The sequence below is a fragment of the Triturus cristatus genome, chromosome 2_2 (assembly GCF_964204655.1).
Source record: "Triturus cristatus chromosome 2_2, aTriCri1.1, whole genome shotgun sequence".
Classification (NCBI taxonomy): Eukaryota; Metazoa; Chordata; class Amphibia; order Caudata; family Salamandridae; genus Triturus; species Triturus cristatus.
Window position 1 is genome coordinate 861818633 of NC_140582.1, and position 144179 is coordinate 861962811.

The 144179-nt window shown below is 45.8% G+C and overlaps 1 protein-coding gene across 1 annotated transcript; it reads left to right on the forward strand.

The window, feature by feature from the left end:
- The first annotated feature begins 39033 nt into the window (after positions 1-39033).
- Positions 39034-115849, forward strand: TLR1 (toll like receptor 1). The gene is made up of 3 exons (XM_085642274.1): positions 39034-39164; positions 62336-62489; positions 107502-115849. The coding sequence occupies exon 3, from the start codon at positions 107572-107574 to the stop codon at positions 109930-109932; it is 2361 nt and encodes a 786-aa protein (XP_085498400.1). The 5' UTR covers positions 39034-39164; positions 62336-62489; positions 107502-107571; the 3' UTR covers positions 109933-115849.
- The last annotated feature ends 28330 nt before the right edge of the window (positions 115850-144179 follow it).

Consider the following 144179-nt stretch of genomic DNA (forward strand, 5'->3'; position numbering starts at 1 on the left):
AAGCCGCCGGGTGTCTAGTTTTCAGAAATGTCTGGGTTTGGTAGGTTTCCCTAGATGGCCACCGCGCACCGGGCCAAAAACCAAAGTGACCCCCCTTGCAAAACCAGGTGGTTTGGCGATAGGCCATTTTGATGTCGCCTCACTACGTTTGTTGTCCTTGCCTGCCGCGGGTACTTGGGCCCCCCACACAAGTGAGGCACCATTTTTACCGGGAGACCTGGGGGAATGCTGGGTGGTGGTAAATTTGTGTGAGCCCGGTGATGCCACTACTTTCCCACCCCAAAATGTGTGAAAAAAGTGATTTTTTGAGCAAAAATTGAGGTTTGCAGGGGATTCTGGGTAAGGAAACGTTGGGGGATCCACGCAAGCCATACCTCCCTGGAATCCGCCGGGTGTCTAGTTTTCAGAAATGTGTGGGTTTGGAAGGTTTCCCTAGATGGCCGCCGAGCACCGGGCAAAAAACCAAAGTAACCCCCCTTGCAAAACCAGATTAACTATTGTTACTACAGCGTGAGAATTTTGGAATAATACTGCAAAGAAAATGTGGCAGACAGTTTGAGGTTTACAGGACAATGGGGATAAAAAATATTTTTCAATTCACTAGAGAGACATCACCATGAACTCCCAAGGGTTTTCGACAATATCTACAGTTGGTGGGTTATTCTTACATGGAAAGTGTACCTTGGCAGAGAAACTAAAGACAAAGATTCCTGCACAACCATCTATTCCTCAAACACACACACATACTGGTTGGATTTGGCACGAGGGCGAGTCATGGTTCAGTGTATTAAATTTTATTAACAAGAGATTTCACAAAAATGAAATGCACTGTCAATAATTAAATTTAAAAAAAACCAAACCAATGACTCGCAGCTCGTGAGCTGTAAAGCCACGTCAAGGCACCAACCACTTTACAGGCCATTCACACACCTTTCATACGTGATACAAACAAGACCATTCGCACCACCAGGTACAAAAGCAACACAGTACAAAAATCACCAAAAAGGGACAAGGTACACCCTGCTTCAGAAAGACAAATATTACTGCACAGCCATCTAACCCGCAAGCACACACACATACTGGTTGGATTTGGCACGAGGGTGAGTGATGGTTCAGTAGATAAAATTGTATTAGCAAGTGATTTCACAAAACATGAAATGCACTGGTAATAATTGAAAGGGCGAGAAACTGAACCATTGACTCACAGCTCGTGAGCTGTAAAGCCACGACAAGGCACCAACCTCTTTACAGGCCATTCATACACCTTTCATACGTGTGAGACATACAAAACCATTCACACCGCCAGCCGCGGGCCCATCACATAACAAAACTCACACCAGCACACAGCGCCATTCAAGGGCCCATCACTTTCACACGCCCACAATCCAGACACAGCAACTACACAGGCTGAAGGATTGCGTGGAGTGGCACTCAGCTAGCAGTGTGTGTAGTGACCAGCAGAAAGTCACTACTCACACACAGCCAGCCAAGCACCAGTCGACACACACCGCTAGCCAAACGCCAGTCCACGCACACCGCTAGCCAAGCGCCAGTCCAGGCACATCGCCATCCAATCGCCAGTCCAGGCACACCGGCAGCCAATCGCCAATCCACCTACACCGCCAGCCAAGCTCCAGTCCACGGACACCACCAGCCAAGCAGCAGTCCGCACACACCACCAGTCCACGCACACCGCCAGCCAAGTACCAGTCCACGCACACCGCCAGCAAAGCACCATTCCACGCACACCGCCAGCCAAGCTCCAGTCCACGCACACCACCAGACAAGCTCCAGTCCACGGACACCACCAGCCAAGCTCCAGTCCACGGACACCACCAGCCAAACACCAGTACTCACACACCACCAGTCCACACACACCGCCAGCCAAGTACCAGTCCACGCACACCGCCAGCCAAGCACCATTCCACGCACACCGCCAGCCAAGCACCATTCCACGCACACCGCCAGCCAAGCACCATTCCACGCACACCACCAGCCACGCACCAGTCCACGCACACCGCCAGTCCATGCACACCGCCAGTCCACGCACACCGTCAGCCAAGCACCATTCCACGCACACCACCAACCAAGTGCCAGTCCACACACACCAACAGCCAAGCGCAAGCCTACACACCCCGCCATCACATTTAGGATTTTTTTAGAAAAAAACACAAACAAATTGCAAATAGATACAAATCTTCTAACAGAAAATCAGCAACTAAATACATTGCACTAACACCAACCTTGAAACAGAATCATATTTTCCAAAGAATACAGACCAGGCAGTTCACTTTACCACTCATGAATGTTCCCAGAAATTTTTACGCGTGTGGTACGCTCTGAAACAAGCAGGGAGACACAGTGCAGGATGAGAGGGACAATCGGGGCAGTACATACGACTCTCCTTCCGCAAACCTCTTCGCCAACAGACTCTACATCTCCTACTGGGAAAATCTTTTGCGGGTGTGGGAGGAATGTGATCTGGAAAGTGGCGTTCTTTCAATCTAGCAACATCCTCCACCAGTCCAACTCTAGGAACACTTGCCTGTTCCACTACAACAAGGCTGCCTATTACAGACTCCTGAAACTTAGTAAAAGTCATCTTTGACTCAGGGCAAGAATCCTGGAACACAACAAAAGCATTAAACATTGCCAAGTGGAAAAGATGGATAGCCAACTTCTTGTACCAAATGTAAGCCTTACGAAGAGCAGTGTAAGGTTCCAACCTCTGATCTACTCTGTCAACACCACCCATGTGCCTATTATAGTCTAAAATGCACACAGGTTTGCGAACTTCAGCGACCTGACCCCAAACAGTCACAGGTGCAGTGCTTTCATCATGGATGGAAGTCAGCATGTAGACATCTCTCCTGTCTGTAAACTTCACAGCAAGAAGCTCCTGGCAACGCAACGCACTGCACTGTCCCCGCACAAGCTTTTGACAAACAAGTTCTTTCGGAAAACCTTTACGGTTACAGCGGATTGTGCCACAAGCAAAAGTGTCCACTTTGGCCAATTCCCTGAACAACCGCACACCAGTGTAGAAGTTATCTACATATAAATGGTGGCCTTTGTTAAAAAATCCTCTACCAAGTTCCCAAACAATTTTCTCAGTCACTCCAAAAGTGGACGGACAACCAGGGAGGTTAAACCTAGATTCCTTACCGGTGTACACCCTGAAATTAGAGACATATCCAGTCCTACTGTCACACAGCATATACAGCTTTATTCCATAGCGTACCCTCTTACTAGGAATGTATTGCCTAAAAACCAAGCGGCCCTTGAACAACACCAAAGACTCATCCACTGCAATTTCTCTACCAGGGGCATAAATCTCAGAAAATCGATCAACAAAGTGATCAAGGACAGGCCTAATCTTAAAAAGACGGTCACAATCAGGGTGATCTCGTGGCAACGCTAAACCATTATCAACAAAGTGCATCATCCGAAGCAGAAGCAAATACCTGTCACGACTCATGACTGCCGGAAAAATAGACGTTGCCATCAAGGGACTGCTAGACCAATATGAAGCCAATGATGGCTTCCTTAGCAAGCCCATCAAAAAAGTTAAACCCAAGAACTTCTTCATCTCTTCAACATTTGTGGGAGTCCACCGGGTAGCTCTAGAGTGTGGCTTAAGACTGGCACTGTTGTCCCTCAAAAACTGTTCGGCATACAAATTAGTCTGCTCAACAATCTCTGCCAAAAACACATCGTCCATAAACAACTGAAAAAAATTTACAGGCAAAAAGTTCTCAGTATTCACTCTAGACCCTGGAACACCAGTAAACTCTGGAAATTCCGGCTGCACCATGCCAGGGGCAACCCAGAGGTCATCACTTTCAACGGGAAGCCTTGCAGCCCCAGCCTGCAGCCCAGATGCCTCTTGCCGCACTACACCAACGGGAAGCCTTGCAGCCCCAGCCTGCAGCCCAGATGCCTCTTGCCGCACTACACCAACGGGAAGCCTTGCAGCCCCAGCCTGCAGCCCAGATGTCTCTTGCCGCACTACACCAACGGGAAGCCTTGCAGCCGCAGGCTGCAGCCCAGATGCCTCTTGCCGCACTATCGGCACATCAGTCTCCTCCTCTAACACAGGCACTTCATCCGCACTAAGAGTATCTTCATCATCCGATGACCCCATACGGAGAGAAAACTCACTGCCAGAATCGTCCCCTGCCTCCTCTCCCTCAGAAGCAGAGTCAGTCTCTGAACCAATATCAGAGGAAGACTCAAACAGCAAACCAACAACCTGCTGAGCAGTCATCCTGCGGCTAGCCATTATACTTACTAAGATAGAAGACTGCACAAACAAGTCAACAACAACCAACAATGTGCAAACCAAGTAAGTAAAGAAATGTGTACCTTTTATCACAAAGATCAATGTACTCAAAAACTATACAATCCAATTACAAGAGACAGCTGCACTCACCAGAAACAAACTCTGCAGTGACACAGCAAAGACCAACGATATCAAACTAGAAAGAAAAAAAAAAAAAAAAAATTACTCACAAGACAACAAAATACACATCGAGCACCAATGCAAAAAGTTTTTGACACTCAAAAACCAAACATACTGCTATTATTACACCATTTGCAAAAAAAAAACAGTCTTCTTACCAAACTACACAAACAGCAGAACCACCAGTAACAAAACGTCAACGTGAAAAGAAGAAAAGCCTTCACCTAGAACAAAAAAGTAAACAAAAAAAAAACATTACAATTGGAAATCACAAAAAATATAACAATAAACATTATAACATGCCATGTCACTACCCAAATGGTCAATCGGGTTGTGTGCCAGGTGGGGCAGAAAACAGCAGGAAAAAAAAGGCTACTCAGTCCCGGGGCGGGTGAGCCAAATACATATAACAAATTGCACCCTGGAAGCGAGGGGTCACTTCTATTTTTAATTGAACTAATTCCCTGGTGTCTAGTGGGCTTTTCTGCCCCCAATGGGAGCAGAAACGGCAAAAAAATAAAACCGATCTGCCCCCAGAGGGGGCAGAAAAGTCTTCAAAAAATTTAGGGGCCCAAGGAAGCGACCCTTGCCCAAGGGGTCGCTTCCTACAATAATATTTATATCCCTGGTGTCTAGTGGGCTTTTCTGCCCCCCCCCTGGGAGCAGAAACGGACAGAAAGACGACCAATCTGCCCCCAGGGGGGGCAGAAAAGTCTTCTAAATAATTAGGCCGCAAAGGAAGCGACCCTTGCCCAAGGGGTCGCTTCCTACATAAAGAAAAAGACATCCCTGGTGTCTAGTGGGCTTTTCTGCCCCCCCTGGGGGCAGAAACGGGCAGAAAGACGACCGATCTGCCCCCAGGGGGGGGCAGAAAAGTCTTCTAATTATTTTGCCACCCTAGGAAGCGACCCTTGCCCAAGGGGTCACTTCCTACATAACATAAAAGACATCCCTGGTGTCTAGTGGGCTTTTCTGCCCCCCCTGGGGGCATAAACGGGCAGAAAGAAGACCGATCTGCCCCCAGGGGGGGCAGAAAAGTCTTCGAATTATTTTGCCCCCCAAGGAAGCGACCCTTGCCCAAGGGGTCGCTTCCTACATAACGAAATAGACATCCCTGGTGTCTAGTGGGCTTTTCTGCCCCCCCTGGGGGCAGAAACGGGCAGAAAGAAGACCGATCTGCCCCCAGGGGGGGCAGAAAAGTCTTCGAATTATTTGGCCCCCCAAGGAAGCGACCCTTGCCCAAGGGGTCGCTTCCTACATAACATAAACGACATCCCTGGTGTCTAGTGGGCTTTTCTGCCCCCCCTGGGGGCAGAAACGGGCAGAAAGTGGACCGATCTGCCCCCAGGGGGGGCAGAAAAGACTTCGAAAAATTTTGCACCCCAAGGAAGCGACCCTTGCCTAAGGGGTCGCTTCCCAAATTCCAAGAAACAAATCCCTGGTGTCTAGTGGGGCATCCCTACTCCACGATCGCGACGCTGTGCGCGATCGTGGAGCAGGAATGCCCTGTATTGAGACATCAGGGGAGAGGAAATACTCTTTCCTCTCCCCCGATGCCTCAATACAAAATAAATCACCCCCGCGGCCCCCACCGGACAAGGGAACCTACCTGCTGCTGCCTTGGACATGCTGGAAGAAATGGATTCCAGCGCGTCCAACGCTTCCTGATGACGCCGGCGCGCGCTGTGCGCGCTGACGTCATCAGGAAGCGTGGGGGGGCTCGGGGGTGGCAGCGGAAGCTCTTCCGCTGCCACCCCCGTAAGTGGGGGCACGATCGATGCACAAGGGGGGGAGCGCCAGCGCTTCCCCCAGGGGCTGTCCTCATGACGGAACGGTTCCGTCATGAGCACAGCCCAACCGATGCTCATGACGGAACCGTTCCGTCATGAGCATCGAAGGGGTTAACTGCATCAACTGTTGATTTTTGCTCGTTCCCTTTGTGTTAATATTCCTTGATGCACATCGCACATCTTGGTTCTTTCTATTGTATGAAGTTTTACTTGGAGCGCTCTATGGCACCTCTGATACACCCTACTCTTTATTCGTAAATGTTTTTCCCACAGGTTTAATTTCACTTACGTTCTTTATGTTCTGTATAATTGCTGACGACAACGCTGATACCCCTTTGGGTCTTGTTCACACTCTATAAACCTTTTCAAATAAATAAATAAAATAAATAAAAAAATATTGCCTTCAATTTAAGTCTGACTGCTCTGTGCCAAGCTAGCAGAGGGCGAGCACAGGTTAATTTGGGGTATGCTTGTGACAACTAGGGTTGTGGTTACTGCTTGATCAGGATCACATTCCAGTCAACTAGTAATCCAATTTCTAACAGTTATGCCTAGATGGATTAGCTGCCCAACCGGGGGAGTTGATAATGATGAACCTCTAAATATACGTCCCATGGCCAAGGCATGCTTTATTCCAATGTGAGATCTGCCCACCCTACCAATACCTGGTCAGTCGCTCAATGGAGTTCCAACCACTAACAACAAAACTGGGTACATTCATGCTTAGTAGGGGGAACAATAGATAGGAACAGGTAAATTACATGAGAGTAATTGCATGAGGGATCTAGGCCTGCTCACTGGGATGATTCAAGTAATTCCCGGGCAGTTTAGTCTATGAAGTCAAGGAATATATATCACTGTACACTAAACGAGTAGGAGGGTGTGACCTAATCCAGCACAGTAGGGACAGCACGCTGCATAGTCGGTGTTGGAGATGCACAGGGTTGTGTTCTTCACAGAGTGCACAGGTGATGCATCAACCGGGTGAGCGCTGTCCATAGTTTGTCGCTGGATGATGTGGATGAGTCGCAGAGTGTCAGTGCATATGAGACTATGAGTAGGCCCAGAAAGCCATTATCCTAATCAGATGATATTTCTGCCATTTGTGGTGTAACCAGTGGGGCTATCACCGAGTCATCCCCTGTCTCCGAGCCTCCTGTATCGTAGATGTCCCCATCTCCTTAATCTTTCAGGTGAAAGGTACATGCTATGTGAGTGGCAGTAAGACAGTCCTCCCTAATCTGTCTCAGAGCCAATGCCTTGCAGTTATGCCAGCGTGTCCCTTGCTGCACCTAGTTGTGTTCGACTATGGGGGCTTCGTTGAATTCTAAAATCCAATATCTTGGGTTTCGGAATGGTCAAGCCATTGCCAGGCATCTTCTGGGGTCCTAAAAAGGTGAGAGTTTTGATCAACCATGACCGTCAGACAGGCAGGGAATAACATTGCATATTTTAAGCCCAGCTTGTGAAGTTGCTTTTTCACGATGTAAAGGACACTCAGCAACGTTGTAAATGGAGTGTGAAATCAGGGAAGATCTTCCCTCTGGAGTTGTCCACTGTCAGTGGGCCAACCTCGTGAGCTTTTTGCAGGAGCACATCTCTGTTGCAATAGTTCATATATCGGGTGACTATCGGACATGGTGGATCTCTGGATAGGGGTCTCCTGCCAGGCACTCTGTGGGCTTGCTCTACAACAAAGCAGGATGACAGTCCCTGAGATGCAATCTCACGTCGCAGCCAGGCTTCTATACAGCGGGTGGCATTGTCTCCATCTGTCCTCTCAGGGAGCCCTACTATGCTCAGATTGTTATGGTATGCATAGCCCTCTGCGTCCTCTGCCCAGTCCTCCAGTGTGCACATGCGACTCTGTAAGTCATGGATCTTCTTACCAAGTTCTGTTGTGCTAGGGAGCAAGACATCCACATTTCACTCCGTAGATTTGACCCGACTCTGCCAATTTGTGTTGGTCATCCCGCAACAGGTTAAGGTCCATCATCACTGCGTTAATTTTGGACTCCAATGCTGTTCTAGTGGTGGCGACAGCATGCAGGATTTGGTCGAGATTGGTGGCCACTGCCTCTGGTTTGGATGACATCACCAGCAGCTCCGTGGGTGTCTGGGAGGGAACCATAGCTTGTGTGTATACCATGAGTCTATTGGTTTTATTTCTGCTCATGGGGGCGATGGTGGTCTTATCTCATTAGGCAGGTGGGTTGTGCTGGCCACTCAATGTACCCTTGAGCTCGCCATTCACCAGAGGGGGAGGGAGGAGGATGGGGCTTAGTATGAAGCGCTGTTCTGGAGCGGTGGGAAGCCCTCTTATACCCTCTTGCTGGCATGAGCAGCTAGGGAGGATGCTCAGGCACTACCAGGTGCACAGGTTCTTGGGAGTCATGTGAGCCCGCTCTGCCCCATGTCACTGTGCGCCAAGGCCATCCAGCCCGATGTTCCTATGAGGGCCCAACCACCTTAGAGGTTGCCCTGAGCAAAGCTGTACCAGTCCAGCCAGCAGTGGCCGGCACCAGGCCCATCTAATACAGTCTGCCGGGGAAGCAAAACTACCACAAGTGGAGGAGGCCAATGGCCATGAGAACTCACCCCTGCCAGGCACTTGGGACGTTGCACGTTGGTCCTCCGTCTCACCTCATAAGCCAAGTGCTGGATGCCGCTGCACTGCCAAACCACTGAGGTTGGTCTGGCCGCACCCACCACACAGCAGAGGGTGCCAGGACGGTGCATCCTCCACCAGTGAGCATTCCAAGTCACTCTCAACAGTGTGGGAAAAGGCAGTCCATGAAGTGTCCAGATCTCTACTGCTGCTTTGGAAAGTGAGCATCATCAGCGGAGCGCGTCATGCAGCTCACCCAGTATTTTACTGGTCCAGGGCAATTCAGCAGCAGTCGGTAGTCCCATTACGTGCAGATGGAAGTGGATTGCCTGGGCGCAACGATGGAGATCTCTCAGTGTGCGATCACCATGTTCGGTGGTTAGCCATGCCCCCCATATGCATGCATGCTAGAGAAGTTGCGTTGTAGTGGTGCGTGAGTAAAGCAGAGTGACACAAGCCTGTGGTTTGATATTGCAAGCCCCTGGCTTGTTCACGTGCACAAGACAGAGATGAGGCTGCTTTCCAAGACAGTAGAAGTGTATGGCTGACATCTCTGAGACTGGAGGGAGGGAACCCATACAGTGAAATGGGAAAAAAGGAGTCAGGCTTTCCCTTGTAAATATGATTATGTCTTATTTGATACAGAGGGCTACTGATTAGTCTTCCAGAGACTGACCTTGGGTAAACAGCAGGGAGGAAGGGTGGGACTGCATTATGTGTTGACAGGGTGTTAGGGTCCTTAACAAGGGGAGCAGCCCTTTGTCTCTCTTCCTGATCACTGTCAGCTGTGGCTGTTGATAGCCAATTTGCGGATTGCTGACACGGCTCTGTGCCTCGATTGTGGGTGCTCCAAATTGGAGACACTTCTGCTGTGAATAGCATCACTCAAGATAAAGGCTGAGTCTGGAAGGTAGCCTGAGAAAGACACATGAAAAGGGACCACCCCAAGTCGGTTGTGTTTAGGCAGATAGGGAATCTACATCTTCTGCCTGCCACCTCTGTATAAAAGTAGAGGCTGCCGACCCACTTGTTGTTCTTGTTCCAAATTCTCATCCAACAAAGAAGGGATGCCCCCCAGAGCACACAGAGGTTTATTGTATAACCAGGGCAGGTGTCTGGCTGACAGCTGCTCCCACAGATGAGGGAGCATCACCTGGAGTTTGATCTCAATTAAGAATTTCCCACTTGTCCTGGGAACAATGGAGTCCTGCCTAAGCTAGAGGAAGCAACGGGAGAGGATGTGGCCTATAGGCTAGAGCGATCGACCTCGAAGCTGAGGAACGAGGTTCAAGTCTCCGCAGGGACGCTAAACATCCTGTGATTCTGAGCAAATCATGTCTAACAAAATGAATGTGCCTGTCTGTGTTCATGTAAAGCACTCTGATACCTTCGGGTGGAGTTCACGCTATATATAAAAAAATCTCCAAGTGTGCCAATCCTGTAGGAGGAGCTGACCATTGGAAGAGGCTAAAACAGCTGACTCTAGTTTATGGATCCGTCCCCCAGAGGTTCGCATACTGCACGAATGCTTGATCAGGATTGCTGATTTGTCTTCACAGTCATCCAGAAAGCCGTACATTTTCAGTGTCCTGAGCAGCCTCCTCTTGCTATCCCCTTCATCGCCTCCAACATGTTTGTGCCAAGTGTGCCCAATTGGCTAGTCCAACTGAAGCTTAGATTGATACCGTATTTGCAGCAACTGCAACAAGCCGATGACTCTAGACCGTGTGAGTGTAGCACTACTAAGTGCTGTGTAGTCCCAACCACTGTGATGCAAAACCTACAAAGCGGTGATACTGGCCATGGTATTCCCCTTTGAATAGCATACTGTGCACTGCCCCCAAGTGTGCCCTGGTATAAGCACTACTCATACACAAAAATCTGTCACCTCGAGTAACCCAATGCCAAAGGTAACACTTGCCAATCAAAGCACCAAACAACTCAGTGCCTGATCAGACTAATGCCATCATACCACAGCAAAGTGCCAAGAAAAGTGACTTTGACCATCCAGACCCAGAGCAGGGGATTGCCAACAACCACCACTCGGGAAAGGCCCCATAAATACTGACAGACTCAATTGAATTGGGGAGCCAGGGTCACTGAACTCCTGAGATCCACTTGTGCCAGATCCCAGAAGAGTGCCAGCGCCAGAAGCACCAGCTCCTGCTGTGAGCCTCAAAAGACTCTCTGTGTGGCCAGCCACTGCGCACATGCAACGGGACTGCTGAATGTCGTGCACACTGGTCCTGCCCACCACTGGTGAGTCCACATCCTGCGGGAAGGCCTAATGTGGTCTACTCCACACAGGAATGAAGCAGGCAAAAAAAGTTATCAAGGCTGGAGAGTATAAAAGAGACTTTCTGTTAAAAAAGGTGTGGGGGTGCATCTTAACCTAGAGACTACACCTCAAGAAACACATATCGTGGGATGAAGGAAGAGAGAGCCTGAGTGGGTAAGTGTCTAGATTGGGATGCCACTTTAAAGTGCATGGGACTCACACCCAAAGTCAGGCATCTAGAATGATTGTAGGGCATAGTACTGTGCTTTTTCAATTATCATATTGGATTGATGGGTATAGTGTTGAGTGCTGGCCCCAAATGCCCCCACTATACCTTGCGAAGCTTGTGACAGCTCGGCATTGCAACTACTGAGATCCAGGTGCTGAAAGAATTGCACTTGGCCCAATTTGCACAGCAATAGTAGCACAAGCATGGGACAGTAGAGGCTAACAACTTTAGTCCCCACAGCTGTGGACCAGTAGCCCTGTCTGTCCTGTGGCCTCCTGTATGCGGTCTGACCGATGAACTTCTGGAAAGCAGACATTGTGCAAACGTTGATTTTAAGTCACCTCCCTTTTACTGGAAATAAGCTTTTTGGAGCACAGTTGGAATATCTTTCAAAAAATAGTCTGAAAACAGGAAGTTGATTACACCAGCTAGACCACCAAGTAATTGTTGCTGGTTTGGAGCAAGAAGCAATTTTGGCCCAGAACAATCTACTTCATAGCTTTTTGTACAGCCATTTCAAGAAAGGGTCAGTGGCTGGGGTGGCCCTTTCTAGGAAAAATCACAGGGCCAAGCAGCCATCACATGGCCTACTTTTGTGGAAACGTGTAATATTTTACTTAGCATAAGCTACAGTCATTTTGACTGTGGTGTCCATTTCGTTTCCTTCGTAATTCTTACGTACTCTGCTGTTTGCCTTTTCACTCTGCTTGTGCCATCTATTTTAGTTGACCTCCTGACATGGCTAAGCTATGTATGTGCTGGGGGTTTGTAGCTGCCAGTGCACCTGGTCTCAGATGTTAACGGTCGACCATTTACTGCTGACATAAGCAATTCTGCTCCCTCTCCCTATTTGCTGACCAAGTGGTTATCTATCTGTCCTTGTGTGCTGATAGCTATTTCTAGACTTGTTCTTTCCATTTCTGTCCACATGCTTACATTGCAGAAAATCAATATATAAGAATGATGATTTGTGAGTTCAGTGTACTACCTCCTGCAGCAATTTAGTGTTGTGTGGATGTGGTCCCACTCATGAGTGATTAATAAACTTGTTATTTTATTTCAACTCCAATGCCGATCTCTATTTTGTTGGTCTTTAGACCCGTGGACAAGTGGGTGACCCTGCACCATTGTACCCCTAAAAAGGTACATTTCCACACCAAAGTCATGATTATGCAGCGCCAGTGGGAGGTCGTTTTCTCTACAAAATTTTGGAACAATCAACCTGAGATTTTTGAGTTCTGGATGTCATATGAGAGGTGTTCGAACAGAATTTCAAGACTTTTTTTAAATTATAAGAGGATGTCCGGTCGGTATGCAAACTGTTGGGGAAGCATGGTTCTATAGACCCATGAGGAATCCCAACTTAAACACTCCCAGATTCTTCTGCACATAGTAGCAATATTCAAAGAACTATGGAGAAGGTCTATCTACCGGACCCAAGAAAGATCAAATTGATGGAGAGACTTTCTAAGTTATTGTTCAAGGAAAAAGCGGAATTAACTGGGATCATCCCGACATCCCAACTGAATATCATTCTCATCCTTGTATCTCGATACGAGGCAACAAGATCTACTTTAAATGAAAATACCTAGTGGAACCCCTTGATGAATGTGTGCCTACAGGGGCCGACAGCCTCCCCGACCTCATGAGGCCATGTAAACTGGAATTTGGAATGCCTCAATGTATGAAATGTATTGATGAGATCCCAATATAGGCGCTTATTTGTATGTATGTGTGTACAAATGGCCGGCATGTGTTGCTGATTGATCACCAAAAGGTTGGTAATGCACTATAGTAATAGGAAAAGGCCAAATAAGAGCGAAAGTAGAAGGGATCTGTCTTAGAATGTCTGAGCCAACAAGGTGGCTGAAACATGTTGACCCACTGATGCCTGGGGCATAATCTCACATTGGGCTTCCTATCTTGTTTTTAATCTTACTAAAGAGCGATTTTTTCACATAAACTTCAGAAGATTCAATAGGTAAGTTTAACTTTAGGATCCCTCCGATCAGTTCAAAAGAGCTCCCTTGAGCTTACAAGTTAGAGCCCCTGTGGGCAGTGGGTGGTTAATTTGTAAAACAAATAAGTGCCGGGGCTCTCATCAGGAGGCAGCTTGCACCAGACCATTTCGCCTGTTAGTGCCACCTATAACAGAACCAACTACTAATCATGAAAGTGGGGAAAGGGTGTGGCGTAATGGCCAGAGCTGTTGACTTCAGAGCTGGGAAACCAGGATCGAGCCTCCAGGTCTGCTCAGCATCCTGTGATTCTGGGCAAATCACTTAATCCCCCCATGCCTACCATAAATGAATGTGTCATTAACTGGTGCTCATGAAAAGCGCCGGTGTTGAGGATTACGTGTGGGTGTTGAGCATCGGAAATACCGGTTAAAATTAAGCACTGCATGTGGGTGACAAAAGGTCGCTACAAAGAAATCAATGACTAAGCATTTCTCCTACTGAGAGTGAGAGTCCTATAAAACACCAGATGGTTGTAGATATTAGGAGGGCTACGTTATCTTTAGGTTGAGGAGTTGTTTACGGGTGGCCTCTGTTGTGTAGGTGGTATTATTTGGGGCTCTTCAGGAGTTCTGTATTCAGGATCAAGCAGTGAATGTTTGAACAGACAACAATGTGGCAAGAGCCTATGTCAACAGCAAGAGGGATTGAGAATTCCAAATTTGGCTGTGTTAGCTCGGGGGATGGGAGCCTGGGTAGAGTTCAATATACTTTCACCGGAAGGGATTCATCCTGTGAGGAAAGAGAATGGGCAAGCAAACCGACTGAGCACCATATTCTTGCCTAAGATAGTTTAATCTTTTCATTTATATGAGGAGATTGACTTCCACTTTTTTTTATCTTCACTGCCTTCAGAAGAAGAAAAAATGCATCTTTAGGACATGTGTTGAGCTCTGTTGCTATATGTGAATAGCACGCAGTATACAGAAAGGCTCACTGTTTGTTTGGGACATTTGGAACCCCAGGAAGGAGGGTTAAGACCGTTGATGGAGCAGGGTTTCTCAAAAATGAAACCTGCTCGAATTGAGTGCCCCCATAATATGTTCTAACAGTAAGTAATAAGTGGACTAATGTACACTTGACACAAACACGTGGGAAATAGCTTTTATTGCAAATTTATTTTATGCCTGAATTCTTATGCCTCTCCACATATCCACTCCATTTGACTCATTGAAAGTGTTATTCAGATGAAAGTTTTGTCTCTTCATCTATCTTTCCCGTCAGGTTTATCCAGTTTTTGCATATATTTTGCTGAAACTTCTGTCTTTTAAACTATCCACTCCTTCAGGCATATTGTCGTTGGGTTAGTCTGATGAATTTGAATCATAATTTTTGTCACTGATGTGTATCTCTCCCGTTCGTGATTTTCATTATTTGCATTTTGTGACTGAATGCCTTGAGCAATCCTCAATATTAATGAGATAAAACTACCTAAATGTATCAAGAGTCTGTGGTTATTTTTGATAACTCTAAGGTTATTTAAGGTATGATAATAAATATAATCAACTATTCAACTAATTGGTCCATCGACCAAGTAGAGGAAAAGTTGATTAATTAAATTAATTGGTATCAGAATTATTAACATGTTTTCAAGACGAGAGAAATAGTTGTACGAAACAAATTGACACCAGTGCATCAGGGATTCTGGGTGAATGTGTATGGGCCATTGAAATGCATTTGAACTGAGTATTGATCCCTGATCAGGTATTGACCGCACGCTGGATCCGTTTCTCGGTAGCAGAGGACGGTTTAATTATTGATTAGTTTGGTAATGATTATTGATTATTGACTATATGTTCTTAACATGAAAAGGTAGTGTTCCTTTTTATGTTGTCTGAAAGATCAGTTACGGAGATACCTGAGAAATACCGGGATAGGAATTTAGCCTGAAGTAGGCAGAAGAAGAGTGTGGTAACGAAGCCACATTGCGGAAGTACTTTGTCTGTTGTAATAATACCTAAAAGCTACAGAGGGCTGTAGGTGTTATAGTTAGGGAAATTTTGTATATAAGTGGAGTGATTGAAATCGCGAAACTCTAGCCTTATCCCCAGGAGAGTAACAAGACCCCTTTTCATGCCAAAAGGTCCTCTTGTGAAATCTTGGTCTTATCCCTAGAGGAGTAATAGGTCCACCCCGAGCTTGTGTGAAGAGTAAAATAACGCTGGTCGTTATTAAGACTCGTAGTGAAGGAAACTCTCAGAAAAGGTGACAACTATCTATTTATTTAGTGGAAGAGACAAGGTAGCATTGTTTTTGTGTCGTTACTAACAGAAAATTTTGATTAAGAAAACATTGCTGTATTATTTTGTGAAGGGAGGGTCAGTAGAAGGAGAAATACTGACGTCTGTAAAGGCCGCGCTGGCATTGGTCAGGCAGCGAGTGTGATTTGAGCTGTGATTGCTTGGTTGGTGTGAGCCGCGTTAGTATTGGTTGAGACTGTGCTTACGTAGCAGTGCTCTGATTGGTTGGTTCGTGTGAGCATCGCTGGTATAGGACTAGAGCTGACAAATCGAATACATAGAACTACAGAAAGTTTCCTTGTTTGTTTTTGGTGAGGTATGCCAGTGTAAGGGAGTAGAAAATGAAGCTGTTAAAGTGAATAAAGATTTTTTTTAAAGGACAAACCGATTGTGACTAGAGAGGGAATTCCGATTCCGCCCCCGAAAACGCCTGCTTCTGATGTGATGTTGGAGCGAGGATACCATACGTGTATGTGGTTAGAGAATTGGGTTGAGTATACGAAGGACGATGGTGTCCTGGCATTTCCACAACATGGTACATTCAATGTAAGGGTATTGCAGAATTTGAGATATCGAATGAATGCATTAGAACCAAATCCTAGATCGCCGCAGTATGAAGCATTGGAAGAATAGGAAGTGGAGGAGTTTGAAAGAGAGAAATACAGAGGAGGTATTGGAAGTTACAGGAGTTGGAGACATGGTTATCCTTTCGAGAGTAGGGAAGATACATTGAAAAGATGGAGAAGAACTGTAGTAGCTGAAGGGTTTTATCCAGTTTTAGTTGCTGATGAACAGACAGGTAGAAAATGCAAAGAGAAAAAGAAGAATAAAGAGACTTCTAGTTTTAGAGATGACCCGAATAATTCAGAGGATGATGATTTGTTAGAAGATATAATGACTAAAAAACCTCCACCTTATGAAGAAAATTTAGGAGAATAACCCTGAGTGCTCCACAGATGGGAACCCCACTGACTCCCCAGGTTACCAAGATAGCTAGAGTAGTGAGAGAGAATGAAACACATTTGTTGAATAAGGCAAGGTTGGAGCAGGTTCAGAAATTAAATCAGTTAAGCCTGAATGCTGAAGCATTGACAGTACCAGTGACAATTGGTCCCGTGGTTCCTTTATATGGGGAAAGACAGAATTTGCCAAAAGTACATTCATTGACAGTTCCAGGTAGTGGAAGTAGAGGTGGAGTAGTGACAGCACTGAATGAGAATAGTCAAATTGAGCCGAATACCATATTGTTAGATCTTCCAGTATGTGAATTGATAACAGAAACCCCTCAAAGAGGTATACAATTAGACCCAAGGGGAATAGGGCAGAATGTCACTCCAGTAGCAGGGAGTTCAGCAGTACCTTCACCAGAAGAATTCAATAATTGGATGAAAGAAATGACAAAGCCGAAACCACAGCCACAGAGTATTAATGTGAGTCAATTAAAGGTAGATTTGGAAGAAATGATTATTGGAACAGTAAGTCCAGATAGGTTAGGGACTTATCGAGATGATGAACTGTTGTTTTTGTGCAAAAGTATTACTTGGAGAGCAAACAATTTACATGATAAAATAACTGAAGCTGCTAGTGAGTATGGAGTAGATATAGAAAAATCAACAGTGTTGCAGACATCATACATATTGGCTTTCACTGACAAGGATCTAGAGAGTCTGAATGTATCAGGAAAAAGATTACAGATAAAGGAATTAATTAACATTCTGAAGAAATGGGGAGATGTAGATCGTTGGAAAATTAGATGGGCGAAAAAGAAAGAAGCAGCAGCTAGTAAAGGAACATCTATGTTTCTGTTAAAAGCGACGGAACAGGCTGAAAGGGTGTGTCCAATGAGAGAGGCACACGGTGGTGGATATGTTCATGTGTCATGGTCCTGACAGGATATATTGACCTTCACAAATGATTTTCCTCGGTTGAGAGAGAAACCGGTTGAATGGTATAAACAAGTAGAAAGGTTTGTGAAGGTCTCAAAGGTGTTGTTAAAAGATCTAGATAGATTGTTTGAGATTGTTGTTTCAGCAGATTTGTGGCTAGAGTGTGAGATTACTGTTGATTGGCCAAAAGATGAATACCCTAGAGACGCTAAAACAGGTGCACCATCTGATGAGGTGATGAAAAAGTATAATCAGGTAATCATGCTTCTGAAAGGGAAAATTTCCCCTAAGGAAACAGATTGGGTTTAAATTGACAGAACAACCCAGGAACCAAAAGAGTCGGTACATGCCTACTATGAAAGGTTGTAACAAGTATTTAAACAATATAGTGGGTTTGAAAATATTGGAGACAAAGAAATGGGACCTTTCGTGTATTGTTTTGTATTTGGATTGAGACCAGAAATTAGCAATATGATTCAACAGCATATGACATGCTGGAAAAGCAAAACGATAGATGAAATTCTAAGCTATGCCAAGTATTGTAGTGATGACATTGAATCAAGACACTAAAAGTTAAAAGAGAAAATGATGTGGGCACAGGTGAAGGTGGCAGAGCAACATGAGGCGAAAAATAGCTCTCAAAATAATAATCAGATGGGTGGCCAGAATCAAAATGGGCAAAATACTGGTACAGGAAAAGGAAGAAGAAGGATGAATAAAGAGAGGCTATGAAGAAATGTCCTTGTCATGCATGCAGAAAGCTTGGACATTGGAAGAATGAGTGTAGATCTGCTAAAAAGATTAATGGGGTAATCAAAATTTAATTCCACAGATGCCGAATGAGGTCGGTGTAAATCAATAGCCGCAGCAGCAGATAGTTACTCAACAGTTACAGGTGCCACAAGCTCCCATGCCAAATAATGTGAATGCTCAAGTGCAGAGGTTCAATGTGAGTACTGCATATCACGGAGGTGACCAGATTGGTAAGAATCAGACTGTGCAATTGGCTCCACAATATTGGTTGCAGTGCAAGGAAAATGATTCAGACTCATCTCAATGACGGTGCCTGAGGGGGGAGGAGGAGTGCATACTTGGCGCATCTTTGGTGGTAGACCAGTCAGGTCCATTTGTTGATGGAAATGTGGAAGGGAATGACATCACATTTTTATTGGACACTGATGCTACCCGTTCTACTGTGAGAGCAGAAGAAATTCCAAACCTACCCATCTCGGGAGAAACTATCCAAGTTGTAGAAATCTCAAATAAGCATATTAGAACGCCAGTTACAAATCCGATTGAAGTTCACATTGGTAACTTGAAAGACATGATCGGTTTGTGGTATGTGACTCTAGTCCAGTAAATCTCTTGGGAAGAGATTTGTTATGCAAAATTAACTGCACCATCTATTGTACGCCAGATGGTTTTGCATTTCAGACACCTGATGAGTATGTTGAATTTAAAATGATGCTAGCGAAGCAATGGACAGAAGTGGATGAATTGTATTCACTTCTCATAGAAGAAAGTTTGCCTGAAGAATTAAAAAGTGAAGTGAGATCAGATGTGTGGGATTTTTCAGGAAAATAAATTGGCTTAATGACAAATGTAGACCCAATATAGATTTCAGTTAAGGATGGTGCTGTGTATCCAAACACACCTCAGTACGAAATGAGCCCAGAAGTAATTGCAGGAGTTGCTCCTGTGATTGACCGAATGATTGAACAAGGAATTTTAAGGGAAATAATGAACAGTCCTTGTAATTCACCTATCATAGGTATTAAAAAGCCTAGTGGGAAATACAGAATAGAGCAGGATTTGTGTAAAATTAATAAAATTGTAGTACCCTGTTGTCTAGTGGTACCAAATCCGGCCGTGATTCTTTATCAGATTCCCTGCGATGCTGAATTGTACACAGTTATTGATTTGTGCCAAGCATTTTTCTCAATTCATTTGCACCCGGACAGCCAATATTTGTTTGCATTTCGGTTCGGAGACCGTGTCTTGGCATGGTGCCGAGTTCCTCAAGGGTATACAGAGAGTCCCTCAATCTTTAATCAGATCTTGAGAAAATGTCTGGAGACTTTAGTCATGCCAGGTAATTTGGTTTTGGTTCAATACATCGATGACCTACTGGTGGCATCAAAGACACGAGAGGCATGTGTAACGGACACAGTTGCCCTATTGAACCATTTAGCAGAAGGAGGACACAAAGAGTCCCCTGCAAAGCTACAATTTTGTAAACAAGAGGTCCAGTACCTAAGACACAAAATAGAGAAAGGAGTTAGAAAAGTGACCCCAGAAAGAATAAAGGTGATCAAACAGATGAGTCCACCCACGACACAAAAGGAAGTGCAAATGTTTTTGGGAATGGTTGGATATTGCAGGCAGTGGATCAGTGGTTTCTCACTAATTGCAAAACCTCTACACTGGTTAACACGGAATGATGTGAAGGATCCGATTGTTCTGGATGATGAAAGTATGAAAGCTTTTGTAAAATTGAGAAACAGTCTGTGCATGCACCTGCTTTGGGAATGCCAGAATATACCAAGGAATTTGCATTGTACTGTTGTGAGAGGGATGGGTGTGCACTCTGTCTTAACATGGAAACATGGACTGGCACGACGTCCAGTAGAATATTTTTCTGCTACTTTTGATTCAGTGGCTGCAGCATTGCCTGGATGTTTGAAAGCAGTAGCAGCTACTTGTATGAGTCTGGAACAAAGTGAACCAATTGTGATGGAATACCCAGTCACGGTGTATGTGCCACATTCAGTGGAGATTCTTTTGACACGTACTCGTACGCAGTATCTTACTTCTAGTTGGCTGACTAAGTATAGAAGAGTGATTCAGGGTGCTGAAAACGGGACTGTGGTGAGGTGCACTACTGTGAACCTGGCAACCCTGTTGCCAAACTCATGCTGTGAAGAAGTAAGGGAGGAAGCCGATCATGACTGTTTGGATGTGACAGAACTGTGCACCAAGCCCAGGCCAGACATAGAGGATGCTCCGTTGGAAGAATCAGGTTGTGAGATATTTGTGGATGGGCCATGTCTGAGAAACGGGAAAGGTGAATTATGTACTGCTTATGTTGTTTGTACCATAGGAGGAGTTATTAAGCATCCAGTCTAAAAGGGGTGAATTCTGCCCAAATTGCGGAGTTGATAGCTCTAATTAGAGCATGCTAAATTTCCAGAAGTCTGAAAGTAACCATATTCACGGATAGCCAATACGGATTTCGGGTTGTCCATGATTTTGGGCAGCCATGGATGCAGAGGGGATTTCTGACTTCTTCAGGTTCTCCTATCCGAAATGGAAAAACTGTAAAAGAATTATTGGATGCATTACAACTGCTCAAAAGAATTGCAGTGAGCAAATGTGCCGCACATAAATCAGGAGATGATTATGTGACTAAGGGCAACAGATATGCAGACTAAATTGCACATTTTTGTGCACAAAATTCAATGGCTCTAAACAGATCAATTCAAAGAGGAAATACCGAATGCCATCTTTTGTTAAAAAAACAACATTTAAAACATGGGAGGAAGTTAAGCAGATGCAGGAAGAGGCAAGTGGAAGACCAGTGTTACCAGATTCATTACTGTTAGACCTGGCACCTTGGCGTGAGTCTCCCTTCCACTTTTTGTCGCTGTGCCTCATGTGTTTTGCTGGTGTTAGCTGCTCAGAGCACTGTGCCACTGCCAACCAGTGCCACAGTGCAAGTGCTCCCTATTTAAAATGTATATGTTGGTTGGATTCCATGATTGGCTTATTTGGTTTACTGTCAGACCCCAGTAAAGTGCACCAGGAGTGCCCAGGGCTTGTAAATACAAATGCTGCTGGTGGGCTTGCAGCACTGGTTGTGCCCCCCACAGAAGCGGCCTAGTAAAATGTGTCTAAGGTCTGCCATTGCAGAACCTGCGTGCAGTCTGGTACTGTCATGCTGACTGGGCAAGTGCACCCACTTCCCAGTCCCTAAACCTTCCCTTAACTTCATATTAGTCACCCCTATGGTAGGCCCAAGGGCAGGGTGCATTGTAAGCATAAGGTAGGACAAGCCCTGATGTGTGTGGCATGTCCTAATAGTGAATTACAGCCATTTTCGTTTTTCACTATTGTAAGGCTACCTGTTCTCCATAGGCCAGAATGGGCTGCTAGAATTGTTACATCCTATGATCCTAACAGACCCAGGGAACATGGTAGAAAATCGAGTTTAGTATGCCTGAACTCAGAATAATAAAATACATCTTTTAGTAAAGTTTATTTTAATATTCTGTGTTTGCAAATACCACTTTTAGAAAGTTGGTATTTGCTTGCCTAACTATTTTAGCCCGCCTCTGCTATGATGTGTATCTGCCTGTCTGGTTTGTGTGAGTGACAGGGCTGGGGAAACCCAGAGGGGCAGGGCTAGGTAGCCTGGTGGTGAATAGAGAGATTGACATCCAGATGGGTGGGAGGAGTGCACCTGGACTCTGAATAGAGCTGTGCTCTGCCATCACAATGCAGTCATGTCAACAAAGTGCTCAGGAACTGGTTTGGACTGGGCAAAGGCCCCTCTACCCCAGAGGAACAAAGGATATAAGTATTGGGACCCTGCTCCCAAGAAATTCGATCCTGCTTGACAAGAAGAACCTCTGCCTGAGGAGAAGGAACTGGGAAAGCTGTAAGGAGGAGTACTGTCCCTGACCTGGGGGATTGGCCTGCAGTGGTTGCCTTGCTGCTGAAGGAGAGGAGAAAGACTACAAAAGACTTTATTTCAACGTGTGCTTAAAAAGATCTCCAAGGGCTTGGAATAGAGCTTGCCTCCTGCTGAAGTCTCAGGAACAACAGACTTCACCCCCCAGCTCCCCAGAGTTCTTTGGAAGTGCCTGCTGCGGTTGTTGGGCCTTCTGAGGGACTGCGTGTCGCAAGGAGCTGGAAGCACGACTCAAGAAGGAGAAGCGTGCCGCCGTTGGAGATGCTGTCGTCGCATCTCGTAAAGTGTGTCGCCGCTGCAGCATCGCATCGAGCGGAAGCGTCTCTCATCATCCAAGAAGTGTCTCGCAACGCCGAAGAAGCGTGTCGCCATCGCAGCCATCGTAGCTGATGCATCGCACCGCATCAAGAGAAGAGTCTCGCATCGAGGAAGAAGTGTGTCGCCATCGCAGCCATCATAGCTGTCGCGTTGCACCACATCAAGAAAAGCGCCTCGCATCCACGGAGAAGCGTGCCGCCATCGGAGCTGCTGTCGTCGCATCGCGTAAAGGGGTGTCACCGCTGCAACATCGCATCGAGCGGAAGCGTCTCGCAAACGTCGGCAAAGAGTGCCGCTGCCAAGGCCGCTGTCGTCGCATCGCGTAAAGTGTGACGCCGCTGTAGCTGACGCATCGAGTCGAGTCTTCTCGCAACATCGGAGAAGCGTAACGCATCTGGAAGATCTTCACATCTTTATTTCTTTGCACCAAAACTTCACCGCATCAACAACGTGCAACACTTTCGTTGCCCTGCGTGTCGCATCTAAAAGGTACATTGACTTAAAGTGTCGCATTTAAGAACTTAAGAGAACTAAGCAACCTTCTACCATCTAAAGTAACAGTATTGTGTATTTTTGTCGTTTAGTGGTCTTGTGGTAACTCTATATAAAGAATCTTTATTTTTAATATACAACCTGTGTGGTGTCCATTTGTAGTGTTGTCACTTGGTTACTGTATGTGTTCACAAATGCTTAACCTATAACACTCTGAGATAAGCCTTGTCTACTCGCGCCAAGCTACCTAGAGGGTGAGCAGGGGTTATTTTAGGAGTGTAACCCCTTACCCTGACTAGAGGAAAGGTTCCCTGCTTGTCACAAGCACCTACCTGTGCCAACCAGAGAACCCGGATTCTAACATTGGTGGTCAGCGGTGAGGATTCTGGACTTGCATTTGTGACTCATGTACAGTAATTGGTGAACACTACTTAGTGAGTGCAGACCTTAACGCAAACAATACTTGTTGGTAGATTCTTTTTGGGACTTTCTATTTTTGAGTACTGCCAAGCTTAACCATGGTGGAGAAAGCAGCATCCATAGTCTCTGTGAATACTGAATTTGAATGGGAAGAAGAGAAATTGGATAGCTACACTGCCAAGCAGCTGAAATTCTTCTGCAAGAAATGTAATGTTTCTACAACTGGATGCAAACATAAGGCAGAGCTCTACAAGGCGGTGGGGGCCTGGGTAGAAGCAAGAAATGCCACTGATAATGATAATGCAGAGGAGCAGCTGGATGGGCCAGTGGGTCCAAGAGGAAGGAGAACCCCTTCCCCTGCCGGTAGCAGTGTTTCTAGTAAAAGTCTATCTCCAGAGGAGCTGGCAGATAGAAAAGAGTGTAGGATGCATGAATTGGAGCTGACCAAGCTCAAGTTAAGTGGGCAGTTAGAATTTGAAATGCAAAGTAGAAAATTAGCCATATAAGAAAAAAAGCTACAGTATGAACATGAAAAGGTTTTGAGGGAGTTGGAGCTGAAGGCCCAGAGTTTAGAAATTGCTCCCTCTGGTGGCAGCACACCGTCAGTGCAGGTAGAATCAAGGGTGTACATACCCAAAGATGTGGTAAAAGAATTTTTTTTAAATGATGACAAAGGGCAGTGTTTCAAAGCCTATGAAGTAGCCATGTCTTCCCACCGGGTCCCTGAGAAGGATTGGGGAGCGGGGTTGTGGGGACGGTTCCTGAGTGAGGGGCGGGACACACTGCTAGACTTGCCTTCAGATGATTATAATTCTTATCCCCATATGAAGGCAGCTTTGATGACTAGATATGGGTTGACCCTGAGTTGTATAGGCAAAGGTTCAGGGGTTGCACCAAGATTCCAAACAGTACGTATGTGGAGTATGTGACTTTTTTTTGCAGAGCACTGGATGGTTGGGTGAAGGGTAGCAAGGTTAATGATTTTCAAGGGCTTCTTGATTTAATGGCATGGGAGCACTTGTCCTGTAATTGTTTTCCTGAGCTACACCAGCACCTGATTGATAGTAGGCTGACTAACCCTAGGAAGCTTGCTGAGGAGGCGGACCGCTGGGTCAGTACCAGGGTCCACAAGGGTCCAGTGGGAGACTCTGCTAAAGGTGGGCAGGGTCCCCAGCAGAAGAGTGGGGGGGACAAGGGTAAACAGAGGGAGTTCCCAAGAAGCCCTCAAAGCCCAAGGGGCCCAAGGGAACCAAGGGAAAGGTTCTCAGCCTCCCCGACCCCAGAAACTGACCGGGGCCCCGACAGGTCCACCTGTTCAAAAGGGGCCCATAAAATGTTACAAGTGTGGTAACATGGAGCATTTTGCCTCTGATTTAAAGTGTCCTTTATATGGAAAACCAGCACCCACTGGTGCTCCACCCCGGCAGGTGGCTAGTGTAGTCTTGGGGGAGGAGATGGCTGTCCAAGGTGGGTGGGGTCCCGCAGAGATGTCCCTCGTCTCATTAGGAGACTGTGAGATGGTCCCCCAAACCCAGCTGCCTGATAACACTAAGAAATAGAGGCAGTGGGTGACCATCAATGGCCGTAGGGTGGAAGCTCTCAGAGATACAGGAGCCAGTGTGACAGTTGTCAAGTGTCACCTGGTGTCTCAAGAGCAGGTGGTCCCAGGAGCATTCTATCCAGTTGTTGCCGCTGACAACACAGAGAGTCACTGCAAGGTGGCTCAGGTTCCCTTTGAGTGGGGGGGGGTCTCTGGTACTCTTCAGGTAGCTGTGAGGCCCGCCATGCCTGTAGACTGTCTGTTAGGGAATAACTTGGAGAGCTCACCTTGGGCTAAGGTGGAGCGGAGTGCTCACCTGAAGATGTTGGGTATGCCAGATTGGGCGTGTGTCACCACATGGTCCATGGCAGCAAGTAGAGGTGCTCAAGAGGTCCTGGAGCCTGAGAGGGAGGCCCAGGAACCGGCCTTAGAGAGAAGAGGCAGGGGGCGCGGGAAACCGGCCCATGAAGTTCCCACGGCCCAGGAGGAAGCAGACCTTGAGGGGGTTGCCCTGGAGCCTACCGGGGAACAGATAGCTGAACTGGGGGACCTGCTTGAGCTGACCCATTGGCAGCAGGAAGGAGGCCCCTCCAGGGAGGACTTTTGTAAGGCACAGAAAGAATTCCCTTCTCTCGTGGGTATGCGGCAGCAGGCTGCAGACCAGGCCGCAGGTGATCAGTCTGGGTCACATTTAATTTACTGGGAGAACGACCTCCTATATACAGAGCCTAAGGTTGCTGAGCCTGGGTCAGCCCATGCGCTGGTGGTACCCCAGGACTTCAGAGCCTTCCTACTGGGGCTGGCTCACGATGTGCCATTGGCAGGACATTTGGGGCAGGACAAGACCTTTGAAAGGCTTGTCACCCACTTTTATTGGCCTCAAATGCGCAGGAGTTCAGACACTCACTGCAGGACCTGTCAGACTTGCCAGGCAAGTGGAAAGAGTGGGAGGAAGCAGAAGGCTCCTCTCCAGCCATTCACTGTGGTCGGTACCCCATTCCAGCGAGTGGGGATTGACATTGTGGGGCCACTGGACCCCAGGACAGCCATGGGCAACAGGTTTATCCTGGTGGACCATGCCACCCGGTACCCGGAAGCCATCCCTCTGAGGACAGTGACGGCCCCCGTGGTGGGACGTGCACTGATGGGAATTTTCTCCAGAGTGAGATTCCCTCTAGAGGTGGTGTCTGACCGGGGTACCAATTTCATATCCAAGTATATGAAATCCCTTTGGCAGGAGTGTGGTGTAACCTACAAGTTCACCACACCTTACCACCCCCAAGGAAACGGGTTGGTTGAGAGATTCAACCGTACCCTCAAGGGCATGATAATGGGTCTGGAAGAACCCATGAGGCGTAAGTGGGATGTCCTCTTGCCATGCCTTCTCTTTGCGTACCGTGAGGTGCCACAGAAGTCTCTAGGGATCAGCCCCTTTGAGCTCCTGTATGGCCACCCAGTGAGAGGACCTCCAAGTCTGGTCAAGGAAGGCTGGGAGCAATCTCCCAGGAAACCTCCCCAGAATGTATATAGCTACATGCTGGCCTTCAGAAATCAGACTAGGCGATTCAGGCAACTTGCTGAGGCAAATCTGGAAGCCAGCCAGGAGGAGATGAAGCGGTGGTACGACCAGAATGCCACTCTGGTAGAGCTTCAGCCTGGACAAAAGGTGTGGGTCTTGGCCCCCGTGGAGCCTTGTGCGCTCCAGGACAAGTGGACCGGTCCCTTTGAAGTTGTGGAGCGCAAGAGTCCAGTTACCTATTTGGTGGACTTGCGGTCTCCAAGGAACCCCTTAAGGGTCCTTCATGTCAACCGCCTCAAGCCCCACTTGGAGAGGTCCCAAGTGGGCATGCTCTTGGCAACAGATGCTGGAATGGAGGAGGAGACCGAGCCTCTTCCTGACCTCCTGTCAGCCCAGGAGCAAGATGGGTCAGTGGATGGTGTCATCCTCTCTTCCGCCCTGACCCCTGAGCAACAGAATGATTGTCGCCAGCTGCTGGGACAATTTTCTAATCTATTTTCCCTGGTTCACGGTGTCACTGTTTGGTGCGTCCATGATGTGGACACTGGGGATAGTACACCTGTGAGGCACAAGGCCTACTGGGTGACTGACAGGGAGAGGGCATGCATCAAGGAGGAGGTCTCCAAGATGTTTGCACTCGGGGTAATTGATTCCTCCAGCAGTCCTTGGGCCAGCCCAGTGGTCTTGGTCCCAAAGGCTGCAGTGCCGGGAGCCACACCCGAACTTCGGTTTTGTGTGGACTATAGAGGACTCAATTCAGTCACCAGGACTGGCGCACACCCCATCCCCAGAGCTGATGAGCTCATAGATCGGCTAGGGGCTGCCAACTACCTCAGCATGTTTGATTTAACGTCTGGGTACTGGCAGATCGCCTTGACCGAGGGGGCCAAAGAGAGGTCAGCATTTTCCACCCCAGATGGGCACTACCAGTTCTGGGTTATGCCCTTTGGGATGAAGAATGCCCCTGCCACCTTCCAGAGGTTGGTCAACCAGGTGTTGGTTGGACTGGACTCGTTCAGTGCAGCCTACCCGGATGACATTGCAGTGTCCAGCTCCACTTGGGAAGAACACCTGCCCCACCTCTGGGAAGTGTTGATGGCGCTGGGGAGGGCAGGCCTCACGATCAAGGCGAGTAAGTGCCAGATCGGGCAGGGTTCTGTGGTGTACTTGGGGCACCAGGTTGGGAGCGGCCAGGTGGCGCCCCTTCAACCCAAGATAGAAACCATCCTGAATTGGGAGTCGCCCAAAACCCAGACAGAGGTGAGAGCCTTCCTAGGTCTCACCGGGTACTACAGGAGGTTTGTCAAGGGGTATGGCAACATTGTTGCCCCCTTGACAGCGCTGACTTCTAGGAAGCAGCCCTGGAAAGTGATTTGGACTGACACCTATCGCAAAGCTTTTGAGGCCCTGAAAGCTGCTATGTTCACGGCGCCCGTGCTCTTGGCTCCCAACTTCTCCAAAGTGTTTATCGTTCAGACAGACGCTTCAGAGCATGGTGTGGGGGCTGTTCTTTCACAGATTAATGAGGAGGGCCTAGATCAACCTGTAGCCTTCCTTAGCAGGAGGTTACTTCCACGGGAACAGAGATGGAGTGCTATTGAGCGTGAGGCATTTGCTGTGGTCTGGGCGCTGAAGAAGCTAAGACCCTACCTGTTTGGGTCTCACTTCCGGGTTCAGACAGACCACAGGCCCCTCAGATGGTTGATGCATATGAGGGGTGAGAATCCAAAGCTGTTGAGGTGGTCCATTTCCCTACAGGGTATGGATTTCACGGTGGAACATCGCCCTGGTACAGATCACGCCAATGCTGACGGTCTGTCCAGATTTTTCCGCCTTAGTGATGAGAAACTCCCTGGGGTAGGGTAGTTCTCCCCACCTTTCAGCTGGAGGGGACACGTGTTAGACCTGGCACCTTGGCGTGAGTCTCCATTCCACTTTTTGTCACTGTGCCTCATGTGTTTTGCTGGTGTTAGCTGCTCAGAGCACTGTGCCACTGCCAACCAGTGCCACAGTGCAAGTGCTCCCTATTTAAAATGTATATGTTGGTTGGATTCCATGATTGGCTTATTTGGTTTACTGTCAGACCCCAGTAAAGTGCACCAGGAGTGCCCAGGGCTTGTAAATACAAATGCTGCTGGTGGGCTTGCAGCACTGGTTGTGCCCCCCACAGAAGCGGCTTAGTAAAATGTGTCTAAGGTCTGCCATTGCAGAACCTGCGTGCAGTCTGGTACTGTCATGCTGACTGGGCAAGTGCACCCACTTCCCAGTCCCTAAACCTTCCCTTAACTTCATATTAGTCACCCCTATGGTAGGCCCAAGGGCAGGGTGCATTGTAAGCATAAGGTAGGACAAGCCCTGATGTGTGTGGCATTTCCTAATAGTGAATTACAGCCATTTTCGTTTTTCACTATTGTAAGGCTACCTGTTCTCCATAGGCCAGAATGGGCTGTTAGAATTGTTACATCCTATGATCCTAAAAGACCCAGGGAACATGGTAGAAAATCGAGTTTAGTATGCCTGAACTCAGAATAATAAAATACATCTTTCAGTAATGATTATTTTAATATTCTGTGTTTGCAAATACCACTTTTAGAAAGTTGGTATTTGCTTGCCTAACCATTTCAGCTCGCCTCTGCTATGATGTGTATCTGCCAGTCTGGTTTGTGTGAGTGACAGGGCTGGGGAAACCCAGAGGGGCAGGGCTAGGTAGCCTGGTGGTGAATAGAGAGATTGACATCCAGATGGGTGGGAGGAGTGCACCTGGACTCTGAATAGGGCTGTGCTCTGCCACCACAATGCTGGCTCCACCTCCTGTGGAGCGGCTGATGTCTCTGCCCTGCACCCTGAATATAAAGTCAGAGTCATGTCAACAAAGTGCTCAGGAACTGGTTTGGACTGGGCAAAGGCCCCTCTACCCCAGAGGAACAAAGGAATTAGGGGTATAAGTATTGGGACCCTGCTCCCAAGAAATTCGATCCTGCTTGACAAGAAGAACCTCTGCCTGAGGAGAAGGAACTGGGAAAGCTGTAAGGAGGAGTACTGTCCCTGGCCTGGGGGATTGGCCTGCAGTGGTTGCCTTGCTGCTGAAGGAGAGGAGAAAGACTACAAAAGACTTTATTTCAACCTGTGCTTAAAAAGATCTCCAAGGGCTTGGAATAGAGCTTGCCTCCTGCTGAAGTCTCGGGAATAACAGACTTGACCCCCCAGCTCCCCAGAGTTCTTTGGAAGTGACTGCTGCTGTTGTTGGGTCTTCTGAGGGACTGCGTGTCGCAAGGAGCTGGAAGCGCGACTCAAGAAGGAGAAGCGTGCCGCCGTCTGAGCTGCTGTTGTCCCATCTCGTAAACTGTGTCGCCGCTGCAGCATCGCATTGAGCGGAAGCGTCTCGCATCATCCAAGAAGTGTCTCGCAACGCCGAAGAAGCGTGTCGCCATCGCAGCCATCGTAGCTGACGCATCGCACAGCATCAAGAGAAGCGTCTCGCATCGAGGAAGAAGCGTGTCGCCATCACAGCCATCGTAGCTGTCGCATTGCACCGCATCAATAACAGCGCCTCGCATCCACGGAGAAGCGTGCCACCATCGGAGCTGCTGTCGTTGCATCGCGTAAAGGGGTGTCGCCGCTGCAACATCGCATCGAGCAGAAGCGTCTCGCAAACGTCGGAGAAGAGTGCCGCTGCCAAGGCCGCTGTCGTCGCATCGCGTAAAGGGTGACGCCGCTGTAGCTGACGCATCGAGTCGAGTCTTCTCGCAACATTGGAGAAGCGTAACGCATCTGGAAGATCTTCACGTCTTTATTTCTTTGCACCAAAACTTCACCGCATCAGCAATGTTGCAACACTTTTGTTGCCCTGCGTGTCGCATCTAAAAGGTACATTGACTTAAAGTGTCGCATTTAAGAACTTAAGAGAACTAAGCAACCTTCTACCATCTAAAGTAACAGTATTGTGTATTTTTGTCGTTTAATGGTCTTGTGGTCACTCTATATAAAGAATCCTTATTTTTAATATACAACCTGTGTGGTGTCCATTTGTAGTGTTGTCACTTGGTTACTGTATGCGTTCACAAATGCTTAACCTATAACGCTCTGAGATAAGCCTTGTCTGCTCACGCCAAGCTACCTAGAGGGTGAGCAGGGGTTATTTTAGGAGTGTAACCCCTTACCCTGACTAGAGGAAAGGTTCCCTGCTTGTCACAAGCACCTACCTGTGCCAACCAGAGAACCCGGATTCTAACAATTACTTTCACACATGGCCAGGGTTTACCATGGAATTGCACGTGTCTGGAGAGATGCAATGATCAGGCTCTTCAAGCAGTCACGGTATAATCCTAAATTCAGGGTCATTGCAGAGAGTCTGTGCCAGAGATGCGTAATCTGTCAGCAGCAAAATCCAGCTAGAAAGACAGTTGTTAGTTGGGGACGAATTGGGAGAGCAGGAGGACTGTTTACCCGTCTTCAACTTAACTGTATTGAACTTCCTCCATGTAATGGGTTGAAGTATGTCCTAGTCATTGTCTGCTTGTTTTCTCGCATGGTAGAAGCCTATCCCACGAGAAGAAATGATAGCCTTACTGTGGCCAAACTGCTTTTGAAAGAACTAATTCCTAGATTCTGAATTCCAGTCACTTTGGAAACAGATAGAGGAACACACTTCAATAATGAGATAGTTTGGCTAATTTGTGCAGCATTTAAAATCTGGAGTGGTTGAGCAACTCAGTGGCACCATAAAATCTAGGTTAGGGAAGGTGTGTGCATCCACATCACTGAACTGGACTGATACTTTACCCCTTGTACTGATGAGTCTATGAAGCATTTCTGACAAAAAGACGGAATTGAGTCCACATGAGATCCTCATGGGAAGAGCAATGAGACAAGCATACATACCAGCCAACAAATTAATTAGTTTGTCTGATGATCTCATACTCGATTATTGCAGAGGACTGGCTGACCTGGTACGTTCTGTGTCTCACCAGGTTGAAGAAGAGGCCACCATGACCACCCTCAAGCTCGCCACGCGAAAACACCACCAGCTGATCCACACCACCAAGAGAACCGCATTCAAGGAACAACTTGACAACAACGCCCACAACAGCAAGGAACTCTTCAACATCGTCAAAGAGCTCTCGAACCCTAGCGCCCGAGACAACGACATCACCCCATCGCAAAGAACTCTGCAACTTGCTCGCCTCGTTCTTCCACAACAAGATCGCAGACATACACAACAGTTTCAGCACACAGCCGATGCACCCTACGACCGCACCAATGCCCCCCACCACCACCATCCGCGCCTGGACCCCGGTCAACACCGAAGACACCAGCCGCACGATGAACTCCATCCACTCCGGATCTCCAACCGACCCCTGCCCTCACCACGTCTTCAACAAGGCCGACTCCGTCATCGCACCACACCTGCGGGACATCATCAACGCCTCCTTCGACACCGCCACCTTCCCAGAGAGCTGGAAGCACGCCGAACTCAGCGCCCTACTGAAGAAACCATCAGCGGACCCCACCGAACTCAAAAACTACCGACCCATGTCACTCCTTCCTTTTCCTGCCAAAGTCATTGAGAAGACCGTCAACAGACAGCTTGCCGCCTTCCTCGAGACGAATGGATCCCTCGACCACTCACAGTCTGGCTTCCGGGCCAACCACAGCACCGAGACCGCCCTCATCGCAGCCACCGACGACATCAGAGCCCTGCTCGACAACGGAGAAACAGCGGCCCTCATCCTCCTGGACCTCTCCGCGGCGTTCGACACGGTCTGCCACCGCACCCTAGTACAACGCCTCAGCAACACCGGGATCCAAGAGAAGGTACTGGAGTGGATCATCTCCTTCCTTGCCGGAAGAACCCAGAGAGTCCGCCTCCCCCCGTTCAGATCCGAGGCCACCGAAGTCATCTGCGGCGTACCCCAAGGATCATCACTCAGCCCCATGCTGTTCAACATCTACATGAGCCCCCTTGCGGCCATCGCACGCCAACACAACCTCAACATCATCTCCTACGCCGACGACACCCAGCTGATCCTCTCCCTCACCAACGACCCCGCCACCGCCAGAACCAACCTACACGAAGGGATGAAAGACGTAGCCGAGTGGATGATGAACAGCCGCCTGAAACTGAACTCAGATAAGACGGAAGTCCTCATCCTGGGATCTTCGCCCTCCGCCTGGGACGACTCCTGGTGGCCCCCTGCCCTGGGCAGCGCACCCAAACCGACAGACCACGCACGCAACCTGGGCTTCATCCTGGACTCCTCCCTCTCCATGACCAGACAAGTCAACGCCGTCTCCTCGTCATGCTTCAACATCCTCCGCATGCTACGTAAGATCTTCCGGTGGATCCCCACCGAAACCAGGAAGACGGTCACCCAGGCCCTCGTCACCAGCCGTCTGGACTACAGCAACTCCCTTTATGCCGGAACCACAGCCAAACTTCAGAAGAGACTCCAACGCATCCAGAACGCCTCGGCACGCCTCATCCTGGACATCCCCCGACACAGCCACATCTCCGAACACCTGAGAAACCTGCACTGGCTCCCCGTCAGCAAGAGAATCATGTTCCGACTCCTCACCCACGCACACAAAGCTCTCCACAACCAAGGCCCAAGATACCTCAACGACCGCCTGACCTTCTACACCCCCACCCGCCAGCTACGATCGACCAACCACGCCCTCGCCGCCATCCCCCGCATCCGAAGAGTCACAACGGGAGGAAGATCCTTCTCCTACCTGACTGCCAAGACGTGGAACTCCCTCCCCATCCACCTCCGCCTGACCCAAGACCACCTCTCCTTCAGGAAGCAACTCAAGACCTGGCTGTTCGAGCGGTAGCGGACCCCCTTCCCCCAGCGCCTTGAGACCCTATGGGTGAGTAGCGCGCTATACAAATGCCCTGATTGATTGATTGATTGACCACGACACAGCCAAAACAAGCACATGATCTGAGTCTAGGCGAATGGGTCTCTGTCAAGAAGCACTTAAGGAAGTCGTGTTTAGAACCCAGGTGGCACGGACCCTATCAAATCATACTAGTGACGACAACGGCAGTGAAGTGTGGTAGTTTGCCAAATTGGATTCACGCGAGCCACACCAAACGAGCCCTAGGTCCACTTGAACGGCAAGAAGAACAGCAACTGGTAAGAGAGGAACAAAAACCATTGTTTGAAGTGTGTGAAGCTGATGAATCTAGAGTGACAGATTCTGATGACCAACCAAGTCATGAACAGCCAAGCACAAGTCAAGTAAAGTGGACGTCAGATACTAGGTCTCAGAGGGCTGCTGTCAAGCCAGACGACAGTGAGTTCACTGCTAATCAAGAGCCAAGCGAGTTCACAGCTGACCAAGAAACCAGTGAAACTGCTGTTGAACCAGAAGAAGGTGACTTCACGGTCGAAGGAGAAATTACTGTTGAGACAGCAGAACCAGAAGTTTTTGTAAATCAGAAAGAACAACTTAGAGAAAGGTCGAATAGGAGAACTTATGAACCAGACACAGAAGGAGAAAAGGTAGTTCAAACAAAGAAACCAAGAAAAGGTGATAATTGGCCAGGTGGGGTGAAAAGACTGAAATACCCCCTAGTGAGAAGAAGGTAAAAAAAAAGACCAGAACAAAGTAATGAGATCTCAAGTCAAACACAACAAGAAGAGTCAGGAGAAGAATTAGTACAAAGAATTCAGAGCACAAAATACAAGGCCCAGAATGGACCCACGTAATTCTGGAGGAAATTGAAAAATCTGATCCAAATGAAGAAAAAGACAGTTCTGACACTGAGAAAGTTGATGAAAGCAAGTTGAGACCACCTTAAAGAACTTTTTGAGAAATTAAAAGGATGGTGAAAATTTGCTAACAAAAGAAAAACTTAATGACTCAGAAGAACTAAAAGAAAATAAATAAAAAGAAAGGGGGTAAAGAAGAAAGCCAGTAGGTGTAAGATTGCACCGATATTTTTTGTCCTGAATTTTTTTTGCATTCGTAGGATTAGATAGATTTTAAACTTTTTTTTAGGATAAAAATGGCTTTAGCAGAAGTGACTGAACGTCCAAAATCTAGTTTAAAACGTAGATGTATTAAATCTTGCTTATGTAGTGTCTTGATGTTAACATTTATGTGGACATTACTAACTGTCCTTGTACCCATTCTAATGGTAACTAATGATGGAAACAAGACTAATGATGTAACAAGTAACCCTGGGCGTAGGTTGCGTAGTAGCGCTACGCGTAGCTACGCGAAGTGCACTTCGCACTACGCGAGCTACGCGAACTGCGTAGTGCACTGTACAAAATGCTGTTCGCACTGATTACACAGTGCCGGATGCTTGTCCGCACTGTGCAATCAGTGCAAACTGCACCTTGCACAGTGCAAGCGGTCGTTTTCTGCCGCTCAAGTAGATTCCTACTCGAGCGGCAGCTTTCTCAACTCGGACTGGTAGTTTCTCATCACGAGCGGTCGCGAGCATACGCGACCACTCGCAATGAGAAACCTGACCCCCCCGCGTTGAGAATCTCGCCGGGTGGTTTATTTTCCACACTCGCGATCGCCAACTTGATGACCGCGAGCAAACAAAAAATGACCGCTACGCTACACGTGTTTGCACTGTGCTACGTGCAATTCTCGTAGTGCGAAGTAGAGCAAACTTCGCAAACTACGCGAGAATAGCGTAATACTGCGCCCAGGATTAGTAACAAGAGAAAGAATGAGTGATGCCACTAATGAAACACCTAATACTAAACTAGAACATTTGGATGGGAGTATTCTCCATCATTATAAATCAATTAGTGATTTCTCGTTAAATGTATTTACCAAGTTATTGTACGAGTATGTCGAAACCATGAACGTGAGTGATTGTTATGTGTGCATGCAATTACCTTCGTCTGTCTCAGAAGGGGTGACTTATCACCACTTACCTTTAACATATGGTGTGTCTTGCAGTGTCTTAACGAGTCTCTTCTATGTAACGGGTAAACTGGAATACCACTACTCTAACATAGATTCAGTATTTTCAGAAATACCGGTAATTAAAGAATTAAATAAGGTTTTGAGTGGGAAAAATGCACAATATATGGGAGAATTCTTCCATATCACTAAAACGTTAGATGTAGAATATGCTTATAGGAATGACTTAACCTGTAGTTTACGGGTGGAGGAGAAAATCTTTGTAGAGATGGTAGAAGGTAGAAAGGAAAGTCTCCAAAAGAAGCCTGCTGATCAGAAGTCAGGGGTACCCCCGTGGGCTTTTAGAGAAGGAGATTATGAGAAAGGCGAGACATACGCTGCAATGTCCCTGGACTGGGCTCAGAAGTGGAAAAAATGTCTGCTTAGAATAAAGACTAATTATAACAATTACTTTCTTGGTAGTATTGAGTGTGAACATACCTTCCAAATTACTGGAGGTTGGGGATTTAAGGGTGGAACTGATCCTGTCTTTCCAGGAGTCTATTATGTGTGTGGTAGAAAGGCCTACTGTAGATTGCCCGCACATTTGTATGGAAGTTGTTATTTTGCTATTGTCTTTTCAAAAGTCTACCATATGGACTGAAATAATAATCAACTAGATGAAGTAAAACAAGGACTAACATAAAGTAGAAGAGCAACTTTTTCTGAACTAGTAGGTGACATATTTGGTGCATTGATACCCTCAATTGGAGTTGCCCTGAATTCGCACAAAATTGTCCACAGTGGTTGATCGTTTATCAACAGACACTGCTGGTGGATTTTTGATGATTGACACCGAAATGGTTGCGATAAGATCAATGGTGTTGCGAAATCGACTTGCCCTCAATATTTTACTGGCAAAAGAGGGTGGAGTCTGTGGCATGTTGAAAATCCAACATTGCTGTACCTACATTCCTGATAAAAGTATAGGAATAGAGGGATATATCAAGAATTTTATGAAATTACATGAGGACTTGACCCAACTGGAGGTTGATGGTGTTTGGGATAAGCTTGGTAAGGGTTTCTCATCTGTGAGTAAATGGTTTTCTACCTTTGAGAGTACTTTATTAGGGAAAATAATAATGCAAATTGTTTCTATAGCCATAGTAGTTTTAGTAATAATAACAACATATAAGTGCTGTAAGTGTAGGAGTGGGAGAAGAGAAGTGATAGAAGAGAAAAGTGAACTACAGTCCAGAAAAAGGAAAAGAGAAGAGATAGAATTAGAAGACATGAAAGGGAAATACTACGATATGATGGAAGATTTAGATGAGGGTGCCATAAAAAGAAGAAGAATACAGAATTTTAAAAATGAATAAAGATGGTACTTGGTATGGTAGGTATTTTATGATGGCTCCTAAAAGCCATCAGAGGGGGGAAATGATGGAGCAGGGTTTCGCAAAAATGAAACCTGCTCGAATCGAGTACCCCCATAATATGTACTAACAGTAAGTAATAAGTGGACTAATGTACACCTGATACTAACATGTGGGAAATAGCTTTGCGCATGAATGCACTAATATGAAATAATATGTGAAAGAACTAAACCCGTTACAGTATGCTTTGTAGAAAACAAACTAGGCTGCATGAGCATTTTGTAAATTGCACGTTGCATATTGCTTTAAACAGTGAATAATGCTGCTTTACGCTCAAAGCTTATGCTAGGTAACTTTAATAAGGAATGGTGCAGGGGAGAGGGTTACACAGTGAAAACTACATTGTCATGTAATTAATAAATGTTTGATTGCATTTACTTTAGTATACGGGATAAGACTCCATCTTGTATTAGAAAGCCTAACCCGAGTGGCAGGGGTGCGATGAGGAGCACAAGAGAACCGACAGAAGCAAAGCAGACACGCTGTGCTCAGTATAAAGATTGCCTGAAGTTGAAGGCTGCAAGAATGTACATCTGCCAAGAATGAAGAATACCGTGGGACCAGAGTCATGTTCTGCGGATATTGTCAATGTCTGTAAATAAAAGTATTAATATTGTATCTGGTGAAAGAAATGTGAACATGTGTTAAGGATGTGAACTGTGAGAAAGAAAACAAACAATAAAGTGACTGAAATGCCCATGAAGTCACCATGGTGTGACAGAGAAACCCCCGAAGCCCAGCAATCATTTGCTTAGATTTTAGAAATGTTTCAGTTTATGTTGGATGGACATGCAAGTTTGAGGGTATATATTGAGGTGCTTTGAGGGGTGTGGTTTACGCTTAGGCTGGCAGGAGAGAAAGAGGGGAGATGCGTCGCTGTCGGTCAGTTTGTTGAGAGCCCTAGCTGTACCAGTCCTGTCCTGTTTCCTGTCCCTTTAGACTTTGTTCTCCGATCCTGTTTCGGGAAACCTCCGTCATCACTTAGGCCAAAGGGGTGATTTTCTACAAACCAATAGGTTTGTATTTCTGTCTCTGATTTCATTGTGCAATTTATTGCAAATGTATTTTATGCCTGAAATCTTATGGCTCTCCACCTATCCACTCCATTTGACTCATTGAAAGTATTATTTTGATGAAACTTTTGTCTCTTCACCTATCTTTCCTGTCAGGTTTATCCAGTTTTTGCATATATTTTGTTGAAACTTCTGTCTCTTAAACAATCCACTCCTTCAGGCATATTGTCGTTGGGTTAGTCTGATGAATTTAAATCATAATTTTTGTCACTGAAGTGTATCTCTCCCCTTCGTGATTTTCATTATTTGCATTTTGGGACTGAATGCCTTGGGCAATCCGCAATATTAATGAGATAAAACTACCTAAATGTATCAAGTGTCTGTGGTTATTTTTGATAACTGTAAGGTTATTTAAGGTATGATAATCAATATAATCAACTATTCAACTAATTGGTCAATCGACCAAGTAGAGGAAAAGTTGAATAATTAAATTAATTGGTATCAGAATTATTAACATGTTTTCAAGAAGAGAGAAATAGTTGTATGAAACAAATTGACACCAGTGCATCAGGGATTCTGGGTGAATGTGTATGGGCCATTGAAATGCATTTGAATTGAGTATTGATCCCTGATCAGGTATTGACCGCGCGCTGGTTCACCGTCAACTCTGACTTTGAGTAGACGGGTGAAGCAGAGCATCTGTTTGGCACATGAGTTGGGCGACACCTCTATTTTTGGAGTAGTCCGAGGGAATTCCCCTGAGCCTAGACGAATGTCAGCCTCTTGTGCAGGATTTAAAGAAGTTTCTTTTAAAGACATTGCAGTGCAGCAATTTGAGCATCTATTTCGGACTGGTTAGTAATCCAAGCCTTCAGCAGTGTCAGAGGCGGGCACCTAAGAAATACTTTTTTTCCCTTTTACGAGTTAAGCACTAGCCCCATGACTTCAGGCGGTCTGTTTAACAAACCGCAGGTTCCATTCCGAGACTTTTATCTTCGACTTTACCTTTGTAAATATGGGCCCAAGACATGGGGACACTTGTTAACTATGAATGAGAAAAAGATGGTGTAAGAACGGAAAACCCCTGCACCATGCAGCCAAAATCACGGCCTGGTACTTTCACTGGGCGCGAGCCAAATAAAGAAAGCACTTGTGCTCGGTGAAGCGGTGGGGAACCGGGCAGACTGGTTTGCCGCACAGATGAAATGCACTTCCTGTTGGCACTGCCTCAAACAGGAAACCGCGCTCTAAAAAATCCCCCAGTCGCTGCCTTAAATGTGAAACCTCCGTTTTATAGCCTCGGATTGCTCTTTTTATCTCCACGACCATCTGCGAAATTCTCGTCTGTCCTGTGAGTATCCAAACGTCCTGCTTCAGAGCTTACACGTCTTACTGCAATGCTTGTTTTGCGGCGGTAGTTGGCGCTGTCTTCTCTTTTACAGTTTGCTTTTCTGTTTTACTTGTATGTATTCATTAGTGCTGTTCTAGTCACCTTTAAACTCGCAATGTATGCCTCTACGTGATCGCAGCTTCTGCTTAACAGCAGCATTCAACAGTTGTGATTTTGCAACTTTCTAAAATATATTTTTTTTAAACACGATCGGTGTTTACTGTCGCATCGGTTAAAGAAGCGAGACGGGAGTGATCTGTATTTTCACATAGCTCTTTATGTCGCTTAATCACTTCCTGGCGCACGGCGCTCTGTTCACATTGCACGGCGACATCTGCATCGGTGAAGGAAATTGTACAGGCAAGTATGTTTATTTTTATATCTTCGATGACTCACAGTATTTGCATGGATTGGGAACAAGTAAGTAGGGCAGTTAGTGGTGGAAATTCGGAAAATAAAGTCGTTTTAGTAGGGGACAGAGAGCACGGGCGAACAGAAGGGACACACACTTTGAGAGATGCCGTCAGTACCAGACAGTCAGCCTGAAGCCAGAACAGATATATTCATTTGCCCCCAATAAATGACAACAGGATAAATTCGGAGCAACGCTGCCTTACTTAATTGCCACATTTCAAGATATCTACGAATGTTAAGGCGCCTGCTGCAGAGATCTACGTGTAAGCAGCAACTCGTGGGCTAAATTAAGTACGATAACTCGGCTGGTGAACGAGCTTGCTGCAGAGATCTGCGTCAGATGGGGTTTGCATCAAATAGCCTATGGCATTAATGCGCGTTCTGCAGAGCACTGCCAGTAACCTGCATGTCGCATTCTCATTTTTGCAGGAGGACAGCTCAGTGGGTTGTTGTTGCGGAGATCCTTGACTGATCTGCAAGGCTTTAGTTCCAAACCTGGTAAAATAAATGACTTGTTTTATGCACCCAGTAAGCACATATGTAACACACCTCACATACTTACATAGATATGTGTTCCAATATAAAGCTTGCGATAGTATGTGCTTTCATATCTCAGTTTATCTATTGAATATCTTGTGAAGTACACCGGCGTAACGCAGGCCCCTGCAGTCCAGGTGGGGGGCCCAAACATTCAGGGGGCCCCTATTCAACCCAATGTCATTGAATATATTTGAGATATGGGAGACTGAAGGGCCCCTCATCAACATTCTGCAGGGAGGGATGCATCATGTTACACCACTAGTTTAAGGAAGACTGGTGTGGCGTAATGGCCAGAGCTGGCGACTTGGTAGATGGGGACCTAGGTTCGAGTCTCTTCGTTGGCTCAACATACTGTGATTCTGGCCAAATCACTTAATCTCCCAGTGCCTATCAAAAATAAACGTGTCCTTGTGTAATGTAACTGGTCTTCATGTAAGGCGCTCCAATACCTTCGGGTCGAGTTCGCGCTATATAAAACTGCAAAAAAGAAAAAAACAAGTGACAGGTATGGTGTAAAGTGGTTAACACCACTGATTGACTGAGGACCCCGCAGGCAAGGCCGAGACCAGGTGTGCTTCCTTTGATTGCTGACCCATGCCCCCTGTCAGATCAGAATACAAAAACAAGCTTTGGAAAAGCCAAAAGGTCTGGCCTTGGCAAGATGGTGCATTGGTTACTTTTTATTGATAAAATATTCCACAAAAATAACTAAATGAAGAAAATAAACCATGGTGTCACCTAAGCATGGTTGCCCTGTGCCTGCAATCAAAATGTAAAAAATATTCACCAATTTAGCTGTTTTACTACTGATCTTAGCAAACAACAAGCTTTTCAATTGCACCATATGATTTATTTTTTGTAAAGGAGATATGAGTAAGTCACTACCTAACTAAGCACTGAAATTTCAGGCAGCTTCAATTTTACATATAATATAAACTTTAAAAAAGAATGCATACAAAATACATAGATTGCTATCTAAAGTTAGTATAAATGAATAAACAAGCATAATTTGAACCAACTTGCAACTGAAGAGAAATTAATTATTTTGGGGCAGATGTGAACAGTGTGCACAGGTGTTGTTCAGTCATTAAAAGTGACGGGCCAATGGGTAAAGGAGTTGACTGGGAGAAAGGGGACAGCAAATCAATATAAAGTCAATGTTGAACATTTGAAATCAATGTAAATTGGGATGAACTTCTGCTTTATTTATGCTTCCTCAATCATATTTTCTGCATGTTTTTTCTATTTTTTGGTTACTTTATTTTGTCCACACCATGTCGGACAAGATGCTAACTTTTTCTAATATCATTTCAGAGCCTTCCACACATTGTCTCATGTCATGACCATAGAATCTAGATTTAATCTGTAGTAATCTTAAACTGTTAGAGATTTTATAGTAGTTGTTATTGTAGATCACATCTTTATCATGCATTAACCAAGTGTATCCGGAATGTTTATAGTGTTTCTTTCTGTTCCTTTCCTCCCAACTTTACTTATAAAGTTTTAAAGTTCGGCACAGTTTTTCAGTCACAAACTAAGTTAAGTCCTATATTTGTCATATTGTGTGCTTTCAGTATCAGAACATAGAAGCATTTGATTGTCCATCCGACAGCACCATTTTAAAGTAACCTTCAAGTATACATTCATAGGCATCCTTAGACTGAAAGAATAATATAATCAGATGACTCATCTTGCTCTCTGTCCTCTAGTGTTGGGGACATGCTTTGTAAATTGGATCACCTCCCAAACTGTTGGCTTGTATATTGTTGTTTCCCTCTAAATCTTGCCTGTTCAGCTGTGTGTGGAGCCCCCACTCTTTCAAGTGTATCTAACCTATCATGAATATTTCCTGCACGCCTCTCCCCTGGGTTATGTTGACCCCATTTTAGTCCTATGTTATGGTAATGCGGCCAAAACCTACAAGTAGCAAGACTTTTAAGGTGGCTAACTTTACTTTGGGCAAAGTTACGGCTTTCCCTTACCTGGGAGTTTACTGTCTCAACGGTCTCTCCTCTACAACCTCTCTAGAATCACTTCAAGCACAGATCCGGTGGATCTAGTTGGCCTCCCAGCCCACATTCAGTGATTAAAAAGTTCGATTCTGCCTCTTGGAAGAATTATGCTGGCTGAATGAGGTATCAATGTCCAAAGCGTTTGTGATGTGCACCACTTAGTTGCTTTGCAATGGCCTGCCTGCACTGTGTTAGGCAAATGGGGAAAGAGCAGAATATTCAATCAATCAATCAATCAGTGACACTTGTAAAGCGCGCTACATACCCGTAGGGTCTCAAGGCGCTGGGGGGGGGGGGGGAGGGGGGGGGGTGCCGCTACTGCTCGAACAGCCAGGTCTTCAGCTTCTTCCTGAAGGAGAGGTGGTCTTGGGTCAGGCGCAGGTCGGTAGGGAGGGAGTTCCAGGTCTTGGCGGCCAGGTAGGAGAAGGACCTTCCTCCTGTAGGGATATTCAGTGTCAACAGATTGTCAAGGCTTATGGTGCCTTTCCATTGTCCCCAGACGACAACTACAACCAACTCAGGGATAAACAATCTGATGCAAAATAAAAATCTGATGGACTGATGGACTGAGGATGGCCTTCCAAGATGATGTTGGTTCAGGCACCACGAGGGACCTAGGAACATTATATCCTGCATACCCCTCATATAGATACAGATACCTTGGGAGTGGATGAGGTATTTTGACTTACATATAGCTTCCGCCAGACTTTATAATAATATACAAAGAGCTCCCTGGAATACGGATGAGCCCACCCTGACTTTTAGGTGTCAGGGTGAACCCGGTGATGAAGCATTCCACTACTAGAGTGGGTGAGGGTTGTATATAAAAAGGTATTAATTTTCCTTTTTCCTATCTCTTGCAGAGGTGGTGTTTATTCGAGAAGCGCACTTCAGCTGTTTTAGGCAGAGGGATACCCTTTTCGCTTTTGGGATGTTTCAGGAACTTTTCAGAGATTGAATCCATACAGTATTCAGAGAAAAGAAGCACTTCACTACTTTCCAGAATCAGGGCCAGTTATACTGGTCCTCTGTACTGGAGTACTTTGTACAGACTTTTGCAGACAGCATCCTTCCATCAAGAAAGCTGAAGGCTTAATTGCATGTTACGAGGCATCATCAAATGTTTGTTTCTATCCTTTGCTTAAGGGACAACAGTCCTGTTTGTGGTTAGAATGACTTAGAATTAACAGTTGGTAGGTAGCTGCTATTTTAATGGGCCCATGGATAGAATGCACTTCAGATCTGTGGACTATGGGCACCATACACAGCAGATGTTCCAACATGTTTTTGTTCTTGCTTCACAATCAGGAGTTATGGCTACTCTCTGTCTGTAATCTGAGGCAAAGAGAGCCGACGTTTTTTGGTGACCCCCAGTCTTTAAAAGAATAACCATCAGGCCAGACCATACCATATTATTTCAGAACTCACTTCAGAATAATCCTAAACCTCAAGAGAGTAAATATCTTTGCCCAGACCATCACCCATTTAAAGATGTAGGCCCCCCAGAGGAGAACAGAATGATTCTGTTTATCTCTCCATGAGATTGCATGGTTCCTCTAGCTTTGGTTGTTGCAAACTGCTTTATGATCTTCAGTTGTAATTGAGATCTGTGTTAAAGGGTGAACTCTCTACTTCCTTGTGGCTTAAAGATAACATTGCGTCTCCCAACTCTGAGAATCCAGTTGTCCTTCTGCTAAATGAATGGCTCTAAATCCCCCAGTTAAAGAGAAAGAGGAAATTTCATGAGTCTCTTAATGCTTTCAGCAGCATAGTTGCATGATCAAAAGAGAACATCCTATATAGGGCCACTTCCCGGGACTTGGTATTCATCAGGACAAGGTTCTCTACCAATGTAGGCTCAGTTTGCCCACTGAATGATTAGGTATTTCAACTTAGGAATGCCTGCGGTTCACTGAGATAGTGGCTAAGGGTACAGCCCACACGGTGGCATGTGCTTTCTGATTCCATGGACACATATACATTGATATGCTTCTTAGCCTATTTGGCTTAGCCATCAGATGTCGAGATTCCAGGACTCTGAATTCATGTTGACTGTTTAGGAAAAGCCCAGAAACTATCTCAAATGTTGGTTACTCAATTATCCAAGTGTCAATAAGGATTATCATACCAGCTGCACTGAATGAGAAGCAACATTTGGGTCATAGGTGAAGGTGAAAACCATAGAAGAGATGAAGGTGCCTCCGAGCTGAAAAGAATTAACAGGAGGATTCAAGGTGGTTTCAAATCTGAAACCACCTTAAATACTCCTGATCGCTCTTTTATCTCAGTTACATGCTGCAGCTAATCATTCCTTGTCTTTTGATGCTGAGGTGAATGCAAAAGGATAGGCAATGAGGGCAGGCCATTCTGAAAACTATGATATACACAATTGGTGGTGGATAATAGGGAATCGGCGCTCTAAGGTTTTATCACATAAAGGTTAGGTTTATAGCATGAATCCTCTGCACACGTATAATAATTACAAACAAGAGTAGTAGATTGATAAGTCACAGTTCGTAGCCCGAACAATGCTACCCAGCCACGTTGAGAAGACCCTGATCTGGATTCACTCCATCTTTTGCACCGGGAGAATGACTACCCTGTTTGCAAGGAAAGCGACAGAAATTTTCAGGAGCCTCTTGAGAGCCCCTTAAAGATCGTACATTGCCCGTCCTTCCTTACACAAGTGCTCACCCCAAGAATTTGTCCTGACGAAGACCCCGACGTGAGGACACCACTCACCCTCCATCTTGCTGGGGTCGAAACGTAGACCGTTTTACTCAAACACCCACAAGCTCATAGAATGGAATAAATCAATTGAAAACGTACCTATGAGCAATGTGTGTAAAGGAACTAACAGACCTTTAATAGGCTGGAAAGGTCATTTTGTATATAATTTGAATTGTGTCTTTGTCACAACACCTTTACCCTGTCCCTCACTCGCCAATCCACTACCATTGCCCCATCTTCCTTTCTTCTCACACTGAGAGCACTGTGAATATTTTATGTACTACCAATGTTTTGGAACTAATACATTGCAACCCATTAATGCTTTGATTGACAATCACATTTAATGGTAGTGTTACCTATGGAAATTAAATCTCTGTTTTTGAATTTGCTTTTGAATCTATAGTGGTGATTTGTTTTCTGTTGTTTTGTAATTCTTATGAGAAATAGAACTACCTCGACCATTCTTTTTAATGTACTGTAATACTGACCCAGTCCGGGTAGTTTTCTCTTGGGGTCCACCCCGTAAAAATTTAATATTGTAGACTAACAGCTATCCATAGTGACAGAAGATCATGATACCTAGTTATGTGAACTAAGCTGGGTCTAAGGTATCCCTAGGTGCAGCACTGAGTTGACAATTGGAAGAAGTATGTAGTTGGACTAATGAATGTGAAGTCTAAGCTCTACTTAAAAACCCTCCGTCTGTCTCCTCTAGGATCTCAGAACATTCACTCTAGGATCATTGATGCATTGCAAAAAAGTTGTTCTACAGAGGCATGACCTGTGCCTTCCGAGCCAATAGCAGACCTCTGCCATTGAATGTCATTTGCAGTGTTTGCGGCAGGGGCTTTATTGTCCAGACAAACAACACAGAAGAATTTGAAAAAACCCTTGCTTTGTCCGCCTCTGTGTTATCCATTCATTACAAATTATGTCTCCCTTTCGAAAAACCGTCACAGACTGCATAGAGTAATTTTATCAGTGTCAGCATGCCTGGGCTGATGTTTTTTTACCTCTAACACCCTTAATAGGTAGTCTCATGCAAGTGAATTTAATGGTTACTGTGCGACTAAGCTGGCTGTTGCTAGGGATTCACTGAATATCCTGAGGTCCATTGGCTGGTTGTGAAACTCCAATGCTCTGGATTGAACAGAAAGGCCACTCTGTTCTACAGCCTTTGGGCCACAGCAGCACTCTGTATGTTCAGATATGTGTTTATTTAGCAATACTATAGTGGTCTCTATGAGCTCATACGATTATCATCTGTGCCTATTTTGAGTAAGACCATGATGATCGCTCGACATTTTATGCCCACCAAAAAATTTTGCTCAATCATTCTTGTCAAGAGCACTCATATTTTCAGATCTAACATATCCTGGAAGGTTCTGTTTAATTAAAGTGGGATGCAATTTTGTTATCCTGGTGTCACAGATTTATTTAATCCATCTGTCTTTGTATGTTTCTCCACTCAGTTATGTTTGTGCCACCCCTATCTAATAGTCTTTCAATGTGACCAATGGTATAACTGCCTGAAGTTGGTGCAAAATGTGTAATTAAGAGATTATTGCTGAACTGGCACCTGGTCATTTCCATTGGTTATAGCTGTTATTTGTTTCAAGCCTTGTCTATGGAGCAGCAAGGCTGGCAGTTTAATAGGTTTATCCCCATCCCTGTGTTGTCAAGCATGACATGAATGGTAGTCTAATTTATCAAGTTCTGCTGTCTCCTACAATATGCCAATATACCCATGTCCTGCTGTCTAGAGATCAATGTATCAAATTGCAGACCGCTGGTTTGGTTAAGATTGCAGGCTAACTAGGATGGAATTCGTAGAAGCAATCAAGAGCAAGATACCTGAAGATATTAATGTGATGAGATACTGCTACAAAACTATAATGTATGGAAAAAAGGCAATGCAGGAAAATGAGATCACAAGAGCCTCTTGTAAAGTTGAGGGCCAAGGATCAACAGTCCTTTTGGCACATCATCGCTAATGGCAGAAAAACACCATTACAACACGAGGATTACACGCTGCAGAAGATCACTTGTACTCATATTGTACCCTATTTCATCACAGACATGTCACTCAGCCCTATAGTATTGATAAATGTGCCAGGGTGTCTTGAGCCCTTTTCACTGAAGGAAATCACGCTTGCTATAAAGAGACAAACATTTGGAAGGAACTTGCTCTGGTGAAAATGCTGCCAATCTGTACAAATAAGATCCTATCTTATGGGGCTGACATATCATATTATGGCATAACACAATACTTAATGAAGCACCTATTCCCACATCTTGGCTAGAAGCAGAAATATTTCCTTTATATACCAAAGGTGATTGAAATGATCCAGCGAGCTAACACTCGATTAGACTGTTTGACAACATCCAATTTGTTTTTGGTTGTGCTTTACTGTCAAGAATAGAGAAGTGGGCCGAATACCAGAGGATTTTGTTGTATTGTCTGGGAGGCTTTAGGAAAAAATACTAGTACAATTGTCCATGCATTCAGGTTTAATCTTCAAATATTGAAATATGTCCTGCTGTGAAAACCACCATTCAATGTGATATTTGTGAATTTACGTTGCACTTTTATTAATGTGCCTAGGCACCTCCTTTGGTTCTCTTCTTGCCTATTTAGGACTTTTTGCCTGTCTTTTGCAAATCTGATTAGGCTCAATGAGGGCAGTTTTGCCAGAATACCGGTGGGAAAAATGACCAGATCATTCCCTATCAAAAAGTTGTTTTGCTCAACTAAAGGCCTGACCATCAACATAAAAGTTATTATGTTGTGCCCGCACAAAGGTGTTAAGAACAATTTCAATTTAAACACCTCCTCTATTGAGCAAGTTCACAAATTGACACACCTGGACATATATTTCACCCATGATATAAAATGGAAAACCTATATAAGGAGATCTAGAAGCCTTCCGACAAAGTGATCAGGAGCCACCTTGCATTGTACTGGAGAAGGGTGGACTGTTGATTCAAGCGTCATTGAAGGTCTAAAAGGCACAAAGTCAGAGTGTTGCACTTTATGGTCCAAACTATGGTGATACTGTGATTTGCTTGACCTGTTAAGTTGTAAGAAGGGATTTTTTAAACGTTTACAGGGATTACCTGTTAGAACCCCCATAATACCTCTGCTCCTGGAGCTTGGGATCATGGACATCACGTTTGTTGACAAGCTAAGATCTGTTTTATATTGGGTCCGACTGTTTGGGACACCCGAACTAAACCATTATAGGGAGGCACTTTAACAAGTACTAGGCCCAGTGGGTAGTCATTAGAAAGATTCAGGCATCCAAGAGTTGCTAAGAAAGTTAGACATGCCCATCGTTTGGATCTTCTCCAAGTCTATTGCCCCTGCATTGGCCCGTTCGGTCACATTGGTGTATAAAAACTGGCTACGGGGGTTGACAGATTTAAACCCATCCAATGGAAGTCTAACCAAGGATTCACCCAACTTTGAACATTACTTGGATGAAGTTGAACCAATAGCTGCCAAAGTCTTATATTTAAAATGTGGGTTGGGCTTTCTACCCATAAACTATTTTACATACAGTTGGCGTACCCCTAGTATGCAATTAAAATCTTGCAATATCTGCCCATATTAGGTTGAGGATGAATTACATTTTCTGCTTTTATGGTACAATACATGTCAGTGCTAGGTCAAATGGGCTTAACAAATTGCTGAATAATAAAGGTATCAGAGGAAGCATATCTGCAGTGGATCTATTCAAAACTGATACTTCATGCCTGGTGGTGTATGTGATCTCACATTTTCTTTTGACTGCATCGCAACTCAGGGATTATTCGACCACTGATCAAAAGTGACTTGCACACCTTTCATGTGAAACACTTAATGGATTATTTTGGTCTCACATCAAGGAATATGATGGTTTTTATTATCTTTCAGATGAATAATGTCTGCTGTATTAAGTTATTTCTAATATATATTTATACTGTGTATTTTATTGTTATGTTATAACAATTTGTACAGCGCACAGCTACTCAAAGAGTGTCCCAGCGCTCAAGGCTTAAGGCACCAACCTAGAGCCTAGTCTGACTGTGTGAAAAGCCAGGTTTTCAGTTTCTTCTTAAAAACAACAAGCTCGCTGGCTAGGCGAAGGTCTCTTGGAAATGTATACCAGGTGAGCGGCCGTAAGTAAGAGAAGGATCTCCCGCCCATTCTAAGTCGATGGATCCGAAGCACTCTTGCCAGGTGAGCGGAGGAAGATCGCAATGTGTGAGCTGGAGTGTACTCATGAATCCTCTCTCTGAGATAACCCGCTCCAGAGTCATGCAAGGCCTTATGCACTAATACCATAGCCTTAAATTACACTCGCTTTTTTACAGGAAGACAGTGAAAGGCTTTCAGATGGGCGGACATGTGTGTCCTAGGTTGGAGTTTGAGTAAAAGTCTAGCTACCAAGTTCTCTATCACCTGAAGTCTGATAAGACAGTAGTCAGGGAGTCCGAGATAAAGCGCATTCCCATAATCCAGGCTTATCGTGATCAGACCCTGGATAACCTTTTTGCCAGCTGACTCAGACAGGAGAGATAGGAATCTTTTCAGCATACGAAGGGTTCTGAAACTTGAGCAAATTAGTGCTTGTACCTGTGGTTGGAAGGAGAGGCTGCTGTCAAATTTGATGCGTAAATTCCTTATGGAATTTCGAAGAGGACTTGGCTGCAGCGCATCCTTAGGCCAGCAAGTTCTCAGGAAGTTTGGAGGGGCATCTCCGAAGATCACAATCTCCGTTTTATCCGAGTTGCATTTCAGTTGGTGCCGGGCCAACCACTGAAACATCTTAACAAGACATTTTGAGATGAGCTCCCCGTCCAGCTCCTCTCCCCTACCACAGGAGAAGAGAAGTTGCGTGTCATCCACTTAAGAGAATACGTTTGCGCCCATTGACTCTACCAATGTTGCTAAAGGTGTAAGGTAAATATTGAAAAGAGAGGGGCTAAGGGCAGATCCCTGGGGTACGCCCTCAGTCAGAGGTCTAGCTTGCAATGAAAATGGGGGCAGCCATAATTCTTGGCTTTGATTGCTTAGAAAAGAGGTCAACCATTTCAAGGCAGTGTTACTCATCCCTATCGCTTGAAGGCGTTCGAGTAGTTTTAAGTGGGGTAAGGTGACGAAAGCTACAGCTAGGTCCAACATAAGAATGGACTTGCCTCCCTTGTCAAGGGCGCTTCTGACAAGCTCCACTACTTTCACAAGGGCTGTCTCAGTACTAAAGTGAGTTCAGAAACCTGATTGACTGGGATATACTAATTTGCTTACTTCCAAGTATTGGGATAGTTGGCGATTAAGTTCCTTCTCCATAATTTTGGAGAAGGCAGGGAGGAGGGAGATGGGCCTATAATTTGCTGATTGTTGTGGGTCAGCCGAAGGTTTTTTCAGGAAAGTGATCACTTTCGCCCTTTTCCAGCGTGCAAGGACCCTGCCAGTCACCAGCGCAGTGTTTAGTATATTATTTACTATAGGATTTATAGATTGGACGGCTATAATTATTAGAACATGGGTCCAATGGGGAGCCCGAAACTGGCCAGGGTGTTTTTACAGGTGAGAGAGGTGGCATTATCAGGAAGGTTCACAGGCGTTTGGTCAGGATGTTCATCGTTAAGAAGATTGGCCTGGATGGTAGCGATCTTTTCAAGAATGATCCTAACTCCTTACACCACTCAGATGTCGGTTTACATTCTCTTGACATGATCTCGGGTCTAAGAAAGGATTTGACAATTCTAAAAATCTCATTTGACTTGTTACCTGCCTCCTCGATCTTTGTTTCAAAGAAGGCCTTTTTAGCTAGAGACACCTTCACGTGGTATCTTTTTAATAAGAGCTTATAAATTGCTTTATCTTCTGGCTGAAAATTTCGTCTCCATACCCTTCAGAGGTGTGTTCTATGTTTTTTGCACGATCTAAGTTCCTCGTTAAACCACGGGGCCGATGGTTATGACCTTGCTCGAGTTCACCTTGTAATAGGGGCTAACTCATTGATGGTTCCTCGAATCCAGCTAGCCAAGCTTGCGGCATCCTCTTCCATAAAGCCAGACAGAGCCGGTGTATTTATTGTCAAGGCATGCCTCAAGTCATCTTGCTGTATTTTGTGGTAAGCTCTGTAGGAGGCCAGGGTATTTTCATTATATTGATTTTATTCATTTTTATGGGCACTGACCCGAAATAAACTATCTTGACTGACCGACTGAGTCACTGTAATGTAGCTAGGAGCCTTTGACCAATTCCATGAACTCTGGTTCATGATGTTCTCGTGCCCCTTGAGCACACTTTTGACGGTTATTATCACGTTGTTGCACTACTCATGGATATACCTCTTAAAGGTTTCCTGTATTATGACCATCCTTGGTGTTGGACTCAACTTGAAAAAGGTCTTAGTTATTCCCACAGCTAAGCACAAGAAGTGATATCCACCAGGGCCTTCTCGTTGAGATGCCAAATGGGTAGGATAGATTATATTTAGGTCTGGCCTAGAGAAATCTTTAGCTTTATAGCCATCCTCATGCCAATAAAAAAAATCATAAATAGAAAATACTCAAGTTTATAAATACAAAAAAATACTTCGGGTCAGCTCTCTTCATTCATTGGTCTGCTGAACTGTCATTTACATCTTTCTTTCACCCACCACTGCATACAATATGGGGCTATAGGTTAGCCTGCTTCAGCTGTAATGATGTTTTGTCTGATCACGTGCACAACTGGCAAAAAAGAAGTGCACTTCAGTTACTGGGGTGGTGAGCCAATACCTTACTTTGCCAATGTTTTGTTTAATTTTCTTTCTTAATCTTTGTATATTTACTTTCATCAACCATGTGTGACTAAACTATGTATGCAGGGCAGTAATTTAAAGAAAAGAGTAACTTTTATTTGTATACATTAGAATCATTTTAAACAAGAAGGAGAGAGGGGCTCAATATCAACCAAAAGGAAATAGAGCACCCAGTAACTGCGAAGTAAAAAATGTTTTTTCCTTATGGTACTAACACTCATCAAATAATTCAAACACTCCGTCCTGTCAAGATCCCAATGACGGGTTTAAACCATTCACTCCCACTGATGGAACACTTACACACAAAAAAACCAATTATGTCAGAGCAAGCTGTTTATTTGCATCAAAAGATATTTTCATAGAGATGTGATCAATATAAAATATACATTTCACTTTTTGTTAAAAAAACGAAGGCAATTAAAAACATTTTCACATATAATCATACAGGAGAAAAAAGGGATAAAAGACAATACACTTTGTCATATCATAGTTAATTCAGACCCCTCATGGGCAACATTGAGTAAGGATTCAATTCCCTATTTCAAATAGTTTGTATGCCCCTTCCGAATTTAACACATGTACAATGCGTCGACGCATTTCGGAGGCTTTCACTGTTCGTAGCCTCCTTCTTCAGGACAATAAATATTTATTTCTCCTTATCCAGAAATAATCACCTAATACAGAAACAAAACATTTTTTTACTTGTAACATAAATCATATTCTCAATATATAGCATAACTCTGATTACTCTTTCGTCTCTTTAAACACCTACTGGGCATCTTTAATATAGGGAAAGCAGTGATATTGTCCTAGATGCACTTATGTGACTCCAAGACTTAACAAGTATGTATAACAAAAAAAGGAGAGGGAGGTTTTGCTTTTTAACTTTGCACAGTGTTGTTCAAAAAAACCGTTTTTTATAATGTAAGTGTTTCCATCCATTCTTACTACACATTCTATGCATTCTCACATCTTATTCTTTGTTGTGAAGTATCACATTTATACCATTTAGTCATTAATTACTGCATCACTCACCTGTGCAACCGCACTAGGGTGACTTGTACTTAGGGTTAAATCCTGAATGGGATTGTATCAATGTTTCATGGCTCCCCACGCTGTCAGAAAAATATAATAATATTTTTTAGATTAATTGATTAAATAAAAGATATTGAATATCATCATTTAGTTATCAGGGGAACAAGCCTCCCTGATTCAGAATCAATTGTCTGATTTCAAATGTGGAAATATTTTTTTATTTAATTTTTTATTTCTATTTTAATTTTTGCTATAGTCCCTACAGGATCGCTCGTGGGTGTAAAGACCTCGAGTCCTTTCTTGCATAATTTTCTGTCTTTAGATCATGCATTTCTCTATTCCATTTTGTTAATTCCTATTAAGGGAGAACTTTATTGGGTTTAATTCGCTAACTATTAAGGTGCATAATTCTTATCATCACCCAGCAACTTCAAAAGTTTGTATCGTTATTTACCTTACCTTTGGATATTATGTCTGGTAGTTAAAATGATGTTTTCTAGAGTATATATCCTATAGTACAGGAACAAATTGTGCCGCCCCTATAAGTAAATATTAGGAGTTATTTTCCAATAATTTTCAAGGATTATTACTCCACAAAGAAAACAATTTACCCACCAAAGGTTCTAAAGCTATTTAACATCAATGCTCACCTTTTAGTTAGATGGCTACTCGCATTCTAAAATTCTTTTACTGCTCCGGGTAAGTTTTACTCGTGGCTGTATCATCAAAGGGACAAGAAAAAATATGTATATATAGTGTCCCTGTGATTCTACAATTCCTTCTTTGCTATAGCTACTTAGTAACAAGTTTTCTCATCAAACTCTAAGCTTCTATTTCGCATTTGTACCTACTTCTTGCAAAAATAATGATAATGGTAATATGGAAGAGGAGTTCGAAATAACGTTTCTAAGCCCACATGCTACCGATAGGACAAACACACTTTCCTATAAACACGGACTAAACATCTAGTTTCACTACGGGATAATGCATCCTGTCACCCCGTATTAGTGTACTTTTGGGTCAAGCAACAAAGCAAGCAATCCCCACAAAAATAGACCGCAAGTCTAATCTCGCTACGAGATCATCCATATTCTCTCCCGATTTTGACATACCTCAATGAGTCCAACGGTCGTCGTTCCCGGGCAGCTACTTCCGCGTCTGTAGGATCGCGGGCAATATCAATGACGGACTACGTTTCTGGGCCATCTTTTTATAGTATATCACCGGGGGACGTCATTTCTCGGCGCCCGAGATCACGGCGCGTTATACTTACTTCGAACAAAAGCTTTATTTATAACAAGCCACTTCAATATGAACCCAAGTTATGTGTTGGATTTTGAGATGGGATTTTAAGATGGGATATTGTTATTTTTAAGCGCACCTCCAACTTCTAATGGTAACAGGTTGCATACATCTGGTTTAGGGAAATATCAATGACGGACTATGTTTCTGGGCCTAATTGTTAAAATGTGTCAACAAAGAATGTCATTTCTCCGCGCCCGAGATTCCAGCGAGAAATACTTACTTTAGACAAGAACTTTATAACAAACCACCAGGAAAATAGCAATTGCATATTCCAGATAATTTGATATATATCCCGAATGGAAACAAGTTACCTACATCTGTTTTTGAGAAAATAGCGCTTGTATAATCCAGATATATTTTATATATATCCCAGGAGCCAAATAAGTGGATATCCCGAATCAAAACAAGTTACCTACATCTATTTCAGCAAGATAGCGCTTGTATGTTCCAGATATAATTTATATATCCCAGGAGCCAAATAAGTGAATATCCTACATTATTTATTACGCGGTAAACATTAGCCCAATCTTACTCGTGAGTGACCAAATAACCGCTATTCTACAGAGGCCCTCTATGTTAGTCTTAAGGATGAATTGTTCCTGCGTCAAACCAGTTTGAAACTGTTTGTCAAAAAAACCTTTCCCAGTGTCGGTGTTGTCAATCAATTGGATGTGTTCTTACGTATACCATGCCTAGGGATTTTGTAATTTGTAAGCAATAATCTAATTGCTACTCTTGGTCGCTTCTTTCAAACCTCCTTTCTGACCATAGTTAATTATATTTATCCAGGATACAGATATAGTTATCAATATTGGGAATCTTGACCAATGATTCAGGTCGTTACATGGCTATTCTCATCCATTCTTCTTTGGTGTTAAGACCCTTATTGACTGTATCAAGAGTGGAGATATACCACTGTTCTCTATTTTTACATTTGCTTTCTACATTGCCCCCTCTTTTCGAACAGCTAATCTTTTCCACGATGAACCATGAAAAATCAGTGTGTTTGTGTTTAAATTCCATAACATGATCAACCATAGGGGCATTGATTTTGCCCGTTTTTAATGCCGATCTATGTTCCAGCAAACGCATTCTTAATTCTCTCCCCTTTCCCCCACGTAAGCTAAACCGCAGGGGCATAGGAGCAGGTAAATTAAGTTGCTACTTCTGCAATTGTTGAGAGTTTTGGCCGCCATAGTATAGTTGTTGTAGGTAAGAGCTTTCGTAACAATACAATGATCACATATTGAGCAATTACTACATTTATAGTTGCCCACTGCCCTATTCCCTGTGATCGTTGTCTGATTACTATGATTTACTTCTCTGTAAGTATGGACCAAATTATGCCGGATGTTTTCATTGCGTCTAAAGGCAAAAATTGGTTTGGAAATTTTGTCTGATTTACCATCATTCAGAATGTGCCAGTTCGAATAAATCACATTTTTCAATCTGTTACTAATGTTAGAGAATTGACTCACAAATACTAGTTTGGAGTCTGTCGGTGATTGGGTTTTTATGGCCTTTGGCTCTGGGTATATCATGCTTTTACGATTGTAAAACCGTGCTCTTTTACAGGAGTTTTTAATTAATTTTCTTGGGTATCCTCTATCTTTTAATTTATCCGCCAGGATTTCCGAATGTTTAAGATAATCAGCGATGCTGGAACAATTCTTTCTCAATCGTAAAAATTGTCCGAATGGGACATTATCACGTTGAGATCGAGGATGGTAACTCTTGTAATGTAAGAGTGTGTTCTTATCTGTGGATTTGGTGTACAATTCCACTTCTAATACTCCTTCAATGTTTTTGATGGGGATATCAAGAAAGGCAACTCTGTTTGTGTCATAGGCTGCTTTAAACTTAAGGTTCCCATCTCCCAAGTTCAGCCAATCCAAAAACACATCCAGGGTCTCCACATTGCCTTCCCAGATAAAGAAGATGTCGTGAATGAAGCGGCGCCACAACTTTACATTCTCAAAGAAGGGCGCCGCTTCATTGAAGACCTGCCTCTCCTCAAAATTGGCCACGTATAAGCATGCCAGGCTCGGCGCACAAGTGGCCCCCATGCTCGTGCCTTTACACTGAAGAAACAGCTCATCTTTAAAGAGGAACATGTTATTTTTTAACACCAGTGTGATACATTGTTTGATAAACTCTTTATTAGCGCCTCTCAGATCTGCACTTTCCAGGATGTCACCAATCACCCCAATGGTGTTGTCTTGGGGTATATTGGTGTACAGAGTCTCTATATCAAGGGTCACTAATATCTGATTATTTGGGTTAAATGTCATACCTTCTAACATAGATATAATATGGGCAGAGTCTCGAACGTATAATGATTTTTGTTGAATCACAAGGGGTTTTAAAAAAGTATCAACATATTGACTGAGAGGTTCAAGCAATGAACCAATACAGCTAGCTATAGGTCTCATAGGTGGATTGCTCAAATTTTTGTGTATTTTGGGGAGACCATATATCGCGGGTATCCTCGCATTTTTATTGATCAAAAATGTATGTTCAGCCTGACAAATCCATCCATTTTCTAGGGCAGTGTTGACCGTTTCAGTCACCTCTCGATTGAGAGAATCAAGTTTTGAGAATGATACTTTCTGGTAATGTTCTTTAATTTCCAACAATTGTAGCATCCTATTATCATAATCGTCTGTATTAAACACAACCACCCCTCCACCTTTGTCTGCAGGCTTAATAGTAAGCTGTAGATTGTTTTTTAAGTCTGTCATTGCTTTCCTTAGTTCTTTGGACATGTTATTGGTATCTGGGTGGGCATCATTTATAATTTGCCTCACTTTAGATTCCACAATTTTTTCAAACACTTCTACATTTCTTCTGACTTGAGTAATAGCCGGTGTAAAAGTAGATTTTTCCCGGAGTCCGGAGATGTTAGTTGGTGGATTGTATTCCTTATTTTCAAAAAATTCCTTCAGTCTAATCTTGCGAAAAAACGCCTTCAGATCTTTCTCTAAGTTGAATTTATTAACATTTGCAGTAGGTGCAAATGTGAACCCTCTTTCTAAGACCTCTAATTCCGTTTTATTAAGGACATAACTGGAAAGATTAATTATAGGAAATTTGGAACTTTTAGACCTGTCTAATGACGATATCGCTGGCTCCTCGTGTTGGGATAGTCTTGAGGGGCCTGGTTGTGTTGATACATTGTTCTCTGGTCTCCCTGATACTGTTGATGTTGGTTTCTCTGATATTGTCCCCTGTACTGATATGGGGTTCGATCTATTCTTCCACCCCTCTTTTGGCGATTTTCTAAAAAAGAGTTGCCTCCATTGAATCCCCCTGTTTGTCCCCCATTGGCCCTATTCATTGGGCTCTCTTCTTCACTGCTTGATCCCGATGTATCCGAAAAGATGACCCCTTTATTCGGGCCCCTTTTGTAAATGGGTCTCTGTTCAAAGTTCCTTTCCTCCCTGGGTTGTTGGAAGTAATCTCTCTGGGTGTAAGGATAGATCATTTCCAAACTAAATTTGTTGATGTCTTTCCTTAATTTAATAGTTTTTTTGTTAATAAGATAATCTCTATATTTATCTATTTCCAAATTTAAATCGTCCAGACGTTTTTAGCGTCTTCTAATCCTGACATCTCTCTGAGAGCCTTTTCCCATTTTTCTATTTCTTCTTTCTCTATGACTACCCTTTCTTGTGCTGTTTCTATAATTAGCAGAATCCAATCTCTACTGCATCTGTTGGCAATGTGGGTCCAGGTTTCTAAAAATTTTTTATTGTCCGCGAACAACCCTGGTTCATTCCGAACCTGGAGGCCAATAGGTATAACCCCTGATTTAGCATATTTAACCAGGAATTCGGCATGGAGTTCTGTCCGTATAGATTTTTTCTTTAAATTCATAACATTACCCCATTTGTCATTGTTGCCTGTAATAACTACAATTTTATTTGAGCTGTTAGATGAGGAACCAATGATTTTATTAAACTGGTCCTCAGTGAACCCAAAAGTTTTAAATTGGTCCATAGTTCCGGGAATTGTAACGATGTGTCACTCAAAAGTAATCACGTGTATGAACAAACTCTCCAGCCACTTGGCTGTACTATGTAATTTTAAACAAGAAGGAGAGAGGGGCTCAATATCAACCAAAAGGAAATAGAGCACCCAGTAACTGCGAAGTAAAACATTTTTTTTCCTTATGGTACTAACACTCATCAAATAATTCAAACACTCCGTCCTGTCAAGATCCCAATGACGGGTTTAAACCATTCACTCCCACTGATGGAACACTTACACACAAAAAAACCAATTATGTCAGAGCAAGCTGTTTATTTGCATCAAAAGATATTTTCATAGAGATATGAGCAATATAAAATATACATTTCACTTTTTGTTAAAAAAACGAAGGCAATTAAAAACATTTTCACATATAATCATACAGGAGAAAAAAGGAATAAAAGACAATACACTTTGTCATATCATAGTTAATTCAGACCCCTCATGGGCAACATTGAGTAAGGATTCAATTCCCTATTTCAAATAGTTTGTATGCCCCTTCCGAATTTAACACATGTACAATGCGTCGACGCGTTTCGGAGGCTTTCACTGTTCGTAGCCTCCTTCTTCAGGACAATAAATATTTATTTCTCCTTATCCAGAAATAATCACCTAATACAGAAATAAAACATTTTTTTACTTGTAACATAAATCATATTCTCAATATATAGCATAACTCTGATTACTCTTTCGTCTCTTTAAACACCTACTGGGCATCTTTAATATAGGGAAAGCAGTGATATTGTCCTAGATGCACATATGTGACTCCAAGACTTAACAAGTATGTATAACAAAAAAAGGAGAGGGGGGTTTTGCTTTTTAACTTTGCACAGTGTTTGTTCAAAAAAAACGTTTTTTATAATGTAAGTGTTTCCATCCATTTTCCTGGTGGTTTGTTATAAAGTTCTTGTCTAAAGTAAGTATTTCTCGCTGGAATCTCGGGCGCGGAGAAGTGACATTCTTTGTTGACACATTTTAACAATTAGGCCCAGAAACATAGTCCGTCATTGATATTTCCCTAAACCAGATGTATGCAACCTGTTACCATTAGAATTTGGAGGTGCGCTTAAAAATAACAATATCCCATCTTAAAATACCATCTCAAAATCCAACACATAACTTGGGTTCATATTGAAGTGGCTTGTTATAAATAAAGCTTTTGTTCGAAGTAAGTAAAACTCGCCGTGATCTCGGGCGCGGAGAAATGACGTCCCCCGGTGATATACTATAAAAAGATGGCCCAGAAACGTAGTCCGTCATTGATATTGCCCGCGATCCTACAGACGCGGAAGTAGCTGCCCGGGAACGCCGACCGTTGGACTCATTGAGGTATGTCAAAATCGGGAGAGAATATGGATTATCTCGTAGCGAGATTAGACTTGCGGTCTATTTTTGTGGGGATTGCTTGCTTTGTTGCTTGACCCAAAAGTACACTAATACGGGGTGACAGGATGCATTATCCCGTAGTGAAACTAGATGTTTAGTCCGTGTTTATAGGAAAGTGTGTTTGTCCTATCGGTAGCATGTGGGCTTAGAAACGTTATTTCGAACTCCTCTTCCATATTACCATTATCATTATGTTTGCAAGAAGTAGGTACAAATGCGAAATAGAAGCTTAGAGTTTGATGAGAAAACTTGCTACTAAGTAGCTATAGCAAAGAAGGAATTATAGAATCACAGGGACACTATATATACATATTTTTTTCTTGTCCCTTTGATGATACAGCCACGAGTAAAACTTACCCGGAGCAGTAAAAGAATTTTAGAATGCGAGTAGCCATCTAACTAAAAGGTGAGCATTGATGTTAAATAGCTTTAGAACCTTCGGTGGGTAAATTGTTTTCTTTGTGGAGTAATAATCCTTGAAAATGATTGGAAAATAACTCCTAATATTTACTTATAGGGGCGGCACAATTTGTTCCTGTACTATAGGATATATACTCTAGAAAACATCGTTTTAACTACCAGACATAATATCCAAAGGTAAGGTAAATAACGATACAAACTTTTGAAGTTGCTGGGTGATGATAAGAATTATGCACCTTAATAGTTAGCGAGTTAAACCCAATAAAGTTCTCCCTTAATAGGAATTAACAAAATGGAATAGAGAAATGCATGATCTAAAGACAGAAAATTATGCAAGAAAGGACTCGAGGTCTTTACACCCACGAGCGATCCTGTAGGGACTATAGCAAAAATTAAAATAGAAATAAAAAATTAAATAAAACAATATTTCCAAATTTGAAATCAGACAATTGATTCTGAATCAGGGAGGCTTGTTCCCCTGATAACTAAATGATGATATTCAATATCTTTTATTTAATCAATTAATCTAAAAAATATTATTATATTTTTCTGACAGCGTGGGGAGCCATGAAACATTGATACAATCCCATTCAGGATTTAACCCTAAGTACAAGTCACCCTAGTGCGGTTGCACAGGTGAGTGATGCAGTAATTAATGACTAAATGGTATAAATGTGATACTTCACAACAACGAATAAGATGTGAGAATGCATAGAATGTGTAGTAAGAATGGATGGAAACACTTACATTATAAAAAACTTTTTTTTTGAACAAACACTGTGCAAAGTTAAAAAGCAAAACCCCCCTCTCCTTTTTTTGTTATACATACTTGTTAAGTCTTGGAGTCACATAAGTGCATCTAGGACAATATCACTGCTTTCCCTATATTAAAGATGCCCAGTAGGTGTTTAAAGAGACGAAAGAGTAATCAGAGTTATGCTATATATTGAGAATATGATTTATGTTACAAGTAAAAAAATGTTTTATTTCTGTATTAGGTGATTATTTCTGGATAAGGAGAAATAAATATTTATTGTCCTGAAGAAGGAGGCTACGAACAGTGAAAGCCTCCGAAAAGCGTTGACGCATTGTACATGTGTTAAATTAGGAAGGGGCATACAAACTATTTGAAATAGGGAATTGAATCCTTACTCAATGTTGCCCATGAGGGGTCTGAATTAACTATGATATGACAAAGTGTATTGTCTTTTATCCCTTTTTTCTCCTGTATGATTATATGTGAAAATGTTTTTAATTGCCTTCGTTTTTTTTAACAAAAAGTGAAATGTATATTTTATATTGATCATATCTCTATGAAAATATCTTTTGATGCAAATAAACAGCTTGCTCTGACATAATTGGTTTTTTTGTGTGTAAGTGTTCCATCAGTGGGAGTGAATGATTTAAACCCGTCATTGGGATCTTGACAGGACGGAGTGTTTGAATTATTTGATGAGTGTTAGTACCATAAGGAAAAAATTTTTTTTACTTCGCAGTTACATTAGAATCAGACATTTCTAAGATGTGCATTAAAAATAATAATGGTTTGTATGTCTGTTCTAAGTACATAGTCCTGCTAGTTATCACCCATATTGTCCTATTACAATTAAATGTGATTTTTTAAAAAATTTTATTTAAAATTATCGGAAGCTTTTGGCCATCACAGTTAGGCAGTGCCATGCTATTTTTATCTTGTTTGTGGCATATACTTACAATAAAAAACGTTTACAACCTTTTGACCGGCTTTAACCATTGCACCCAACGTTAAGGCCAGACTGTTGACTTTGCCAATGCTTGTTTGTTATGCTTCTACAAAATTAATCTATTAACTATAAAGTATTTTCAGTAGGGACTAATCTCATTATTGTAGGAGGGTGTGCTACTAGCCTAGAAACCCAAAAATCTATGGTTCCATTTCAATTTGTTAATTAAAAAAATAAAAACTACGGAACAATTACAAAGTCACCAGACAATAGAAGAGTGCTTTTTGTTAAGTTATCACATTTATTAAAACAATAAATAAGCATAAAATTCATCGTTTACATGTGAAAGTTTTAAAGTACTATAGGTGCACTTGAAATGAATTTCAAGTGCGCCTCAATTGATAGTAGGAAGATATTTCTCAAAAAGAAACACATGACTTTATTCCTGGTTTACAGATCTATTAGCGTTTTCAATTCATTTTTCAATTCATTTTACTTGCACATGGTTGGCAACAACTATTCTCAAGTACTCACAATGAGTGATTAGCAGAGCTATATTTAACCTGTCCATAACACGGCAAGTTCTTGTGGATAGCCTATCCACCAAAAAATGAGGGAGGGTGAGGTGTTGCAGTCTCCATATATTGCAAAGGCAGCTCACCACTACTCTGTAGCCTGTGTAGGGTCTGAGGTGTATAATAAAGGAAGCAAAATAAGTTTAAAGGTAATCAAGCTAACTGTACTTTCTCATTTTCAATTAGATGCGGTCTACAAAAGACAATTCTAAAATACATCCTGTAGCTGATGGTGAATATTTGCTTGGCAGATCATCCTCACTTCATAGGTTTTCAGAGGAAGAGACAGAAAGACAATATCCAACAGTTTTGTTTTAAGCAGACTCCACTTAGGATGCAGGTAATCGGACAACACTGAATTTATATGATCCTTCTGCTATTACATGTTATGAAGTGTGTTTTATGATGGCGCAAAACCTTTCTATGACCCCGTAAGAAGAAAATATTGTAATGGAGAGATAGTGACATTCCATCCATTATGTTATGTTTACGAGATGTGTATAGAGTGTGTAGTCCCATTAGTATAGCCCCACTGTAATGTCGAAGCTTAGATACCTGCCGCTCCCTGGTCTCGAGCAGGTGTGTCTCAGCCACAGCTTGATTTCTGATAGTGTGGTTGTGGTTGAAATGCTGCTTCTGCAGAGTGCTATTTGTTTGTTTACATCTGTTTATTGCTTTTTCTTTTTATGGTTACAGAGAAAAGGATTTCAGGAACTCAGTGTAAAATAATGACATCAGACAACAATTGCATGCTACTAACTTGTCATAGTAATACATTACATTGTTGGCAATATTTAATGGAAACTAAAATGACATTGCCACTCCGAGTACCTGTGTTGTTAATGGAAGGCAGTCTGATAGAAGTCATATATGCAAATATTAAGAAGTGGTACTACAACTGGTTGAACCTTACATCGAATGAGCATTTACTATTCACAGCAAGCAATAACACACAATGACAGAAATAGACAGTTGAGGGTCTCAATTAAAGAACACGTGTGGAAAAAGAATCTTAATAACAACTGTATGTCAGCCCTACCCTCCCCATCAACGAACCCCGCCCCCATCTTGTTGCTTAGTAAATTACTCGTACATGTTGGATAGCCTGAGTGATCTCCTTAAGAAGGCCGGGGTAGGGGAAGCGGAGGCTATTTGGGCTGATTTCCTGAGATGGAGTGGCGGTGCGTTGGTCCTAGAAAGTCAATCTGTCCTATCATTCCTTTTAACACCAAATCGGTACTGATGTTTTAGCCCAGTTTGGTGATGGGGCCACAGCAAGTGCATCAGGTGTAAGAATGGCCTTGCCCCCTTAAATGTTCATGTGAGATAGCAGTAGCTTTGGTGATATGAGGACAAAAGAAATCGAATAAAAAAAAATGACTTGTGTCTGTCGCCAGGTGTCTCATCAGTGGGGCCATTATCCTGGCAAGTGCGCATGTCGTCCACGCCGTGGCCGACAAGTGAAGCGACTACAGGGGGCAGCAACTCACTGCATCACCTCCCGATTTGTCGTTGAGGGGCAATTGGGCTTTCTGTGGTGGGGTAGCATCTGAGATTTCAGTGCGGAGGTCAACCGTGACCGCATCCCAGCTTCCGGCGAATGGATATTTTTGAAGCCCCATGGCATCTTCCCAACGTAATGCACTTTCTCTACGTGGGCCTAGTTGATTAGCAACCTCATCCAGGCCACAAGGTGCTGAGGGTCAGGTGACTTCCATCTGCATGTGATTAGCCGTTTGGCTACAATTAGACCCAGATCTATCAAGTGAGACATGACTGTGTTTTTTACCACACCAGTGTAGGCCGAGTATGCAGACCTCCCATGTATGAGGTATGTGAGAAGGGCCCTTCAATACCATGTACCATTATCTATCCATACAGGGACAAGAAAGGTCAGCCTCCCATCGTGCTTGCAGGGATGGCACCGGGGAAGCCGTATGAGAGTTCAGAGAGGCACCAAGTGCCTGCCCTGGCCCATGACATGCATGTAGTGTATAGTTAGATGCATGGGTGGCTACTGGGTCATGTACCCCCACCTCCACCCCAGTGCCCCCATTAGTGATGCATGGAGAAGGAACTGACCAGGAGGGAGACCGTCCTCCTCCACTAGCATATCGTAGGGCAGAAGCTCGTTGTCTCTATAGAGATCTCCCATTGTCTGGATTCCTGCCGCAGTCCAAGTGGTCAGTTTCAATGCAGTGGTGTAGCGCTTGCCGCGCTGTATGCCCAAGAGCTTCAAGGCTGGCGTGTATGGTGTAATCTCCAGCGTAAGGTAGAGACTTCGTCATAAGCAGCGATGCACCAGCAACAGAAGCGCCGGCTTGGGGGTTAGCGGTTGGGTGCAAGGGTGAAATAGCTGGGAGATACTGGCCACAGTCCAAGCCGGCAGCAGTGTGGAAGTATCTGATAATTGTAGAGCAGCAAGCGATCTCAACTCCCATTGAAGTTGGGACGCTAAGTAATATTGCTCAAAGTTGAGCACCACCAATCCTCCGGAGGTTGTTGGTTGATAAAGTATATAGAGTGCTACACAGCACCTAGAAGTGTTCCAAATTAAGGTTCTGATCTCTTTCTCAGAGTTATGGGAAAAGGAGGCACGTATGAACAAGGGAAGCTGACGAAGCAGTACAGGAGTCGGGGTAGTATAAAGTCCTCCAGAATGTCATCTGGCTCCGCACTATAGTGACAGCATGTGTCAGGTTACCGTCGAGGTAATCCGCAGATGAATGATAAATTTGAATGCCCAAATATCGAAATGTGCTGGGTTGCCAGATTAGGAGGGTAGTGAACAGGTCGGTGATCGGGCCAAGGGTGGTCGGTGCAAGTGGGAAAAGACAGGATTTAGCCCAGCTGACTTTTAGGCCAGAAAGCCTAGCAAATTGTCAGAGAGTGCAAGCAATCCTATCAGGGATAGAAGAGATGTCCCTCAAATAGCTGAGAGAATCATCTGCATAGTGCACGCCGTCTCCTAGGGTTATACCCCACTCCACACCAGCGGCTCCACCGCTGGGGAGAAAAGCAGTAGGGAGAGCGGGCATCCCTGGCACGTGCCCCTACTTATGAGGATGGGGTTGGAAATGAGAGAGCCAGTCTTTACCAGGGTCAACTGTAGCGCATTTAGTATTCGGACGAGTTTCAGAAACCTGTCTCCAAGACCATACAGGGGCAACACTGCAAATAGAAAGGGCCACTCTAAGAATTCAAAAGCCCTCTCTGGGTCAAGGACCAGATAACCTGTATGGTACCATTCAATAGTTCAATCGGGGCATGTTCCATAATATGGAAGAGTTGTTACAAGTTAAGCGGGGTTGTACGAGCCAGAACAAACTCATTTTGGTCTGGGTGCACCAGCTGCGGAAACAGCAGAGCCAGTCGATCCACTAGAATTTTCGCCAGGATCTTGTAGTCTGTGTTCAACAGTGTTATCAGGCGGTACGACCCCAAGGCCTCCGGGTCTTTGCTTTGCCTGGTTTAAGTGGCGAGATGAGGAGTGCGTCACAGAGATAGACTAGGAGATAAGAGGTCTCCAATGCCTCAGCATATAGAGTTTGTAATTGGGGGTCAATTGCGAGGCATAGGCTTTATAGAATTCCACTGGCAGGCCGTCAGGGCCAGGAGTCCTGCTGGTTACCAGTGCTCGTATAGCTTCTTGTTTCTCAAATGATGTGATAGAGTCCTCTAATTCCACCCTTTATTCGGTGTGATGCAAGGTAGGGACACAACGGTCAGGAACGAGGCAACGTCGTCCTGGGGAGCCGCAGCAATCTGTTGATAGAGGGCAGAGCACAGTGCCAGTATAATCCTGCTAGGCTGGTCTTGGTGGATCAGACGCAAGGAGTGGATCCAGTCTTGTCAGAAACGGCATGGGTCCTGAGTGTGCAGCAGCTTTTCATTCATTCATAGTTGTGACATCGTAAACGCAACAATAAAGCAGTCTACGGCCATCAGCCGTTACAGCTGTTACTGTTGCATTTTCAAAGCAGAGGAGTTGACGGTCTATATGTAGGATGTCAGTGTCTAGTTGCCGATGAATGTTCCACCAGAATCCCATGCAGTGTCCCTTCAGCGTCACTGTAAAGGCATCTCACTCAGTGGATCTTGCAAGAACCGATTCTACATTTAGATCAAAGTTATCGGCAATGATTGTGGCATCAGAGGAATGGAAGGTGGGGTCCTCTAGCACCACCAGCTGCAATCTCCATGTGGGAATAAGGTGGGTGCCAGAGTCCCACGCAATATGCAGATATTGGGGGTCGTAATGAGAGTGGGTGCGGCCCAGGTAGCCAATGTGTGTGACACAAGGGGCCAAGTTCAATGTGCCAATCAGCCTATCAATCCTCATGTGCAGAGAATGAGGTGCTGAATTAAAGGAATACACCCTGATAGTCTTGTTGCGGCTGTGCATCAGGTCCACCCATACCCATTTCTGTCACTAGTTTGTGGGCGCTTGGGCATTCGAGGAGGCAGTCGTATGGGACAATGCAGGGAATATATAGTCTAGGGCGATATGCAACACACTATTAAATTCACTGCCTAATAGCCACGGTACTACACTCCAATGCAACAGAACTCCAGAAAGTGCATGCAAGTATTGTATCTGGTTAGTGTTGGGTGAGTATTTGCTTCCCAGCAAATATGGTGACCATCCACTCTTCCCTTCACAAGTACATATCTGCTCTCCAGGCCAGTGACCATCTCGTCCGGCTTAAATGACTTCCCCGAACGCACCTAGATCAAAACATCCCGGGCGTCGGAGGAGAAATCAGTAGTTAACATCTGTCCACGCATGCGGCGCTGCAATTTAAACACTTCAGGGTGTATCAAATGGGACTCCTGCAGCAGAGCGACTTGGACTGAGTGGCGCCTAAGGTATAAATAAATGGCATAGCTACATGCAGGCGTATTTATCCCCGCGGACATTCCAAGTTAGCACTTCAATGGATTTCATGGGTGTTAATGTGTGTGAGGGAGGGACAAACGCGAGCAATAGGTACGAACCATTGTGAGTGGGCAGTGGTGATGTCCTGTTGGCGAGAAGGACAAAAGTAGGGAGACCAGGCAGCATGTTTAATACCGAAATAAGAAAGCATAACAAGGTTAAAAAAAACACAATGAATACCAGATGTGCAGTTCGCCAACTGAGTGCCCGCCCAAACCAATCTGAAGTTAACATTTAGGTACTGATCAAAAACTCTTTGCCCCATGGCATCTTCATTTGCCCCATTTGCAAAGGAAGTCAGCTAAAACACAAGAGGCGTTAATTCCCTTATTGTGATCAACGGAACGTGCCTATACAGAGTATTGGGCTAATTCCAGGTATATTAACTACATCAGTGTTCCCTGTGGAAAAAAGGAGGATTAACACAAGTCATGAAGAGAAGGGGCATAGTGGTTCAGCCCACCATATGGGGTGCAAGAGATTTAGGTGAGACCTGGGTTACCAGCTTTCACGCTGTGCATGATAGGTGAATGATAGACAAGGCAGAGAGCTAGTCAAATAATGCCATCAGCTGTTTGTGAAGTCACCTCCAGAGGGGGCACAGAGTGTGCCCAGGAGGGCCAAGTGGCAGCAGAACGCTCATCACTGGAATCGGGGCACGCCATCTGCAGGGTTCGAATGTCTTGTTTCATCTGTGAGGGCAGCAGTCAGTTGTAATGCTCTGCGCCACTCCGTAATGATCTGTTCCAAATCAGGCACAGACTTAGGGGCCAAAGACCAGCACAATCCAGAGCAACGGTGGCAGCGACCTCCAGTGCGCGCCCGATCAGCAGCAGCACTGGGCCTCGGTGTACCAACAGCGTGAGGGCCGTATGTATCCAACCAGTGCCAAGGCTCAGCAGGTGAGTTGAGAAAGTGCAGGGTTCCGCCCGCGACCACACCAAGACGCATCAGGAACAGCAGTGAGTACTTCAGCTCTAATCCGCAGAGGCGTTGCTTCACTGCTAGAAAGGTGCTGTATTGACTAACTGTGATGGTATAGTCGGGAAAGAGAATTACATGTGTGTTGTCTACCTTTATCTCAGGAAGTTATCTGGCCTTGCACAGGATTAAGTCCCAGACACAGAAATGCAGTAACCAGAGTACCACTGGATGAGCACTGGATCTTGGCGGGGGCTTTCTTGCCAGGACTCGGTGTGCCCCTTTAATAGTGAAGTGTTGCGAGAAAGTGTGCCGGGGAAGCAAACCCCTAAATTCATATATTGCACTGCATCTCTGCCCTCTGTCCCCTAGGGGAGACCCACAATCTGAACATTGTCTCTTCTCGATCTTCCCTCAGCGTCTTCATGTGGGCCAGTCAGGTCGATCCAAGAAAGGGGGGGCCAACCACAGTGGCGTAAGCGGAGGCAGTCCCAGAGACTGCACCACACAAGTGGCACCAAATATTATTGTCATGGCAATACAGGGAGGTTAGGAAAGAGGTCTTCTTGAATCAGCAGCACAAACCATGGCTCTCAGAACTAGAGAGGCACTACCGGATCCAGGGGTACAACAGGGCTTAACCAGGTCTCAGCCCGCCACCAACGGCAATCCTACACCCAGGCAGCCAGGCCACTCTACGTCACTGGTGACCAGTTGTAGCAGCTGGGGTCCGTAGGCATGTCAAGCATTAGAATCCATGTCAGCTCCCAACAAGAGGTTTAGTCGAGGGCCAAGATATGGCCGCAGTATCCAGACCCTGGTCACTTCTGACCGCTACCTCATCCGGCACCAACATTAGGAACGTCCCATCAGAGATGCCCAGGAGCAGTGGAGCCAGCAGCGACAGTACGCGCAAGGTCAGTTGTGTGTTACAGGAGTCTAGGCCCAAACTGACCCCTCTGCCTCCACTTATACCAGCTTCACCTGCATCAGCACTTCAGCGCCCTGAATAAGCACCCGCAGTCTGCAGATCTAGATTCCTCCGCCGGGGCCACAGGGGAAGCCAATATGCGGCAGGGCCCTCTTCCCTCGCCAAAGGGCTCAAAATTTACAAATCACTGCTCGCCTCTCCTCCCAGCCGCCAACATGACCCAAAGCCTGCGGTAGCTAAGGAGGAAGCAGCATGAGGGCTCCCGCAGAAGGGTGCTGCCCAGTCTCGATTCAGCTCATGCAGCCTCGGGCGCAGCAGCAGCAGCCCCAACAGTTCTGGGGTGGCAGGTCAGCTCCAGCATGCACAGGTCTCCAGTCGGCAGTGCCAGGGAAAGGCAGCAGGCAAAGAATTCAGCGCGGAGGTGTACACTTCACCAATGCGGCTGGGCCTAGGCCTGTTACAGCTTGCGGCCCCTCACTGTCACCACAGCCAGCGGGGGATGGGGAAAGAGAAGAGGAGAGCAGGCAGGTGAGCAGCTGCCCTGTAGCTCCTGGGCTCGTACACCCCATAGGGTCCCTCAGATGTCAACCCCCCGGAATCTCCTCTAGGACCACAAGGGGAGCTGGGGTGCGGTGGGCCCCCTCTCCAGCTGAGGGCCCAAATGTCACTCGCCTTCGCCTGCCTCACCCGGAGCCGCCAAGCCAAGGACCAACATAGTCTCCGGGCCCACAGCAACCGTGGTAGCCAGGGAGGAGGCAAGTGCTAACCTTCTTAACAGCAAAGGCCTGGGCCCGATCCAGCCCCCATGCCTTCATGTTCAGACGCAGCGATGAAAGCCCTAGCAGCACAGAGGCAGAAGGCCAAATCTGATGGCCTCAGGTTAGTGATTGGCAATGCCGGAGGGAGGCAGCAGACGGAGAAGTCCAGGGCAGAGGCGCAGCAGAAAGATGACCACCTCACTGTGGCTAAGCCTGGACCTGATCCAGCCCATGGGGGCCTTGTCGCTACCGCAGGCAGTAGGGGGGAGGGGAAAGTGGAGGGAGAGGGCAGGCAGGCGATCCGCAGTCCCGCTGCTCCCAGGCCCACTCACCCCACAAAAATCCGCCAGGCGGCAGATCTCCTCTCTGCAGTCGCCACGGTCCTCACATTCAACGGCCAGGCATGCCTCCATCTCGGGGACCACAGCGATCAGCTGCACAGTCACTCAATCACCACCACAGGCTCAGGGGCAGGTCAGCAGGGGGCGGCCGGGAACGTCAGCGAAAATATTGCATAAGCTTAAGGAGCGTCCTACCGCCCAGCACTCACTGTCTCGCTGCCTTGGCAGTGTAGGCCACAGTCCACGGCAGAGAGGCAGTTTGCAGGAGGCTACTACCTGCGTTATGGCGGGATGTGATGTAGGGTATCACCTCGGGGGATCAGGCAAGACAGGTCAGGGCATTGGAGGGCAACTGTAGGGCTAGGGTAATGGCCAGATAATGGAGAAGAGGCATGGAGCCTCCTCAGAATGCGTCCGCTATCTTGGCTCAGCTAGCCACGCTCCCTGCAGAGTGCTACATAGCGCATCACCAGCTCCCACAGTGCGGGAAGGGAACTTTCCCACAGGGGCCACGAGGGACTACAGGCCCCATACATCAGTGCACTAGGGAGTTGCTCCTGCAGAGCGCTATATAGTGCATCGCAAGCACTCGCAGCGCAGTAAGGAAACATTTGTCACAGGGGCCACGAGGGACGATAGGGCCCATACATTAGTGCGCCATGAAGACTCTTCTACAGAACGCTATATAGCGCATTGCCAGCTCCCGCAGTGTGGGAAGGAGAACTCTGCCACAGGGGCCATGAGGAAAGACTGGTCCCATACATCAGTACTCCAGGGAGGTGCTTCTAGAGCGCTATATAGTGCATCGCAAGCTCCCATGTCGCAAAAAGGAGAACTTTGTCACAGGGGCCACAAAGGACTACAGGCCCCATATATTAGTGCACGAGGGAGGTGCTTCTGCAGAGCGCTTTATAGTGCATCGCCTGCAACGCAGGAAGGGGAACTTTGCCACAGGGGTTACAGGGACTACAGGCCCAATACATCAGTGCACCAGGGAGGCCTTTCTGCAGAGCGCTATATAGTGCATTGCCAGCTCCCACGGCATGGGAAGGAGAACTTCACCACAGGGGCCACGAGGGACTTCAAGCCCCTTATTTCAGTGCGCCAGGCAGGTGCACCTGCAGATCGCTATATAGCGCATCGCCAGCTCCCCCTGCACGAAATGTGCCCAGGCTGTACTTGGGCCAAGACCGGGCCCATGTTTGCCTAGAAGAGCTGGGCCATCCTTCTGAGATCTACAGACTCAAAAGGTACGAATATCAACTAATTTAACCTCCCGCTCCTTTCTGACCTGCTATTAAAAGAACTAATTCAGAAGCCCATTGTCCATCACTGACTGTATTTTGTGGTACTAATATGGGGAAAAGAAGAGTGTTGGAGACATCCATGAGGGCTTTCTTATCAAAGAAAATTAGACAAACAACAGCAACACCTTGACTAGAATAGATACTCTGATTGAAGAGGTTGAGTCAATGTTAAAGCCTAAACCCCCTCCCAGCTCCTTTCACTCTCCCTTATCTGGTTTAACGGGGAAAGGGATGCCACTAGCAAAAATGACAGTCAAAGCAAGAAATAGGCAAAGCAATCAGCAATGGCTGTGTTATGACTGAAGCCTTACAAATCGAGCCCATTTTAGTGTCCGCGTCTAAGTGTCTGCCTGACAAGATTAGTGTTCCTTGTCAAAATCGATACTCTCCTTTGGAAGGCTGCAGGCAAATTGTTTGCTGTGAGTCTGCTTCTTTGAGCGGCCACGTCAATACCCATATTAAACCAGCTACCCATCTGCTATGTTACAGGACCTGACTAAGACAGTTGACCCTCTCAAGGAGGAACTTAAGTACCTAAAATTGCAGATTACATTTTTAACAGATCAACATCTAACATTTATTCCCTTACTCCAACAACTGGCCTGCGCTAACTCTCAGTCAAGGTGTATGGCACACTTCACACCTCACCATGATTCAGCTCCTCCTCAGGGTAATCATCGTTCATCATCTCTTGATACTCGCATACGTTCTGAGTTTCGTATTCCTACAGCCCCACCGTCGACAAATCAGAGGTTGAAAGCTTCTCTTAGTGCTCTTGGGCTTCACAATAGTCTCCATTCTTCTCCCTGAGGCTCACACCAGGGAATAGAGAACTCAAAACTTGGCTTGGACAACAGGCCAGGACTATGAAGGAGGCAACAACCCAAGTGCACCTGTGTTCCTTTTGATAGTTTAGTGCCAATACCCCCATGGGAACGTAGATCTGGAACAGGCGGCATCAATTCAATTCAAAAAGGTCTTTATTTCGATTGTTCATCTTAAAAGACAAATATAAAAGAGTAAAAAAGCACATTCAAATTTACAGAAAGAAAAATAAAATAACTTTTAAAAACGGTACAAAGTATATCAATCTAAAACACTATACATGTGTACATACGGCTGCTTAGCTTATTACAATTCATCCCTAAAAATGACCATAACTAATAATCACAACCCACCAACTTTTTCGCGAATAGCCCAAGACCAGCTCAAAAACTTAGCAACCCCTGTTATTATAGTGGCATTGCCCCCGCTTTTCAGTAATCTCTTGGCGGTCATTGCCGAGTTTGTACCCAGGTTTCTGCATAGGGGTTTGAGCCACACGCTTCTAGGTAACCGGTAAGCAGGGCAAACGTATAGTAGGTGGTCAATAATTTCAACGAATTCAGGACAAAATGGACACCTATCACCCTTACCGGTTGACCAGTTGCGAGTGAACTTCCTTAACGGGAGGGTTTCTACTCGAAACTGGTGAAACAACCTGCGGTCTCTGGGTTTGGTGATAAGGTCCCAATAACCTTCCAGCTGGGGGTTATCTTTAAAATCCAGAAAAGCTCTTGACAATGAAGAGCCTCCTGTGCTAGCATACCTCCTGTAGTTAATTAAATCCCAGTAGGCTGCTCTGAATAGTGCTTTTGATGGAAAAACAGCCGACTCTGGAGACACCCATAAGTCCCTAATCCCCATCTCTGTAAGTAAGGCTTTAATTCTGGATAGCCATAGGATCTTATTTGAGCGATCCAGACCCCTTATTTCAGCTATGGCTTTGGCGAAAGGGCTTAGTTCTGGTACTGTCCCGAACCTTCTCCAGAAAGCCAACATTCTGAACTGGGCAATGTCCTCGATTCCGTTGCAGCCTAAATCAAGGAGGAGGGAGGTGCAGGGGGTCGAACTGGGGAGGCCCACTATAGATCTTAGGAACTTGTTTTGGGCCTTTGTTAGATCTGTTAGATTACTACAACCCCAGATCTCGGCGCCGTAAAGTATATCCGGGATGATTTTCAGGGTGTATAATTTAACAGCTGGGGCTATTGGCTTGGTCTGAGAAAGCCTGTGTTCCTTTATCAAAGCCCCTGCTAGCTGGGAGTGTTTCAAAGCAAGTAGCTTCACATGGGGTGACCAACTCAGCCTTGCACCTAGGGTGATACCCAAGTAAGAGAATACGTTGGCCTGTTCCAAGAGCTTCCCGCTCATGAAACTCTTGCAGAAACAGGCCTTGCCCCGTGGAGTACCATAAATTTAGTTTTTCCCACATTAACAACCAGCACATGATCGCCGCAAAACTCCTCAAAGCGGCACAGTGCCAACTGGAGGCCCTGCCTCGTTTTTGAGAGAATCAGGGTGTCATCGGCGAACATGAGCAAAGGTAACCTTTGGCCTGCCAACATGGGCGTGTCTGTTGGAAAGTTATCGAAGTATTGCACCACCCCATTAATGAAGAGAGAAAAAAGGGTTGGGGCCAGGACACACCCCTGGCGAACACCCTTTCCAACACTAAACTTCTCGGTGACCTCACCTGGTTTCCCCCACCGAACCTGGGCATAGTTGGAGTTGTGGAGTTTAACCACAAAATCCACCAATTCCTTGGGTAACCCTAGTCCCAACAGGACGTCCCACAGTTTGGCTCTAGGAACAAGATCGAACGCAGATTTCCGATCTACGAATGCTGCGAATATCAGGCCCCTACCTAAAAGTACCTCCTTCCAATAGAGCATGACGAATCTGGAAACTTGGTCTAGTGTCCCCATATGCACCCGGAAGCCTACTTGCAAGGAAGATAAGATGTTCTCTTTGGTCATCCAGCTTTGAATTCTGCCCAGGAGAACCCGAGCAGTAATTTTTTGGAGTGCATCGATAAGGCTGATGGGCCTGTAGTTGGCCGGAGCGGAACGATCCCCCTTCTTATAGATTGGGATGATTTCCGCCCCGGACCAAGAAGTTGGAAATGGTGTGCCCCGCGCCAGTGAATTAATCCGTGTCGTGATGTAGGGAACCCGCAGATCACTATTCTGTTTAAAAAGATCTGGGGGGATACAATCAGGCCCCGGAGCCTTACCACTTGGAATGTTACTTAGGACCACCTCAACCTCCTTGGCACTGACCGTCAGTGGAGAGTCGACGCTTATAACCGGAACAGTCATATTACACTCCGTACCCTGGTGGTATTGGGCTTCAAAAAAGGCAACCCAATGGAGTGGGTCCACATTGTTGATTGGGGTAATCAACCTTTGCCCATTCCCCCATTTTATTAAATCCCAGAACGGAGTCATATTCCTCCCTTTGCAAGCGGACAACAGATCCTTCCATCGTTCCTCGTCCCAGTCCCTTTTTGCATCTCTTTGGGTGGATTTGTAATGTGCCCTAGACTGTTGGATAGTGGAATGGTTCCTGGATTTGATTGCTTTCACAAGGGCTTTATGGGAGGACATACAGCTGTCGTTATACCATGAAGTGGGTTTTGACTTGCATTTCACTCTTATCGGCTTGGAATTTAAAAAGAACCCTTTCAGACTACAAAAAAGCTCATTATGGATTATAGGCAGTTTGACATTAAGAACCTCCTGTGAACCACAGTCATTGATTTCCTCTACAGAGCCTGAGACTAGTGTCCGGATTTCTAGCATGATCTTATCATCAAGTGCCACCTTATCCCAACGGACCCTTCTCAATCGTTACCCAATATTACGTGGTTAGGACAACTGACCGACTCCATAGTTACTACAGGGCCGAAACTCAGCCCATTTAGAGTGAGCACCAGGGGGTTATGATCGCTTTCCGGGCGGGGATATACTTTCATGTCTGAGACATGGTGCCAAAATTCTACTTTAACTAGGATGTAGTCTATCCTACTTCTATGGCGCCCATTGTCAAAGGTCACCTCCCCCAATACGTCAGACTTCGTCCTGCCATTGACAGCCCTGAGGCCCCATTCCAGACACAGCCCTTTAACCTGGAGAGCTACCTCAGACCATTTTTTGATGGGTTAGAGATACAATTGTGGCACACCCCAGAGAACATCCACCTCCTCACTAAGCCTACCATCGTCAAAGTCCAGCGGCTCAAAGCATGTGTTAAAATCTCCGGCTATAATCAAGTTGGTAATATGGACGCCCTCGACTAAAAGAGACTCAAGGGCTACTATAACCGGAGAACACCTGCCCCCCGCTGCCCTCTAGCATAAACATTATACAGGATTAGATCGAGTCCTCCTGAGGATCTTACTCTTATTGCTAAGATGTCGGGATTGTCGAGAGGTATCTCGTCCACAGTTATCCCCTCCTTTTGCCTAACCCAGCATGTTAGACTCCTACCGGCCTCCCCCTTAAGCCCTTATATGCCGGTTTCGAGAAATTTAAATAACCGACATGAAATATGTTATCCACAGACCAGGTTTCTAGGAATGCCCAGATGTCTACACCGTTGATGAAGGATGCCCAATCAGCTGACCCAACTTTGGATTCCAGGCCCGCTATATTCCATGAGGAGATGAGCATGGATACATCCTGTAAGGAAGGCAGGGGCCCGGTGGCAGCTACTGGGACCGTGGGGCAGCAGTCCGGAATTGATACGGGTGTGTTGACAATGGTGGTAACAGGGGGCTGGACCAAAAGATCCGCTGGGCTAGGGGGGCCAGTGTAAGATAACACCCCTCCAATCCCAGATACGTCTGTCGGTACCCTCCCCTTGGTTCTCACCCATTGTCAATCTAGTTCATCAAGTGGAGAAAAAACATCGAAACGATTATTAAGCTGGATAGAAAAATCGGACCTAAGATGGTTACGTCTTGATATGTGGGCATCCCGGTGACCCTGGGACAGGTGCTGTTGGTAAAAGAAACAAAGGGGGAGTATGGCAATAGAGGCCCCATTTACAGGATTAGAACTAGCTGCCTCTAAAATATGTGGAACGAGGCCTGGGGACCTAAAGCTTAGGACTACACAATCTCCTTTGAAAGATTTGGCAGATTGCCCAACCCATTCGATCCGTCTGGCCATTTTAAATTCCTCAAATAGACCATCCCCAAGAATTGTCATTTTGTTCAAGTGATGAAGGGCCTTATTTTTAAGGGAAGACCAATGTTCTTGAATGCCCTGAGGAAGGATGGGAACGTTCGCCAAGATGACCGTGTAGGGGGATGCTTCAGGGGGCAGATGAAAAAAGGGATGCCTCACTTGGCAACCAGAGTTAATGTTGTTGTTCGGCCTCAGGGGGCTCTTAAACGCTGGTAACCTTTGGTTGGAGATTGTCTCAACATCACTGGGCCCACTTAGCTGAACAGTTCCCGTGCTTCCAACAGAGTCAGCCCCAGCCTTGTGTATTTTTGCTTGAACCATATTGCGGCGCTGGTCCTTATGAATATTCCCCACCAAAGCTAGAGTGTTACTGGTAGAGGCAGCCTGGGAGGAGTGGGCCTGGACCTCGTGTGATAGGCTTGCCAAAACGTCCTCAATCCTTGCTAGCCTGATGTCACCAGAGTCCAATCTTTTTATCAGCGGCTCAAGAAAGACAGCTAGTTGCTCTTTTAGGACAGAAGAAAAGTCACTTCTACTCAAACAGTGGTAGGTACTTTGGAAGAGTTAACGATGGGTGGAGGGGATACTGCGCTTGAACTACCAAACACGAATACCCCTTTTGTAGCGGCAGATGGTATAAGGGGTTTTTGTTTTTGTTTTGTAGTGCTGCGCCCCTTCCTTACTTTTTTCTGTGGCATTTTGTTAGTTTTCCCTACCACTTTCATCCCTCTGGTGGTAACGCCGGCGGGGGTGCACGAAGAAGAGGACAATTGTCAAAGCTGAAGTAAAAATACACAGCCCTGCTCCGAGTGCCAAGGGCGATGAATTGCACAGGAAAATAGGGTGGCCCAGCCCGGCCTCAGACGGCCTCAGACGGCCGCAGACGGCCCCGCCCTTGTCCCGGGCTTCTCCCGGCGCGTCCCGCGCGCGTCCTCGCGGGGCGAGGGACTAGGCGGCCCTTTAAGCGCCTCCTGGCGCGTGTGCTGTCTCGACCTGTCCCAGGGGATCCTGGATGTTGTGGTTTTCTCAGGGCCGGCGGAGCCAAGCCCGGCCGGTCCCGCGTTGCTGCAAAGGGGGCGGAGCCAAGCCCGGCCGGGGGAACAACGAGATACCAGGGGGCAGGCGGAAGAAGGAGTCCTGACAACAGCTGCTGGCGCCCAGAGGAGGTAAGTAAATCATTTATATGCCTAATGTGCCCAGGTTGCTGCAAGGGGTCAGAGAAGATCACAAGTCTGTTAAATAAAGTGATTCATTGGCTACGCAATGTATGTAAATGCCCATCAGTCATACGCCAGGACATTGTTGGGGCGAGAAGCTGCACATCATTGGGAGGAGCGTCCGATTACATTGAAATTAGGCTTCATCTCATGATTTGGCAGATAGCGTTATTGCATTTGAGGTTCGTTTCCTGTGTTCTAAGTCAACAAAAATGTGCTTAAAATACCACTTGCCCCTGACTGAACCTGGTGCTCGCTAAGCGGAAAAAATAACAGAGCTCTTTACAACATGGGGGCTCAAGGCAATCACAGGACTGACTGGTTTCATCCCCTTCCAATTCACCTTGTGCTCCTCCGCTCCTCCACTGTCTACAGAAGAACGGAACTTTCTTTCTAGGAACATTGCTGGTCTAGAATCTAAAGTGGCAGATCCTGAGGGGGTAGGCTTTTATTGACTCTCTCTATATTTGTTTACTTCAAGAAACCTTACACAGAGCCGGTATATAGATCAGGGTTTACAACTTTCTATTGTCCAGCTATGTCACAGGGGAGAGGTCCTCCTGTAGGTGGTTAGTTACCTGGGTGTATAACTCATTGGACTGTAGCATTAGGAGGTTCTAGTTAAACACTCTGGACATTTTGGGTCTAACGTTTGATAGGGGATGAACCTCTTTTTATATCTATAATGTCTACAATAGAATAAATGGGTTGACTGAGCCATCTAGTACTCTTTTTTTGATAAACAAGTTTTTATTAAGTTTTAGACCAGTAACACTAGTGAAACAGTAGAGCAAGGCACACACAATACAACATTGTAAAAGGTAAGTAGTCCGCACAGGGCAAGACATCCAGTAATTGTTAGACAGAACATTTCTGTAAAGCCCACCAGCATAAAGATGCAGCCAATTTGTCCAAGCCATTCCTCTACACCCATGCATGTTTCTTAGGGCAGCCACGTGCTTCAAAGACCACCCTCTCTTACTGCGCACACCGATCAACACCTTTTCTTCGCCACCAGGAGGGCCGTACCTAGGAAAGACCTCTGAGGTCTTATACCCCCGGAGCCCTTGAAAACCTCGAGAAGAACCAGTAGGGGGGACGGAGGAATCTCCCATCTCAGAACCTCTGAAAACTCCCGGGTCACCCTGTCCAGTACTGGAGCATGGCGTCGCAGGCCCACACCATGTGCTAAAAAATCTCTTTGTCCGTTCAGCAGCGAGGACATGTGGTGGTGTGTCGTAGCCTGCTCGGTGCAAACAGAGTGGAGAAAGATAAAGTAAAGGAAATTAATTTGAATGAGACGCAGTTTAGCGGAGGTGGGGTTATCAGTGCGTCTCTCTAGTCCTCATCTTCCACGGAGCCTATGCAACCCTCCCACCGGGTCCTAATGTTCTCCAGCGATCCGAGGGAATTGATAATGAGTGTACGATAAATCTGAGAAATCCCTTCCCTGCCCATGTGCTCCATTAATAGCTTGACTTCCAGGGGGTTAAACTTCGGAAGGGTATCCATCGGTAGGGAGTGGATTTGAAGGGAATGTCTGAGTTGAAGGTATTTATAAACTGAGCATGTGTAAGGATGTAAGCCTGTTGAAGATCATGAAAGGATCACATATGCGTCCCTGACCATACGTCCCCCAGTCTGGTGATGCCAATGAGGTCGCAGGAGCGGAAGCTGCTAAGAGACGCTGTTTACTTTAACCAAGTGCAGTGCCAAAGCGGTGTCTGTTGCGTAAGTTTAGTCACCCATTGCACATGGCGCAGGGCAGCCCTCCATGCAAGGAACATCGCCCGGGTCACCAGGGGCAATGAGAGAGAAATTGGCGCCCGTAGAGCATGGCTTGAAGATGGGAGGAGTCTAAAAGGGAGAGTTCCACCCAGTAGGCGGGGTCCAACCACCCCCATTGAACCAGTCACGGATGATAAGCAGGTCAGAGGATAGGTAGTAGAAATAGAGATTGCACATAACCAAGCCTTTGTCGCAGGGCTCCCATCGACAGTGCTCAAGGGCATTGCACGGCCAAGAACCCTGCCACAAAAATGTTTTTGCTGGGCTGTCAAGGGCAGAGAACCAAGTTCGAGGTGTCATGTGCTTTTGGATAGTCCCATCATGTACATACCAATTACATTAAAAAAAATTGGAACTAGCACCCATCAATTATAAATCTCATTAGAGTTCGTTAGAACATCAAATATCCGTGATGATTGGTAGAAAAAGCAGGTCCAGATTTTTCTTATGGTAGTAAAAGTTTTTCTTTACTGATAAATATATTCCGTTGTTAAACTCCAATATTCCAAATGTTTTTTTAGCCAACGCGTTTCATCTCATAGGAGACTTCTTCAGGGCTCAAAATTACTTACATGTTGTTTATTCGTATTCCATTAGCAAAGAGAACTTTGGGACACAAATAAATATAATGTCAGGATAGTCATCTTAGTGTAAATACCAATTACATACATTTTGTCCCATCCACACAGCATAACGGTTCTACACAGGTGACCTTTTACCTAGTAGCTTACTTCTGTCTTTTCGACAACAGGCTCTCTGTAACCTATCTCAATCCCTGTACCTGACGTACATAAACATGTCCTCAGGCACAGCAGATTTATTCTGTATAAGGGTCACAACTTTTTTTCATCCATGGCCAACAGCCAGCTAAACAGGAGTGTTTTTGTTTAGAAAATGATTAGGGCAGGATTAGTGAATGTTTTCGAAACATATTGATTCTAGATGAAAACCTGGAGTGACCACTTTAGTATAAAAGACCTTCACTCCCCCATACAAGTTAGAGGAAAATTCCTTCCAGGCTGGACCAAGACTCTGTAGGCTGATCCTTCGACAGGCAGAGACCTGACATCCCTTGCGGGGTGTTATCCTCGACGCAGAGACGGGGTCCTTCATTCAGAGCCAGCAGGTGAGGGGTTAGCACTTCCCTGGGGGATTCTTGGCACCATTAGGATATATCCTAGCATTTACATACACATGCTTCACCTACATATCTAGGCTAGGTACATTTAGGTAGGCTACGCATCATAGGAGTACGCCAATGCTATTGTTTTATATAATCTGCTTTTATTCATCTTAGTAGCACTATGATAGAAATGTATTTACTATTTACGATTTTGGTGCTCGCAATCACATTTGTCTGCTCCTGTCTTTTGATCGTTGCAGCTAATATGTTTCACACTAGACTGATGCCTGACCAACAAATACTTATTGAAACCGTTCCAATCGTCATTCTATATGTATTCTGAGAAAAGTAAGCACGAGTGACTGAGAGAAAGATACCGTATTGTTTTCCACAATACCTCAGGAATCAGGATTGTCATGTTCGGTGGTTGCCAGAAACTACACACACTGCTGTAGAATACAGGTGGGTGGTAGTGGCACCGAGGAGCTAGCTGGTATAATGGCTGACTCATCCTGTGGGGGTGTCCAAAGTCTGCCTGCACACAAAGCCCTCAGTTTAGGTCATCCAAAACGCGCAGGTCCTGGGGGGTCCTAGAAACTACACCTCAGAGGTAAATGAAGTGGTAAATTTTGAAAAGCATAAAGGAAGCGCAGGAGAATCATCATTTTGTAGAGGGTGATAGGGCCTAAGAGGTTGAGGGGGAGAGTACGCCACCTAGTGAGGTCTGACTTAGTTTTCCGTACCAGAGGTTGGATTTAAGGGCCCAGGTGAGCTCGGGGTGTAAGGTGATCCATATACCCAAGTATTTAAAGCTAAGCCGATGCATGGGGATTGCCGCCTGCCAGTCAAAAGAGTCCCTAGTATCTACTAAAGGAACCAACACGGACTTAGAGGGGTTCATCCACAGACCGAATGCCTGCTTGAACTGCTCAAGCAGCAGGAGACATCTGGGCCCACTCACAGCCGGCTGGGCCAGGTACAGCAGGACATCATCCGCATAGAGAGCAATGCGGTCCTCGTGGCCTATACCCCACCTCCAGCCAGTGAAGTGGGGATCCTTACCGATGAATGCGGCTAAAGGCTCTATCGCCAGAGCCAAAAGGAGAGGAGACAGGGGGCAACCCTGTATGGTCCCCGCTCTATGGGGAGCATCAGAGAGGACTCTGTTTACCCGAATCTGTATGGTGGGATTGGCGTAAAGAGCCCAGACCATGCCCTGAGTCGAGTGAAGCACAAGTGGTCCACCTCCCGACGTCCCCGGCTCTGAATATGAGAATACAGAGTACCAGGGCAATCAGGCGAGAGAAAGGGAATTAGGATGGGAACAGCGGGGATTGGGATACCTGTAACATAATGAAAACATAACACACATTACAGTAACCATAAGGCTTCCTACTCTCATTCGGTCTCACTAGGTATGCCTCATCAATGTGTCCACACAAACCATACTCCGGCAACAATAACGATGCCTCATAAACAATATGCACCCCAGAAGGGTCACTCCCCCTCCAAGCACGATAACATAGGTAGGAGACAGTACTCTGAGTAAGCCCCCGTGAGTTTCCTTTACAGTAATAGAGAACTGCTAGTGTTCCCCTTAGAATTAGACCTTGACCTACTCTATAGGTACCAAAGAATATGCTCACACGGAATAGCACCGAGTGCGTTGGGAGCACAGTCACAGTCTCGCTCTCTCCCCCGTGCCCTACACTCGTGGCTTCTCCGACCACTAAGCTAGCGTCCCGCACAGTGCAGTTGATCCTTGGTGAGCTACCTGAACGTTGTAGTTCTACCTGTAAATCCGACGGTCACCCCGCTCCAGTCCACCAACGGAGTAGGGAGCGTCCGCTCTTGCTTCCTCGGTCCAGAGACAGGACAATGCGGCACGCTTCTTTTCTCGTTCCGCGAGTACGGAGTGCTTCCAGCTCTGTCTCTCCCAGAACCAGCAAACGCGGAGACGCTTAAGTCAACGTCCCCTGAGTACGGAGTGCTTCCAGCTCTGTCACTCCCAGAACCGGCAAACGCGGTGACGCTTACGTCAGCGTCCCGCGACCTCAGTCTTTGGCAATCAATGGACTCTGTCCCTTCATACCCCCCGACGAATCCGGAGTACAGCGAGGTATGCAGGATTCTTTCCCTTGCTTTTAGAGCTCCGACTTTTCTTCGCTTCCTCTTTTAGTCTCCACTAAAGCGAATCCGATGGGCAGTATTACGTGCACCTGCGGGATCTCGGCGCCCGTACTTAACAACAGTGGCCACACCTCCTTCCCGCCGAGAATCCTGGGGGTTGTGGTCCTAACGTATCTTTGGTAGGCGCCTGGGCTCATCGCCTGACAGTGCCAGCACCGACTGGAGATAGTCCCAGTCCACCGTGTCGAAGGCCTTCTCGAAATCGATAAGAAGTAAATCTAAGTCTGGGATAAGTCGATGAAGTGGGCCAGGGCCACATGCAACCTTCAGATACAGTGTATCGTGCTCCGAATGGCATGAAGCCACATTCGTCCGGGTACACCAGTCCTGCAGTGACTCGCCTAAGCCAGTTCACCAGAATCACCGCAAATATTTTTACTTCGCAGTTAAGTAGCGATATTGGGCGGTACTCCGCACCGGGGGCCCCGTCTTAGGTATCACCACTATAGTAGCTGAGCCCACTTAATTCGGAAAGGACCCAACTTGACTTGCCTCCTGGTAGAGCTTCAAAAGGTAGAGGGGTGAGATTTTCTAGAATGCATCATAGTATTCCCTGGGGAAACCATCAGGACCCGGAGTTTTGCCCAGCGTCATACCGGACATTGCCTCTCTAATTTCTTCTGCTGTAAGGAGCTCATCCAGTGAATGGGCCTCAGGGGGGTATAGGCAATGGGAGGGGGAGTGAGTCAAGAAAGGCCTGTGATACCTTCATGTCCCTGGCCATGGGTTTAGGGTATAATTTCTGGTACCAGTGAGTGAAGGTCTGAGCTATCTATGGGAGGGAATGTGCAGGCTGACTGTGTGCATCAAGGACTTCGGGGACGATCCTGTTGGCCTGCCGATGGGAGACCAGCCAGTAGAGTAGCTTTCCGGTTTTGTCCCCCCAACCATACATTCTTGCCGTTGTGGCCCTCCAAAGGTGCTTGGCCTCTTCTAGGGTGTGTAACAGAATGTCTTCCCCGATGAGGCTCAACTGGCGAGCAAAGCCTGCACGAGAGTCAGCCTCCAGCTGTTGCTCCTGCTTGAGAGCCTGCGCCTCCAGTCAAGCAACAAGAGCCGACTGGTCATGTTCCCAGCCCCTAGTATAGCTTGAAGCGAGGCCTCGCATTGTAGCTTTGCTCACGGACCATAACGTTGCAACCTTGGCAACAGAGCCAGCATTGGTTGCAAAAAAGGCCTGGAGCCCAGACCAGAGGGTGTGTGTGAACTCTTTGTCCTGTAAGTTCCAGACGTTTATGTGCCACATAGGTTCCTGGCCCACCATAGGGTGATAGAAACAAAACTGTTGCCAACGTGCACTAGACAAGAAACAAAGATGCTCAAAATGCTATGTTTGTGGTGCTTCAACCACCGGTGCCGTGTCCATTGGCGCTGATTTACTCAATGCAGAATAGAGTGCAAGGTGGGAAGTCCCTCCTTGCTGGTGGGAGCACTGTTAACCCCTTCGATGCGCATGACGGAGCGGTTCCGTCATGCGCATCAGTTGCGCTGTGCGCATGATGAAACCGCTCCGTCGTGGCCCCGCCCGCGCACAGAACCTTCAGCACAGCGCGGAAATCTGCGCCGCGCTGAAGGGGTTAAAATACCATAAGATACGTTAATACTGGATATTTACCGAGCCATGGCGTTTTAGATGGCTAACCACCATGTAATAAACGCATCTCGTACTGTTTTCACGGAGTCACTAGATATCCTAGCACTTGGTATACACACACGATGTTACCGATGGCATTTCTATTGCTATTGCACGCATCCCGTTTTCTTGCACTGTGTTTTCGTTTGCGATAATTTTCACGATAAGCATTTCACTGTTTCGGTATTATTTTTGACAGGTGCGTTACTTGACCTCTCACTTTTTCTTGACTCACGGTCACGTGAGAAGACATTATGGCTAATACTCCACCATTTTAAGATTTGAACACTTCTTTTCACTTGGGATTTCGTTGTGAATGAGCACATGGAACATTTGTATATACAGTGCAGTTTGAGTTCTTGTTGGGCTGTAAGATGAATGGTCTCCTGTTTCCGTTTTTCTTTTTAGAATACATTGAGTGTCCCTGACGAAGGGTCAATGTATGACCCAAAACGCATTGGGTTCATTTAACAAGCAAAAGAGCTTTGGATGGCTAACCGTGATTAACGTACATGTTGAATAATGTATGGAACGAACATTAAATATTCCTAAAATGGATAATGAAGAGTGTTAACTTTGGATTCATCTGACCAAATTTGTTGATACCTTATGGTATTTTAACAGTGCTCCCACCAGCAAGGAGGGACTTCCCACCTTGCACTCTATTCTCCACCATAGGGTGACCAAGGTGCGTAAGTAAAGGGGAGTGGTCTGAGATTCCATGGGCCAGAATCTGAATCTGGGTCAGCATTTGGCAATCGGGGCCAAGTAAGAAGGCCAGGTCTATCTGGGAATGGGTGTGGTGAGCCGCTGAGGTGTGCATAAATTGTTGGGGGTGCCTAAATCTCCAAGCATCACAGAGCACCCAAGCCGCTGCGTAGTCGGTAAAATGACAGGCGCAAATCCCATGGGAAGCAATGGGGGCGCCTGAGCTATCTGCATCATGGTCAGGCACAGCGTTAAAATCGCCTCCTATTACTGTGAGTCTGTGCGGGAGGCGGGTGAGGAGACGGGAGAGATCCTGGAGCCCAGATGCCAGAGATGTGGGTGGTATATAGACTCACACCAGTAGGAGCACCAATCCCTCTAACATGCCCTCCAGGGTGATATGGCGCACCTGTGGGTCATGTATTACATTTTTGACCTCCAGTGGAAAGGAGCAGTGCAGCAAGATTGCAACACACCCACGAGAACCCTACATGGAAGACTCTGTTGTAGTCCTTCCGGGCCAGGAAGAAGAATAAGTCCCCCAAATGATGGGTCTGCTCAGCAACAGGACTTCTGTGTGATGTCAGTGAGCGAAGGTGAATACTGCCATGCGCTTCATCCGGTCTAGCAGGCAGTTAACATTCCATGTCATAACTTGAAAGGTCATATGGGTATGAGTTTAGGGTTAGAGTGGAGAACGTACATCAGTTCACTCCTATAGCAGGGGGGTCAGAGGGGCCCTGTGAAACCCTGCAAGGTGTGCTAGTTTAGTGTGGTAAAGGAATGTCACCCCAGGACTGCGCATAAAATACAGTGTGTGAGTGTGCCAAAACCTAAGGAGGAAAAGAAAAGGTTAATCAAAAGACCAACTAATAGTGTGCAAACATGACCCCACCCCCAACACCCACCCCTCCTCATACAGCTACCCCAGAAGCATCTGCCGCCCTGTAAAAAAGGTAAACAATAAAAACCAATATGCATAACAACATTCTGTATATACTGATGGGTGTGAGTGATCCCCCTTCTTAACATTAAAAGATCATCCAAGTTCGACTACACCTGCTGTGGAGTGGACAGGTGGAAGCTGCTTAGTCGTCAGGTAGGCCCATGGGACCCTGGGGATTCAACGTGGCCCTCTGGTGGGTGGGCAGGTGGGACAGTGTAAAGATTAGGAGCAGGTATCGTTATCTGGATCAACTTCTCGCCCATGGCAGGACTGCAGGGGCATCAGGATCGGCAGCCGGGTCTAGAGACATGCGGCAAGGATGGAGGCTGTCACTCGCATGAGAGCCGTGGTGTCTGTGCCGGCCACCGTTACTCTTCCTCAGACGGGTCAGGGACCTACGGGGGAGGTGTAAACAGTTCCTTGGCCTCCTCTGTGTCACTGTGCCAGTGCATATGTTAAATGGTAGCGGCAGTTGCAGTCGATAACCTTTCAAGATTTGCCCGGCGGTAATCGCCTCTTCTACCATTCGATGATTTAACCAATAAAAGAGGCAGGCGCCGGAGACTGGAAGGCAGGAAACAAAGTTTTATTCCGTCGGAGTAGAACACATCAGATCAGACAGCAAGGTATCGTGGCCCACCAGCTGCGTTCCCAGACCTTCGATGCACACAAGACCTGTGATGTTGATGACGGATAGGGCCACTGTTAGGCTTCAAAGTCCAGAGTCTTAGGACAGATACAGTTTGCAAAAAGTGAACACAGAGGTGGCAAGCATTGAATACCCAGGCAGCATCCACATAGTATCACGATTGGTATCAGGATAAACGTAAACAACCTCCACCCCCAACTTTTAATAGTGTCCCAAAACCAACTCCCAAGCGACCATCATTCTTGCTCCTGATGAACCTCTGCGGAAAGTCTGTGGAGGTGTTCAATCGCCTTGTAGACTGAGGGTGAGTTATCCGGTACGTAGGTACAACAGCTGGACCCAATGATGCGGCATGCTCCTCCACGATCGGCCAGAACTACGTCTAGAACGAGGCGGTTCTGAAGAGCTACCAGGCGGACGGCCTGAAGCTCAGCGGTGTTGTTGGTGAGGATGCCGGCTGTAATGTTCATTGTGGTTTCGACTGCCTGGGTCAGGTGCCGGATGGCACGGCTGTTTGCCATTGGACCCCACAGTGGAACAAGTCCCTTTACTGCATCCATGAACTGTGCTCCAGTGGAGTCGGCTTGTACAATGTCCTTTGCACGTTTCTGCCGGTGATGGTTTGCTGGAGCCACATATGTTGGAGGAAGGATAAAAGCGATGTAGCAGGTGCCTCCCCACCCTTTCGGAAGCCAGGTGTAGGCCTTAGTACCACAGACGAAGTACATATTTGGGGAGGTAACAAAGGAGGGTGGGTCAACTGAGTCCAATGTTCGGGTGATGAGACAGGAACTGTGGCCCACCAGCTGCGTTCCCAGACCTTCGATGCACACAAGACCTGTGATGTTGATGACGGATAGGGCCACTGTTAGGGTGGCGGCCGTTCGTTTCCGGAGGTAAGAGAAGGTGGGTCTGGCCGGGTTGTTAAACACCTGCATTTCGACTCGCTCTTTGGCAGGGATGTCCATATGAAAGGAAATGTTTGATCTCAGAGGACAGAAGGGAGCAGAAGTTTTTCCAGTTCTGTTCAGCCAGAACCCATGGTAGAAGTGTGACATAGTTTTGTCGGAAGTGGCATTGTCCTTGTAGCTTCCTTGCAGGAGGATTAGCCAAGCGAGGCAAGAGCCATGGACAGAGAAGGGCGAAGGGATGAAAGGGATAGAATGTCCAGTGGCGTGTGGCAGCAATCCACAGATCCAGCAGTTGGTTGCATTGGCGGCAAGATTGTGTTGGTGGAGCAACTGTACAAAAGAGTTATTCCAGAACTCCTTACGCCTTTCTCGGAGTTGGGGTGAAAGTGAGATCAGATGGTGTTCTTTCATGGTGGTAGGTTGGACAGTGGTCAACAATGTCTCATGAGCGGGTGCACTTTCTTCCACGATCCAGAAGGTGATCATGAGGAGAAGGCAAAAGAGTAGGGTAATAAAAAGCGCGATAGTCTTTGAGCTGTGCATTTTGTCAGTCTTTGGGTTTTTGTAGTGGATATTCGGACGTCCGGTTGCTTCCATCATCTTCATGTCGGGCGCTTCCATCACCTTCAAGGGACTCGGTAGCGGGCAGAAACACAGGGCCCGATTCACAGAACTAACTTAAGACAAAATCCTAAACTTACTACCATTTTCGTATTCACAGAAGGCACTTACTCATTTTGGTATTCACAGAAGACACTTACTCACTTCGGTATTCACAGAAGTTAGGAGTCCTAACTTTGGGACTCCTAAATGCCTTCTGTGAATACCGAAAGTCTTAAAATTAGGATTTTTCTCAGTTTAGGAGTCCTAAAGTTAGGACTCCTAACTTTACTACTACTAAACTGAGAAAAATCCTAATTTTAAGGCTTTCGGGAGTCACAGAAGGCATTTAGGAGTCCTAAAGTTAGGAGTCCTAACTTTAGGACTACTAAATTGAGAAAAATCCTTATTTTAAGACTTTCGGTATTCACAGAAGGCATTTAGGAGTCCTAAAGTTAGGAGTACTAACTATACTACTACTAAACTGAGAAAAATCCTAATTTTAAGACTTTCGGTATTCACAGAAGGCATTTAGGAGTCCTAAAGTTAAGACTCCTAACTTCTGTGAATACCGAAATGAGTAAGTGCCTTCTGTGAATACGAAAATGAGTAAGTGCCTTCTGTGAATACCAAATTTGTAGTAAGTTTAGGATTTTGTCTTAAGTTAGTTCTGTGAATCGGGCCCACAGACTTTGTCTAATTTCTCTTCTGGAGGCCTTTGAGGTGATTAGGCTACCGGTTCGAGATTTCAACTTAGTTCGTGGTCTGCTTAGCCGAAGTTCCCTCCTTTCGTCGCAGGTTATACCCTTCTTTGGACGGCACAGTGGGATCGGGATATTCAGTCAATTCAAGTGTCTCTGTATTCGGGTAGCAGCTCAGGGATGGTCGGTCTTTGTCCAGAAGTTCCTCTTGGGCGGTGATGTTGTCGGTGGTCGTCAGGGTCGATGATACCTTCTTGCAGTGGTGTGCATGCAGCCAATTACGTTTCCCCTCCACTCGAAGAGCTGTTCGGGTGGTGATCAGGACTTGCAGGGGGCCCTACCACCGGGGCTCCAGACTCTTGGTGCGCTGGAAGTTGCGCACTAGGACAAAGTCGCCGGGTTGGATGTCGTGTCCGGGGCCCCTGGAAGCATCGGGAATGGCTTGCAGCACCTGCTGATGGATAACAGACAACGTTTTAGTTAGGTTGTACAAATAGTCAGACATGAGAACGTCCGGGACGTCGTGAATGGATGTTGGTTTTGGTGCGGTCCAAAGGTTCATGGGCTGCCCGAAGACGACCTCGTAGGGGGTTAAGTGGTGTTTTGTGGGAGTGGAACGCATTGATAGCAATGCTAGCGGGAGAGCCTCTGGCCATTTCAGTCCTGTAGTGGCAACTATTTTGGCTATTTTGAGCTTCAGTGTGGCATTATGTCGCTCAACCAAGCCTGCAGATTGGGGATGGAAGACCGCATGGAACTTCTGTTTTACACCCAACCCTTTTAAGATGAGTTGGATAACTTCGGCTACAAAGTGTGGGCCGTTGTCGCTCCACAAAATTCGACAAAGGCCGTAACGGGGGAAGAATTCTTTCAGCAATACCTTTGCGGTAGTCATAGCAGTGTTGTCGCGGGTCGGGTAAGCTTCTACCCACTTGCTGAAAGCACACACAACGACAAGTACGTACTTCAAGCTTTGGCACCTTTCTAACTGGATGTAGTCCATCTGTAGGACCTGAAAGGGATGATTAGGAACCCCAAAACCCTCCCCGGGGTACAGCAGTTCCTTTACCAGGGTTGTGTTGGAGGCATACCAGGCATTGTTGGACCAGACGTTTGGCTGAGTCTGGGATCTTGTCGTTGTGCCAAACCTTGGAGATGAGTTCGATCATGGGGGCAGACCCTATGTGCGCGGGGGAGTGTGTCATGGTTAGCATGGGAATCAGGAATGAGTCAGGTAGCAACCATTTGTTCGTGTCTTTAGTTCGCCAGCAACCGTCATCGTCCTTCAATCCCACCCGTGCCCATTCAGTCAATTTGTGTGGTGAGCTGGCTAATTGGATGTCCCTAATCGTTTCCCTAGCATCCTTCCATTTCTCAGTTTGTGACCTGGTCACGTACATGCGTGTTGTTGACCTATTCTCGGCTGTGGTTCGGGCAGTGATGTCAGCCAGCGCATTTCCCTGTCCTATAATGTCGTCACCTTTTTGTGTGCCTGGCATTTGATCACCGCTAGCCGTGTGGGGAGGAGGACTGCTTCGGTCAGAGCGGAGACTAGATCTCCATGTAGGATGGGTGTGCCATGGGAAGTCAGGAATCCCCTCTCCTTCCATAGGAGCCCAAAGTGGTGAACCACCCCGAAGGCGTACTGGCTGTCGGTGTAAATGTTTGCGGTTGTCCCCGCTGCTAGGATGCATGCTCGTGTGAGAGCAATCAGTTCAGCCGCCTGTGCGGATCGCTGTGTGATGCGAGCTGTCTCAACAACTGTTCGGGCTGTGGTGACTGCATAGGCAGCTGAGGTGGTGCCATCGGGGAGCTTGATGCATGAGCCATCTACCCACAGTTCTCCGTCAGGGTCCGGGAAGGCAGTATCTCGCAGGTCAACCCTACTCTTAGTCTGTTCGTCGGTGAGGGTCACGCAGTCATGTATAGGGGACGCATTGGGGTCAGTGTCAGGGAGAGGTAGCAGAGTAGCTGGATTCAGAGTGGTGCATCGTTTCAACGTGATGTGGGGTGCAAGCAGAGTCAGTTCATAACCAGTCAGTCGTGCGCTAGTCAGGTGTTGAGTCTTGGTCTGGTTTAGGAGGGTGTCAACCGCATGGGGTACTAACACAGTGAGGGGGTTCGAGAGCACGATCCCCTCACTTTTCCAGATAGAGACAGCAGCGGCGGCTACCGCTCGAAGGCAGGCGGGCAAAGCTCTGGCTACAGGGTCAAGAGTGGCAGAGAAGTAGGCACAAGGGCGTTGTTTAGGACCTATGGACTGGGTTAGGACAGACAACGCGCATCCCTCCCTTTCGTGGGTGTAGAGGGAGAAAGGTTTAGTGTAGTCTGGGGTTCCTAGGACTGGTGCTGAACAAAGGGCATTTCGCAATTCTTTGAAGGAGGACTGGCATTCGGGTGTCCAGGGGAGGGGGAAGGGGGCGTCTTTAGCAAGCAGGGAAAGCAGAGGTTTTACAATAAGGCTGAAGTTTGGTAACCACTGTCGACAGAAGGAGGTGAGTCCGACCAGAGACCGCACTTGCTTCTGAGTTTTGGGGACAGGGGTTTCTAAGATGGTCTGAATTCGGTCAGGTGTAAGTTTCCTCCCGTCTTTGGATAGGAGTTGGCCTAGGTATGTCACTTGGGGTTGGCAGAATTGTAACTTCTTCCTGGAGACCTTGTGACCGTTCTCCGCAAGGAAGTGGAGGAGGTGAATGGTGGCTGTGACTGCAAGTGGAGTGGTGTCGGCCGCCAAAAGAACATCATCAACGTACTGTATTAACACCACTCCATCTGGTAGTTGGACTGCATCTAGTTGTCTCTTGAGGGCTTGGCTATAAATGCTGGGGCTCTCAGTGTAGCCTTGGGGTGCCCTACAGAATCTGTACGAACGGGCTTTTAAGGTGAAGCCGAACAGGTAGCGGCTGTCTGGGTGGATGGGGATGGAAAAGAATGCATTCTTGAGATCAATAACGGTAAAGGTGGTGGCAGTGGACGGAATTAGGGTGAGGATGGTGGTGATGTCCGAGACCACGGGGTACTGAGGTATGACTACTTTGTTAACCTCTCGCAAGTCAACAATGAAGCGGTATGCTTTCTCATCTCCCTCACCTTGCCTCTTTACAATGGGTAGGATAGGGCTGTTGCAAACATTACTGACTACTTCTTCTACCACTCCTGCATCGACTAGGGACTGGATGATTTCCACCAATGCCTTCTCGCCTTCGGGCGATATTCGATACTGTGGAAGTTTTGGGAGCACAGGTGTGAGGGTAACGTGTCGAGTAGGGACAAGTCAGCATTGGTTATGGAGAACATACGTCGTGTGAGACAAGACCTGAACAGATCCGGGTTATCGTGCAGGATGACTCGCACTCCGTCTGGGGAACATCTGATGGTAGCTCGGAAATGTTTTAGCAAATCAAGTCCCATGATAGCATCGGGGGTGTTGGAGGAGAGCAGGAATGTCGTGTCAGTGGTGGTATGCTTTCTCATCTCCCTCACCTTGACTCTTTACAATGGGTCGGATAGGGCTGTTGCAAACATTACTGACTACTTCTTCTACCACTCCTGCATCGACTAGGGACTGGATGATTTCCACCAATGCCTTCTCGCCTTCGGGCGATATTCGATACTGTGGAAGTTTTGGGAGCACCGCGTCCGGTCGGACAGTTATGTGTACGGGGTCGATCACCATGCGTCCTACGTCCGAGTCGGTTTTTGCCCACAGGTGTGAGGGTAACGTGTCGAGTAGGGACAAGTCAGCATTGGTTATGGAGAACATACGTCGTGTGAGACAAGACCTGAACAGATCCGGGTTATCGTGCAGGATGACTCACACTCCGTCTGGGGAACATCTGATGGTAGCTCGGAAATGTTTTAGCAAATCAAGTCCCATGATAGCATCGGGGGTGTTGGAGGAGAGCAGGAATGTCGTGTCAGTGGTGTTATCTTCTAGGTCAAAGGAGATTGGTGCTGACAAGGGGTTAGTGGAGGGCGTCCCATCGAAGCCTATTGAGGTTACGTGTGAGCCAGACAAGGGTGCCCTAGGAATCAGTCGTTTAGATAACGCACTACGTGTCGCCCCAGTATCTACCAGAAATGGAGACTTTGTGCCCAGGACCTTAGCAGTGACGTAAGGACCTTGCTGGTCAACACGGAGTTCGACTGGATCCCTCCCTTGCCCCTGGCGGTCCTATGCAAAGTCATGGGTGTTTTCGTAGTCGGACTGCTGGCACTGGTTCTGTCGGGGGCGATCAAAGGTGTTTGGTCTGCCTGGCCTGTCGTTGGTGGTGTCGTTCGTGTACCCTCGTCCCTGTCCTCTACTTCTGGGGTCATATGCTATGTCTCTGGTGTCTCTATTTTTGTTCATCTCCAGAAGGACCGGGCACTGGGATTTCCAGTGTCCGAACCCTCTACAGAACGCACATTGGTTCCCGTCTAAGTCTCTTCTTCCAGTGTAAGGTGTAGGTGTATGGTCTCTAGGGGGTAGCTTTCTAGGGGCGGTTGGTTGGTAATTTCCTTTAGGGGGCTCCCTTCCTATGGTCACCCCTTGCAACTGTGCTATCATTACCCTCTCCTTCAGTTCCTTTTTCTTTTTCTCGGACGCCCTATCGTTCTCATTCTTTTTTTTTTTTTTTTTTAAAACCTTTATTTCAAAATTCAGGACACAGCTATTCAGCCGACAGCCCGAAGGTTCGGCAGCATTGCAAGTTAGATACAGTGATGTGTCCCCAATACAGTTCGATGAGTAATGCAAAGGTCCAATTTTAAATAAACACAGAAAAAACACACAACAAACCCCAGCAAGGCAGAACATTGAAAGCCCATGGCGAAAGCCCCCAGGGGAGGCAGGACCCCACTCATCTACTAAGTATAAGACTGTGTGCGGAGGAAGAAGGGGAACAGCAGAGGCCCAGAACGGTTACTAAAACCAAACTGTGCTGGAAAGTAGGTCAGGGGGAAAGCTGTTCCTCGGGAGGTTCCAGGTCCGGGGCAAGACATAATCACCCCCTGTATTGGTTCCACCGCCCCCAGATGGCATGCCACTTCCGGGGGCGACCTCTAGAGCAGTAGACCGTCTTCTCCCTAAACATGCTCCAATCCATGTTCTCCTTCCACGCGGTCCGTGTAGGGGGTCCCGAGGAGCCCCATAATCGCGCGATATCCCTTTTAGCTACCATGTTACCCAGAGTCACCCATTGGGTCTGCGCCTCATCGAGATCAGTGGGCCCCCAGACGTTCAGGAGGCAACACCGCGCCTCCGGCTGTACCACAATGCCCGTCACCTCCCCCATAACTGCATGGACTCTCCTCCAGAACTCCACAATGACACCACATTCCCAAATGATGTGCAGGAAAGTACCCACCATACCACATCCCCTTCTGCACAGGCCGTCCTCCGAGAATCCCATGTGGACCAGCCTTGGCCCCGTAACATACACCCGGTGCAGTATTTTAAGCTGCACCAGCCTCAGACGCGACGGGATCGTAACCTCCTTAGGCGAAGAAACCGCTGACTGCCAGTCCTCATTATCCAACTCAAGGCCATCCCTGGTCCACTGTTCTCTCAGCCCCAATAGCAAGTCTGCCCGGACGTTTATCAACTTCTTATATATGAGCGAAATCGTGCTCTCGGGCATATGACCATCAAGGACTCGGTCCTCAAGGGGAGAGGACTCCGGCACCTTCTCACCCTCCACGAGGACTGATCGGAGGGCGTGACGCAGCTGGATATACCTAAAATACTCTGAGGGCCCTAGCTCAAACTCAGTCTGCAACTCCTCGAAGGACTTCACCCTCCCCTTATGCAGCACATCCCCCACCTTGGATATACCTATCAGATCCCACTTATCAAAGCCCTTCGTATGCCAGAGTCTTCCCAACCTTTCCGATTCAAACAATGGGGTAGCGAGGGTTAGCCTATCCTTCCAGCCCAGCGAGTCGGTCGCCATCTTCCATACGCGCACCGCCACACCTGTGGGCCCCGTGAGGGACGAGTCTAGGGACCGCGAATACAACGCCCTGTAGTAGTTGCCGCCGCGCAGCAGCCACCTATCCATGGCATACCCAGGGCTGAGGGCAGGGCCGTAAAACCCATGGTTGATCGCGCTCAGCTGCGTGGCCCAATAGTACCGTCGGATGTCTGGGAGCGCAATGCCCCCATCGTACCATGGGAGCGTCAACTTTGAAATAGCTATTCGCGGCCGCCCATCCCACAGCAACGTCCTTTGGAGGCCTTCGACCTCCCGAAAGTATTTGGCCGGTACCCAGTCCAAGGTGTTCTGGAGGGCGTAGAGGAAGCGGGGAAGAGACATCATTTTGAACAGGGCCGCACGCCCAACAAGGGAGAGCGGCAGCCTCCGCCAACCTTCAACATCTCGCCTCAAGCGTGCCAAGGGGGGGAGCAGGTTCCTCTCATAGCGCACAGCAGGATCCATGGATATAAAAATCCCCAAATACACAAAACCTTGCTGGGCAACCTGTATCGAACATGTTCTAGGGATCGGTGGGACCTCGCCACTAAGAACGTACAAGTACGATTTGCCCCAATTAATCACAAGCCCCGAGTTCCTACCGAACGATGCGAGTACGTCACAGACCACTATAAGTGACTTCTTAGGTGAGGCAAGATACAGCAGGATATCATCGGCATAAAGCGAGATACGGTCCTCGTGATCAGGCGACCACCGAAGGCCCCGTATATCCGGGTGCCAACGTATCCACGCAGCCAACGGTTCAAGGGCGAGGGCGAACAACAGAGGCGACAGGGGGCAGCCCTGCCGAGTACCCCTACCAAGCTGAAACGGAGTAGATGCCCGACCATTCACCACAACATTCGCTAGTGGCCCCTCGTACAGCAACCGGACCCAACTCACAAACCCGCGACCGAAACCAAACTTGGCCAGCACGGCCCATAAATATGCCCACTCCACCGTGTCAAAGGCCATCGTGGCATCAAGAGATGCCACAACAGCCGGTTCACGCAGCGTGCCCGCCCTGGCGATGACGCCATGAAGACGCCTAAGGTTCAATGCTGTGTTTCGGTGCGGGATAAAGCCGGATTGATCCGGGTGGACCAGATCGCCAAGTACCCTAATCAAACGGGTAGCCAGGAGTTTGGCCAGAATTTTCGGCTCAGCGTTAAGGAGTGAAATGGGCCGATAGGAGGCGCATCTATCTCGGGGTTTACCCTCTTTATGTATGACCACGATCGACGCCAGCCGCTGATCCAACGGAAGGATCCCATCCCCCCGCGCCTCCAAAAACATGGCGCGCAGGTGAGGGGCGACCCTATCCGGGAACAGTTTGTACAGATCGATCGGCAGTCCGTTCGGTCCAGAGGCCTTACCCGAATTCAACGCGCGAATCGCCCCCGCCACCTCGTCAACCGTGATGTCGCCATCCAAATCGTCCCTATCTATGTCAGAGAGGCAGGGCAACTCGATATCACGGAGGAGATCAGACGAGTCTTCGGGCGGCCTGTCCGACACAGAGGAATAAACCCTATGAAAATACTCCGCGAAACACTCCACAATCCCCTCAGGTTCCACAATCGCCTCTCCCCCCTCTCCAATCAACTCTGGCACCACTCTATTGACCCGTTCCTTCCTGTCCAGCCACGCCAGGAGTTTCCCTGCCTTATCTCCAACGTCATACAGTCGGCCCTGTTGTTCCCTGCTGAGGGTCTTGGCGGCGTCCGTCACCAGGTCCCTATACTCCGCCTGCTTCAAGCAAAGCTCATGCAATGAGGACTCTGTGACCTCCTCCTCCATATCCCCTTCAAGGGCCGCAATCTCCTCCTCCACTTGCCGCACTTCGCAATCCCTCCGATTCTTGGCAGTCACCACCAGGGAGAGGGCCTCCCCCCGAAGCACGGTCTTAAAAGCTTCCCACAGCGACACCGCCGAGTCCACGGTTCCCAGATTGTCCTTAAAGTAGTTATCTACCTTCTTTACCAGGGCGCTGCGCATCTTGGGGTCTCGGAAATACCATGGGTTGATGGGGGCCACCCTCCCTCCTCCCTCCCGACCTAGATCCAGCCGGATCCACACTGGCGAGTGATCAGAGATACCACGTGCCATGTGCCTCGCCTCGGATATCAACGAGGCATGTGCGGCCAGAGTGAGCAGGTAGTCAATCCTAGAGAGGCTACCATGCGCCCCGGAGTGAAACGTGTATTGACTCTGTGTGGGGTGCCGGAGCCTCCAGCAGTCTATCAGGCCAAACGTGTCCAGGAGGTCTGGAAGCCATTTCTGAGCCCCCCCTGTGTCCCTGGGCGGGTATCTATCCAACAGTCCGGAACCCACAGCGTTGAAATCCCCTCCCACTACCAGCATGCCCCCCGGGAGAGTCAGCAAAGCCCTGCCCAGTTCAGCAAATGTGGAGGCCTGCAGGGCCGGCGGGACATAAACCGAAACCAAAACCAAAGTCCTTCCTTCCCACCGCCCCGCCACCGCCACAAACCTCCCCCTATCGTCAACAATGGTGGAGTCCACCTCAAAAGGCAGCGATGCTCTAACGAGGATGCCCACACCCCTGGACCCAGAAGAGAATCCCGAGTGTGCAATGAATTTATACCCCTTCCTATTCAGGGCATAGCACGTATTGCCTATGAGATGCGTCTCCTGCAGCAGGACAACGTCTGGCATTGAACGTTTCAAAAATTGCAAAACAATCCCCCTCTTAATGCGATCCCCCAAACCATTAACATTCCAGCTTATAACACTTAAGCCTCTACCCCCCATCCTCAAACGGAAAGAGGCCCACCCCACACCCGAGGCGCCACCATGGAACAGCCCTGAGGATAATCATCATGCCTTGCAGAAATAAACCCCCCAACAACAAACTCAAACTCCCCATGACTCCCCCCACCCTGCACCCCTGCTGCAGCTTAAAAAGCCCCCCCAACTTGCAGTGTGCCTGTCGCCCTACAAAAACAAAAATCTACAAAAAGTACCCTAAGGGAGGAAAAGAGCACCCCTCGTCCTCCCGCAACCCTCCACAGTTACTGCACTCTGTTCAAATCTTCAAGTATGGTCAAATCAAGTCAGGCCGGCTTTGAGATATCAGCCCTGTCCATCCCGGCCACTGTCTCCATGCTCGGCTGTGTCGTCCCCGGTCCGTCGCCGGGGCAAAGCGTCCAGCCATTCGTCGGCCATAACAGGAGAGTCAAAAAAGAATGTCCGATCTTCATGCACCACCCGTAGTCTGGCGGGGAAAAGCATGGCATACTTCAGGTCCCGTTCCCGAAGTCTTCGCTTCACCCCCAGGAAGCTCTGTCTCTGTCTCTGCACCTGCTGGGTGAAGTCCGGATAAAAATTCACCGACGCATTCTGGAAGGGGACTGGGCCCGTCACCCTCGAAGCTTGCAGGATAGCGTCCCGATCTCGATAATGAAAGAGCCGGGCGACAATCGGCCGCGGCGGGGCACCCGCCTTGGGCCGTCCGCCCGGCACCCTATGGGCCCTTTCCACCGCAAAAAACTTTCCAAGGCCCTTAGGCTTCAGATGATTGAGGACCAAATCTTCCACAAGCAGGTCCGTCGAGGCCTCATCCGAGGACTCCGGGACCCCGATGACGCGCACGTTGTTGCGCCTGGACCGGCTCTCGAAGTCCTCCAGCCGGCGGGCGGCGAGGTCACTCTCGGCCCTCAGCTTCCGGACCTCGTTCTGCAGATCCGCAACATCATCAGTGAGGCCCGTGGTCTTGTGGTCCAGGTCCTTAACGCGTTCGTTTGTCTTGCCCAGGTCCGAGCGGATCAAGTTGACATCCACCAGGATGGCATCCACCTTATGCGCCAGGGCCTCGAATTGCCTCCCCATCGAGGTCTGCATCCCATCAAGCGCGCCCATGACATCCTGCAGGGAGAGCTCCGGTGTCCCAGGCGAGTCCTCCTTCTGGGCATCCGGCGCCTGGCTCGATCCACTCGGCGATGTCTTCAGGAGGGCGTAGCGGTCCATACTGTTGACTTGGGAATACGTTCCCCGCCTGGTGGACTTAGTCTTCAGCCGATCTCCTTCTGCCTTGCCCGACATAATGGACTCCAGGCAGTCCAATGCAGTGAAGACCGTTCCCTCTCAGAGAGAGGTATAAAGAGTGAGCAGGTCCGCCTTGTTCTGCCAAAGTAGCCCGCCGAGCGTCCTTGGGGTTATAAAGCCACCCAGAGCTCTACAGTGTCCGGGCAGACAAAGGGAACAAAATCGAAAGTGAAAGAGCGAGGGCCTCCGTCCGACAGTTCACACCTCACCAGGCCGTTGTTGATCAACTAGGAGTCGGGCATCCTGCCAACTCTAGCCCCTGGCATCTCCGGGAGTTAGGCCGCAATCTTTCGCCAGTCATAAGTCCGGTTCCCGATGGGCGATCCGACCGCGGGTAGCATCAATCGCCTCCCTGACAACTCAGCAACACAGTGCCATGCATACCATCAGGATTAGAGACAGGATAGTCGACGGAGGGCGCGAGGGTCTCGGGAGCTCTAAGCTCACGCGGCCATCTTGGTCAAGCGCTAGGCTCCTCCCCCCGTTCTCATTCTTTTGATGTTCGTAGTATTGGGCCATCTGGAGGATAGCAGTGGGTTTGGAGGCTGCCCAACTACTCTCGCTGGTCTGTAGCTTCTGGGAGACTTCTTGTGACAGACCCTTCACATAATTCTGGACAAAGAGGTGATGTCCGGTTGCAGTGGTCATGTCCTGGCCACTATAATCGGAAAACACTGTCTCGAATCGAGAGAAGTATTCAGACACATCCTCCTGGGGTTTCTGGCGACAAGCCGTCACTATTGACCAGTCTACTTTTCTTTCTGGGATAGAGTCTTCAATTTCTGTACGATCTTGTCTGGGAGTTCCAATATGGCTTTTAGGGGTTTTTGTCCAGGTTCTCGCTGCTTATCTATGGTATCGAGTTGTACCCAGGTATATCCGAACGGCTCAGCGTGGTCGACTTTCCGGATTTGCTTCCACACGTCAGCCGGCAGACATAACCCGAAGAACAAATCGATATCCGCTAAGGTCATTATGGTTGAACCTAAGGCCGTACCTAGTTCGGTGTAGAAGGCCGTCGGGTTCTTTCTTAAGTCGGGTAGGGTTTTTCTAAAGGTCAAGATGTCTTGTCGGTCCCATGGCTGGTAAACCCAGTTATATACAACCCTTCCCTTCGCATCTTGGTGGTTGATGTCGTCGTGTGTTCCCTGACCTCGTGGGGGGACCCAGTAGGGTGCGGCTTCTTTGATGGGCATCATGGTATCAGCCTTCCCTGCCTGGGGTTCAGTCGCTATGGGGGTCTCTGCTTTGGTTGTCTGTCTGTGTTCTTTGAGATGCCGGAAGACTTCGAGTGTACGAGTGAAGAGGTTCGTCACATCGCCCTCTCCTTCCTCCCCAATGTCTACCTTCCTATACAAGGTCGCTAAGCCTTCGGGATCTCTATCTTGGTACCTATCCTCATAGGCATTCAGGGTGTGATAACAAAGTCGTACGACAAAGTGTCGTCTGTGGTTGTCGGCATACGAGTTATACATGTCTGTTACATACTCCTCACTTTCCTTTCGTTCTACTAGTGTCCTTACTACCTTATCGATTCCGGCTCGTTCATCCTTTGTTAGACGATTCATTTTGGCGGAATCTTTCTTTCTCATCTCTGGGTCATCTAACGTTATTGCTAACGTTGTGTTCAGTACGAGAGGCTCAGCCGGCGCGGAGGCCGTGAGGACCGAGGCCCTGGTACTGCTTTCACTTGCGTTTGGGGGTTGCGGGTGCTGTACTACAGGTTGGGAGGGGGCGTATGGAGGGGGCATGTAGATGATCGGGGGACCTAATAGCAATTCGTCATTCGCTCGTTGCTTGGAAGGTAACTCAGGGTAGAGCGTAGAGGAGGTCCTAACAGGGCACTGGCCTGATGTTTCAGACTCTTGTTTTAGTTTAGCTTCCTTTCTCTCCTTTATCTCTTCCTCTAACTTTCTAGCGGCAAGGTGAGCTGCCTTTCGTAATTCCCTTTCTGCTTTTACTTCTTCCCTCTTTTTCCGTTGCATTGCTTCTTTGCGCCACATGCCGATACTGTCAAGCATAGTAGGCGTCGTTTTATTACTACGTAGAGCTGTTTCTAATGCTTCTATTTTATGATCATCGAGGGATCCCATCAGTGGCCACTGACTCTCGGGGTCCCTTTTTGTATATTTATGCCATAGTTTGCTATAAGCTACGGCGACTAGTCCATATTTAGTGAACATGTCCTTATTAGGGGTGCCTTCCAGTGGAGCCGGATGGTTCACCTCTAATAAGCGGTCCGGGCAGAACCAACTACCAATCAGTGGGGAGAAGACAGGTATGACGGGTTACAACGGGGACAAAAGTCAGCACTACCTATCTTTTCACTGCTTGCAAAGACTAGATAGAATATCTCTATTCCACGTTATTTGCAAGCAGAGAATACCTCCAAAGAACCAATATCGAACAACTAGTGTTCGGACAATCAATCAATCAATGGTGAGAAAGAGATAAGCACGACGGGTTACAATGGGGGACAAAAGTCTGCGTTACTTATCCTTCACTGTCTGCAAAGACTAGACAGAATATCCCTATTCTACGTTGTTTGCAAACAGAGAATATCTCAAGAAGTACTATTCTTCAAAACAATCAATGTTCGGACAATCAATCAGTGGGGAGATAAAAATAGGCACGACGGGTTACAATGGGGACAAAAGTCTGCGTTACCTACCCTTCACTATCTGCAAAGGAAGAGAGAGTATTTCTACTCCTCCCCGTTTGTAGACAGCGAATATCTCAAAGAGAACAATCAATAAGCAATACTAGTATTTTCAATCAATCAATCAATCGTTTCGCAATTTGTCGTGTTTCACGACCTTACCCGGACCGTATGGACAGTTTCTCGTCTTCCGCCTCCAGCGCCCGATCGTCCTCTACTCTCCGTATTTGCCGCGGCACTCCTGATGGTTCCCAGTCAGGACCGTAGATCACTCGAGAGAGGTCTGCTCGGAACCAGTGAAGTTCGGATGATCGGCTGCCAGACGAGGGTCTATCGGGCAGGAGCTCTTTCCGATCGTTGCAGTCGTTCACTCTGTCGTCGGGACCTCTCCCACTGGATCCACGTGTCGCTGATGGGCCCCACGCTTGGGACGCCAATTGTTAAATGGTAGCGGCAGTTGCAGTCGATAACCTTTCAAGATTTGCCCGGCGGTAATCGCCTCTTATACCATTCGATGATTTAACCAATAAAAGAGGCAGGCGCCGGAGACTGGAAGGCAGGAAACAAAGTTTTATTCCGTCGGAGTAGAACACATCAGATCAGACAGCAAGGTATCGTCACGAGGTGCTCTAACCACATCTCTGAGGCCTGGCCTCTTATACACAGGTTTATGACTTTATTGCTGGTTTATCATACATGGCATATTCCTGAGATTGCTTTGATACATGAAAGGACATCCTCGGAGCCCCCGGCTCAGGGCCGCTCCCACACATAGTTACAGTAGAAGTCCCCACCCCACCCGCGGTAGGAGATGGCTATCACACAGCTGGACATTCCGCCAATTCCCGGGGGTGTGTGCAACCGGTCGGGTCTCAGGGGGTGGGAGCCTTGATCAACTGTAATCCCTTTGATGTGGGGTGTTTCCCTTACAGTAGGGGCAATAAACTGCATCCGCAGGGCTAGGTGATGGCCTGGGATCGGCCCGGACAATCGGGCGCAGAGGAAGGGGGTTATCAAAGAGATGTATGACCATGTATGGGATGTCGGTCAGGCGTTGGATGTGGTTCCATGGCAGGGTCGCGCAGAAGGAGAGGGTTTATGGCCCGTGTATGAGAGAGCGGGGGTGGCCGGCGCGTGGGGGGATGTTCGCAGCGCCAGAGGGACGCGCTGGTGATCGACAATGAGCAGGGAGAGAGGCCATGGTGCCTAAAATGGCTGCCGTGTGTTTTTGCGTGTGGTGCTGGGGAAAGACAAGATGGCGCAGATAATGTTCAGATACGAACTAAATTTCCACACATACAGGGAAAGGTGGAGTCTCCTTTAGAACAAGGAGTAGCACAGCCGGGTAGTTATCAAATGACAATCATGATGGGAAAAACAACTGCAGTAAGATGTTGGCAAATTGTCAAAAGGTTCAAAAGGAATAAAAGTTAACAATCAACATAATTTTTTAAGCCAGCAACTCTGTAATTGTATTTGGTAAAGTTATTATTAATGTTTTTGAAAGGTATTATAAGCTATTATATTCTAATGATACAAATCCTTCTCGAGAAGCTTGTGATCAAAATTTCAAGAACATTCCTAAATTTAATATTAAGGACCTGAACTTTGCAAAATTGGAGTAAGATATTTCATTAGAACTATAGAACAAAGTAACAAGGCAATTCTATCATTAAAACATTCCAGAGTTCCTGGTCCAGATGGTTTATGCATTGAATTTTTGTGCACATTTTTTAACCTCTTCTCTTCTAAGATTGGATTTGTACCTGTTTTGTATCTGATTCGAAAACACTAGAAACTTTTCTTGAAATTTTAATTACACTAATCCTGATATTGGATAAGAAGTACACATTTTTCAAAAGGAGAGGTCCATTTCATTTATCAATTATTATTTAAAGGCTTTTTCAATTCGCTTTTGAAAAGATACTGACTGCTAGGTTAGAATCATTCAGTCCTTCATTAGCTAAACCTGATCACTCTGGCTTTGTTAAGGGTCGTTTAGTGTCCAACAATTCTAGAATGCTTTCAAATGTTATTCTTGACTGCCATTTCGTTAGATGCTGAGAAAGCATTTCATAAATTCAATTGATTGTTTTTAGTTAAGACTTTATTCTGGATTGGTTTTAGTTCAAAATTATTGTTATTATGGTACATGTTTTATATTCTGAACCTAAAGTAGTATATTTATTAATGTATCGTTGCCACTTTATTTTAAATGAGAACACATTTCTAGACAGGGGTGCTCTTTTTTCCTCTTTCCTTTTCCTTTTGGACTTAGAACGCTTTGTAGATTGTACCAGATGCAATTAGTCAATTTAAGGTATTACATTTTCTAATGAAGAACTTCTATTGTATATTGCAATTCCTGAGCATTCTGTTACCTACTTTAATAAAGAGATGGGCATATATTATAAGGTTTCTGAGTGCAATTTTAAACTACATGTATCATGGTATTCAATTTCAATGTAACCCAAAGACATTTGGGTTTCGAATGATATTAAATGTATTATACATTTGAACATATCCTTCAAGATTATTTTGCACTTGTTAGCTTAAAACTGGTCTTCATGGCATCTATCCTGGTGGGGTAGATTGATTCAAGTGATGATATTCCCAAATGTTCTATACATTTAATCTGTGTGAAAAATCCCTAAATCTATTTTTTAGAGAATTTACCTATTTTTTTGACTAAATGTGCGTGGAACAAAAAAAGTCTCAGACTTACCTTGTCTAAAATAAAGCTACAAATAGAAGGTGTTGTTCGATTTCCAGACTTTTGTTTTGCATTAAACAGGCGTATTCTTTGCTTCTTCAAATATATTAAGCACTTGCTCTCATCGGGTTAGCAGTGAGAATTACCTCCTCTCTTCATTTCACTTTTGAATAAATATTATTCATGTTGAAAACTCAAGTTACTTCCAATCTTAGACAGCATTGCAAATTTTAGATGAATTTTATTTAAAAACACTTTGAAGAAAGTTTTTTCCTTCCATCTTTTATTTGGTATATCTTGGGATAGCTAAATATATGATCAAGTAAAAGGAAAGAGTTGTACAATAAGGGACTTTCCTAGCTCCCATAAGGACTAAAATTCCTTTTAAAGACCTTCAATTGTCCTTTGATGTACACAATTGTTTTCAACTTGAATATAATCCTTTAAAGCATATGCTGAAATTTGTTTTTCCTTTATATGTTAGTGAATGCAACTATTTCTTCACCTAATATATTGTATATTATTGAGGGTGATTCCATCTCTAAGACTACATTAATTAATAAAGCATTGCACCAAAATACTTCTAAGTGTTCCAGATTAGGAATATAATATAATTAAAAAACAGATTTACCAGTTTCCTGGTCCATTTATGTATTGGATAAAACATAAAACATCTAAAATTGCAAACTATTGTGATCACACTGACACACGAACATGCTTTCATACATTGTGCACACTGTTCCCCATTGACTTCACCAACAGATGAGATACAAAATGACCTCTGAAGTGTTCTCATCTAGTTCGATTGAGCCCATCCACCCCTCCATTAAATTGTCGGGCGGATGTAGACAACTCGATGGTGAAGCATGGCACCTAGGTTAGTGTGTGAGGGTTAGTCTAAATTTTGATGACTAATTGGTCTCTTTTTGTGATGGACCCCATACCAAATACATTGCCCTAGGGATCCTCAGCATCACATGTTAGACAACCAAGGTAATTAGATGAATATTGTTACACTTGGGTACTTTCTAAAAACACAATAATAAAAAAGCATTAACCCTAAAAAAAAGGAATGGTATTTGAAAATATTATGTCAAAAACCTGATTTTTCCTGACACCCTTATGTTTACACAAATCTTTGTGAAACATGCCCTATAGCTTTAAACTAGTCCTAGTGCAGGGCCCTTATCGTGTGCTTCTTCACAGCATTTGAATGCATATCTGTACCTAACTTAACAAATTTATTGAGATCTTGCTCCGTGCAGGCTGGTTGCTTGAGGGATCCTGAATAAGGAGTTATTTTGCCATTTCTGTGTCATTCCATGACAACCAAAAATGGAACAAATCTAATGTTTGTTTTACTGGCTCACTAGACAAGTTCTGAAAAAAAGTTAAACCTTGACTAACAAATAACCTCTTTCGTCAGTCAGTAGTATATTTTATAGAGTGATTGGGGTTCTTCTATAATTCTTTCACACAACATTACTTGCTGTATGATTATCAGAAAAGACTGATTTATACACTTTAAATCAGCTCAATGTTTCTAGATGCCATTAAATATGGTGAAATACGCGAATAGCTATTTCAAAGTTGACGCTCCCATGGTACGATGGGGGCATTGCGCTCCCAGACATCCGACGGTACTATTGGGCCACGCAGCTGAGCGCGATCAACCATGGGTTTTACGGCCCTGCCCTCAGCCCTGGGTATGCCATGGATAGGTGGCTGCTGCGCGGCGGCAACTACTACAGGGCGTTGTATTCGCGGTCCTTAGACTCGTCCCTCACGGGGCCCACAGGTGTGGCGGTGCGCGTATGGAAGATGGCGACCGACTCGCTGGGCTGGAAGGATAGGCTAACCCTCGCTACCCCATTGTTTGAATCGGAAAGGTTGGGAAGACTCTGGCATACGAAGGGCTTTGATAAGTGGGATCTGATAGGTATATCCAAGGTGGGAGATGTGCTGCATAAGGGGAGGGTGAAGTCCTTCGAGGAGTTGCAGACTGAGTTTGAGCTAGGGCCCTCAGAGTATTTTAGGTATACCCAGCTGCGTCACGCCCTCCGATCAGTCCTCGTGGAGGGTGAGAAGGTGCCGGAGTCCTCTCCCCTTGAGGACCGAGTCCTTGATGGTCATATGCCCGAGAGCACGATTTCGCTCATATATAAGAAGTTGATAAACGTCCGGGCAGACTTGCTATTGGGGCTGAGAGAACAGTGGACCAGGGATGGCCTTGAGTTGGATAATGAGGACTGGCAGTCAGCGGTTTCTTCGCCTAAGGAGGTTGCGATCCCGTCGCGTCTGAGGCTGGTGCAGCTTAAAATACTGCACCGGGTGTATGTGACGGGGCCAAGGCTGGTCCACATGGGATTCTCGGAGGACGGCCTGTGCAGAAGGGGATGTGGTATGGTGGGTACTTTCCTGCACATCATTTGGGAATGTGGTGTCATTGTGGAGTTCTGGAGGAGAGTCCATGCAGTTATGGGGGAGGTGACGGGCATTGTGGTACAGCCGGAGGCGCGGTGTTGCCTCCTGAACGTCTGGGGGCCCACTGACCTCGATGAGGCGCAGACCCAATGGGTGACTCTGGGTAACATGGTAGCTAAAAGGGATATCGCGCGATTATGGGGCTCCTCGGGACCCCCTACACTGACCGCGTGGAAGGAGAACATGGATTGGAGCATGTTTAGGGAGAAGACGGTCTACTGCTCTATAGGTCGCCCCCGGAAGTGGCATGCCATCTGGGGGCGGTGGAACCAATACAGGGGGGGAATATGTCTTGCCCCGGACCTGGAACCTCCCGAGGAACAGCTTTCCCCCTGACCTACTTTCCAGCACAGTTTGGTTTTAGTAACCGTTCTGGGCCTCTGCTGTTCCCCTTCTTCCTCCGCACACAGTCTTATACTTAGTAGATGAGTGGGGTCCTGCCTCCCCGGGGGGCTTTCGCCATGGGCTTTCAATGTTCTGCCTTGCTGGGGTTTGTTGTGTGTTTTTTCTGTGTTTATTTAAAATTGGACCTTTGCATTACTCATCGAACTGTATTGGGGACACATCACTGTATCTAACTTGCAATGCTGCCGAACCTTCGGGCTGTTCGGCTGAATAGCTGTGTCCTGAATTTCGAAATAAAGGTTTTCAAAAAAAAAAACAAAAAAAAAAATATGGTGAAATAATATGATAATCTTTGATCTTTTCTTTGCACTTGCAGATACATTAAGTTTCGGTGAAATGAAATCTAACCAAATATACCATGCTGCATTAACAAACCCAATATTTTTATTTGGGATAGGAAATTGAATCCTGAAAAGAAGTGCATAGAAGAAGACCCACAAGCATCTTCAAAGTACTGGCCTGAAATTATGGCAGGAATCATACTAAGATTGTTTGTGTTATTCTCCAACTTTATGTTCTCCATGTCCAGCAACTTGCATCTTCCTACAAACACAGAATATACTGCAAACTTCTCACATAGCTCTCTGCTGAGTGTTCCCAAGAACTTACCACTGCAGACAACTATCTTGGATTTACAATCGAATAATATATCCATACTTGTGATGTCAGACTTCAGCTATTTATTGAAACTTAAAGTCCTAAACATGTCAAACAATAAATTGAGTGAGTTGGACAGCACCATTTTTACGATCAACAAAGAGTTGGTATACCTGGATCTGTCTCATAATCAGTTGACTGTTATTTATGGTCAGTTTAAAGAAGGGCTTCAACACCTGGATCTTTCATTTAATAATTTCAACTCTTTGTCCATGTGTGAAGCATTTAAAAATTTGATGCATCTGAAATATTTGGGGCTTGGTGCCACAAGGGTGCAAAAATCTGATTTAAAATGTTTTCAAAGTTTAAGGTTACACACTATACTTCTGGAGTTAGAGAATCTCTCTCATTATGAACCTGGTAGCCTACAAATGTTAAACACTCTGAAGCTTCAGCTTGTGCTCCCAAAAAAGAACATGGACCCCTACCTTCTTTTGTCTGATGCGGTCAACAGTGCACAAACTTTAGAACTCTCAAATATGAATTATGCAACGACACGCATAGATGCAGAAAGCTTAACAAATTCAAGGGTTTCTGATATCACTATGATCAATGTGACATTGAGCTGGAGTAATATTGTTAAGTTGTTGCAGGCCTTCTGGAAATCATCTGTCCAATTCCTAAAATTGGAGAAAATGACAATAATGGGAGCAATTGAAAGTGAATATTTTGATTACAGTTCAACTTTAATGCAAGAGGTGATGTTCCAAAATGTTACTGTTACGGATTACATATTTTCACAAGAGGTTGTATACAAATTTGTTTCTGAAATGAATATTCTAAGTTTGACAGTAAATCATGCCAATATTCTGTTTATGCTTTGCCCCTCCAAACCTAGCATATTTAGAAGTTTGAAGTTTGCACACAACGCACTGACAGATGATATTTATCAGGATTGCAGCAATTTAACTAATTTAGAATCATTAATGTTACCATGGAATAAATTAAAGAAGTTATCTAAAGTAAGCTCTATGACCACCCATATGATCTCTCTGCAGAATTTGGATGTGAGCCACAATTCTTTGCAGTTCGAGACGGGTGAAGACTGTCATTGGCCAGAAAACATTATTAATTTAGACTTGTCTGAAAATCAATTGACCGAATCTGTTTTCATATGTTTGCCAATAACTGTCAAAAAGCTTGATCTCCACAGTAACCAGATTGACCACATCTCCTGGGAAATAAGACAGTTTGCAGCTCTAGAAGATCTGAATCTTGCATCTAATCGACTAAAGGCTCTTCCTGATTGCCGCCCCTTCAGCAATCTTGTTGTAATAAATGTGGCAAAGAATTCCATTCAGACACCCTCACCTGATTCTCTTTATAGCTGCCTGACTGTAAAGACAATACAGGCAGAACATAATCCATTTCAGTGTAATTGTGACATAAGGGAGTTTGTTTATCGAGAAAAAGAATCATCTGCACGGTTGCCAAAATGGCCTGAGTCTTACCGATGCGAGTATCCAGAAACCCTTAAGGGAACCTTACTGCAGGACTTTCAAATGTCTGAATTATCCTGCAATAGATCACTTTTAATTGTTCTGATTTTCATTACTGTTGCCATCTTAACATTGTCTTTGTTTTGCCTGTGCAAATACATGGACATTCCTTGGTATATGAAGATGATATGGCATTGGACACAAACAAGGCGCAGGACTAAAAAAAGCAGGAGCACACAGCAGAACCTGCAACAGAACTTTGCTTTCCATGCCTTTGTCTCATATAGTGAACATGACTCATCATGGGTGAAGGAATGCCTCTTGCCAAATTTGGAGAGGGAAGATGGGTCTATACAGATCTGCCAACATGAGAGGAACTTTGTTGCAGGAAAAAGTATTGTTGAAAATATTATTAACTGTATAGATAAAAGCTTCAAATCCATCTTCGTTCTGTCACCTAATTTTATCCAGAGTGAGTGGTGCCATTATGAGCTCTATTTTGCCCAACACAAAGTGTTTACTGAAAACTCTGATGACTTAATTCTTATTTTATTAGAACCCATCCCAAAGTATCTAATTCCTGCCAGATATCATAAGCTGAAGGCTCTCATGGCTCGTAGAACCTACTTAGAGTGGCCAAAGGAAAAAGGAAAGCAACGGCTTTTTTGGGCCAACCTGAGGGCAGCAATTACCATTAACCTGGTTGAGTCTGACGAAGAGTTGATCACATAGGGCACGGGTGATAGAATCCAGAATTAAGTGGTACCTGTGTTCTCTGTCAGCCATTCCCTCTGGAAGTACAGATACCATTGTGTGTTGTTGATGCACCAAATATTGTTGCTATTAACATTGTCACACAAATCTGTAGTCTAGCTTCCAGATTTGAGGAGATGTGCACCTCTTGTGACTATCATTCATAACATGTGAATGAGTGGTTGGAAATGGATGCACAACCAAGCTTCAAGGTGCTTTGAGTAACCTATCAAATATGTTAAAACCACTATTACTTTGCAAACACAGTTGGTAAGTTTCTCTACCTTGATGATACAATTTGGTTGTGTAGTGAAAGCCCCACCTAGTCACTCTTGGTATATTGGAATTCCTTACCATGTGCAAAGGGATAAAGTTACAATGGCCTCATGTGAGTGGAGCTAAAGCCTCAGTAACCAAGTGTGGGCAGTTTTACTCTGGGTACAGCTTACTGTCAGCTAGGCTCCATGTTATACTACTTCTAGAAAGGCAAGGTCACATCAGATTACATGAGGGAGAGTGATACATCAGTATACAATCTGTCACCATCTTAGTGTACCATCTAAGAACTACAGAAGTGTGATTACTTTCAACATTCCTCTGTTGGGTCTTTTATGCAAAAAGCCTCTTTCCCAGTGCGCTCACCATAATTGTCAATTTCGCTTTCATTATCACTAATACCCAACAGTACACACAATATATTACTTTAAACCTGTACTGTCTCTGATTTGCTAGTCCACTTCTTAACTCCCATATGTAAAATTGTGATTTCAGGGTCAGCCCATTCGCTTATATCCGTGTTTCATTTTTCCACACTCAGGTCCTCAGTAGATTTCAAGGACATTGGCAATTTTCCAATACCATGGCAAGCTATATGAATTTAATACTTACTTTTTTGGGCGGGGGCTGTTTTTGTCACAATAAACAAACTTCAGGCTTTCCAAATATTATTCTAACTTTAGTCACTGCCATCAGTTGGGCAGTTCTATTGTAGATGCTGTGCATCTCGGGCAGGGCGACCCGATACCTGGGTGTATCTTACTCAGTTTTCAAGTAGTCAAGTGAGTTCTTTGAACAAATTGAACGTTGCAAGTTGATAGAGTGTGTTTCTCAATATCCTAGGTATGTAACTTAGTATTAGGCTCCAGTCAACTTCTTTTATTTCTAAGCCCATATCCAAACCTCATATCTCCTATAGTCCTTCTTGCAACCTCCGTCCCAGTTAGTTATGCTCAAGATAATACAGTTCTTGCCTTCCTGCTTTACCCAATGTACACAGCAATTGAGGAACTCCGAATGTGGGTGGTTCTGTTTCCTTTTCCCTCCAGATTTGTTGTAGAGTTTTAATCATTGCAAGAGCAGTTCCTCCGTGAGAGTGAGGGAACGTCGCACGCTAAAAAAATGCCCTGAGCAGCTGAAAAATAAAATAGTGAAAAGGGTTATTTATTACCATTTTATTTTTCAGCAACTCGTCCTGAAGCGAGTGTCAGGATGGGGCGGGGCAATTGCTGCGGAGTGGCAACAGGGAGATGTGCGCTTATTTTTAAAGTGTACATGTCCCTTTGGCCGGCTGTCTTGTGACAGCCAATCAGACATTCTCATTTAAAACAAACTTCTCTAACCTAGCTGTCTTTTACATGTAAATTAGAGAAAGCACAGGCCTCCAGCGCTCTTAAGAGTGCCTTGAGAGGCTGCTCCCTCCAGTCTTGACGCTTCTCTCATACTGTTTAACAGCATTAGAGCAGCACCAAGATTGGGTAGGGCAGTCTATTGGGTCTGGAGTTTCGAGGAGAGAAGACACCCGGGGATAGAGGACTTTGTGCAGCAATTCAAAAAGGGAAGTGCCAATTTAGAAAAATTATTTTGATACCACCCGTATTTTGCTTGCTTCATCACTCTAAATACATGCCAGCTGCCACTGAGTCCTTGTTGAAAACTTAAAAAATATTCCCGGTGGAATATCATGATCTCAAACAAGATAATGAAATGGTTGAATAATTCCGTAATTAAAAAAAAACCTCTCTCACCGTCCTAATAGCTCCGTTCGCCCATATTATTGAATGTCAGGTTATGTTTTTTTGAGGCTGAGTACACTGTCAAGCAGAAAATTGGGGGCACATGCTGCAGTCAAATGGGCCCTTTTTAAAGTTCATCCAAGAGGAGGCTGACACTGACTGACACATTGAGGGTGTTGCCGCTCCTTTTTATTGTGTTCGATCACTAAGCACTGATCTGCATCACACAATGCTCCTTTTTTCAGGAAATGTGTCTATTTTTGAATTATATGTAAAATGCTTTTCATTCCTTCTTTACAAACATTTCTTACGATTAGATTTTGTTCCATGTGTGCTTATGCAATGCAGCATATTCAGCAAATATCGTGGTCTGTACATGCATTTTTTTTATTTGTGGGAAAATTACAGTGTTTTTCCTCATGACAGCTGTATAGATTAATAAAGAGCAGTTTTGCAATATTGGAACACATTTGAAACCTAACTGAGATCTTTGTGCTTCTTCACAGTACCAATCTTTGATTCTAGTTCTGCTTCCTGAAAAATAGTACAATAAACTGTTATTCTCTCAGTTACTAAAACATCAGGTAAAAAACTGTAAATTATCATGTAAGTACAGGAGTTTTTTTCATTCATCCAAAAATTCAATTGCCCTCTTCTTTGCGTCTGCTCCTCAACCTCTGCCACAATTGTTGCCCCTTGCTTTCACTTCCGTATCAGTTAGATCAGCAATGGTTGTCCCCCTCTTAAAGAAGGCCGGTGCGGACACTTTGAACTTGTCCAATTTCAGACCCATATCCTTGCTGCCTTTTTTCTCAAAGGTACTGGAAAGACATATCAATTCTCAGTTAAATCAACTAGTGGAAAGTTCGGAATTTTTACATCCTTCTCAATCCGGCTTTCGAGCACACTATTCTACTGAGACCGCTCTCCTCGGGGTTACGGAGAGGCTGCGGCACGGTATTGATCGAGGGGAAACATCTGCACTCATCCTATTGGATTTGAGTGCGGCCTTCGATACCGTGTCCCATTCTATTCTTTTAAATTCCCTCCGGTCCCTAGGAGTGGATGGCCCTGCACTTGCCTGGATTGCCTCATTTTTGAGTGAGCGCACTTTTCAAGTCTTTTCGGCGAAAGCCTCCTCAGCCATCTGTTCATCGGCACATGGCGTTCCCCAGGGGTCTATACTTAGTCCTCTACTATTTAACATCTATGTTAGACCCCTGGCTACCATCGCCGAGGACGCTGGGTTGACAATCTTTTCATACGCCGATGACACACAGATTGTCTTTTCTCTTTCCAGCAGTGAAGGCAACCGTGACTCTGTTCTGAAAAATGGATTATCGCGTGTCGCCGAATGGATGCAAATGCATCTCCTTAAGTTGAATGGCGACAAGACGGAGGTCGTCATTTTGGGAAAGAACAAAGAGTTATGGGGCTCTCAGCACTGGCCAAGTAATATGGGACCCCTTCCACAACCGGTCTCTGTAGTCCGTAACCTTGGTTTTCTTATAGATGACAAGTTATCCATGAGACAGCAAGCCACCAAGGTTGCCTCCACTTGTTTTGCCATCTTAAGATGGCTGCAGAAAATTTTGTGGATGCTTCCTCACTCCACTCAGAGAACTGTCGTACAAGCGTTAGTCATATCTCGCCTTGATTACGGTAATGTTCTCTATTTTGGCGCCGACGTTTCTACCTTAAATAAACTCCAGGTGGTACAAAACTCGGCGGCACGACTCCTCTGCAATTTACCATGGAGATCCTCGGCGGCACAGGCCCTCCGCGACCTGCATTGGTTGAGAATCCCTAGTCGCATAAAATTTAAAGCCCTGTGCTATCTTTTCAAGATCAAACATGGCGTGGCCCCAAAATACTTAAAGAGTCTTGTTCAAGCCTATAAACCTACCCGCTTGCTACGATCTTCGGCAAATGGCGATTTTGTTGTTCCAAGATTTAAACTTGTTAGAATGGGTGGTCGGTCCTTCTCCTATCTGGGACCCAAATTTTGGAACACATTGCCTACTGCCCTTAAGTTGGAAGCCAACTTGTTTGGTTTCAGAAAAAAAACTGAAGACCCTGCTTTTTTAATAGCCTTCTTGCTATTTTAACTGGTGCTGACATGGTATTGTGTTCTCTCTTTCTTCTTTAGTCTATCCCTGGCGCCGGGAAACCCACTGTGGGTAGCTGTTGCGCATTATAAGTTCTATAAAATAAATAAAAATAAATAGAGCGACGCACACACCCAGACACACAGAACACGTCCAATGTCCAGCCGCTAAAACATGGCATGAATGCACGTGGCCTATGACAGCCGTGTCTGCCATATAGGAGCAAGCTTCCTGCTTAAATCCGTCCAACGGTTTTTACAGAAGAATCCGCGAGCACTCCAAACGCTTTACGAATTACACTTATCAGTGGTTTATTTTTGAAAATGGCAGACTTGCTCTTGCGTTTCTACTCAAGACAAACACCTTTGTTAGCCCATACTTGGAGCAGAGGGTTATAGCTCGGATATTGCATAAAAAAGTGGAGGGGCCCAAAAGTTGTCCCTCGAGCCAGCAGGTGGTGTTCCTGAATGACAGGGTTGCCCAATACCAAGGCTACCTCGCCTTGATTCCAACTCATGTCTCTTTCATCCAAAACCATACTCACCCTCTCATTTTATCTCACTCTTTTCTTTTCTTTCTGTACTTCCCTCTTTCTCTCTTTTCTACTTTTCTCTCTGTTTATCTGGGCCAGTCCGAGCCCCAAAAATGAGCACTGGTGAGCCCCACCTGCAACCACCAGCACAAAGTAAGCACTGGCTGCGTAATCAACGTTCCGGAAGGCACTTGGTGGCACAGCTTTTCCATTCGACGCAGGGCAAGGAGCCTGTTTTATGTACTTCTAACACATTAGTATTGTCTAGCTTCTACTTTTGTCAAATGGCTTGCTTGGTGTAAGAAGGGGGCAGCTGTGAATCTGTAATTGCTACAATTTAATGTGTCCATTATAACTGCAGATTTGAACATGCATGTTTTAACAGGCATGACTTATTTTCTGTTTTATGGAAGTGTAGACGTTTTATGCATTCATAAAATTGTGCATTATTAATATTGTGTAAAATGTCAGTTTACATTCAAAGTTACATGCGTATAGTTTGATGCTATTGTCTGAAATGAACTCATTATGACATGTTAAGGTGTCTTTTTTGACTTAGTTGAACTAGTTAGGCTTCAATGTCATCTTCTTTAAAATGTTTCGCTGTGCACATTCACTGTTTATTATTTCTTCAGCACACAGTCCAGCAGAATCATGTTTGTTTTATTTCCATCTGTGTTGTTCATGCTGTTCTCGAAGAAAATGTTCTATCATGGGCTCAGTAATGTTACAAACACCCAAGATCCCTTCCACTAGCTCACTGTACTGTATTCATTCACAATATTTTACTGTTGTTATTTAACTAGTTTGCACTGCCATCTCCAGATAACAGCATGGAGAGACTGAATCAATACTCATGTATTGGGATGATGCTTAGATGGTAAGGTAAAATGACGTTTAATAGAACTGTGCTCTGATTTGCTGAAATGATAACTCTTTTACTCATTCGATGATTTAGCACTTTATATGTTAGTCTATGAGAAGATTTCCTATTTAAACCCTTGAATTTGGGGGTGAGCTAGAACCATCCTGAGACGTTTCCAATGGTACAAAGGATGCTGTCTCTTTTTTATTGATTTTGCTGCTCATTTGAGAGATTTTCAGATTTTATTTTTTATTATGTTTTGTCGTATCCCTGAGAGCCTTTGTGGCATTGGCTTTATACATTTCAATTCACAAGTTTCATATACTGCACTTTTAAATTTGTGTAATAAAGTTTAATAAAAGGTTCTAATTCCACCCTAGAACTTAGTTACTGAATCTGTCCTTACTTAGCTATATGTATTGTTGATATGCTCTCTGGTGCCTTGTTTTGTGACACCTTGCGTCATTTTATTGAGGTTTTTTTGTTTGTTTATGTTTTAATCAAGTTTTAAACACTGGGTAAAAAAGCTACAATAAGTATTGCCATCCCACAACATGTATCATTATGTAAAAATCAGCAGTGCTTACATTAAACAATGATAGCAGTCTCCCTCCAGGAGAATTGTATGCAATTATGCGATCTGCTAAAGTGGTGGGTATCATCATGTTGGAGCCTGATATGTTTCACATCTCAATCCCCTGGTACATCACCAGAGCAGATGCTGCGTACTAGCTCATGATGCACGCTGTGCGGAGAAGAGCATAAAGGAAGCCCATATTTCTTTGGGTTGGTTTTTCTCAAGCATAAGCTTCCAGTATTCCTCTAGGCCTTGCTGGATGGTTTCGGGCAGGCATGTCATCCCCAGTGCATGGCTACCCTCCGCCTAGCCAGGAAAAGCAGCATGGTCATTCGTCGGAGTGTAAAAGCCACAATATCTTTGACATAACCAAGAAGAGCAACCAGGTTGGTCCGTGGCACAGATTCAGATTGAATTACTTTATTTAGACATTCAAGTCCATTAAAGTGTCGACAACATGATGTAGAAAAGTGCACAGATAAAAAAATATTAAAATATGGTCAGCAGATTGGCGATGTTACTTTATACATTTCTATCATTTTGTAAAAGGCGTTAAAAAAAGCGAGTGAGACTCATAGCATACTACATTGGTAAACAAGTTACTACAAGCTTGGGTGTAAGATGATGGTTAGCATAGAGCTATTTTCCCAGAGCGCCTCATAAACCCAGATTACTAGAGAATGTACACATGTATAATTCTGTCAACTTTGACCTTAGACTTAGACATCATAGCTTACACTGCGACAAACTAAGATGTTTGAACAATACAGCAGTATTTGTCTAGATGTTCTAGACCTAAGATAAAAACATTTCAATACAACTGCCGGGTTTTCCAAAATAAGAAGCAGGTTAATCAGGGCCTAAGATTATTGCTGCTATGCAGGAATTGTCAAGTCCTGTGCTCTAAGGGGTAGAAGAACTAGAAGTAATGTGAACCGGCTGAAGTAAATTGTAAAGTACTATGTTTTTAAAATAAAAGTGCTGGACCCAAAACAAACTTGCCATTAAAATTGTGTTTCACAGGTGAATTCACATGGAATTATGCAAAAACATTGTACCATAAACAGACTCTGATCATTATATTCCTGAACCGGTAGGATAGGTGAGGTATGTCAAGAGGAATCAATGACAGATAATAGTCTCATATAAAGTTCTTGTTGGAGTGTTTGAGTGGCACCCTTCACCTAGCAGCCCACCCGCATTGTTTTGTATGACCCATAGTTCTGCTGATAAAATCTACACAGAAAGCCACAAGAGGTCTACACTACTGATGATGAAAGACAGGCACAAGGCCTCAAGTCTCTGTCCATTTGATTCTGTCTTGCTTTTGGGACATGAGGCAGAGGATCATGTAATGAGCAATCTCAAATTGTTATGTTCCTGATGGTGGCAGGATAGGAGAGGGGGAACGACAACCATCTCCTAGCAGCCTAACTGCTTTATACTCACATGATCCTTTGTCCACCAAATAAAGTTGACGCAAAGAAGGGCTTGGTCTCTGAGAGAGGGGTGTGTGGCAAAGTTCCTTGATGCTTTATCCACTCTGTTCAGATATTTTGTGAGACTGGATATAGATTGTGGATGTGCTTCATCCAAGAAAGATTTAATAGCCGCCTGGATTGACAGTATCCCTTTGTTAAGCAGGAAGTGGCGAAGAAACCTTCTGCGTTCATAAATTAAATGCGGGGCAGATGCAAATAAGACATGACAATGTCTCCTGAATCAGGCTGCATTGACAACACTTGTTGATGGCAGTTTGAGGCACCCAGGGCAGCAGTAGATCTAATGATGAGAAACATCCCTTGCATAGCTGACAAAGCTTGATTTTGCAATATGCTGAAAATGATACAGTGATATATTTTTGGATCCATCTTTGAGCATAACTGCTGATAACAAGATCAACGTGCTTTCCTCTCATGACGTTCTTGCTATCGGACATAAAAAAATAAATAAATCTAAACCTTTTTATTTAGAGCTGCTCTGAACAGTTGGTGAGGTAGATGTTGGTTCTACAGAGTGGCTGCACTTTTTAAATCCAGGGCTTCTGTGAATGCTATTAGCCAAGGATTGTGGTTTGGCGAGTTGCTTGCAGATGTTACCTCCGACCAATTTAGATTTCTTAGACTGCTTTAGCAGCTCATAGAGAGAGCATATACTTCAAGAAACTGGCTTTCTGTACAAGATGTTGGTCATTCAGTTTAAATTCCAGCATAATCTGGGCTGTGAAGTATTATATGGGAGCTTAAACAAGGCCCTGAAGATTCCACACTGAGCGTTGTTCAGAAATGCACCTAATTTCCCTGAAAATGCTTGTGTGCCATATGCCGATGTCGGGATAGGTTTGCCATTAATTATGTTCAGCAATGGTTCCAGATTAGGCTGTTTTTGTGGTTTTGAATATTGTTTGAAAAGCAAATTGTAAAGAAGTGGATTTTGGCTTTAATGAGCTGAGGTGTGTTAGATAGCCTCCTTTCTTGTCCAGCCAGCATCCCAGGTATTTGTATTTGATTTAATCAACGGATGGTTGTTCAGAAACTAGACGCCAGGTTTATTCAGTTTCTTGCCAAATATTAGGATGTTTGTTTTTTCAAAATGTATCGGCATTCTGTTTGAACTGCTGTGAGTGTTGATCAATCTTTGTAGCCCCTTCGCCATTTGGTTTAAAAGGACTACATCGTCTGCGTAAAGCAGTGTTGTTATGAGTTGATTTGTCAGTTTTGACATGTGGTTGGTACCAGATCGCACATAAAAAAATTAAAGAGGGCTGGGGCTAATATGCACCCTTGTTTGAGGCCTTGTTCAATTTTTATCTTGCTGGAAATTGCTGTTTTATTTCCCAGTTTTGCTCTGGCCCACATATCGGAATAGAGAAATTGAATGCCACGTAGAAGTGCACCTGGAATTTCCCAGGCGTCGAGTTTGGCCCACAGCAGTTGGCGAGTAACATGAAGGAAGGCCTCGCTATCTATGAAGCAACAGTAAAGCAGCTCACTTTTCTTTATTTGTTTCGCAGTGAGCATCATTATGACCACTTGATTATCAGAAGTACCTGGAAAAGGTCTAAAGCCGGTTTGGTTGAAGGGTATCAGGTTCCTTGAATTTGCCCATGCTTCTAGATCTTCCAAGAGGAGCGAGGCAAAATATTTGGCCTCAACATCCAAAAAGGCAATGAGGAAATAGCTGTCGGGGGCTGCCACTAAGCCCTTTATGTGGATGGGGTGAAGAACTGAGCCTTGCCAGGATGGTGGGATGGATTCGTAATCACACATGTTTTTAAAAGCTTTTCCAAAGATATGGACCAGAACTCGGCGTCGTGTTTGTAAACTGATGCAGGAATACCGCTGGGGCCGGGAGCTCCAATGGCTCCGCTTTTATGAATCAGTTTTGCAGTTCTTGTGGACGTGAGGGTTAATGCATATTTAAGGATTTGCACTTTTGCATCCTCAGGTCTTCTAAGTGCAGAGTTTTGCTTGCTATGGCTAGGTTGTGAATTAAGACATCATTTGTGAAATACTGTACAATTTACTGATATGTCTGATCCAGGCTTCAGGGGCGACGTTGTTCCCGTTTACAGAAACTGTTTCCAACCCCCTACATAGGCGGTTAATGATGAACTAGACTTCCTTTGGGTTTTTGTAATGACAGACCAACAAGTGTTCCGTCTGAAGTGTTTCCTCATACTTTTGTTTTGCTTGCCAGACTTGTTTTATACAGGTTGCATAAAGTGTTTATATCCACAAACAGGGATGGAGTTGATCATGCTTTAAGTAATCTTATCTTCTTGTTGAGAATTCTTTTCTGGGTCCTGAGGTCTTTTGTGAGCCAAGATTGCACAGAGGTAAACCTGGGAGAGCTTATTAATGGAGTTGGGCATGAGCTACTACCCAGGTGAAAGAGTAGCCCATGCACAAAAAGCTCCCAGTCGTTAATTGTGTGAAACAAGGCGCTGCTGTGAACGAGTAGTGTTGCTTTCCAGGTGGTATATTTTATGGTTACTTCCTAACTCCATTTGACCTGTCTCTTGTTGCTGTGAACTTCACTTCGTCCAATAGATTTTAAATTGGTTTGAGCTTTGGTGGAATTTTTTAGCAGCAGTCTCTAGGGCATATGGCCACTTTCACAGCGAGGATTGATGGAAAATGAGTTAATGGCACAAAATTGAGCTAAACGTGTAGTCGAAAACCGCATATCTTTTCAGTGAGAAATGTGTGGTCTGGGACAGTTGGTCTTCCAAGAAACGCCGTTCAAGGCTCGAATGGACATACCCTCTAGAGCAGCTAAGATGGGATCAGACACTTAGGTGCCAATTACGATCCGGTAGAAAAATTCCCCGTGCGACTCGTATCCGGTCTTTTTACCGTACGAATCGTACAAGTGCCGTACGAACTGGCAATCACGATTCGCATGGTAAAAAGTCCATACGAACCGCATTTGGAATCATTCCCCACACGTCCTCGGGTCGGAAAATGTGTCCGACACGTCCTCGGACGATTTACCGTACAAACGTGAAAAGTCAAGTCCGACCGAGGAATCACGATCCCACCCGTGCGTCCGAACTCACAACCGTATGGTAAAAACACCGTCCGCACCGAACTCCCATTGCAACCATGGAGACATGTGCCCGCATACGCGCCAAACACTCCCCCCAGCACCGATACGTTCGAGTCGTACTCCCCGTTAATGTACACCCCCCCCTGTATGTACACCTGTGTACGTGTCGAACCCCCACCCGTGTATGTACACCCCAGTACGTTCGAGTCCTACCTCCACCCCTGTACGTGTCGTACCACTGTCTAAGTACACCCCAGTACGTTTGAGTCGTACCCCCACCCCTGTACGTGTCGTACCACCGTCTATGTACACCCCAGTACGTTCGAGTCGTACCCCCACCCCTGTATGTGTCGTACCCCCGTGTACCTACACCCCAGTACATTCGAGTCCTACCCCCACCCCTGTACGTGTCGTACCCCCGTGTACCTACACCCCAGTACGTTCGAGTCGTACCCCCACCCCTGTACGTGTCGTACCCCCGTGTACCTACACCCCAGTACGTTTGAGTCCTACCCCACCCCTGTACGTGTCGTACCCCCGTGTACCTACACCCCAGTACGTTTGAGTCCTACCCCCACCCCTGTACGTGTCGTACTTACACTGTTGGGGTGGGGGTACGCCCCATACGTACGCGGGTGTGGGTACGGGTCGTACTTACACTGTTGGGGTGGGGGTACGCTCCATACGTACGCGGGTGTGGGTACGGGTCGTACTTACACTGTTGGGGTGGGGGTACGCTCCATGCATACGGGGTGGGGGTACGGTCCGTACATGTCCGTCCCCACGCTATGTGATGCTTGTGCGGCCCGTACCCAGGCCTTTGCCACGTGGGTACGAGCCGTCCCGCCATTGTTGGGGTGACGTGGGTGTGGGCGTGGTACGACTCGTACCCACGCTTCAGGCGTGGGTACGGGACGTACATGTCTGGTTGTGTTGCTGGTTCGCGTCGTGACGGACTTCCGTTGTGGCGGTCGCTGGCTTAGCTGGACACGCCCCCACCCCCTCGTAGTGACCAGGGCCTGGGAGTCAGGTATGTCCAGGGCATGTGTGCTGTGTAACTTTGGTGGTGGGTTTGTGGCCTGCCCTGGTCCTGCCACCCCCCCCCCCCCCCACCCCCCTTTCCCCCTCCCTTAGTTGTTCTGACCTTCTGCGGCGTCTGCGTCGGAACCTGTAGAGGAGGTCGACTGCTATGAGGGCCGGGATGACACGTAGGTTCGGGTCCATGTCTGTCCGTCGCGTACGGGTCCTCCTTGTTCGCGCCGTCCTGTGTGTCCGTCGCGTACTGGTCCTCCTTGTTCGCGTCATCCTGTGTGTCCGTCGCGTACTGGTCCTCCTTGTTCGCCTGTGTGTCCGTCGCATACTGGTCCTCCTTGTTCGCGTCGTCCTGTGTGTCCGTCGCGTACTGGTCCTCCTTGTTCGCCTGTGTGTCCGTCGCGTACTGGTCCTCCTTGTTCGCGTCGTCCTGTCTGTCCGTCGCGTACTGGTGGTCCTTGTTCGCATCGTCCTGATTTCCCGGCAGTTTTTGGCAGCCGGAAAATATTCACCGTGCGGGATGACGTCGGTGCGAATCGTAATTCCTGGTTCGTGAATGGCAGGCTGCGAGCGTCCCGACGTCAGGTCGGCGCTTTCCCGGATCGCATTTGTAGGTTTATTTTGTTCGGTCGGGGTTTTTTACGAATCGTACGGAAATGGTGTTCCCGTGCGATTCGTAATTCCATGTTTGTATTTTTTTACGACCGGGTACGCGTCGGACGGAGAATATGCTCCGTCCGACGGTTCGTACCCGGTTTTTACAGGATCGTAATTGGCACCCGAGTGTCTGTTGTTTTTTCTGGGATGCTGCAGAGGGGATTATAGAGCAGGTTTAAGTTAAAGTCACCAGTCAAAAGGGGAGGAGCAGCATTAGCATGGTTGAGCATGATGTCTGAAATTAGCTTTTGTTTTTTGCCCGTGAATGCTAGGTGGATATATACATTTAGCAGAAATAATTTGCCCTTCATCCAGTTGTGCTTCCAGTTTTTGATCACGACACATAAGAAATCATTATGACCTGTGGAATACTTCGAGACAGCAAAATCCCACCAGGTTGTTAAGTAGATGGAAAGACCACCCTCTGCATGGCCCTTGGAGTGCGATCCAGTTGCTGGAGAGAACTCAAAATAGCCTTCCAGCAGAGTTTACGTATCTTGCCAGGATTCTTGGATACATATAATATCATGTGATGTTAAAAAAAGCCATGTTGTCCGCATCCATGTGAAGTCTTTCTAGTCTTCTAGTCTTTCTAGTCCTTTCTAGTTTTTCTAGTCCTGCCACGTTCCAGGAAACGAGAGTTGTGATTAGTTGCATCTATATTCTAAGAGTTTGGTTTTAGACTTGAGTGCTGCGTGGTGGTAAGTCAGTTTGATTGGGGCCTAGCTAAGGCCCTCCTGCCCCTTTTTTGTAGTGGGAGTGGTGAACTTTCAGCACCTGCCTGTCTGGTTGTGGGTGGAAATAGTTAGTGGTTGAACTTTGATGGAAGCTATTGATTGAAGAGGGTCAATTGGATTTTTCAAAAGAGACGGACGTCTGTGAGTTTTATCGGTGCCTAATTTCCTGTGAGTTTTATCCAGATTATGCAGCACCTATCCCAAAGCTGGATCAAGTTCTTTTTTTAAGAATGCAGCTGGATATCAGGATGTTATTGGAAAAGTTATCAGTATTCCCCAGTCTTCCAGGGTTTCCTGATTTTCACAGATTGTGTTAACCGCAATTTCAGCAGACCATGTCACTACCGTTGCTTTCTTGCGGGCTAATATATTGGAAGGATTAAATTGTACATACGTAATGTAAATGGTATTTAGATGGCAAAGATTTGGGTTTGAGGCTAGCAATTTTGCTATGTTGCCCCTCTTCAGGGTTTCTCTATTGCCTTGTGATGTGTACTCAGGGTGCCAGATTGTTGTGAGAGCTGAATCATCTTGGGTTATGGTATTATGCTCATGGGCCAGATGTTTTGGTATTCTTTGTGTTTGTGTGTTTCTTTTCCCTGTGCCTGATTGAGGCATAAACATGGGGACAGGTAAGCTATGAGTCAGATATTAACCTGAGGGGGTTGCCTTGATGGAAGTTAAAGGCTTGATGGATGAGTAGAGATTTGCGGCAGACTCATCATGCGGCATAAAGTGCTTAAGTTCTGTTGTGGGCAGCACACCCGAAATGGCTATCAAAGTAATTTCATGTTCCTTTAGTTTTTCGCGTCTTGATCTAATGTTGTTACAGTATGGCCCTGGTAGCGAAAAAATACCTTAATTGAAGTGATTTATAGTATCCATCTCATTTAATGGAGAGCGTTTTGGCTCTAATTTAGGTTGTGCAACCGATGTAGCTAAGTAAGATCATTTTGGTTCATTTGATTTTTCAGACCTGGGCTAAGGACGGTATAGTGTCAACTTGGTTGCAGCAAGGGGCCTAATGCGTGATGATTCCCTGTTGCCTTATCGTTTAATGGGAGGTGCTTACAATCTGGCTTGAATTGTGCAGCAGGTGTATCTGGCAGCGTGGGTTTAATATCTTTTGGTTTGTCAGTGCCTAGATTTGAATGAACTTGTGCTCTAATGATGTTTTGTGGGCTCGAGAATTTCTCCCAAGCAGGTAAATATAGTACTCCAGGAGCCCGCCACCCCAGGACTGCTCCAAGCTAAGTGCAGCCTCTCCACAGCTGCAGGGCCAACTTGTGCATCCTGAACGGGGTGCTGTAGCTCCGATGATGATATTTTACATGTAAGATACGAGGGCGGAAGTTAGGGGAGAGCATGCGTGTTGAGTTGCAACAATATTGCCATTTCTCTTCTGTGAAGTCTTCTCCAATGCCCCTACACAACCATTCATGTGATCGCATTATCAGTTTCTTAGGGGAGGGGTTATAAATGATATTGTTCCGGGCTTGTATGTGCTCATGCTCTCTAGGGAATGCAGATGTGCTGCTCCACAGGCATTCCGTGGGCTTTAATAGAAGAAAATATCAAATGGCATGTAGCCGGTGCGCATCTGCACCTCATGTAATCTCATCCCTTGCCCCTAACATCAACTGCCTCACAGAAACCTGGCTAAAACCCACTTCCCACTGGGACATCACCATTGCCAACCCGGGAGACTACAAAACAATTTACCAGGGCCAAACCAACAAACACGGCGGGGGGTTTGCCATCATCTACAATAACACCTTCCACTGCACAACCAACTCAGATGAGCACCTAAACTTCCAGACGGAAAAAGCACCATTGAGGCACCCCCTTCTACAGACCACCAGAACCATGCCCCAGCTTCTGCAACACCATCCCTGAGCTCATCACTCTGATTGTCATCAACTCCGAACATTACATATTCCTAGTAGCCTAAATCCTGGAAAGCATGAGCAACATCAGACACAAGCAAATTGTCACTAACCCCACCCACATCGCAGGACAAACCCTCAACCCATATTCATGTCCAGCAACAGACTCAAATACGGCTATGTCTCACAACTCACCTGGACCGATCATGCAGCATACACTTCACCATCTCAGGACCTACCATCACCAGCACCACACCCCCCACTTCTAACCACAGAAACTGCAAACAAATATCAGAAGACCAGTGGAACAATGCTCTTAACTCCCACCTCCCAGACACAACATCCAATCCAGAACAAGCTGCGAAGAACCTGTCCCAGTAAATCATGAACAGCGCAGGCACCATTGCCCCCGCCAAACCAGCCAAACACCAAAGACCAGCCCAAAAAAACAGGTGGTTCACCATAGAACTAATTTCCACCAAACTCATCTGCTGGCAACTAGAAAGGAAGTGGTGCACCAGCAAAGAGACAGGCGACCATGCTACATTCAAGACAGCACTCAATCAGTACATCTGCCTCCTGAAAGAGACAAAGAAGGACGCTCTAACAAACTGCATAAATGCCAGCACAAACTGCAGCAAGGAGCTCTACGCCACCATGAAGTAATTCTCCAACCCCACAGCTGCGAGAATAACATCACCCCCTACCAAAAACTGTGTGACACCCTGGCGGACTTCTTCCACGACAAGATCATAGCCATCTACGGAAACCTCAAACCCCAACTCCCCTCTGCCAACAGCATCAGCTTGGTCACACCCACAAACCCCAAACAACTGCTCACCTACTAGGACCCTCTCACAACTCAAGCCACAATCTCCATCATGCACTCCGTGAACTCAGGCGCACCCATTGATCCTTGCCCACACCATGGCCCAACAAAACCAAAGAAGTACCGCCCCATCTCCCACTCCCCTTTCCTTCAAAAATCCTTGTGAAGGCACTCAACCAGCAACTCTCCAAACACTGTGGACAAAGCAACCTCTTGGACCCCTATTCCAAGTCTACCCCAGCACAGACAGACCTGATCGCAGCCACTGATGACATCAGGACGCTCCTCTGACCACGGCAAAACGGCAGCCCTCATCCTCCTGGATCTGGCAGCCACTTTCAACACCATCTCCCACCATCACATCTTGATCAATAGACTACGCCACATCGGAAACCACGGACATGCCCTCAGATGGATCGCATCATACCTCACCCTCTTTTTTTGCACGGAAATTAAGATCATGACCCCCCTGGCAAACAAAGCCAGATCGCACAGACTCAACATCATCACCTACGCCGACAACACCCAGCTTGTCCTCTCACTGTCATAGGGCTCCTCCACCACCAGAACCAACTTCCACGGGTGTATGATGAACCTCGCCAACTGGATGAAGGACAAACGTTTCAAACCTTAGCTCAGACAAGATGGAAATCCTCATCTTTGGGAGCAGCACCTCACCAAGCAACGACACATGGTGGCCAGCGGAACTCGGTCTACTACCCGCCCGACAGACCATGGCCACAACCTTGGAATCATCTTGGCCACCAAACTATCTGTGAACAAACAGGTAAACGCAGTCTCCTCCCCCTGATTCTTCATGCTATGCATGCTCCTCAAGATCTTCAGGTGGCTCCCAGTCAACACCAGAAGGATCGTCACACAGGCCCTAGTCACCAGCAGGCTAGACTACAGGAACACACTATACATAAGAATCACTGTGCGCCTTATTAAGAGACTACAAACCACGCAAAACTCAGCAACAAGACTCATCCTTGACCTCTCCAGGCACATCACACTGCATCTCAAGATGCTACACTGGCTCCCAATCCAGAAGAGATGTAGTTCAAAAGGCTGACCCACACATATAAGGCCCCACACAACGAAGGACAAGCATACATCAACAAACGTATGTCCTTCCACCAGCTGACCAGACACCTACGGTCTGCCTCCTTCTTCCTCGCGAACACCCACCGGATCTTCAGAAGCAACAGCAAAGAACGCTCCTTCTCACACCTGGCAGCCGAAGCTTGGAACAACCTTCCCCTGCACCTCAGGACCACCAATTAACTCCAGGAATTCAGGAAGGGGCTCAAGACATGGCTGTCCGAATAACAAAGCACAACCAATCAGGTAGCAACTCCAGCCCCTCACAGGTGATTTGCAGCGCTATATAAATACTTGATTGATTGAGTTATGTAAGACCAGGAACACACTGGTGGTATACAGATCTCCCAATGTCTCCACTCTCAAACGTTTTAGTCGCCATGGTGTCATCTTTTCTCAGGTAGAGGAGAGTGTAGGGTTAATTATGAGGCTTAGACCAGCGGACTAGAGACAAGTCAGTTATGCTCTTTGGGCCTCATTTATTGCATTTTGGAGTAGGGCAGCGCGGCAAGGCACCTTTCTGCACTTCATTATGCCAAAGTGAAAGGACAGGAATGCACGTATTGCACGGTGTTAAGCAATATGGTACATTCCTGTCCTTTCTGCCTGTGCTGGTGCCGTTTTAGCAGCCTAACGCCAATGTAGGCACCTATGCACCATGGTGCAAGGGTGCCTACATCGCAGACAGAATTGTTTTAGTGCAGGAAGGTGGCCCTTCCTGCACAAAAACCAATGAGGCATTTTCCTCATTCTTTGGAAAGAGGAAAAAATGAGGAGAAGTTAACATATTTCTCCTTGTTACGTCCCACCGCTGGAGGCATATGGATATGACGCATCCCCAGGTTTACATCACTTTGTAAATCTGGGGCAGCTTCATATTCCATGGGTGTTGCGTGGGAAATCCCACCGCAATGCACTTGGAGCGTTTCCCGGGCACAGAGTAAGCCAACATATCGATTTACGCTGCGTCGCCTTACTCATGATTTATGAGGCCACTCAAAGACATGCAGGGTGGCTTTGCGTGGCTTCATAAATCTTTATGAGATTCACTGCATCACGCATGTACCACTTTATTTGGTGCAAAATTGACACAGGGATCTCATAAATAAGCCTCTTTGTCTTAGCCGGTTCCATGCCAATGTCCTGCATCTGACTGTGTCAATTTCTATAGCAGATCTTGTCAGTGACCCTCAAACATTGCCAGTGGGTGTAGTGCCAGAATATCAACATATTCTTTGTAAAATTGAGCAGTCAGGCCAGCTAACCCAGGAGCTTTGTCTCCAAGCATACTGCATATAGCTAAAATGACTTCTTCCATTGTAAATGGCACTTCTAAGTATTGTATATGTCCACTGACCTGCCATAACAATCAAGATACAGTTGAAGTAGGCATTGAGCCTATCTAGCGGGATATCGCTGATGGAGGCATAGAGGGCACTGTAATATTGTAGCATTACTTGAGTGATGTTAGCTGGGTCATAGCATGGGTCTGCTCCTGGGTTTTATAATTCCATTATATAGGAATTACTTCAGCTCTTTTCTAGCAAGGCTGCTAAGGTCTTACCTGCTCTGTCTCCCTAGCCAAATCGGCAAGCAGTAGCCTCCTTATTAAGTCTGGTTTCACTTTCGACGGCGTCTTCATATCCGGACATTTTGTCCCCTATTTGCAAAAGGTATTGCATGTCCGATGCCTCGAAAAAGCGGAGTTCAAGATAGCGAATCTCCCGTCCCAGCGTCTGCAGCCACATACACAGGTCTCGGAGGAGTCCAGAGTGTTCTGATATGCAGCTACCTCAAATGTAAACTTTTAATGCCTCTCAAAGGAGGCCGGGTGAATTCACCGTCCCAACGTTGTTTGTAAAGGATTGGACTATGGGGCCAAGTATATCGGCCCTAAAAGGGAGATCTCGCATTGTGTTTTCAGGGAGCTTGCAGGTGAAGGCACGGCTGGGCGTACCCAGCAGGGTCAGTGAGAGGGCCACTGATGTGATGTCAGAAAACATGTGCAGCAAGTGCTCGTCACTCTTAGTACAGCCAGAAATATTGTTGGTAATCAGCCAGTAGTCAGTGTGTGACCACAAGCTGCAGGAGATAGTAACACAGGTGCATTCACTGTCAAGTGGATGTCGGAATTGCCAGATGTCAACCAGAGCTTTGTCGGTGAGGAGGGACTGTAGATATGCAGCCATGTGGGGATGCAGCCAGACATTAGAAGGTGATTTGGCTAGGTGTGGGTCCAGCACCACATTGAAATCTCCTCCCCAGATCACTGTAGCATGGCCCAAGGACGTAAACCCTACGCCATAGTGCAATGAAGAATTCAGGAAAGTCCACATTTGGGCCATAGACGCACACCAGGGTGACCCTACCACTCACTGGTAGGCCATAAGCACCGACATAGCATCCATCAGCGTCACAAAGCACTTTTTTGCACCTGCCCTTGAATCCCTTAATGTATAAGAATCACTGTTCCATGTGCATAGGCCGAGTAGGTAGACATGTGGACCTCCCCCATCCAGCCCGCTCACAGTTGTGGTTGGGTGTCCCACTTGAGGTGAAGTTCTTGCAGCATCACAATTGCTGCAAAATGTCTTTGGGAGCATGCAAACATTTGTTGGAGTCCCCCATGACGTGTACATTCCAGGAGAAGAGAGTAATGTTTCTTTCTGGGGTTGTGTCAGCGGCAGGACCTGAACATCGGATCTTACCATACTCTACAGTTCGTGTGTGTAACCCAAGAGAGCAAGACGAGTACGCGCCAGGGCAAGTACTGCGTGGTGTGGGCAACAGCAATATGTGGGGACAGGCATGCAGTAAACAAAACCCCAACAACCCCTCCCTCCCACTCCCACTTCAACCACCTCAACCAGTTGAAGAATACATCCCCCCATACAACATCAAAAGCAAAATAGAACCAAATGGGAATCATCCCTGAGGGCGTCAAGTGAGGCGGGCGGTCTCCCTAACCTCCAAAGTGGTAGGTGGCGCGGTGTGACAATGTCATCAGGCTGTAGGGTGTGAGCATCAATCATTGTCATCAAGGCCGCTGGTGGTGCCATTAGTGTCTTGAGAGCCTACAGGTGTCAAGTCACAGGCGTGTTTGTGGCATAATTTCTACAGCAGACTGGGGATAAATGAAGTGATGAGTTTTGCCGTAATAGAGGGCGCGAGAGCAGGCGAGATATCGGGGGGCGTAGGGGAGATTCATCTTCATGGGCAGCCGTTTGGAAGGAAGAACATCTCTGCAAACAGTTTGTACCATCAGGGTAAAGTCTAGAAAAAATGAGAGTTTATTCTCTTGATAAAGTGTCTCTCCTTTCTCACGGGCTATAAGGAGTACCATCTCACGCTCTCTGTAATGTAAATGGTGAGAAATAATGGGTTGAGCCGGTGCCTCCGGCACCTGATGGGGTCCTTGGGCCCGGTGGGTGCGATCCACTGAGAAAAGTGGGGTGTTAGATGATCCCTGACAAGGGCGCGCAGTAAGGTCTACACATAATCTCCGATGGTGGTCATAGCGGTTGGTTCAGGTAGAGTCAATGTTCAATTGTTGTTTCTCCTCGAGACTGCCTCTGGGTCCTTATTTTTGGCTTTTTAGAAGGGTGATATATTTTTTCATCTGGAGAAGTCGTTCTGTATTCGCCACTACCCTATCGTCTGAAGTAGACACACGCTGGACCAGCTGGGACAGCCTGTCTGCGTGTTTATCAAGGTGGTTGCCCATGCGATCCATCCTGTTAGTAAGCGTGTCAATTTTGGCATCAATCATTTTTAAGTAGTTGTGGGCGTCAGTCGGGAGATCCTTGATGGCCACACCATCATCACTGTTGCGCCGGCACCCAGCTACTACTTGTTCCTCATCAACATGTTCATCAGCTTCGTTTGGTGTCTGTCCGTCTTCCCCATTGTGTATATGTCACCCTGCAGTGGGTGTAGGCGCTCAGCAGTTGTCTTAGATCCTCTAGACTGGGCAGCCCTTGCCAGGTGAGGTAAGGCCCCACCTAAACCTGGGAGCACGGCCAGGCTGAGGGGCAGTTTACAGTGCAAGGGCTCACCAGTGCAGGTCGACCCCCCAGGGACCCCCGGTCCCGTCGTGCACAGTACGGGTGTCGGCAGGGCACACCTAAGTACCTCAGTACCAGCCGGCTCAAGGGCATGTAGTCACGGGGGAGGGGCGAAGGATGGCAGTGGTCTGAGGCATGAAAGTATTCAGCCTGAGCCCCAGGCTCTCACCGCAGCACGGGCATAGCGGGCTTGCACAAGTCCTACTGGGGTGGGGGCCCAGCTCCAAGTCAGCCCCGGGAGTCATTCCAGGAGGGCACCGCTAGCAACAGCACAAGCACCGCCCCAAGCCTGCAGCAACTGCCACAGCAGACTTTGCCCACTACAGCTCGTGTCGAGGCTCCTCTAACGCCACAAGTGTTCACCAGTGTTACTCTGGCACACCGACATGTTGTACCCATCTATATGCCACCACAATGACAGCCCAGTCATGCATATTTTGATGGATATTGCGCTGGGCTGGCGGAGCCTCACAGACTTGTGGCCATCTTGCAGGCCGACTTACCAGTGCCCTCCTGCAATTGAGGTTTAACACCGCCCCGCCCCCGACCCATCCACCTATGGAACTGCTATTAAGGTATCTTTTAGAGTGTACACATTTTGGCATTCCCTGAGCCCATAGAAGCATGAAGATTAGTTTATAAACAAGAACCAAAACATTCTTGTAGGGCAGTTACCGCACAGGCATAGACCGAATGAAGTTAGTGGATATAATGTACCTATTGAGGGCCATCATTGCTTGTGTGCCCCCTCGATTACACCGCAGTCAAGCAAAATTTGGTGGATATGGCATCAGGCTGGCAGAGCCTCGCAGCATGTTGACCATCTTGCAGGCAGCCCGGCTCACCAGCACCCCCCCTGAACTTGAGGTTTAACACCATCCCTGACCCACCCACCCTTTTGTATGCTATTGTGGAATATTTTAGGGTGTACGAATCTAGGGGATCCCCACAGAAGCATCAAGGGTAACCAGAACCAAACCAATCTTGTAGGGCGGTTACAACCCAGCTAGGGGCTGAAGGAAGGGCAAGTTATTGAATATAATGTACCTATAGAGGGCCATCGTTCATTGCGTGCTACCTCGAGGACAGTGTGGTCAAGCATATTTTGATGAATATTGCACCAGGCCGGCAGAGCCTCACAGAGTGATGACCCTCTTACAGCACCCGGCTCACCGGAACCCACCTGAAATCGAGGTTCAACACCATCCATGATCCATGCACCCATAGGAATACTATTAAGGAATATTTTAGGGTGTGCAAATTTTGGGGTTTCCCTGCGTCTACGGAAGCATCACGGTTAGTTTGTAAACAAGAAGCAAATCAATCGTGTAGGGTGGTCACCACCCAGGTATGGGCTGAAGGAAGGGCAAGTTAGTGGATAAAATGTACCTTTAGTGGACCATCACTTCTTTGGAAGACAATAAGGCACATTTCAAAGAGATTTTATGTATTTGTCGGTGCTGGATCACTTGAGAGAAGTACACCTTTCAGAAGCCCGTCTTTTGGCTGCACTGACTCTGCATTGCAAAGTTGTTATAGCATTTTCACAATATGGAAAATGTGCAAATATTGTGTGAAAATTATTTTTGAATAATTAGAGTTTTAATGATGCATACAGTCATAACTGATGAGCAAATGATGTTGGACCTGAATCAAGTTACCTAGGTCACTTAGAAATGTAAATAGGGCTATGAATAGTTATGTCACATTTTTATATAATATGCCATCAATTTTAAAATGGATGCAGTTTTTGGTGTTCTGTTCAACGTTTTCCTGCTCTTTTCCCCTCCCAATACGTTTCCCGCTGCAAAGCCATCTCAGCCCTTGTTTCCGCAGAGCATCAAGCGAATGACGTAAATGCATTAGCAGATTCTAACATTATTAGAAAACATGTATTGTGACTGCCGCTTCCATCGTGTATCCAAAGTATCATTTTCAAGGACTTTTGCTGGAAGTTACGCTTAAGACGTGTTGGTGCTAATTCTATGAGCCATTGTTTAAGAAATGTTTCTTTTTTTTCTTAAATGAATCTTTATTCAAGTTTTCTTTCATACAACGAAACAAGGAAAAAACATACATATAGTCTAAATGATTCTGACACAACACCTCCCCCCACCCTCCCTTCGCTGACCCAGCCCTAGGAGCATCCACATTCATTTAACATAGATTACAAAACAGAGAGAAAAAAATATACAACTTAGTCATGACCCAATACCTAGTATAAAAGCTGATTTTAACCCTTACCCCAAAATCACTCTGAGTCAACTTTTCTATTCGTTATTCACAAGGGGCTAATTCATAAGAGTTGCCCAAATTGCTAAACCTCTAGCTTTCGCCCTGCGGACTCTTCTAGAGTAAACAGCTCTCTCCAGTCTATATACAGCTAGAAATCTTTCTAGCCACTGTTGGCCAGATGGTGGAACAGGATGAGCCAATGAGTGGCCAAACAGAGTCTAAGATGAATAGGAAAGACTGACTCTGATTTGAAGATATAGGACATCCCACCCCCAGTAAAATCAATTGAGATGATATTTTCCTGCCCAGCATGGTTGCCAAAATGTTGCTCACATCCTGCTTCATAGTATCTAACATGGGGCAGTCAGCGAACATGTGAACACTATCCGCAGCTTGATAGCTGCACCGAGGGCATGTGGATCCTGCCACCCTGCCCCATTTAGCAATCTTAGCTGGTGTGATGTAGAGATTAAACCATGTTTTAAAACACTGAAGTTGAAAATTAGCCGCAATGAATGATGTCTGAGCCAGATGTAATGAGTCTTCAATTTCCCCCGATCCCGCCTGTAAGAGTCCCTGCCATCGCTCTGAGTGTTTAATCAAATCACCAGGTGTCAGCTCATTCAGAATTTTATATATCCCCCTAATGTGGTTGAGCCTTTTAGTAGCCCCTCAATCAAATTCACTCTAAAAAAACCACAGGTGCCCCCTGTTTTCTTAACTAGAAAATCCCTTATCTGGAGATATTTCAAAAACTGCCGATTATCCAACTCAAATCTGTCTCTAATAATCTCAAAAATAAAAAAGTACCTCAGTCCCGTTTGTGACATGTCACAAGTTAGGATTGTGACATCACCCACTATCCTAACTCCCTCATCATACCAATACCTCATATGCCCATCATTAAAAATATTTGGGAGAGAGCCATTCTTAAATATTGGGGTATAGGCATTAATACGTCTGAGGCCTAGTTTTTTCCGGACCGAAGTCCAAACCTTAAATGCACAGATCAGGGTTTTGAACTTAACCATTTTATAGTAACTACATTCTATGTGGCGTAATAGACATCCCCTAGCCTCATCACCCAGTATCAGCTCAAAAATTGATACTGAAGACCCTATCAACGTTGTCTCCTCCTTTTCATTAAGTAATATCCCTGCTTTCTGTAAAACTGAGGCCCAATCATAAAACTGAAGATTGGGTACTGCCCACCCACCTCTCTCTCTTGGTAGTGTTAAAAATGTAAGTGCTCTCCGAGGGCGGCAGTTAGCCCAAATAAACCTGGAAAATAAATGATTCATAGCGATAAACCACGAGCTGCAGACAATCAAAGGAATAGCCCTATCGTAAGTTTAAGGTTCTGTAGTCGATTGCATTCAATTTTCAATTTGGAGAGTGAAGGATTTTCTGTAATTTTCGAAACATCTGCCGAAACTTCAACACCGAAATATACTGCACTCCCTACCACACGAGAATCATTCATCTGGAGTCCTTTGCCAACCAAAACTTGAGTCTTATTTGAATTCAGGCGGTAACCAGAAAGCCTTCCAAAAATATCAGCTTCTTTATTGATTTCCCTTAGTGCATTCATGGGATTTGAGGTAATAATCGCGAGATCATCGGCATATGTCAATATTTTAGTACTCTCCCCATTGCTCTGCACTCCTGAAATCTGGTTGTTACATTTGATCTTCCGGACTAGCGGATCAATATATAGTGCAAACAATAAGGAGAAGCACGGGCATCCCTGACGAGTCCCCCAGCTGATCAACACAGGGTCCGACATCTCTCCCAATATTCTTGCCACTGGGTCTTTATACAATATTTCAATAGCAGTGATAAAGCCTTCCCCCAACCCTCTGCTCTTAAAAGTTGCCCACAAAAATGACCAGGAGACCCTATCAAAGGCTTTCTCCGCATCAAGCAGGATAAGCCCGATAGGGTCCACGGTAATTCCTGCTTCATCAAATGGAGGAATAACCCTCTGAATATGATCTATTGTGCTGCGTCCCGGTACAAATCTGTGCTGGGTAGGAGAAACCAATTTCTTAATAATAGTTATCAATCGTTTAGCCAGAATTTAGGCATATATTTTGACGTCGCTATTTATTAAAGTGATAGGACAGTAAGACCCCATCTCTCTCACCGATTTACCTTACTTAGGGAATATAACAATATTGATCCCCAAGACCCAGGAGCTCCTCGCCCAGCCTGAGCTTCCAAAAACACATCCTTCATTAGCTCTTGTATGGAGGGGGCAAAGATTTTATAGAATTTGCCAGGAATGTCGTCCGTTCCTACCGCCTTTCCATTTGCCAGTAAACTAATAGCGCCCTGAATTTCAACCGCTAAATAGTTCTGTATTGCTTCCTCCTCATTACTTATGTCATCCATATGGAGCTTCTGATAAAACTGTTGAAAGGCGACGCGTATTTCTGGAGGCTGAGTAACTAACCCTAACTCTGGATCATCTATTTCAAGTATCCCCGCATGCGTTATCCACTGTCTAGTCCGGACTGCCAAAAGGTGACCCACTCTCTCATTACATTCATACATTTTGGATCTCCAAGCACAGTATTTCCTCGCAGCCTTATTAGCTGAGAGATCCATAATTGTAGTTTTGACTGAAGCCACCTTAATTTGTATCTTCTCTACCTCTCCCCTATTTGTAGGTGCCTGTACTAATTGGGTTTCTGCTTCACTCACTTTCCGATATTATTCTTGGAGAAATCTTTTCTCTTTTGCCTGTGAAGCCCACCCATACCTCAGTGTTTCCCCTCCTATCCCAGGTTTGAGTGCATCCCATATTGTCCCCAGCTGTGCACTTCTCCATTTCTCCTCTACAAATCTCGGAATCCACTCCCTGATGTGTTGGGTATAATCTTCCTCATAAAGAAGCGCTCTATTGACGGTCCAGTGAGATATGGAAGGTTTTAATATATAAAGTGAGATTTCAAATACTAGCGGATTGTGATCAGACATCACCTGGGGAAATTTAACTATGCTGTACCTCGTTATCATCTCCTGGGATACAAAGAAATAATCCAAGCTAGCATGCGTTGGATGGTGGCTGAAAAGAATGTATATCCCACATCATGAGGTTCTAATCTAGTCCATGCATCGAAAAGTCCATGCGTATTACATACATTAATTAATGCCTTGAAAACTTTAGGCTTACGACCATGATATGACGGCTCGCCTAATTTCATATTCTCATTATTTAAATTTACATTAAAATCCTCACATATAATCAAAGGCAGCGGCCAGCCAACCAGCTCCACATTCAGCCAATTAAATAAGGCAGGCTCATCAAACACTGATCCGTAGACAGAACATAATGTAAAAGAATAATTATCGGTACAGCATTGAGTAATAACTCATCTACCAAATTGGTCTGATTTTGAACGTGAGAACCTAAGACCTTTTTTGCGAGCCAAGACCGCAACCCCTCTTGTGCGTGTTCCCTGGGTTGTGGCAGAGATCAATTGATATCCTGCTAGCTCATCTATCCTTTGTCTGCAGGCTTCGATATGAGTTTCTTGGAGACAGACTATGTCCGCCTTTAAATAATGCATATCCTCGTTAATGCTGCGTTTCTTCACAGGATTATTCAGGCCACATATGTTAACTGAGGCAATCCTCAATTTACTTAGTAACATTTATAATGCAAAGGAGGTCTAATCTGTACCTGATACTAACTCATTAAATTTAACTGGCTGGATCAGCGCCGCCCCTAAACCCCCCCTTTTCCTTTCAACCCCGTCCTCCACTCGACCCACCCCTCCTATCCTCTTTCCCTAGGCAAAAAAGGCCCATGTGATGCCTCCTGCATAAGCCGCAACACAAACCCTCTAATATGCCCTCCCTCTGCATTTTCCGGGATACCAAGAAGTCTTAGATTGTTTCGCCGCTGGCGATTTTCAAAGTCTTCTAGCTTCCACATCACGTCCATCATCCGCACCTCATTTGATGTGGCTTGACGAGCTGAGGTCTCTTTTCCAGCCTCTAATGCTACCACCCGTTCTTCAAGAGCCGTAGTTCTTTCTGCGATCTCAGCACATGATTTATTCACGTTTCTAATGGCACCTTGAAGCTTCTTGGTTGCAAGATGGGCCCGTTTATGCTCTTGTCTAGCTTCCCCCTGCATCTGTTTGAGGGTTGAATATATCAAACTCATCGAGGGGGAAGATTCTGCCTCAGTCATAGGGTGATCAGGCTGATTCTTTTGTACAAGGATTGGAAAGAGAGCTATCAGAATTCGTAGCTGAATTATCCAATTCTGAGATTTCCCCTTCACTGGGATTGGATAGCTCAGAGTCTTCGTTTAAGGAAAATAATTTTTCTCCACATTTTGCGGTTCCCCAACCTTGCCCCGAATAACCATGGATTTGGGATCTTTAATTGAACAGCCATCCATAACCTTCTCGACGCAAAAGTGATTGTCTACCATTATGACTTCAAGTCCCCCTGCATCACCCTGTACAGGATCACAGACCCCCATAGCCGCCAAACTGGTACTCACATTGTCCACTGGAGGGTCGATATTCTCCTCTGCCAGCACTGTCAGTGTCTCTTCATTCGAGGTAGCAGTTTCCTCTTTCTCCATTTTATTTTCTTTCTCTCAACCATTAGAGGGGTGATCATCTATATAGCAAGGGGTTTACAGGTTTTAGCCATGGAGCGAAAGATGAGTGGCGTCCAGCAGCATTCACACAGCCGCCATCTTGCCCTTCGAGATGTTGAAATGTTTCATTTTTGTTGTACATCTCTGGAGTGCAGTTGATGAGGAAGTAAGCAAAGGATTTCTCTTACCCTAAGAAAGGGGTTAGTGCTTAATATTTGCGTAGTTTTAATTATTACGTTGTCATTTCTGATTTGCCAAATCCATGATTATACCATACTGAATTTGCCGAGCCTGTTAATAGCTTGTGTAACTTGTCTATAAAACCTTTGGGATTCTGTTGTCCTTGGGATTCTTTTAGCATTTTCTTCATGGGTGACATGCTGCCAATGTTCTTTATGAGTATAACACTTAAAATGTTTGCCTAGACTTTGCATAACTAGCGACTATACAGCTTTATGGTTTTTGAATTAGGGCCTTCATTGCAGATTAAACATTTTTCTCTGTAACCCATTTTTGACTATTCTGTAATAAATAGACTTTTTGCTCTAGTTTTGGTCTAAAGCTCTGTCTTTTATGCTTCCAATGTTTTATTCAATTTAATTCTGTTAAATTGTGTTTTCTTGATGAGGAGTGTAGTCTGTAACTGCTAGATCAATTGCAGACTCTGGAGCTGAATTAATTGGGTAAAAATTTTGGGGCGATCAAATGTTGGGGTTCAGGTGATTATTGGGGTTTGGCTCCCACAAATTTGTACGGAGACAGAAGCTCAAGAGTGGCCAAATGAGGCTAAGTACTGAGAAAGCACAAAGAACCAGACACTTGCTAAACAAACAGACCACCCATAACTAGCTTCTACAGAGGTACTATTCCCCATATGATGTGTATGTGGGAACACAATGGTTTTTTAGGGGCCAGCCAGTGAAGAGATAAAAGGCACAGTTTTTTAACCTATGCAGACTCTCTTGCTATCATCAATAAGCAGTCTAGAATGTTGATTTGTTGATTATGCCTGCTGTGGTTTTGAGATCTATTGTGACATCATTCACCAATCACTATAAACAAAGTGCCTAGATACAATATCATGTGTTGAAACAGTTGTTTAAATACAATCACCAGGGTGGTTGATTTATTAGGTATCTCACTTATACTGTTACAGAGAATACTTTGACAGAAATTGTATGTTGTTGTGAGCACAACTCACAACTCAGCGAGTTCTTCCGTACACCTCCATTGGGAAAGAATTCCCCCAGAAAACAAAAATTGCGTTCTAAAGTAATTTTGAGACCATCATTGGGTTAGGACTCAAATACAGTAATACAATCTTTTCTGCATGGAAGGTTTGATACCCATCATGTCTTGGGGCATGAATGAGCCAATGCCCAACTAGTCTGTGTGTCTAAAAGCTGGCTTAGCTGAATCCTGCTGTTTGTGAATGCTTTCAAGGGTTTCTGCTCCAACTTTGGAAAGACTAATTTCCTGGCCTGATGGCTGTGGATTTCTTAAGTGGCTCCCGCGAAGGGTAACATATTGTGAGAGCAAGGTCAGAACTGCAGTGGTTGGAGAGCTTGCAATGAATAGGGGGCGGTTCAATACTCCGGAGCTGCTGCTCATATTAGGGGAACCACCCTGCCATTGCCACCATGGTGCATTAGATACTGAGCATGGTGACAGTGCAGGTTCCTTTGTATGCAGGAGCAGCCAGTATGTTTATCAAATGTGGGATGATGGGACATGTGGTCCGAAAAAACGATGCAGCTTTTTTAGGTCTCGCCTAGCAGCGCACATGCGCTTCTCTGCGAGACTTATTGTAAACGGCTTTCAAAAGCTCAAGACACATGCGGGTAACCGCAAGCAATAGGCCACACACGCACGAGCGTGGCATATTGCTTGCGGTTATAACAAAAGTGGAGGAACAGGGGGCTATTTAAGACAGGTCCAGCATACTTAGCCCAGGAATGAAACTGAAAGTACGAAGGTATGCTGTTCCTAGAGAGGCTTTTGAAGATTGTAGAAAGAAGTAGGTCCGGAGGAAGTCTCTCCTTCTGGAAAAAGACCCTCACACATCCGGCAAACTAGCTGTCATGTATCGTCAGCAGGTGGCCCAGATGTCAAGTATCATCATCAGGTCTGCTCCGAATCGGGGCGGCGCTGCAATCCCCGATCGGCGACCTTAGAGGCGCCTTTTAGTGGAGATCTTTATTCCATTCATTGCCGGTTGGTGAGTGCAAGTGAGGGCCCTATTGTGATGTGCGTGTGAGACTAAGTGTGTTTAAAATAAGTAGTGGAGATCCTAGAAAACAAGTTTTAATAAGAAAGGTCCCACTCTTAATTAAGAACAATAACATGCGTAATCTTCCAGTGAGGGTGTCTGAATTACGCTCTAGTGAATAGTGGTCAACATGTTTCTTGCATCGGTCAAGTTGGCCGCAATTCTTCAGGACCAGAAAGTTCACACACTTATTGGTAGTGGTAGCAACTAATACTTACCACCGATACAGCACCCTAATAAGTGGTTACTTTAAGATATAAGATAATACGCCTGTAAAAAAGAAAATGGGTGGACAAAAAAGTACACGTTAAATAAGCATATTTGCTAAAAACAATCTTAATTTCAATTCGCCTCATGAACTGCACCCACGAGGTGTCATGCAGTATTAGTGATGTGCAAATTTATAACATGCTAAATAGTGATCTCTAAAATACTCAATGACTAAGATAATGTACTAGTCAAGTGTGACACTCATTACTGCAGAAATAATAAGTAAAAAATATCGGTGTTAGATGAATCTAAACCCGTCTGGGGAATAACCTAAGTTAAAACTGAAGGGAAAATAACACTTACCCTGGTGTCCCAGGTCTCTGGTGTCAGCGAGATGGCGCTGAGAAAACACTGAAAAGTACAGTGTTCTGTTGACAAAAAAGCGCCCCCCGAAAAAGAGGGGTGCAAATGATTCAGTCAGGTCGATGTGACTAGAACTATTGGTTATCATAATGTTCACAGGTTAGTTAAAAATTGCAATATTATTAAATATCCCTCGTGGGGAACAAGCGATAACAAGGAGATCGTGAGATAACAGTAAGGACAGTGGTAATGTCTATTTTTAGTTTATCATGATGGGAGGGTAATAGTCTAGTCTTGATACTATTCAATAGGGAGTTAAACGGAGTCCCAAGCTCTCCCCAGGACCGTGGTTAGTACTTACGGCAATCCGCGAATCCGAATGCCTTCGTTCCTACCCTCTGACCGCGCCAGCTCGGTGGACAACACTGATCGCTGGCGCGGAGCATACATAGGCCCTCAGAGCCAATTGGAATTCTCGGCTCATCGGTGTATTTCCAGGATGCAGAACGTACGGGAACTAAACCCGTCATAACTGGTTCTTGTGTCCGGTCAGGTGGTGATCAGCAGCCAATCGGCTTGAAGGGGCAGGATAATCAACCAATGAGAGATGAAGTTGATGAACTACAACTCATGGCAACAGTCGCTAGGCAACGAGGTGTTATGGCCGATGTATCGGAACTCGTACCGCCAAGCTGTTTGTAGTTGGGCATGAGAACAAGGCGTGTCGCTGATTAGCACGCAGAGTCGAGAAAAAAATGATCAGAGTCGAATGGTTGACAAAGGAGCCCCCGGTGTTGTCCTCGCGAAAAACGCTCATGAGGTAACGCAATGGCGTTTTAGAGTCGTTTTACAGTACTCGTAAATGATGTATGGCATAAGTGACGTGAACCAAAAAATGTGGTCCAGTAAAGCATACACCTCGTGGGTTATAATAGTAAAAGAAAGTTTGTAGATCAAAAGAATACCAATCATGCATTAATACAGCAGGGAAAGGGCAGACCCTTAACACAGGTGAGCACTGCTGATTGAGTAACGAGTACTAAAACTACCAGAGGGATAAAGACACAAGTCAGAGAAGAATTGTGTAAAAACTCATTACTGCCAACCCCATCACGGGCCAGCATTGTCTGAATAGGTAACCTGTTACTTGATGTGTGCCCAGAGTGATGGTTCCCAAGTTATAGGCCAGTAAGTAGTAAATCATTTGAATCAGGTATTAAGCAGGCTGGACCAAGGGATATCTTCATTCAATCCTACCAGGTGGGACGATAATCTCATAACCCACCTTTGTTCAACAGAGAACAATTTAGCTTTGCTAATGTTCTTAAAAGATTGGAGGACCGTCCACCGTAGAGAATCAGGGGCGTGTTTTTTGTCAAAGAAATGTGTTGTCATTTTGGTGTTGACTTTGTTACACCTAAAATTACTCTGATGTTCAATGATTCTGGTTTTAACCGGTCTTGTGGTCATCCCTATATAGGGGAGATTGCAAGGGCATGAAATTAGGTAAATACAATTTTGGGTATTGCAATTGGTATGGGTTCTGTACTGCCATGTGAACCCATTAGGAAATTCAATGTTTTTCATAATTTTGGTGAGGGGGCATACAACACACGAACCACAAGGATAATGGCCCGTTACGGGAGGTAGATTCCATAGAGTGGCCTGTTTGGTGTTGTTATGTGGTTTGGGTCTCGTGTGTACAAGCCTGTCCTTGAGGTTGGTAGTGCGTTTAAAAGCAAACCGTGGGGTAGTCAATGAAAGTATCCCGGTGTTAAGGATATTCCAATGTTTTTTAATGATGTTTCTCAGTTTTGTCGAATTAGGCGTGTATGTAGATACACAAGTAAGGCAATCATCGCTGGTACGATCCCTTGGTTCCAATAGCCCTTCCCTATTGTTATTGCGGGCACGTTTAAATGACTTCTTTACATCATGACTACGATATCCCCGTTGGAGGAGATTATTAGTCAGAATCGAAGATTCCTGTATGAAGTCAGGTAAAGAAGTACAGTTCCTCCTGATGCGGAGGAACTGTCCAAAAGGGAGATTTTGCTTAAGAGCTACAGGGTGGTAGCTATCAAAATGTAGCAAACTGTTTCGATCGGTGGACTTACGATGGAGTGTGGTACTCATCATCTGATCATTAAGTCAGGAAAGGGATTTGTTTGTCAGATATTGTATGGGTAAACCGCAGATAAGGGTTTAAGGTGTTAACCCATGTGCAAAATTCATCACATCGGACTCGGTCACCTCCCCACAGAATCAAAATATCATCAATGAATCTCTTCCACAATAGGATGTTAGATCTAAAGGGATTCGATTCGTGGTGAATGGCTCGCTCCTCAAATGCTGCCATATAAATACAGGCCACACTCGGGGCAAATGTACTCCCCATCGAAGTGCCCTGTATTTGATGGAATAATTGGCCCTCATATTCGAAGAAATTCTCCGTGAGAGCTAGAGAAGCACATTCCAGAACAAAGGGACGTGGTGTAGATGATCCCCACTCCAGTTCACTGAAAACATCCTCTATCACCTCAAGGGTGGCCCTCTGAGGAATGTTGGTGTATAGGGCCTCAACATCCAGGGTAACGAGGAGATCCACTTGTCCCTGGTGTTGAGAACCATTGCCACCATGGTGCATTAGATACTGAGCATGGTGACAGTGCAGGTTCCTTTGTATGCAGGAGCAGCCAGTATGTTTATCAAATGTGGGATGATGGGACATGTGGTCCGAAAAAACGATGCAGCTTTTTTAGGTCTCGCCTAGCAGCGCACATGCGCTGCTCTGCGAGACTTATTGTAAACGGCTTTCAAAAGCTCAAGACACATGCGGGTAACCGCAAGCAATAGGCCACACACGCACGAGCGTGGCATATTGCTTGCGGTTACCTGCACGGGCGCCATATGTTTTGAATTATCGTGCCCAGACACGGGCACGATAATTCAAAACATATGACCTGGTGCTCGCTCTTGCGTGCGCGCCACTCGCGGGAGCCCCCTCCCACCTCTCATATGTCTGTGCGTCTTTATTTATTTATTTATTAGCTGTCCCGTGTGCTCAGAAGCCATTAAACCGATTTCCATCAAGCATTCTCCTGACCCAGTGAGCCCACAGAGTCTATCAGACTGTCTGTTTAGAAGAAAGATTCCTGAGGGGGCCGCAGAGTCACCCCTCCTGGCCGGAGAGGGGGGGTGAAATGCAGAGGCAGCACTCCACTCCTCGCAGAACATTAAATCAGATGCCGCCACTCGAGCCTGCGCTAAGGGAAATGAATTTTCACGAGACAAGTAGGCTGCCGTATTTATTTATTTTCTTCGGCTTTTGTTCAGCGCTTTATCGACAGGCAAACTGAAAGCAAATACAGGCTGGACGGATAATGAATTACTGTCGAACGGTGCTGTCTGTTAGTCTCCTCAACCTGCATGTGTGCAGACGGTGGGTTCTTAAGTGGATAACGATCTCTTGGTATTGAGGGCTCGAGTCTGCTGGTCAGGGACATCGCTCAATGGGCTTGCATATGCAGATTATTGTGTGTTCGTGAGCTGGGCACAAGTCCAAAACAAG

Bases quoted from the DNA above. Each gene is read 5' to 3' on its own strand.
- TLR1 (XM_085642274.1), top strand. From the start codon at position 107,572: ATGGCAGGAATCATACTAAGATTGTTTGTGTTATTCTCCAACTTTATG.